Source organism: Bufo bufo, chromosome 3, assembly GCF_905171765.1.
Source record: "Bufo bufo chromosome 3, aBufBuf1.1, whole genome shotgun sequence".
Classification (NCBI taxonomy): Eukaryota; Metazoa; Chordata; class Amphibia; order Anura; family Bufonidae; genus Bufo; species Bufo bufo.
The window spans coordinates 319649054-319793232 of record NC_053391.1 but is presented as its reverse complement, the minus strand read 5'-3'; the positions used below and the strand labels follow the sequence as shown (position 1 = coordinate 319793232).

At 43.3% G+C, this 144179-nt stretch overlaps 1 protein-coding gene across 2 annotated transcripts; it reads left to right on the top strand.

Annotated features, from left to right (window-relative positions):
* Nucleotides 1-63279: 63279 nt before the first annotated feature.
* THEMIS2 (thymocyte selection associated family member 2) lies at nt 63280-140858 on the top strand. 2 transcript variants are annotated; one of them, XM_040424337.1, is made up of 6 exons: nt 63280-63440; nt 99832-99972; nt 123837-124238; nt 134726-135810; nt 137219-137357; nt 139833-140858. In XM_040424337.1, the coding sequence occupies exons 1-6, from the start codon at nt 63335-63337 to the stop codon at nt 139910-139912; spliced, it is 1953 nt and encodes a 650-aa protein (XP_040280271.1). In that variant the 5' UTR covers nt 63280-63334; the 3' UTR covers nt 139913-140858. The 2 variants fall into 2 exon arrangements, with proteins under 2 accessions (XP_040280271.1, XP_040280272.1); XM_040424338.1 differs by lacking the exon at nt 99832-99972.
* The last annotated feature ends 3321 nt before the right edge of the window (nt 140859-144179 follow it).

Genomic DNA, 144179 nt, shown 5'->3' with positions numbered 1-144179 from the left:
TCAAATATTAAAAGTTACGTTTTATTCATGCCTTCTGTGATCCAATTGTTTGTACTGCAGGAATTGATAATTATCTTATATGCATATTCTCGGTGAGGTTTAAAAAGTTCTTTGACATGTTCCTTCCCAGCTGAAGGAACAGGAGACTCCCTCAGGCTTACCGGTAATACCAAAAGGTAGGAGAAAATGACAAACAAGAAATAAAGGAAAGACACTTAACTCCGAAGTATGCGGACGAGCAGGAACTCAGAGGAGAACTAACACCAGCACTTCCAACATCCAAAAGGAGCTATCAACCGCATAGCATGATGGGTGAGGCCACACTAAATAGAGGAGTTGGAATGACCACAAGCAACGCCTGAGACCAGAGGTGTGGTCATACCCAGCAACAACACAGAAGCAAGTGAAACCAGAGAGGCTGTCAGATCACATCACATGCAGCCAGTCTCTTAGATCTTCTAACCCCTGTCACAGGAGAGAGCGTGACACATGCTTCTTATTTTCTTTGAAGATATATCCATCTCTATTTATCTATGTTTGTGGCTTGTGCAGAGACCCATGGGGGAGTGTGTGGAGGAGGAAGGGAGTGGTAGCTATTGCTTTGAGGGTGATTGTAGTACTTACAGGTCACAGTCGCAATCTCTTCCTCTGAATCTCCCTTGGGCTGGGCAGTCACAGGTGAGTGCACCCTTTCTTCCCTCTGGGTACTCCCTGGAGTTTGGGCTCCTGCCCAGTAATAGCTGGGGTGCCCGTGATTCACTCAATAGAAGTGTATGGACAGCAACAATAATAGTGGTTGTCGTACTCCTTCTTTCTCCCTCTTTCTCTCTAAAGTCTCTCAGCAGAACCACAGGCATGCAAAGAGGTTCTCGTTAAATACTTTTATTTATTTATTTTGCGCACTTATATAGCACTGCTATATTCCACAGCGCTTTACAGACATTAGCATCATGCTGTCCAGAGAGGGGCTCACAATCTAAGGTCCCTATGTCTTTGGAGTGTGGGAGGAAACCCATGCAAACACTGGGAGAACATACAAACTCCATGCAGATGTTGTCCTTAGTTATACTTCTGCCGTTCCTGGACTGAGGGGTGCAGAAACTTTAAATACGTGTGGCCAATGCATCTCAACGTATGGGGGACTCTTTAGCAACTTTCCCTCCCACAGCATTAAGGTCAGTGACATAAATGTGCACAATACTGTGCTGTCTAATGCACAGCCTTTTGGGTTCTAGACCTTCTAACTTCCTTCTCTCTGGAGTACTCTGGTGATGAAGTTGCTTCCCTGGCTGTGAAGTTTTAGAGATGGTAATTCCTGAACTTGGCCCTACCTCTGAGGAACTTGCAAATGTAGGTCTTGACTGCAGCTTAGCTAGACTACTCTAACCAAGGGCAGATCCAGGTCCATCACCCAGGAAATCTGACACAGTGAGCCAAAGAGTTAACCTTTAGTTGTCCAAACAGAGCCATAAGGTACACAAATATAACAAATCACAAAATTTAACTCCTTCCAGACAGACATGTGTCACTTTATGTGGCAATAACTTTTTAATGCTTTTCCTTATTTAACCGATTCTAAGATTGTTTTCAAGTGACACTTTGCACTTTGTACTGTTAGCAACACCAATAAACAAGCATAGCACAGCTAATAATGAATCGACTTTATTTCAACAATAGAATAGATAAAAAATACAAACCGGATTCCAAAAAAGTTGGGACACTAAACAAATTGTGAATAAAAACTGAATGCAATGATGTGGAGATGGCAAATGTCAATATTTTATTTGTAATAGAACGTAGATGACAGATCAAACGTTTAATCCGAGTAAATGTATCATTTTAAAGGAAAAATACGTTGATTCCAATTTTCACGGTGTCAACAAATCCCAAAAAAGTTGGGACAAGTAGCAATAAGAGGCTGGAAAAAGTAAATTTGAGCATAACGAAGAGCTGGAAGACCAATTAACACTAATTAGGTCAATTGGCAACATGATTAGGTATAAAAAGAGCTTCTCAGAGTGGCAGTGTCTCTCAGAAGCCAAGATGGGTAGAGGATCACCAATTCCCACAATGTTGCGCAGAAAGATAGTGGAGCAATATCAGAAAGGTGTTACCCAGCGAAAAATTGCAAAGACTTTGCATCTATCATCATCAACTGTGCATAACATCATCCGAAGATTCAGAGAATCTGGAACAATCTCTGTGCGTAAGGGTCAAGGCCGTAAAACCATACTGGATGCCCGTGATCTCCGGGCCCTTAAACGACACTGCACCACAAACAGGAATGCTACTGTAAAGGAAATCACAGAATGGGCTCAGGAATACTTCCAGAAACCATTGTCAGTGAACACAATCCACCGTGCCATCCGCAGTTGCCAGCTGAAACTCTACAGTGCAAAGAAGAAGCCATTTCTAAGCAAGATCCACAAGCTCAGGCGTTTTCACTGGGCCAGGGATCATTTAAAATGGAGTGTGGCAAAATGGAAGACTGTTCTGTGGTCAGACGAGTCACGATTCAGAGTTCTTTTTGGAAATCTGGGACGCAATGTCATCCGGACCAAAGAGGACAAGGACAACCCAAGTTGTTATTAACGCTCAGTTCAGAAGCCTGCATCTCTGATGGTATGGGGTTGCATGAGTGCGTGTGGCATGGGCAGCTTGCATGTCTGGAAAGGCACCATCAATGCAGAAAAATATATTCAGGTTCTAGAACAACATATGCTCCCATCCAGACGTCATCTCTTTCAGGGAAGACCCTGCATTTTTCAACAAGATAATGCCAGACCACATTCTGCATCAATCACAACATCATGGCTGCGTAGGAGAAGGATCCGGGTACTGAAATGGCCAGTCTGCAGTTCAGATCTTTCACCTATAGAGAACATTTGGGGCATCATAAAGAGGAAGGTGCAACAAAGAAGGCCCAAGACGATTGAACAGTTAGAGGCCTGTATTAGACAAGAATGGGAGAGCATTCCTATTTCTAAACTTGAGAAACTGGTCTCCTCGGTCCCCAGACGTCTGTTGAGTGTTGTAAGAAGAAGGGGAGATGCCACACAGTGGTGAAAATGCCTTGTCCCAACTTTTTGGGGATTTGTTGACACCATGAAATTCTGATTCAACATATGTTTCCCTTAAAATGGTACATTTTCTCAGTTTAAACTTTTGTTCCGTGATTTATGTTCTATTCTGAATAAAATATTAGAAGTTGGCACCTCCACATCATTGCATTCAGTTTTTATTCACGATTTGTATAGTGTCCCAACTTTTTTGGAATCCGGTTTGTATAAATATATACAATACAGCAGCAAAAACACACAGGATATATAGAAAACCACAATCTGGATTACATAATAGAACATGTAGTAAATAAATGGGTCATAGAGGACACAAGGACCAATACAAGTAACAAATATCCAAACAGGTATAAAGTGAAACAATCCTGACCTCAGACCAATAGGACAATACACTAAGCCAAGTACATATAAATATATAAAGTGCAACGTGCAAAATACAGAAAGATGGTAGTGTAAATAGTCATAATAATGAATAAATAGTTACATAAATACCATAGTGATTATAAGCATCCCCGCCTCGCGTTTCGCGTATATCTTCCTCAAGGGGTGTATGTGTATTGTGCTAACAGGGTACCTTTTATATACACCAAATAAAATAAATAACTAGTAGCTGGGGAAAAGGGTATGTGTTGCCACACATGGACATACCAAAAATTCCCACAAAAAAATATGCATTTTAATCAGGGGCCATTTTTATGCATCTTAAAGGGAAACTGTCAAAAATGTGCCCTGCTGGAGCCTAGCAAAGTTTTATTTTAGATGACGGGAGTACAGTCCCCAAATATTAGGCATTCACCGGCCAGAAAACATCAAGTGATTATGTGGCTGGAGGTATATTAGACGGTCATTGGATATCAATTTTACTGCAGGCCAGTGGAGTACAGGTCCCAAATATTAGGCATTCACCGGACAGAAAACATCAAGTGATTATGTGACTGGAGGTATATTAGACGGTCATTGGATATCAATTTTACTGCAGGCCAGTAGAGTACAGGCCCCAAAAATTATTCATTCACCGTACAGAAAAGAACAATTAATAATGTGGCTGGAGGTATATTAGACGGTTGATGGATATTAATTTTACTGCAGGCCAGTGGACTGGACTACAGGCCCCAAAAATTATTCATTCACCAGACAGAAAACATCAAGTGATTATGTGGCTGGAGGTATATTAGACGGTCATTAGATAACAATTTTAATGCAGGCCAGTGTAGTACAGGCCCCAAAAATTATTCAATCAACGTACAGAAAGCATCAAGTGATTATGTGGCTGGAGGTATATTAGACGGTCATTGGATATCAATTTTAATGCAGGCCAGTACAAATACATGTCAAATACATATGTTTAAAAGAACTAAAAATATAAATTGGATTAAAAACATGGCTAATGAAATCCCCCCTCTTAAAAAAAACCAAATGATAATAGTTGAAATTCGATCCATGCCTGGTTCATTTTTAGAAATGTGAGGTAGTCCACACTATCATGAGCTAGGCGAGTGCTCTTATCGGTCACGATCCCCCCTGCTGCGCTGAACATCCTTTTGGACAGGACACTCAACAAGGGGCAAGCCAAGAGTTCCATGGCAAATTGTGCCAGCTCTGGCCACACCCAGTAGTCAAGGGATTCCTCGCTTCTCAGAGCATCCACATCGGCCGTTAACCCCATGTAGTCGGACACCTGTCAGTCTAGGTGTTCCCTGAGGCTGGATCCGAAGTGCGGCTGTCGATGGGTTGGCTGCAAAAATAATCTCATATCCGAAGTTTCCAACACATATTCAAACCGCCCTCTTCTTGCATGCGCTGTAGGATTGGTACCTGCAACAGTTTTTCTGTGGGTGGAAATTCCTCTGCCAGCACCTGCAACAGCAGAATGCAACATCTCTCGAAGCAAGACATGGAAATGCTGCATTCTGACAGCCCTCTGTGATGCTGGTAACATTTCCGCCATTTTGTGTTTGTACCGGGGGTCTAAGTACGTTGCCACCCAGTACTGGTCCTTGCCTTTTATGCTTTTTATATGGGAGTCCCTCTTAAAACACTGGAGCATAAAGGCCCCCATTTGCACTAAATTGGAAGCGGTAGAGCGCCCTGGCTCCTGCTCATCGCACAGGAGAATGTCGTCCTAGGTCTCCTCCCCCCATCCACGGACAACACCATGGATCCCAGAAAAGTTTAAAGCCTGCTCTTCTTGCTCCTCCTCTTCCTCCTTCTCCCCCCAGGCACCATCCTCCTCTTTAAGACCACTTGAAAAATGGCAAAAAATCATATTTAGCATGGCTGGATCTTAACAAGGTTCCAAGTAGAGCTTCAACATGCAACAAGAAGAAATGGGATTGAGATAAAACATTTTTTGAGCATTCAATTTAATGAAAACAACGAATAAACTGAAACAGGCTGTTTTTCAGCTGATCTAAAGTTTAGGACCACACCTCCAAAAAACCCATAAACCCCCCCCCAAAACAGAAATCCAACTTCCAAACATGAACTCAGTAATGAGTAGCTCCGCCATTATTGTTTATCACTTAAAAAATTTGTTTCGGCATGCTTGATGCAAGCGTTTCCATGAGGTGAGTGGGAACATTTCTCCAAGTGGTGAAGATGGCCGCACGAAGGTCATCTACTGTCTGGAACTGTTGTCCATTTTTGTAAACTTCCCTTGCCATCCATCCCCAAAGGTTCTCAATTGGATTTAGATCAGGGGAACACGCAGGCTGGGCCAAAAGAGTGATGTTATTCTCCTGGAAGAAGTCCCTTGTCCTGCGGTCATTGTGTACTGTAGCGTTGTCCTGTTGAAAAACCCAGTCGTTACCACACAGACGAGGGCCCTCAGTCATGAGGAATGCTCTCTGCAACATCTGGACATAGCCAGCGGCCGTTTGACGCCCCTGCACTTCCTGAAGCTCCATTGTTCCACTGAAGGAAAAAGCACCCCAGACCATTATGGTGCCCCCTCCACTGTGGTGCGTAGAAAACATCTCAGGTGGGATCTGCTTGTCATGCCAGTAACGTTGGAAACCATCAAGACCATCAAGGTTACATTTTTTCTCATCAGAGAATAAAAATTTCTTCCAACTTTGAATGTCCCATGTTTGGTGGTCTCTTGCAAAGTCCAAACGAGCAGTTCTGTGGCGTTCAAGGAGACGAGGTCTTTGAAGAAGTTTTTTGTTTTTGAAGCCCTTCAGTCTCAGATGCCGTCTGATGGTTATGGGGCTGCAGTCAGCACCAGTAAGGGCCTTAATTTGGGTCGAGGATCGTCCAGTGTCTTGACGGACAGCCAATTGGATCCTCCGGCTCAGTGCTGATGAAATTTTTTTGGGTCTTCCACTTGACTTTTTTGTTCCATAACCAGGGCTCGAGTCGAGGGGGAACGGGTGGGAACGGCGTTCCTGCACTTTTTTCATAGCAGGAACGCCATTCCCAAAGTTTCAGGGCAAAAGGACCAGGAAGGAAGCGGTGAATGCTTTGTACTCACCGCTTCCTGGTCCTCGGCTGTCGGCTCTGCAGGCTGCGCAGTGCGCACAGGAGTGAGTCGCTCTGTGACGTCACGCTGTGCGCAGCCTTCACAGCACAGCTGACAGCAGGAGAAGAGGAGCGTCTGCATCCAGGAGAGGTAAGTGGGTTTTTTTTTTTCATATATTATGGGCAGTGGGCTGATGAGAGGCACTGGGGGGGGGGGGGGCTGATGGAGAGGCACTGGGGGGGGGGGCTGATGGAGAGGCACTGGGGGGGCTGATGGAGAGGCACTGGGGGGGCTGATGGAGAGGCACTGGGGGGGCTGATGGAGAGGCACTGGGGGGGCTGATGGAGAGGCACTTGGGGGGGGCTGATGGAGAGGCACTGGGGGAGGCTGATGGAGAGGCACTGGGGGGGGCTGTTGGAGAGGCACTTGGGGGGGGCTGATGGAGAGGCACTTGGGGGGGGCTGATGGAGAGGCACTTGGGGGGCTGATGGAGAGGCACTTGGGGGGGCTGATGGAGAGGCACTTGGGGGGGGGCTGATGGAGAGGCACTGGGGGGGCTGATGGAGAGGCACTTGGGGGGGCTGATGGAGAGGCACTTGGGGGGGGCTGATGGAGAGGCACTGGGGGGGGCTGATGGAGAGGCACTGGGGGGGCTGATGGAGAGGCAAGGGGCTATTATCTGAGGTCTGATTGTTGGTCATTCATATTTAGATCTGATGTCTTATTGGGGATCTTATTGGGGCTGTTAGCTGAGGTCTGATTAACATTGGGGGTCTGATTGGTGGTCTGACCTGAGGTGTAATGAAATATATTTTTTTCTTATTGTCCCCCTCTAAAACCTAGGTGCGTCTTATGGGCCGGTGCGTCTAATAGGGCAAAAAATACAGTACTTGCTTGCTCCAGCCAACCTCCCCTGCCCTTTGCGAACGCCGTGACATCCCGCAGAGGCACTTGGGTGAGTTCCCACACTTTTTTTCCCAGGACTTGACCCCTGTCCATAACCCTCAGTATCATTTAAGAAACTCCAAATGACTGTCTTACTGCGTCCCACCTCAGCAGCGATGGCACGCTGTGAGAGACCCTGCTTATGCAGTTCAACAACCCAACCACGTTCAAAAAGGGAGAGCTTTTTTGCCTTTGCCATCACAACGTGTGACTACCTGACAGAAAATGACAATGAATCCACATCTTTGCACAGATTTGGCCTTTTAAAGGCATGTGGTCCTAAAATTTGGATCAGCTTAAAAACAGCCTGTTTCAGTTTAATCATTATTTTCAATTAATTGAATGCTCAAAAAATGTTCTGTCTCACTCTTATTTCTTCTTGTTGCATGTTGAAGCTCTACTTGGAACCTTGTTAAGATCCAACAATGTAAAATATGATTTTTTGCCATTTTTCAAGTGGTCTTAAACTTTTGATCAGGACTGTAATATAGGAACTCTGGGTGTCCTGCCCTTGCTGCGCCTCCTTTTGGAAAGGTGGTGAGGGTGGTGTAAAAAGAGGCACTTGCAACATTTTTTTTGCAATTCAAAAGTCGCAAAAACACAGCGGGCGACTTTTTTATTAGGCTACTTTCACACTGGCGTTTTGAATTCCGTTTGTGAGATCCGTTTCACGGATCTCACAAACGGTTCAAAATGGATCAGTTCAGCCCCAATGCATTCTGAATGGATAAGGATCCGTTCAGAATGCATCAGTTTGGCTCCATTCCGCTCTGGATGCGTACACCAATACGCTGCTTGCTGCTTGGCGATGCGGAGCCAAACGGATCCGTCCTGACTTACAATGTAAGTCAATGGGGACGGATCCGTTTTCACTGACACAATATGGTGCAGTTAAAAACGGATCCGTCCCCCATTGACTTTCAATGTAAGTTAAGACAGATCAGTTTTGACTTAGACTATTTTTTAAAAAGAATAATGCAAACGGATCAGTTCTGAACGGATACAAGCGTTTGCATTATAGGTGCGGATCCGTCTTTGCAGATACCAGACGGATCCGCACTGAACGCAGGTGTGAAAGTAGCCTAAAGCGACTTTTCTGGGTCAAGGGAGATGATAAAACTTTCCCTTAGGCCTCATGCACACGACCGTATGTATTTTGTGGTCCGCAAAAAACTGTATCTGCAAAAAATATGGATGACGTCCGCGTGCATTCCGTATTTTGCGGAACGGAACAGCTGGCCCCTAATTGAACAGTACTCTCCTTGTCCGTAATGCGGACAATAATAGGACATGTTTTTTTTTGCGGAACAGAAATACGGACAAACGGAAACGGAATGCACACGGAGTACCTTCCGTTTTTTTTTGCGGACCCATTGAAATAAAAAAACGCAACGGACACGGCATGAGGCCTAAGAAAAAGTCCCTATATCTGATCCTCAAATCAGACCCCCATATCAGACCTCAGATCAGACCCCCATATCAGATCTTCATATCAGAATAGGCTCTATATCAGATCCTTAGATCGGACCCCATATCAGATCCTTAGATAAGACCCCCATATCAGGACTTCGGATCAGATCCCAATATCAGACCTCAGATATTAAAGTAAGTAAATTAACTTTCCTCTCCTGCAGTCAAGCTCCCTGGTCTTCTCCAGGCCAGTGCTGCACTGTGAAATGACTGTGTACAGCGTCAGGTCATAGTGTGCGCACTATGTTCTGACGTTGTACGAAGTCAGGAAATGTGCAGCGTGGCCCCAAGGAGGAAGACCAGGGGAGTGATGAGTACAGCCAGCACAGCACTTCACTCACCGCTCCCTGAGCCTACTGCATACTAGTGAGTGCTTCCATAATGTATTCACTTTATAAGGGTCCATTCACACATCCGTGTGTGTTTTGTGTTTCGTGGATCCGCAAAACACAGACATGCACATCGCCGGCATTTAATAGAAAATGCCTATTCTTGTTCGCAATTGCGGACAAGAATAGGACATGTTCTATTTTTTTCGGGATCGGAATTGCGGACCCGGAAGTGCGGATCCGCAATTCCGGATCCGGGCAGCACATCGTGCTGCCCCATAGAAATGAATGGGTCCGCAAATTGCGGACTTGTGAATGGGGCCTTAGACACACTGACATTCCCACGTTTTAGACGCCGGTCTTAATAAATGCCCATAGCTGGCAGAGAATCTTCGACGCATCCAGCGCCAGTTCTAAATATAAGACAGCTTCCTTGTTGGCTTACATTTAGACAATTTTCTACTCCTAAAACAAGTGTAGAAAATGATGAATAAGACGTGCCTGCTGGCCCCTCCCCTTCCCCACCCACAATTCTAGAATTGGTGTGAGTGGGGCAAAGTCGCACATAGCTGCGCAACTGACTGTTGCACCGCCATCTGTGCCTGAAATACACCTAATTTAGGCGTATTTCAGCTTAGTAAATGAACCCCATAGATTATTTTTTACAATCTATTATAAGAGCTATTCCACAATGCTTTAACCACCTCCGGACCGCTGTACGCACAGACGCGTCCTGGAGGTGGTTGTTTAATTCCTCCTGGACGCGCCGGCGCGTCCTCTCGCGAGATGCGAGATTTCGGTCACAGCCGGCCCGCGCATGCGCATCGCGGGCCGGCAAAAGTTAAAGGACTATTGCATCAGCAACCTGCCAGCCAATGATCGTCGCTGGCAGGTTGCTGATTTTTAAAAAATCGAATCACAAGCCAGATAACAGATCATATTAGTAAATATGATCTGTTATATGGCTTCTCTGCTCCTCTGCTGGTCCTTTTCGTCGGTTGGATCCAGCAGAGAAGCAGACATCACTGTGAGTACACACCAAACACTGCCCTTAGCCCCTGATCACCATCCATCACCCCCATCATCCAAATTAACCCCTTGATCGCCCCCTGTCAATCACTTAGTGAAAGACAAAAAGTGATCAGTGTAAACTGACACTTTTTTTTTTCACTAGTATTGGCTGTTAGGTTTTAGGGATAGTTTAGGCCCCTTGGTTAGGTAGTTAGCATCAGTTAGCGCCCACCCCACCGCACCGCAGTCACTTTTATTCGCTGTTTAGCGTATCGCTTATCAGCATTTGTACTTTTATAGTATCTGTAAGTGATCAAAACTGATCACGGTCAGATCTATAATAGTATTAGTGTCACTTTAGTTTCCCCTCCACCCAAAACGCAGTGTTTGCCCGATCAGGCCTGATCGGTCGCCCACACGTGCGTTCACCCACGCCCGCCCCACCGCAGTGACAAAAATTATTTTTTTTTTGATCACTGCACATTCACTTTACACGCTCTGCGGCGATAAAAAAATCAGTTTTGATATTTTTTATCAACCGCAGCGGCCTCCGGTACTTCGCTAGCCTCCCCTTTGTAAGACAGGCTTGCTTTTTTTCTTGGGTAGTCTCAGGGAATACCCCTAAATTTAGTAGTCCAAATGTCAAACAGGGGGTATTCTTCTGAAGAGGCCTACAGGATTCTGACCCAGTCGGATGAGGAGTGGGAACCCTCATCTGACGAATCTAGCGGGTCAGAATATGAACCTGTAGAAAGCAGTGGCTCTCTGACCCAAAGTTCGGACGAGGAGGTTGAGGTCCCTGGCAGCACCAGGCGTACCCGGCCCCGTGTCGCTAGACCACAGGTTATGCAGGATCCGCTTCAAGAGCAGCAGAGTGGGGCTGTCGCTGCCGGATCACGTGGTGAGGCATACACCAGCAGCGCAGCCCTTCCTGGACCTAGTACCAGCACTGCCGTACAACCTGGTGAAGTAGCGAGCACCAGAAGGGCAGTTGAAGCTGGTACGGTGGCACGTGCACTAGTTACCCCGTCGCAGCCACCGCACAGACAGGCCCGTAGAGCCCCTAGAATCCCTGAGGTGCTGGCAAACCCTGATTGGCAGTCACCAACTTCAGCCGCACCAGTAGTTCCCCCTTTCACCGCCCAGTCTGGAGTTCGGGTTGAGACGGCTCAGATCAGTACGGCCCTGGGATTTTTTGAGCTGTTCTTGACTGCGGAGCTCTTGGACTTAGTCGTGGCAGAGACCAACCAATATGCCACACAATTTATAACCGCAAACCCGGGAAGCTTTTATGCCCAGCCTTTCCGGTCGAAACCAGTCCAAGTTTCCGAACTTAAAATTTTTCTGGGCCTTCTCCTCAACATGGGCCTGACAAAAAAGCATGAATTGCGGTCATATTGGTCAACGCACCCAATTCATCACATGCCCATGTTCTCTGCTGCTATGTCCAGGACACGATTTGAGGCCATCCTGCGTTTCCTGCACTTTAGCGACAACACCACCTCCCGTTCCAGAGGCCACCCAGCTTTTGACCGGCTCCACAAAATTCGGCCCCTCATAGACCATTTCAACCAGAAATTTGCAGATTTGTATACCCCTGAGCAAAACATCTGCGTAGACGAGTCCCTAATACATTTTACCGGGCGCCTTGGCTTCAAACAATACATCCCAAGCAAGCGTGCCCAGTATGGGGTCAAATTGTATAAGCTCTGTGAAAGGGCCACAGGCTATACCCACAAATTTCGGATCTATGAGGGAAAAGATCAGACCCTGGAGCCGGTCGGTTGCCCTGACTACCTGGGGAGCAGTGGGAAGACAGTCTGGGACTTGGTGTCACCCTTATTCGGCAAGGGGTACCATCTTTATGTGGACAATTTTTACACAAGTGTGGCCCTCTTTAGGCATTTGTTTCTAGAACAGATTTGCGCCTGTGGCACCGCGCGAACTAGTCGCGTGGGCTTCCCCCAACGGCTTGTAACCACCCGTCTTGCAAGGGGGGAGAGGGCTGCCTTGTGTAACGAAGAACTGCTCGCGGTGAAATGGAGAGACAAGCGTGACGTTTACATGCTCTCCTCCATTCACGCAGACACGACAATACAAATTCAAAGGGCAACCCGTGTCATTGAAAAGCCCCTCTCAGTCCACGACTATAATTTGCTCATGGGAGGGGTGGACTTCAATGACCAGATGTTGGCTCCCTATTTAGTTTCCCGCAGAACCAGACGCTGGTATAAGAAGGTGTCTGTATATTTAATTCAATTGGCGCTCTACAATAGTTTTGTTCTCTACAGTAAGGCTGGGAGAACACGATCCTTCCTCAAATTCCAGGAAGAGATCATCGAGAACCTCCTTTACCCAGGAGGTTCCGTGGCCCCATCCACCAGTGTAGTTAGCCGTCTACACGAGCGACATTTCCCCAGTGTCGTTGCTGGTACCTCAACCCAACCGCCACCCCGAAAAAAATGTCGTGTCTGTAGCAGGAGTGGAATAAGGCATGACACCCACTATTTCTGTCCTGACTGTCCGGACCACCCTGCCCTATGCTTAGGAGAGTGTTTCCGGAAGTACCACACACAGGTACACCTAGCATAGGGATCACATCTCACCAGGACAGGCACACAGGGCTATTAGGGCCCTTTCTCTCACAGCTGCTGCAAACCTCTCCTTTCACCTGGGATAAAGTGCATAACGTACTTCGCCACATCTTTGGGCGATTTGCGCTTTGCACATTGTCCCATGGGGAAGGAGAGGTTTGTTCTATAAAGGTAAAAAAAAAAAATAAAATTACCGGTAAGTAAAAAAGTTAAAAAAGTTTAAAAAAGTTAATATGTTCTGTTCTAAAGTTAATAAAGTTATTGCTTTGCGGCCTGGTTTTTTCTTTTTTGTTTTGTTTTTTTTACCTTCCAGGTGGACCAACCGATCGACCAGCTGCAGCACTGATGTGCATTCGGACAGAAGCATTGCGCTGCTGTCAGATTACACGCAAGTCGGTGTATGCGACGCTGCAAGACGAGATTTCTCCTCTGCAGTAAAAGATATGTTTGCCGAGGCATATGAGCTGAGGAGGTGGCGGTGTTCATATACTTTGGCAAACACTTTGTATATATAAAAAAAAAAATCCCGGCAATGATTTATTCATCCACATCGATTGATGTGAATGGAGAAATCTGGTTTGCCAGGGCATACGAGCTGAAGTGGGTATGGATGTTGGGCGGAGCTCCTATGTCCTGGCAGACGCCTTTCCCCTCCTTTTTCATCCACATTGATCGATGCGAATGAAGAAATCTGTGCCGTTCATTTTTTTCTTTCAGCCCAGAGGCTGAACGGAAAAAAAAAAATCTCATTACCTGTATGCTCAATATAAGGAGAATTGCAGAAACTCCTAATGCTGGGCATACATGTAATGATTGCGGAGACCCTCAAATGCCAGGGCAGTACAAACACCCCACAAATAACACCATTTTGGAAAGAAGACACCCCAAGGTATTCGCTGAGGGGCATATTGAGTCCATGAAAGATTGAAATTTTTGTCCCAAGTTAGCGGAAAGGGAGACTTTGTGAGAACAAAATCAAAAAAATCAATTTCCGCTAACTTGTGCCCAAAAAATTTTTTTCAATGAACTCGCCATGCCCCTCATTGAATACCTTGGGGTGTCTTCTTTCCAAAATGGGGTCACATGTGGGGTATTTATACTGCCCTGGCATTTTAGGGGCCCCAAAGCGTGAGAAGAAGTCTGGTATCCAAATGTCTAAAAATGCCCTCCTAAAAGGAATTTGGGCCCCTTTGCCCACCTAGGCTGCAAAAAAGTGTCACACATCTGGTATCTCCGTACTCAGGATAAGTTGAGGAATGTGTTTTGGGGTGTCTTTTTACATATACCCATGCTGGGTGAGATAAATATCTTGGTCAAATGCCAACTTTGTATAAAAAAATGGGAAAAGTTGTCTTTTGCCAAGATATTTCTCTCACCCAGCATGGGTATATGTAAAATGACACCACAAAACACATTCCCCACCTTCTCCTGAGTACGGAGATACCAGATGTGTGACACTTTTTTGCAGCCTAGGTGGGCAAAGGGGCCCACATTCCAAAGAGCACCTTTCGGATTTCACAAGTCATTTACCTACTTACCACACATTAGGGCCCCTGTAAAATGCCAGGGCAGTATAACTACCCCACAAGTGACCCCATTTTGGAAAGAAGACACCCCAAGGTATTCCGTGAGGGGCATGGCAAGTTCCTAGAATTTTTAATTTTTAGTCACAAGTTAGTGGAAAATTATGATTTTTTTTTTTTTTTTTTTCATACAAAGTCTCATATTCCACTAACTTGTGACAAAAAATAAAAACTTCCATGAACTCACTATGCCCATCAGCGAATACCTTGGGGTCTCTTCTTTCCAAAATGGGGTCACTTGTGGGGTAGTTATACTGCCCTGGCATTCTAGGGGCCCAAATGTGTGGTAAGGAGCTTGAAATCAAATTCTGTAAAAAATGACCTGTGAAATCCGAAAGGTGCTCTTTGTAATATGGGCCCCTTTGCCCACCTAGGCTGCAAAAAAGTGTCACACATCTGGTATCTCCGTACTCAGGAGAAGGTGGGGAATGTGTTTTAGGGTGTCATTTTATATATACCCATGCTGGGTGAGAGAAATATCTTGGCAAAAGACAACTTTTCCCATTTTTTTTATACAAAGTTGGCATTTGACCAAGATATTTATCTCACCCAGCATGGGTATATGTAAAAAGACACCCCAAAACACATTCCTCAACTTCTCCTGAGTACGGAGATACGAGATGTGTGACACTTTTTTGCAGCCTAGGTGGGCAAAGGGGCCCACATTCCAAAGAGCACCTTTCGGATTTCACAGGTCATTTTTTACTGAATTTGATTTCAAACTCCTTACCACACATTTGGGCCCCTAGAATGCCAGGGCAGTATAACTACCCCACAAGTGACCCCATTTTGGAAAGAAGAGACCCCAAGGTATTCGCTGATGGGCATAGTGAGTTCATGGAAGTTTTTATTTTTTGTCACAAGTTAGTGGAATATGAGACTTTGTATGAAAAAAAAAAAAAATCATCATTTTCCACTAACTTGTGACAAAAAATAAAAAATTCTAGGAACTCGCTATGCCCCTCACGGAATACCTTGGGGTTTCTTCTTTCCAAAATGGGGTCACTTGTGGGGTAGTTATACTGCCCTGGCATTCTAGGGGGCCAAATGTGTGGTAAGGAGTTTGAAATCAAATTCTGTAAAAAATGACCTGTGAAATCCGAAAGGTGCTCTTTGAAATATGGGCCCCTTTGCCCACCTAGGCTGCAAAAAAGTGTCACACATCTGGTATCTCCGTACTCAGGAGAAGGTGGGGAATGTGTTTTGGGGTGTCATTTTACATATACCCATGCTGGGTGAGAGAAATATCTTGGCAAAAGACAACTTTTCCCATTTTTTTATACAAAGTTGGCATTTGACCAAGATATTTATCTCACCCAGCATGGATATATGTAAAAAGACACCCCAAAACACATTCCTCAACTTCTCCTGAGTACGGAGATACCAGATGTGTGACACTTTTTTGCAGCCTAGGTGGGCAAAGGGGCCCACATTCCAAAGAGCACCTTTCGGATTTCACAGGTCATTTTTTACAGAATTTGATTTCAAACTCCTTATCACACATTTGGGCCCCTAGAATGCCAGGGCAGTATAACTACCCCACAAGTGACCCCATTTTGGAAAGAAGAGACCCCAAGGTATTCGCTGATGGGCATAGTGAGTTCATGGAAGTTTTTATTTTTTGTCACAAGTTAGTGGAATATGAGACTTTGTATGGAAAAAAAAATCAAAAAAAAAAATCATCATTTTCCACTAACTTGTGACAAAAAATAAAAAATTCTAGGAACTCGCCATGCCCCTCACGGAATACCTTGGGGTGTCTTCTTTCCAAAATGGGGTCACTTGCGGGGTAGTTATACTGCCCTGGCATTCTAGGGGCCCAAATGTGTGGTAAGGAGTTTGAAATCAAATTCAGTAAAAAATGACCTGTGAAATCCGAAAGGTGCTCTTTGGAATATGGGCCCCTTTGCCCACCTAGGCTGCAAAAAAGTGTCACACATCTGGTATCTCTGTATTCAAGAGAAGTTGAGGAATGTGTTTTGGGGTGTCTTTTTACATATACCCATGCTGGGTGAGATAAATATCTTGGTCAAATGCCAACTTTGTATAAAAAAATGGGAAAAGTTGTCTTTTGCCAAGATATTTCTCTCACCCAGGATGGGTATATATAAAATGACACCCCAAAACACATTCCCCACCTTCTCCTGAGTACGGAGATACCAGATGTGTGACACTTTTTTGCAGCCTAGGTGGGCAAAGGGGCCCATATTCCAAAGAGCACCTTTCGGATTTCACAGGTCATTTTTTACAGAATTTGATTTCAAACTCCTTACCACACATTTGGGCCCCTAGAATGCCAGGGCAGTATAACTACCCCACAAGTGACCCCATTTTGGAAAGAAGAGACCCCAAGGTATTCGCTGATGGGCATAGTGAGTTCATAGAACTTTTTATTTTTTGTCACAAGTTAGTGGAATATGAGACTTTGTAAGAAAAAAAAAAATAATCATCATTTTCCGCTAACTTGTGACAAAAAATAAAAAGTTCTATGAACTCACTATGCCCATCAGCGAATACCTTAGGGTGTGTACTTTCCGAAATGGGGTCATTTGTGGGGTGTTTGTACTGTCTGGGCATTGTAGAACCTCAGGAAACATGACAGGTGCTCAGAAAGTCAGAGCTGCTTCAAAAAGCGGAAATTCACATTTTTGTACCATAGTTTGTAAACGCTATAACTTTTACCCAAACCATTTTTTTTTTACCCAAACATTTTTTTTTATCAAAGACATGTAGAACAATAAATTTAGAGCAAAATTTATATATGGATCTCGTTTTTTTTGCAAAATTTTACAACTGAAAGTGAAAAATGTCATTTTTTTGCAAAAAAATCGTTAAATTTCGATTAATAACAAAAAAAGTAAAAATGTCAGCAGCAAAGAAATACCACCAAATGAAAGCTCTATTAGTGAGAAGAAAAGGAGGTAAAATTCTTTTGGGTGGTAAGTTGCATGACCGAGCAATAAACGGTGAAAGTAGTGTAGGTCAGAAGTGTAAAAAGTGGCCTGGTCTTTCAGGGTGTTTAAGCACTGGGGGCTGAGGTGGTTAAAGACACAAATGATTTTTGGATAGATAAGTTGAATTAAAGGAAGAAGAGATTACGATTAGAGATGAGCAAATTTCTCAAAAACACGATTCGGTCGTTTCGACAAATTTTCCAAAAAGATTTAATTCGTGGCGAATCGCGTTAAAAACAGCTATTTCCTGACTGCAGAGAGCCTGTATAGTGGTGTAGAAAACTGTGCCTTGCAGTAACACACATAAGGAGTCTGCTGTGTTAGTGAAAAAATACTGTGAGTCAGATGACAGGTGTCGCTCTTAGAATCATTGCACACTTCACTTATTTGGGCAGTTATGGGGCCAAAACTGACCAAATAACTCAAGTGTGAACTCAGCCTTACAGGTCAATGTTAGCGCCACGTATAAAGAACCGTGCAGAGGCCAAAGATCCTACTATAGCGTGAAACAGCTCCCTCCTTTTACACCGTCGTCAGCTGATTCCACATAGATTTCTACAGAACCTGTCAAATGTTTATACAAGTAGAGCCCCCCTGACAGAGTGGAGAGGGTGTCAGCAGTAAGTTTGTGTTGACGTCACTGATTATTTTGCCCTTTCTCTGATCCATCAGAACAATAACCCCCAAAAAATGGACCCTGTCTGTTGAGCATCCGCCTTCACTCGGTCCGCATTTGGTCAGTAATCCATTAGTATTGCTGAAGCCAAAAAAAAACAAAAAACAGGAGTGAATCCACTGTGGAGTGGAGATGACATGTGAATGGAATATTTGCATGTCTTCTGTGTTTTGTACCCACTCCTGATTTTGGCTACCAAATCATAAGCCAATTCTGATGCAAAATACGGACCATGTCATACAGGCCTTACAGCTGCTACATAGACAGGATCCGTTGTGCGTCTAATTTTTCCTTCCTTCTGACAGATCAGAAGAAGGGTCAAATAAATTATGATGTCAACCAGGTCAAAAAGGCAAAATAGTGGCCCAGTCATGGAGTGAGGAGGGTGACAGCAGCATGAGGAGACCACAGAGTGGTGATGCGGCAGCAGCATGAGGAGACCACAGAGTGGTGAGGTGGCATCAGCATGAGGAGACCACAGAGTGGTGAAGTGGCAGCAGCACGAGGAGACCACAGAGTGGTGAAGTGGCAGCAGCATGAGGAGACCACAGAGTGGTGAGGTGGCAGCAGCATGAGACCACAGAGTGCGACAGTGACAGAGTGGTGATGTGGCAGCAGCATGAGGAGACCACAGAGTGGTGAGATGGCAGCAGCATGAGGAGACCACAGAGTGGCCCAGTGACAGAATGGGGAGGTGAGGGGCAATATCAGTACCAGCTGAAGATGGTGGGTGGCAGTAAGAGCACCTTGCAGCAGGTGTGGCATCAGGCAGGTGGCAGCATCAGAATAGTAGCTGAAGCAGCTAGCCAGAAGAAACAGGTCTCTTGACAAACTTTAGGTGTGGCACCATGGATGATCTAGTCTCATGCATCAGGCACTGGTGTTTGAAAACCCTGGCTGATCCACGCCTGATTCACCTTCACAATGGTCAGTTTCTCCACATTTCGGGTGGACAGGCGAGTTCTCCTTGCGGTAACTATGGCCCCCGCCGCACTAAACACCCGCTCTGATGCCACACTGCTAGCCGGTCAGTAAAGCTTGTCCAGGGCAAACTGGGCCAGTTGCGGCCACAAATCAAGTTTGTCTGCCAAGTAGTCCAGGGAATCTTCGATGTGGGGTGGCAGGGTGCACTCCAAATATGCCACAACCTGCTGGTTCAGGTTCTGCTCTATGTCTAGCTGCTGCTTGGTGTGAGTAGTTTCTTCAGTAGGCGGGTGAAGAAAACTGCTCATCAGAGGGCCCCCCCGGTCAGACCTGCGTGATGGGTGATGGTGCACATAGGCAGCAGCCAACTGACTACATAGGATGTCTCGATAGTAGTTCAGTTTGTCTGCCTTCTCAACGAGTATAAAAAAGGCCCCCATTTTGGACCGGTAGCGCGGGTCTAACATGGTGGAGAGCCAATAGTCATCCCTCTGTCGAATGGTGACAATTCGTCTGTCACTACACAAAAAACTGAGCATGCATCGGGCCATTTGCCCTCCTCCTCCTCTAGTTCAGCCCCCACAGGGCTCATGTGGCTGTGAGATGTAGTCGCCACGTCTCCTGTCCCCTGGCCAGTCAGATTTAGCAGAATCTGTTCCAGGACATGAATCAGTGGAATGACGTTGTTCATCCCGTAGTCCTGGTGACTGACAAATAAAGTGGTCTTCTCAAAAGGCCTGAGCAAACGGCAGGTGTCACGCATATGCTGCCACTGGCTGACATCACAGTTACACAGGCGAGTACCTCTGTCCGCCTGTATCATCAAGAAATCATTTATGGCCTTTCTCTGTTCATATAATTGGTCCAACATATGGAGGGTGGAATTCCAACGGGTGGAAACGTCGCATATCAGGCTATGTTTGGGGACGCCATTCTGCCACTGCAGCTCAAGAGGGGTGTGCTTTGCTGTGTACGAGTGGCTGAAGTGCATGCAAAGTCTCCTTGCTTTTTTTAGGATGCCTTGCATATGGGGTAAAGACTTCAGGAACCGCTTTACAACCAGATTGAACACATGCGCCATGCAGGGCGCATGGCTCAGCCCTCCTTGACGCAGCGCCAACACCATGTTCTTCTCATTGTCGGTCACCATGGTTCCGATTCTGAGTTGTCACGGAGAAAGCCAGGATTCGATTTCTTGAAGGACACATAGCAGTTCCTCCCCTGTGTGACTCTGTTTGCCCAGGCAAACTAGGTGCCGAACAGCAGGACACCGCTGTGCCCTGCACATGTGGTATGCTGGAGGAGCACTGTGAATTGTCCTTGCAGTGGAAGCTGAGGACATGGTGGAGGATGAGGAGACATTGTCACAGGACCAACAGCGTGAGAACGTGGAGGCGGAAGCGGCGTCACCTGGTCAAGTTGCTGGTGTGGCTGTGCAGGAACCACATTTACCCAGTGGGCCATAAAGGACATACAGGGAGTGCAGAATTATTAGGCAAGTTGTATTTTTGAGGATTAATTTTATTACATAAAATAAAAACATTTATAACAACCATGTTCTCAATGAACCCAAAAAACTCATTAATATCAAAGCTGAATATTTTTGGAAGTAGTTTTTAGTTTGTTTTTAGTTTTAGCTATTTTAGGGGGATATCTGTGTGTGCAGGTGACTTACTGTGCATAATTATTAGGCAACTTAACAAAAAACAAATATATACCCATTTCAATTATTTATTTTTACCAGTGAAACCAATATAACATCTCAACATTCACAAATATACATTTCTGACATTCAAAAACAAAACAAAAACAAATCAGTGACCAATATAGCCACCTTTCTTTGCAAGGACACTCAAAAGCCTGCCATCCATGGATTCTGTCAGTGTTTTGATCTGTTCACCATCAACATTGCGTGCAGCAGCAACCACAGCCTCCCAGACACTGTTCAGAGAGGTGTACTGTTTTCCCTCCTTGTAAATCTCACATTTGATGATGGACCACAGGTTCTCAATGGGGTTCAGATCAGGTGAACAAGGAGGCCATGTCATTAGATTTTCTTCTTTTATACCCTTTCTTGCCAGCCAATCTGTGGAGTACTTGGACACGTGTGATGGAGCATTGTCTTGCATGAAAATCATGTTTTTCTTGAAGGATGCAGACTTCTTCCTGTACCACTGCTTGAAGAAGGTGTCTTCCAGAAACTGGCAGTAGGACTGGGAGTTGAGCTTGACTCCATCCTCAACCCGAAAAGGCCCCACAAGCTCATCTTTGATGATACCAGCCCAAACCAGTACTCCACCTCCACCTTGCTGGCGTCTGAGTCGGACTGGAGCTCTCTGCCCTTTACCAATCCAGCCACGGGCCCATCCATCTGGCCCATCAAGACTCACTCTCATTTCATCAGTCCATAAAACCTTAGAAAAATCAGTCTTGAGATATTTCTTGGCCCAGTCTTGACGTTTCAGCTTGTGTGTCTTGTTCAGTGGTGGTCGTCTTTCAGCCTTTCTTACCTTGGCCATGTCTCTGAGTATTGCACACCTTGTGCTTTTGGGCACTCCAGTGATGTTGCAGCTCTGAAATATGGCCAAACTGGTGGCAAGTGGCATCTTGGCAGCTGCACGCTTGACTTTTCTCAGTTCATGGGCAGTTATTTTGCGCCTTGGTTTTTCCACACGCTTCTTGCAACCCTGTTGACTATTTTGAATGAAACGCTTGATTGTTCGATGATCACGCTTCAGAAGCTTTGCAATTTTAAGAGTGCTGCATCCCTCTGCAAGATATCTCACTATTTTTGACTTTTCTGAGCCTGTCAAGTCCTTCTTTTGACCCATTTTGCCAAAGGAAAGGAAGTTGCCTAATAATTATGCACACCTAATATAGGGTGTTGATGTCATTAGACCACACCCCTTCTCATTACAGAGATGCACATCACCTAATATGCTTAATTGGTAGTAGGCTTTCGAGCCTATACAGCTTGGAGTAAGACAACATGCATAAAGAGGATGATGTGGTCAAAATACTCATTTGCCTAATAATTCTGCACTCCCTGTATATTGTCCTTGACCGTATTTATAGCACCACACGTTGGCGCTGCCGTGCACTTTGGAAGACATCTACAGGCTCAAGGACTAGCCCACCTTCTGTTCTACATATGTGTGCAGGGCTGGTAATGCCTTTTTCGAAAAGAAATGACGGCTTGGGACTCTCCACCTCGGCTCGGCACAAGCCATTAGTTCTCTGAAAGGTGCAGAGTCCACCACTTGTAAAGGGAGGGACTGCAACACCAGCAACTTGGCTAAGAGTACGTTCAGCTTCTGCGCTGTTGGATGAGTGCACACATACTGTTGTCTCTTGGCAATTGCTTCGGTGATCGATTGCTGACGGAATTACTGACGAGGAGTAGGAGGACAAGGAGCAGGAGCATCAGGACCAGCAGATGATGGGAAGGACAAACAGCTCCATTTAGCTGAGGTGGTAGAGCCTTGACTGCATGAAATTGAGTGCGTGCCACTGGGTGATGCAGCAGTTGCTGTGGCAGACTGGACCACCACATCGGAGCCATGGTTTTCCCAGGCCTCTTTATGGTGGCGCTGCATGTGTTGATGCAGTGCCGTGGTGCCAACATTGGTACCCCGGCCACACTTCACCTTCTGCCCACAAATTCGGCAAATGGCAATGTTCACCTCCTCCGGCGGCCTAAAAAAAATTGCCACATCGCGAGTATGGCATTTTCCCCCCAACACTCCACTCTGACTGCCTGCTACCGCTGCCTCTGTGAACCCCTGCACCACTACTTTCCCGGGCAGGTAGGCTCCTGCGAAGCGGGTGGTCTACCTCGGGCACGTTTGGCTCCTGACCTCCCACTGCTGCCACCCTGCTGACTCACAGCCACGTTACCACCCTGCTGGCTCAGCCGCTGACTCACGTTCAAGCTGCGACCCTCTTCTCCTGATGATGATGATGATGATGAAGCGCCTTCTTCATCCGGCTCCCAAGTGCGATCGGCTAGATCATCATCATCCGCTACTGTCTGCATGTCACTGATGTCCCCCTCAATGGTCTCATGGCCAGGAGCCTGACTGCTCGCAACACCTGATCCCCCGCGACTCTCATCATCACTACTTGCCCGCCTACCGGAGGAAGCAGTGGATGTCTCTTCCAGATCTTGGCTGGGCAGTAGCTGCTGACTGTCCTACGGCATATAGTACTTCTCGTGCTGAGGGAACAGAAAATGACAGAGGTAGGTTGAGGACAGTTGGGGGTACAGGGCCTGCTCCTGGGCCATGCTAACTAAGCGTTGTGTCAGAGGAACCCACTGACTCTTGCCTGGGGGTGTCTGATGTCATTTGCGACGAAGTCGAAGTCAGTCTTCGACTTCGTCGTCAATCATTCAAGCACTGCTGGGTGGCTGGTCAAGACATGACGACTAGATGACACCGGTAGCTCAAGCCTAACGCTGCGAATCCTGCTGCCACCCCCACCCCCTTCTTCTGCTGCTACTTTTGCTTGCGACAAAAACATTTTGGCCACTGCCCGTTCCCTTTGAAGGGCCTGTCATCTGTCTGTCTGACATACTGTATAATAAAATAATTAAATAAAAATAAAAATAACACACCCCAAAAAATGCTGTAGTACAATGTAACTTCACCACAGAACGGCAATTAAGACATATTCTTTTTCCTATTAATACACCCAAAAAAAAGAAACATAACAATCACAATTCACAGCAGAACGGCTAATAGGAAGTATGCATATTTCCTTTTAGTACACCGTTTAAATGGCTGTAGTACAAAGTAACTTCACTGCAGAAAGGCAATTAAGACATACATTTTTTCTGATGAATAAACCCCCCCCCCCCCCAAAAAAAATGTAACAATCACAATTCACTGCAGAATGGCTAATATATAGGACATACGTTTATTTCCTTTCAATACACCCAATAAATGGCTGTAGTACAATGTAACCTCACCGCAGAATGGCAATTAAAACATATTCTTTTTCCTATTAATACACCCCAAAAAAGAAAAATATAACAATCACAATTCACCACAGAACGGCTAATAGGACGTACATATCTTTCCTATTAATACACCCCGTAAATGGCTGTAGTACAATATAATTTCTCTGCAGAACGGCAATTAAGACGTATTCTTTTTACTATTAATAAACCCCCCAAAAAAGTAAAACAATGTAAAATCAACACAGAACAGCTAATAGGACATACCTATCTTTTCTATTAATACACCCTGTAAATGGCTGTAGTACTTCACCACTGAACAGCAATTATGACATATATTTTTTATTTTTTTTTCCTATTAATACACCCCCCAAAAAAAAATATATATATTGAAATTCACAGCAGAACGGCTACTAGGATAGAGGTATATTTCCTATTTAAACAGCCCGTAAATAACTGTAGTACAATGTAACTTCACCGCGGAACGGCAATTAAGACGTATTCTTTTTACTATTACTAAACCCCCCAAAAAGTAAAACAATGTATAATTCACCGCAGAACGGCTAATAGGACGTACATATCTTTCCTATTAATACACCCCGTAAATGGCTGAAGTACAATGTAACTTCACCGCGGAACAGCAATTATGACATATATTTTTTCCTTTTTTTCTCCTATTAATACACCCCCCAAAAAAAATTAAAAATGTAAAATCAACGCAGAACAGCTAATATTTCCTATTAATACACCCTGTAAATGGCTGTATCACACAGAACTTGCACTGTCCCTAGCGCCTGCTGACGTCTCTCCCTGCACTAAGTACATGTGAACACACAGCACAGTACTATGGCTAAATCCAAGATGGCTGGGGCTATTTATAGAGCTGTGACATCACAGGGGCTGGCTGGCTGCTGATTGGCTGCATGCATGGCATTGTGGGTGATCCCTCGTTCCCAGAGTTCTTTGCTCAATGTCCTAACACAAGCAGAAGCCATTTTAGGAAAAAATGCGATTCGTTACCACGAAGCGCGAGGAAATTCGGCTTCAGTGCGAATCGAATTTTACCTGAAATTCGGATCAAATTCCACTTCGTCAACTTTGATTTGCTTATCTCTAATTACGATACTTTGTAGCCTTGACGTAAAAAGTCTGTATATGAATACTCCACAGGAAGAGGCAATACTTACGATTAGAGTGAACCTGTGTGAGAATCCTAAATTGAGCAATTGAATGATTTCATTTCTCCTTAGATCACTGGAGGTTATAGTGACAAAAACTTACTCTTGTTTCAATTTTTGCCTCAGGCAGCATGAAGGCTATGTGTTTCCCTGCCCCTGGCCACAAAGCACTGAGGAAAGGGTGGCCCAAGCTGAGCTCTTGTACCAAGGTCCATGAGCCTTTAGCTACGCCCCTTAATATGCTATATATTAATAAATAAAATATCACTCTTCATTGATAATACTTACTCATCATTTAATATACATGTAACTAGGAAAGCAGTACTAGAAATATTAGGATGTATGTATGTTAACTTAACACGATAATATGCTGTATATGATCTGAGCCTTCTAATATCTAAAGAAAAGAAAACCAGATATGTAAACATTTGTAATTTGTCCTAACAGGTCTGTTTTAGTAACTACTTGCATCCCCTTTGTAATAACAATTCTGGGGCATCTATTCTTATGATTTTATGATGTGCCATCCCTTTATTATTTCTGCTAGAAGTTATTAATGAATTAGCCGTTTACAATGATGGTCCAGATGGGTGTTACCAGTTGGGGGATGTCCCTGCACGGTCTGATACTGGCAGCACTGATTGTATAGTGTCAGACTGTGCAGGGACACCCCCCCAACTGGTGACACCCATCTGCAGCTTCATTCCAAACTTCTGTTAATTCATTTAAAACGTCTAGCAGGAATGCAGGAATACTAAAGGAATGGCACATCACAGAGTCATAAGAATGGATTTATTATACTTATATAGCACTGGCATATTCCACATTGCTTAACAGACATTGTCACCATTGTTCCCAATGGAGCTCGCAACCTAAGTTCCCTCTTAGTATGTCTTTAAAGTGTGGGAGGAAATCGGATTACCTGGAGGTAACCCACTCAAATACAGGGAGAACATACAAACTTCATGCAAACAAGTCACCAGGGTATCTGCATCTAGCCACTCCAAGGTAGTATGTCTAGAGCCAGTCTGTAATACAATGCTTATTATGCAGTTCCCCTGATTTATCTAACTTCATCACCACTCAAATGGTTTGTCAGTACAGAGAACTTAAAAAATATGGAAATGGAGGATATTTATATTTCTCTCTCTCCGAAAAATAAAGGAGGCAAGGTTTTGATAAAATGTAAATGTTTAAATTCGTGCTATGGGGAAGAAAGTGAGATTGAAGGAACCAAGCAAAGATGATATAATGAACAGAGATTGTGCTAACCGCAATATGCCATAGGGGAAGTATGGCAACAATATTTCGTTACTGCCATGAAGAACTTGGTGTCAGTACTATATTATTTTACCAGAAATCATTTCCAATCTTTTAAAAATAATGATTATACATAAATTAAACTAATTATACTGTACATAAATAAAATAAAGTATGTATCAGTGCAATCTCCTGAGTACCACTAGTTGATAAATTGAAATGTGCATTATAATTCCAGCACAGGATTATAATTCCAGCACAGGATACATGTGACACTGACTTCAATAAAGAATAGGAATCACTTCTGATCCCAGTCTCTGGCATTAACAGAACTGATCATCAGAAGAAGAACACACCCTGCCAGATGTAGTAATACTGCTGTATTCACCTACCTGTGATCCAGGTTATGTATGTTTGTTTGTTTGTTTGTCTATATTTCCTTGTAGGGTATAATTGCCTTTCATGATATGTTAGGTAGATGTTGTATAGGGAAGAAACAATGTTAATGGAGATGATATATACTGATGTGCTGCATTGTACACCAACTTGAACGTTGACCCTGTATAACCTTGCCTTAATAAATAAAGATTTGAAAGAAGAAGAACACAAATCCTAGAGGAAACAACAAATAGAATCAGTAAAATAAAAGAACTAGTGGAAAAATTACCAAAGAATGAAGAATTCAATATTTGGTAGGTCAGACTATGTAAGAGCCTAGACGAACTAGAAAATGAAATTATGGATAAAAAAAAAAAAAAATTAAGCACAGTCTGAACAACAAACATGAAACAAATGAAGAAAGCAAGCACTATAACTGTGAGGAATACACACAAATAGAACACACACACAACACCACACAATCAAGATACTCCGCTCCAGTCACCAATAGATTTGAAACACTTACAAATGAGCATTTTTTAGACAAAACCCCACCCCATCACAAACCCCGGACCTGACATGCACCACGACAATCACCAATCCGTACACAACACTCTCCCCCACCAAATTCACACAAATACAACCTGAGGAATAGATATGACAATCAGAATTGGGAACGCAGAAGTCACTATAACCACAAGTTCCCACTACCACTCATACCCAAAATCCAATCACACGCAAGAAACCCCACCACAACAACACCACAGACACCCCACCGAAGAAATGGGAAGAAAAAAATTCGGAGGGGACAAAGAAAAAAGAAAGACATACTACAGGAATTAAATGAAGAAAATGCAATAATAAACCTCAGCACTGTCACACTCACCAAATCACAAACCAACCTTCTAAACAAAGGATTATAATTTGCACCCACTAGAAAGATGAATCAATTTGATACATATATAGGACCAGAAAAGTTTATTAGAAAATTGTGCCTTAAAAAGTATTTTCTGAAAAATCCAATCACCACCGATCCAAAGAAAGAGGCAAAATACATACACACAGATCTAAAACAAAAATCCCAAAAATTCCCAAGATCAGAAATCAGTCAGAAAATTGCCACCTTCCGGAAATCCGTGGAAGTAGACATAAGACGAATAAAAAGCAGTAATATAAAAAAAGTGTCAAGTCAAGAAATCCAGGCCATCAAACAGTTGCAATCACAAGAGAATATAACCATCTGACCAGCAGATAAGGGAGGAGCTATCGTCATCTTAGACACTGAAAAATACAATCAAGAATGTAGAAGACAATTATCGGACACAACCACCTATAGAAAATTAATCAAGGACCCCACTGAAGAATACAAACAAACACTTAAGTACTTTTGCCAGGAAGGAATGGAGAAAGAAATATTAAAAGACCAGGAAGCCAAATTCATACTGAACACACAGCACAGACTACCGGTATTCTATTGTCTACCAAAAATACACAAAAATTTAGAGAATCCACCAGAATGCCCAATCATTTCAGGTATCGGATCCTTAACATCAAATCTCTCACAATACATAGACAGACTTCTTCAACCCGTAGTTAAAGAACATTTCTCCTACATAAAAGACACGACCCAAATCATTAAAACAATAGAAGAATTGGAATACAACCCCAACTGGATCCTAGGCACTTTAGACGTACATTCACTATATACTATTATTTTTTTTTATCATCTGTGTTTTTATTATTTGGATAGCTAAAAGAAGTCATCCATCATTTCACATCAAAGTACAAACATTCCCCATACGGGTTCATGAATAACAATGAATGACATGATATATTCAAGATACAGTACCTATCTAGTATTACATCATACTGAGATACAAATCCTGATAACGACATATGAAACATTAACCTTGTTCATATCCAGAAGCTAATGAAAAAATTGACATGAGCCCAATTGCGGATTTGTTCAGGTCAGTAAGTAAAATTAAAAGTAAAAGGAGAGGAGGGGAGGAGGGGGGGGAGGGAAGAGGAGAAGAAGAATGATAAGTGTGATTCAGAAAACTATTTCTTCAGGTATCAGGAGGGAGATTAGTTCGTGTTGCTCCACAATATGATGACTTTAGCCAAGCATCCCAAGTTTTGAGAAACTTATGATGGATACGACATGATCTACTGGACATCTCTTCAAACCTACAAATTTGATGCACTTTTTCGATCCATTCATTAATAGAAGGGGGAACAGTATTTAGCCATTTCAGGGGTATTAAAGATTTGGCTGCTGCCAAAAAGTGGTTAATCAAGGCTAAAGGCTGCTGATGTGTATCCGATACAGGAAGCCCAAGTAAGACCAGGGTCGGGGTCAGTTTAAGTTGCATACCCAAGATTTCTGTTACTATACGTTCTAATCCAGACCAAAAGGGGCGTATGAGCGTACAATCCCACCATATATGTGCATGCGTACCAATTTGAGAGTTGCACCTCCAGCATTGATTTGAGGGTGACAAGCCATGCGCATGAAGAAACTCCGGTGTTTTATACCAGCGAGCCAAGATCTTATAATGTGTTTCTTGCAAGCGTACACATCTGGAATAGCCATGGGACTTCTGGAGTATTTGATTCCTTTCTATCTCTGTAAAAGAAAGACCCAATTCCTTTTCCCAGGACAAAATGTACCCAGGGCAGCTCAGAACTTTGGCCTCTCTCACTACTGATAACACTTCAGAAAGCTTACCAAGTCTGGAGACCGTAGATGACAGAACTAATTCAAAATCAGTAAGCTCCCTGAAGGGATAATTGGTTTGTAGGAAATCCGCACAACATCTGTTAAAGTGAGAAATATGCAAAAATGTGAGAGTAAAGTTTGGAATCAACTCTTGCAATTCTGTACAGCTGGGAGTCCCTCCGCTCGGGAATAATTTTGAGACTGTCACTCGACCTATTTGTTCCCACATGGGTTTAAAGGTCAGAGATTCTCTACCAACGACCACAGGTATCAAGCTGGAAGGCAGCAACGGCGAGATCTTAGGAGCAAGAGAAGGAGACAAAGACGCCCATATATCAGAAGCGCCTTTAAAGAGCAGATTATTGTCAAATGGGTTAAACTTTTTACTTGCTTTGGAGGGTAACCATAGATCTCGTAGTAAATCTCCTTTATAAGCTCTCTCAGACCACTTGGATATGTTCTGCGGTTCAGAAAAACCTACTAAATTGCTCCATCTTCTCAATTGGATCGCTTTATATAGAGTTTGCACATCCGGCAAACCTATCCCTCCTTGCCCCCGGGGTCTAACTAGAAGTTCATGCGCTAAACGAGGATGTTTCTGCTTCCATATATACCTCGAGAACAGTGATCTTAATTTGGCAAAAAAGATTTGTGGTAAAGCAATCGGCAGCATTTGCATCTTGTATAGGATCCTGGGGAGGATGTACGTTTGAATGACATTTTTCCTACCAAACCACGAGATCAGAGGGATATCATAGTCTGAAAGGATTTTTAGAATTTCCGTAAGGAGCGGACGAAAATTCATATCATATAGTTTGTGAATGGACGAGGGAATATGCACGCCTAGGTATTTAAGAGAGGAAGAAGCCCACACAAAAGGCGAGATATCTTTGACTTCTCTAAGCTTCCGTTTGGTAAGGGAGATATTTAGTAACTCCGATTTAGTGACATTCACTTTGAAATTTGACCTCTCCAAAAACCCTAAACAGGTCTACCAGACAGGGCAGTCCCTCCTCCGGTTCAGGCAACAAAAACAATATGTCATCTGCAAAAGCCAAAGCCTTCAGTTCCCCTTCAGGGGTAGGAAAACCCATAATGCTTGAGTTTTGTCTCACTCTTTGAAGTAATGTCTCCATCACTAGAACAAATAGGGTGGGGGATAGAGGACAACCCTGTCTGGTACCGTTCGCAATCCCAAAAGGAGGCGATAAATAGTCATTGACCAGCAGAGAGGCCAATGGTTGAGAGTATAGTGAAAATATTGCTTCTATGAAATTATTTGGAAAGCCAAATTTCATGAGAGTAGAGCGCATAAAAAGCCAATTAACTCTATCAAAGGCCTTCTCGGCATCTACTCCGAGAAGGACCAATGATCTAGATTCTGCATGTGCCTGATGTATTGCAGTGAGAAGTTTAATTGTATTGGTCCTCCCCTCCCTCCCCGGGACAAAGCCTGATTGTTCCTCCCCTATCAGGTGAGGCAAAAGCTTCTTAATTCTTAAGGATAGTAGCTTAGCCCAAATTTTCAGATCTAAATTTAGAAGTGATATGGGTCTATAACTTCCACATTCTTCTGGATTCTTCCCTTCCTTTGCTATAAGGGTAATATGGGCCTCTTGGGTCTGCTTAGGTAGTGGATCACCCTCAAACAATGAGGAACAGAGATCCAAGAGGTGAGGCATAAGCACTTCCTGGAATTTTTTGTAATAAAGCAATGGCAGTCCGTCCGGGCCTGGACTTTTTCCTGGGGGGAAGGAGGCGAGGACCATAGAAACTTCCTTTTGTGTGATAGGAGTAATAAGGGAATTGATCATTGCTTGGTCTAGCTTTGGTAAGGAGATGTCTTGTAAGAAGTTATCTGTTAAGATTTTCTTCTGATTTTCGCTATATGTAGTATTGGCTTTATCTATATTATATAGTGCCGAGTAATATTTATGGAAAGCCGCTGCCATCTCTGGAAGAGACGAGGTTGTCTTTCCCATGTGATCCCTGATTTTATGAATGTATTGCTTAGCTTTCTCCTTCTTAAGTAGAGCCGTCATAAGCTTCCCACCTTTGTTTCCATGTGCATATAGCTTATGTCTAAAATGTAAATATGCTTTGGCAGATTTATTCTGTAAATGAGTGAGGAGCTTTTCTCTTAAAACTCTCAATTTCTCTTGCGTGGTCCTCAAGCTGGTGTTCTTATGTTCTCTCTCACTATATACTATTATTGACCACGAACAGGGAATAAATTCTATGACCACTCAATTGGAAAGGAGTAATCTATTTCAAGCCGAACAGATCCAGTATTTAGCAGAGGGAGTGAGATACATCCTAACACATAACTATTTTGTTTTTGACACTGAATTTTTTTCTTCAAACCAGGGGCACTGTCATGGGCACCAGGTTCGCGCCCAGTTACGCTAATCTTTTCATGTCCCAATCGGAAGACACCCACATCCAATATAGACTGGGGACGGACCTGGTACTATAGACGACATCATTTTCATTTGGCGAAACACTGAGACAGAACTTCAGACATTCCTTGAACAGTTCAACAACAATACATAAAATTTACGGTTTTCCTCTAATATCAGTAAGAAACAAATAGAGTTTCTTGACATACAAATCAAGACACAGGAAGATAAGTTAATATGCAGTACCTACCAAAAACTCACAGCAGTTTCATCTTATTTTCAAGCTGCCAACTGCCAAGATAGCTCCTCAATATTCCCACAGGCCAATTCAGATGCTTAAAACACAATTGCACGCTCGACCAAGCCAATACATTAAAAGGAACAATTCGTGACAAAACAATACCCCACAAATGAAATAAAGAAATGTCTCGCTAAAGTAAGAGACCTAGACAGACCAGCCTTTTTCAGCACTAAAACAAGAACCTCAAAAATAACACAGATAAAGATGCATCTTTACGCATCATACTCCCATACAATGCCCAACATAAGAAAGTAGAATAAAGTATAAAGAAATACTGGAATACATACTGAAGGACAAAATAATAGGTCCATTGATTCCTATTAACCTACTGATAACCTATAGCAAAGCACCAAATTTAGGTCTAAAGATCGCACCTTCCATCAAACCACGAAAAAATAAAACACAAGAACACCCAATAAGTAGCTGCTTCAAACTCAAAGGATTTTATAGATGTGACAGATGCTGCAACTGTAGACTTACCTCTTTCCCCCCAAAAACTAAAAAAATATGCTCAACAACAAACAACTTCATACACAAAATAAAATAACTCCTCACATGTAGCAGCACCAACGTCATTTATGTTATACAATGTCCCTGTATGTAGGAAGGACGAAAAGATCATTGAAGAAACAGATATCAGAACATATTAATAACATCAAGAAAGGTTATGACAAACACTCGCTATCAAGTCATTTCAAAACAAATCATAATCAGGACCCAACAGGGCCTATCCTTTTCAGCAATTGAAAAAATAGAGAAGAACTGGAGGGGAGGGGACCATATCACAAAAATGTCCTGTACCGAATCAAGATCCATCTTTGAACTAAATACATTCTTACCTGAAGGCCTGAATGCCGAACTTGAGCTATTTGGATTCTTGTAGGTCATGGGACAGGTGCCCTGGGCCAACGGGAAATCAGAGTCAGGCTGCTCTACCAGCACTCAGATCTCCCCTTGGTCCGAGGCCCCCGCCCCCACACTATCAACCCCATACTTCTATCAAGTCCATGTAGAAGACACACAGAATAACGCGCAAATACATACAATAATATACAGAGGTTGAACCCCATAAAGCCATGAAAAATAAATATGTAATACAGTACACAATCAGACGAATAGGGTAAACGTATTAGGACCTTATAAAACTAATCATAACACCTTAAAAATAGACACCCCTAAAAAGGGACTGACTGATATCTCATATTATCCTGTATACCCCAATACCCAGCACTTTGCTCAAATATCCTTAAATATTTATTTTGAGGTTTACACAAACATATATATGTAGTCCCCTATTTTATACATTAATGCTGTCCTCTACATCCCATTCATATCTCCCATTTTTCTCCTATATTTAACTTTCTTATATATATATATATATATATATATATATATTTCTTCTATATTTTTATATATTTTTATATTTTTCCCATACATTTATATTGTAGTACTTATATTCCCAACTACTGCACAACCTTTGAGTTAAAGAAACTCACAACGGGGGGGCGTGACCAACTTCTGGTATGAGCGCACACTTCTGAGCGCCGCTCCAAGACCCGTTCTTAATCCTTATCAATCCTGACTGCTAATCAGCCGCAAACATTGAGTGGCAGGTCCAGAAACGAAAGGGGAACACCCGGAGGAGTAAAATGAGCCCAAGCAAGGGGCAGGCGGCAGCGGAGCGGCTCAAGGAATATGCTAGGGCCGAGACACAACATGGCGCCGCGTCTCCTTCTAACGTCCGCACTCATGCGAGCCGCGGAAACCCGTCTCTGCAGCAAGACCCTCAAAGTGAGGAAGAACCAGAACTCTCGCCTAAAGCGGCCCATGAACAGCTACTTACTGCGATCTCCATGTGCCAGACCTCCCTCACAAGTAAGATTGAGGAGGTGAAAGTGGACGTTGGGCTCCTCAGACATGACGTGCAGCAGCTGAGGGAGAGGGCGAGAGAAACGGAGCACAGGGTGTCTGAGCTGGAAGATATCACTAGACCCATGCAGGTCAAACTCTCAGATCTGGAACAGAGAGTTCAACTATGGCAGCAAAAATGCGACGATTTAGAAAACAGATCGAGACGCAACAATATCAGGATCCTGGGCCTTCCGGAAAAGGCTGAAGGTATGGATCCGGCGTCCTTCATAGAAAATTGGTTTAAGTCTACATTCCCAGAGGCTGCGTTTTCAGCGACATATGCTGTAGAAAGGGCCCACAGAGTCCCAGCTAGACCTCCCCCACCGGGGGCTCCCTCCAGACCCCTGCTAGCCAGGCTCCTGAACTGGAAGGACAGAGATATGCTACTTAATCTTGCCAGAACAGCGCAGAACCTCTCCTTTAACAACGCCAGGATCTCTCTGTTCCCTGATTTCTCGGCGGAGCTGCAGAAAAAAAGATCTACCTTTGTGGCTGTCAAAAGGAAATTACGGGAGATGAATGTTCAGTACTCCATGTCGTATCCTGCACGGCTCCGAGTTGTGGATGGCGGGAAATCCTTGTTCTTCACGGATCCGAGAGAGGTTGACGAGTGGGCAGCTGGAAGGCCGAGACACAGGCCTGAGCAGCCTTGAGATCTTCGTGCTATTTTCTTACCTTGAGTGGGCCTGAGAAGGACGCTGCCCTGCGTTGTTATTCAAAGCTGGACTCCCCTGTTGATATTAAGCTTTTGGTATCGTATAAATGCCACGTTTTCTTTGTTGAGATATGCGGAGTTAATATCTGACTGGAATGTTTAATTCCTGTATTAGTACCAGTGAATATTGGGCTGTTTAGCAGAGTATGACAGAGGGTCTCACCCGGCGACTACCTGCACTGGGTTAACATCCATTTACACCGTGCAGGTGCCCGTATACACGGTCAAAAAAAGAAGCAGGCTATTGACCTGCTAATTACCAGCGGTTCTATGTTTAAATACTTTTACTTTTCTTTTTCCTTTTCTTTTCTTTTTATGTTTTATGTTGTGGTACATACTATTTTCATGGCCCTATCTGAAGTAGACATGCAGGAGGGGCGGCAGAGAGGAAAGCTCAGTAAACTTCCTCAAAGTTACATTAATATGCATTTCATGGAACTTAGGATAGCATGGCGGCTCTAAAAGTCATGTCATGGAATGTTAGAGGTTTGGGAGGACCTAGGAAGAGGATAGCAGTGTTTTCGCATGTGCGTCGGTTTGCTCCACATATCCTGGGCTTGCAGGAAACCCACTTGACAATAGAAACTGGAAACAGAATAAAGAAGCCGTGGGTACAGTGGAGTGCTAACGCATATGGGAACTCATACTCAAGGGGGGTAGCGGTCCTGATACATAGCAGCCTCAGGTGGGAACTGCAGAGGTCTGTCGTGGATCCGGGCGGACGGTTCATATTTATGTATGCTTATATCAATTGCACTCCATACGTCATCATCAATGTGTATAATCCTCCACCAGCCAGCACATCTGTCCTACAGGCAATAGTGAGTTTTGTTGTACAATACCCGAATGTTAGACTATTGTGTATGGGAGATTTTAATATGCTAATGAACTCAGAACTAGACAGATTTCGTGACCCAGCAAGAGTGGGGATGTCCACTAGCTCCACATCAGCACTTCACAAAGTAGTTACTGAGATGGGCTGGCTCGACTTATGGAGGGAGAGACACCCCCTGGCGGTGCAGTACTCTTGCTTCACCCCCTCTAGAGGTGCCTTGTCTAGGATAGACTATATCATGGGCAATGCACTGTCTCTCACTGATTTGGAGAGCATTGAGTACTGTCCGCAGGGGCCTTCTGATCATGCTCCATTGGTTGCTAAACTCTTACTCACGGATGGAAGGGAGAATGGTAATAAGATGCGTATACACCCTTTCTGGCTAACACTGATGGGCTCTAATGACCGAATCCCGGATCAACTCCATATGTTTTTTGAAGTGCAGGGTGATACCACTGATGAGCTATTGATCTGGGAGACATTGAAGGCTTACCTGAGGGGGTGTATAAAGTCATCCATAGCATTTATTAAAAAAGAGTCTCACCGCACGGAGGTTGGGCTTCAGGAGGCCTGTAAGGTAGTTGAGACTGTTTTTACTGATAACCCCTCCGAGGCAAACAGGTTGGATTGGCTTCTTAAAGGGCGGCAATATATGCAGCACTTACAGGTGAAGAGCGACCGAAAACTTTTTTTTCTTAAACAACAATCATTTGAGCAGGGGGGACAGGCAGGTAAGCTACTCGCCCACATTGCTAGAAACAATGCCTCGGCCCCGCCAGTTCTCCGTATCAAGGGGATAGATGGAGAGATAAAAGAAAAGTCACCAGATATTATCACTAGATTTCAAGAATTCTATCAAAACCTATACAGTTCAGCGGCACAGTATTCACCCCAGGAGCTAACAGATTACCTACGGGAGGTGACATACCCCCGGTTGAGTGCTGAAGATAGGGACATGTTGGAGGGGGAGTATACCCTAGATGAGATTCAAGAAGCTATGAGAGGCTTGTCGACTGGTAAGGCCCCCGGACCGGATGGAATTCCGATCGAGGTGTACAACAGATATAGCGCTATTTTAGCCCCCAGAATGAAACTCATGCTACAAGCGGCTAAAACCCAGCAGAAACTACCGGACTCCTTTTATGACGCCACCATAGTGGTAATCTTGAAAACAGATAAGGATCCACTGGAATGTGGTTCATACAGACCTATATCCTTACTGAACCTAGACTATAAAGTCCTTACAAAAATAATCGCCAATAGACTAAATAGGGTAGTCGCCTCTGTTGTACACCTGGATCAATCCGGTTTCATACCTGGGAGATCCACCTCCAATAATATTAGAAGGGCGCAAGTTATCACGCAATTAGGTAGAGCCCTGGATAAGCCATGGGTGTTGGCCTCTCTAGATACGGCCAAGGCCTTCGATTCGGTGGAGTGGCCATACTTACTGGAAGTACTGGATTGCTTCGGCTTTGGTCCGGTTTTCATCAATTGGGTACAGATGTTATATAGACAGCCTAGAGCTAATGTACTGGTGAATGGAGCACACTCAGATTATTTCGACTTGGCTAGAGGGACAAGGCAAGGATGTCCTCTATCGCCCCTCCTGTTTGCAGTCGCAATAGAACACCTAGCAATTAGACTGAGACAGGACGAGGTATACAGGGGTATTTCCTTAGAGGATAGAGAGGATAGGGTGGGACTCTACGCTGATGATCTGATTCTTTTTATGGACAGGGCGGAACAGTCACTACCTAGAGCGATTGAGTTGATTGAAAATTTTGGCCGTTTCTCTGGATTACACATTAACTGGTCCAAGTCAGCACTGATGCCTCTCAAGCCGGAGGGTTGGCATACGGTATATCACAACCTCCCGGTGGTAGACAGGTTTAAATACCTAGGTATTATAATTACTAGGGACCCCCCTCTAGCGTACACCTTGAACACGGAGCCTTTAATCTCCATATTTACTGGGAAGTTTGCGGCATGGCAATCCCTTCCCATTTCAATGATGGGGCGTCTGAATCTCATTAAGATGGTCCTCCTCCCTAAGGCCCTATATGTTCTAGAACATGCGAGCACAACCGTTCCTAGAAAGTTCTTTGACCGCCTTCATTCCATGATGTCAGCTTTCATTTGGGGTAAAGCCAGAAGGAAACTGGCGATACGCACTTTACAGAGGCCTAAAATGCAGGGAGGTGCGGCACTACCGGATCTGTTTTTGTATTTCCTAGCGGGACAGCTGCGCTACCTTGTCACCTGGGTATCCGCACAGCCCTTACCCAATACGGAGTTCTATCTGCAGAACTTCCTCCAACTACACTCCCTATGGCCGGTTCTGGAAGATATTAGTCTGTTCCATGGGAAAGCCCTCCCGATACATAAGCTTGCCCATCAGGTTTGGGAGGCAGCCAAGCTAAAACACTACACTGACATCCCGGACTTAATACCCTTGTGGGATAATCCTATGTTTCAGCATCTAATTGGACATGAAGGAGCTTCGATGTGGAAGGAACATGGTATTCTTACACTGAGAGATTTATATGAGGGAGGCTCCTTGAGATCCTACTCTCAGATTCAAGAAAAATTTGATACCCCAAGACACATGTTTTTCAGATATCTACAGGTTAGGCATGCCCTATCTGCGCAGTTTGGCAGGGACTCAAAAAGGATTTCTAAATACCCCCTGATTGGAGTGCTTTCCACACAAGGTCCTAGAGGTCTTATATCAGCTATCTACACGCACCTCATAACTACGAAGATAGACACACCCCCATTGACTGTTGAGGATAAGTGGAGGGATTGCATCCCGTCTCTTTCTAGAACAGAGTGGTGTGAAGCGTTGGCGGCCCCTACAAGAGTGTCCCCCTCAGTTAACAATAGGATGATACAATTACATATACTGCATAGAAGTTATCTTACTCCTAGTAGGTTGTTTAAAATGGGCAGATCTGAAAATGACAATTGCCTAAGATGTCACCAAGCTGGCGCTAATTTCTGGCACATGATGTGGGACTGCAGACTTATTCAAAAATTTTGGAAAGATGTGACGTCCCTACTGTCAGATCTAGTGCCGGGTAGGGTCCCCCTTTGCCCTAAGATGTGTTTGTTAGGAATCATGGACGAAGAGCAATGGTCCCACCATCATAGGGTATTTCTGGAGGAAACTTTATTTTTGGCCAGGAAGGCTATAGCCCTTCGTTGGATGGCTGATAGAATGACTAATGTTAACCACTGGAAACAAGTAGTAAATCAGATTATCCCATTGGAGAAAGTAGTCTACATTCATAGGGGATGCCCCCAGAAATTTGAGAAAGTCTGGGGAGAATGGTGTGAGTCCGCAAATACGCTAAGTTCTCGTTGAGACTCCATATGCTAATACAGATAGTGAAGGGAACTGTGAGGTGCTTTTACAGTAAATCCCCACTAGGGATAACATCCTTGCCATGACAGGATGGGGGAAAGATTATGAATCCTTACTGCTCTCTGCAAGGGGCCATGCCATGTCCATGGGAAAATATACTTTTAAACATGAATAATGTACCACAAATGTTCATATTGCTTTATTTCATTTATTCTCTGTACTTCTTGTACTTGTATTTATGCCAATTTGTACATCGATGTCATGATACTTCTCTATTGAATCCATTGATATGCTGTAATGTCATGTACTTTGATAATGCATATTTATACTTCAATAAAACGAGTTTAAAAAAAAAAAGAAACTCACAACAAAGTAAAATGTTCCCCATCATTACCATAAATGAAACCAGATTGGAATGATTGAGGGACAATTAACCATTAATTGAAGGAGGTGGATAAAAAGGGCGCCACTTGTAAGAGCGGGTTACCACTGAGGAAGTAGTCAGTGTGGACTCCGAAACGCATCTGGTGAAATACCCGCTAGTAAAGTAATAGGAAGTGCTTCCCTACAACCATACCAGCCCGCATATCCACTACAGCCGATTTGCATAACCAGTGGACTCAGACCACGTGGGACGCCGACTCCGCGTTGGACGCCAAGCTCACTGCGCGCACATCGTGAACACAGAGAACTCTGCCGGACAGCTCACAGGAGAGGAACGGCCAAGCACATAGAAGACATCTCAAAGGTAACAGCAGGCAGTGTATTGCCTCCGTGTGGGACACCACAGGAGTGATAAGAAACAATACCTGCCTGCTATTAGGTTTTTATCCATTGAAGGTGTAAAAATAGCCATACTACTCATTTAATGTAAAGCTAGATTCCTACAGGTGATAACAGCCGAGACTTCCTGATTATTATTACCTTACTGTGGATATATAGAAAGTACACTATTGCAATCATCCAGTGGACTATCCCTGTCTGTACAGCCAATCAATAACTATACTGCTGATCAGCTTATATTTTTAACATCCACTTACGATCTTAATATCCACAGGCTATATTGGCTGAGAACCAACCAAGGACAACTGCACCACTGATGAACTGAGATTTTCAAATATTAACTCCTATAAATAACAGAGAAACAGTGGCTTTGCCCTAGGAGGGTCAATCTTAAATATCGTACCACCGCAAGTGATCGAGTTTTTCATTTTTATTTATACTCCCACCTTACTTATCCTGGTGGATAGTCCACACTTTTTTCTATATATTATTTTTTTTAAGCCTCATGCACACGACTGTGTGCTGTCCACACCTGTTGGTCAGTTCCGTGGTGCACAAAAAAATATAACCTGTCCTATTCTTGTCCGTTTTGCGGACAAGATTAGGCAGTTATATCAATGGCTGTCCGTGCCGTTTTCACTTTTGGAAAATTGTGACTTTAGATTTCTGTTGTGGGTTCTTTGCTTAAATACCATGGAGACAACCTCAGATTTGCCCCATTTAGGCTACTTTCACACTAGCGTTCGGGTGTCCGCTCGTGCGCTCCGTTTGAAGGGGCTCACGAGCGGCCCCGAACGCATCCGTACTGCCCTAATGCATTCTCAGTGGAGGCGGATCCACTGAGAATGCATCCGCCTGCCAGCGCTCAGCCTCCGCTCCGCTCAGTGAGCGGACACCTGAACGCTGCTTGCAGCGTTCGGGTGTCCGCCTGGCCGTGCGGAGGCGAGCGGATCCGTCCAGACTTATAATGGAAGTCAAAGGGGACGGATCCGCTTGAAGATGACACTATATGGCTCAATCTTCAAGCGGATCCGTTCCCCATTGACTTTCAATGTAAAGTCTGAACGGATCCGCTCAGGCTACTTTCAGACTTAGAAAATTTTCTAAGTAATAATGCAGACGGATCCGTTCTGAACGGATGCAAACGTCTGCATTATCGGAGCGGATCCGTCTGATGAAACATCAGACGGATCCGCTCCGAACGCTAGTGTGAAAGTAGCCTAAATGGTGCTAATCTGTGTGCAGACATGCCCTTTCTTGACACAATTTTGAAATCCACATGTGAAAAAATATCTGGAGTTGCATAATCAGCAGTATGGATTTCCATTGATGATCAAAGGGGCTTTGAGTTCTCATAGATTTTAGCACAGAACATCAGCCCAGATCAACATGGAATATCTTCCCTGTGAACATGCCCTAAGGCTAAATGCACATGATCAGTATTGCATGCGGATTTTCTGTGTGGATTTGCGTGCGGAAAATCTGCACTGTAGGTCTTGTACATTGTATTCTATGAAAATTTGAAATTCTCAATACACACGATGCAGATTTTTTCCGCTCAGATTTTGACCTGCGGTGTGGATTTTAAAATGAACAGTACCGTATTTTTCGCCCTATAAAACGCACCTAGATTTTTGAGGAGGAAAATAAGGGAAATTTTTTTTTTAACCAAAAGGTGTGCTTTTGGTGGGTTTTGAATTAATGGTGGTCTGTGCATGACACTATTATGGGGGATCTGTGGATGATGCACTGTCATGTGGGGGACCTGTGGATGGCACTGCTATGGAGGATCTGTGGATGGCACTGTTATGGGGGATCTGTGGATGGCACTGTTATGGGGGATCTGTGGATGGCACTGTTATGGGGGATCTGTGGATCGCACTGTTATGGGGGATCTGTGGATGGCATTGTTATGGGGGATCTGTGGATGGCACTGTTTATGGGGGATCTGTGGATGGCATTGTTATGGGGGATCTGTGGATGGCATTGTTATGGGGGATCTGTGGATGGCACTGTTTATGGGGATCTGTGGATGGCATTGTTATGGGGGATCTGTGGATGACACTGTTATGGGGGATCTGTGGATGGCACTGTTATGGGGCATCTGTGGATGGTACTGCTATGGGGTGGGGGATCTGTGGATGGCATTGTTATGGGGTGGGGGATCTGTGGATGGCATTGTTAAGGGTTGGAGGATCTGTGGATGGCACTGTTATGGGGGATCTGTCGATGACACTGCTATATATCATCCACAGATCCCCCCTCATAACAGTGTCCCCCAATACACTGGCCCTCTGCTCACCGCAGTATTTATAAACATTAATCCTTATCCTGTTAATAAGTTTAACTAAAGCTGCGCTCTCCCCGTTCCCCTGTATCAGTACAGCACTTACGAACAAGCTTTCATGGCAGGCAGAGCGGACGGCAGCAGTAACGTCACTCACTGACGTCGCGCGCCTGCTCCGCCTGCTTCATTTATAAAGTGGAAGGAGCAGGCGCTCGACATCAGTGAGTGACGTTACTGCTGCCGTCCGCTCTGCCTGCTATAGAAGCTTGTTCGTAAGTGCTGTACTGATACAGGGGAACGGGGAGAGCGCAGCTTTAGTTAAACTTATAAACAGGTTAAGGATTAATGTTTATAAATACTGCGGTGAGCGGCGGTGACTGCACCGGGGACTCCAGCCCCTGTTCTCTCTCCCGGCTCATACATCGCAGACTGCTATGCAAAATGGAAGCATTTGCCCCATAAGACGCAGAGGCATTTTCCCCCCACCTTTGGGGGGGGGGGGGAGTGCGTCCTATGGGGCGAAAAATATGGTATGTCAATATATTTTATTTTTCCTGACTGAATTTTCTTCATTTACTTAGTAAAATCCGCATTCGGAAAATCCGCACCAATTGATGAGGATTGATTGCACGGATTTGCCAGCAAACACCTGCGGATTTCAATGCAGATTCTCCGCACATGAATTCTGAACATGTGCATGTACCCTTACTGTGTGGCAAACTGAATGATTTCGATAATTCAATATGCTATATGCTGTTTATATTAGGCTAGGGCGACATGTGTCGCACAACTTCTTGACACAGAAAAGTCCTGCAACATTTTTTTATAATGATAGTCAATGGTGTTGCACTGCGACATTCTGTGACTGCGACATGACAGTTGTAAAAAATCCTTCCAAGTTGGATTTTTGTGCAACTGTCGCGTCGCAGTCGCAGCATGTCGCAGTGCGACACCATTGATTATCATTGCAAAAAATGTTGCGCGACATTGGTGCAACACATGTCGCTGTGTAGCTCTAGCCTTAGGCCCCCTGCACACGACCGTAGGTGTCCCGTGGCCGTATTGCGGATCCGCAATACACGGGCACCGTCCTGTGTGCATTCCGCATCACGGATGTGGACCCATTCACTTCAATGGGTCCGCAAATCCGGAGATGTGGAATGGTGCAGAACGGAAGCACGGAGCGTAACCCTACGGAAGCACAACGGAGTGCTTCTGTGGGGTTTCGTCCCGTACTTCCGTTCTGCAAAAAGATAGAACATGTCCTATCTTTTTGCGGAACGGCCAGATCGTGGACCCATTAAAGTGAATGGGTCTGCGATTCGCTGCGGCTGCCCCACAGTCGGTGTTCGTGCATTGCGGCCTGCATTTTGCGGGCCGCAACACGGCCACGGGGCGCACACATTCGTGTGCAGGAGGCCTTATACTGCAGCCACCTACCACCTGAGGGTTGTTAAGTGAATCCCAGGTATTGCTGCTTGAAGGACCAGTTTTCCTATTCAATATTTAATTTCTCAATCATCTATGTTGAGAATGTGCTTATCTACAGTAGGAATTCTTGTCAATCTTTTTGTTTGATATTGTCACAGTCGTTACCTCTGGCTGTGACCTTCTGTCTATGCTCTTGCTGCAGCTCAGTTTCTGTGTGCTATTTGTGGTTCTGTATGGGTTAACTCCCCTGTGTTCCTATTAGGAGGTAATTCTCTGTCTGCTCCATGGGTGTGGTCTCTCTGCTGCACCCATGGAACCTGTATATTAGGCTGAGGTTTCCTCAGTTCTGTGTCAGCTCTCCTGGTGAGTGTTGTCTTGTCCTGCTCCTGGTTTGTACTCTCTCTCCCATGCTGCTGACCCATGGGATCCGTGTCTGTCTGTCGGTGCTCTGTGGGTTTCCCTACTTGTTCATTAACGTCGTCTGTCTGTTATCTGTTCTGCCTGTTATGTTTTAGTTACTTTGTGTTTATTCTGATGTCTGTGTTCAGCAAGCCTTTGCAGCAGAGTGGCATGACAAGGCCATGCAGTTTACTACTGGTGGAGCAAGTCCTTCTCTGCTCATTGCCACTCCTGCTCCCTTGCGTGAACTCCTGCTTGTATTATTAGTTCCCCTGTTTTGTATTCATATGTCTGTGTTCAGCAAGCCTTTGCAGCAGAGTGGCATGACAAGGCCATGCAGTTTACTACTGGTGGAGCAAGTTCTTCTCTGCTCATTGCCACTCCTGCTCCCTTGCATGAACTCCTGCTTGTCTTATTATTTGCCCTGTTTTGTATTTACCTGTCTGTTATGTTTGCCTATGTGCCGTCGGTACCTTCTGGTACCTGTTGTCCATTCGTCCCTGCTGTCACCGTCTAGTTCACGCTCCAGAGTGGACCCTGGCAACTTCCTGCGGCAAAGTCTAACCCTACCATCTAGGGCTCTAGTGAACACCAGGAGTTGCTTAGTCACGCCCCTCTGGAGTATTACTAGACAGTGGCGCAGTGGGGGTTTTCTCCCACTGTGCTGACGGTATATAGAGCTCTTGTTTTGTCTGTGCTGCCTTCCCATATTTTTGTTTGTGCAATAAACTCTTATGTGTCTGTACCTGATTTCCGTTTATTGCATGACGCGGTGGTCTCTCCTGGGACCTCCAACTCGTGACAGATATACTCTTTGATGTTATAATTATTTTTTTATTACATTAATCTAAATATAAGATTTTAATCTTAGGCCCCTTTCGCACTGTGCGGGTGCAATGCGTGAGGTGAACGCATTGCACCCGCACTGAATCCAGACCCATTCACTTCAATGGGGCTGTGCAAATGAGCGGTGATTTTCACGCATCACTTGTGCGTTGTGTGAAAATTGCAGCATGTTCTATATTCTGATATATTGGATACAGGGCACTCAAGAGACCGTGACCATGTGGTTACAACAATTATATAGTTTTATTGATGATAAAACAAATAAAATAGGCAATATAGTACTCAGAAATAATGAGTCACCTTGCGTTATTATACAATGGCATATATAGTATTGAACAGTGGGTACTATAATGAATATGATCGCAATGTTCCAGCTATTAAAAAGTCCGCTAGGTGTAAATTGTAATAGAGAGCGGACCTCAATGCTATGACAAGCAAGTTATAATGTTCTTCAGTATCGCAATCACTGAAATGTTCGATCCAATACTTATGTGCAGCCTTTGAAATAAATACCTGAGTATGGTAGATATAGACCAGAAGTCAGTTGTCCCACGCTTAGTTACAGCGGCTTCCCGCCGAAACAGAAGTGGGTAGCGGCGTCCCGCTACTAAGTTGCTTGCAAGTAGAAGTTCATTATAATCGACCAAACCTTAAGATATGACCACTCTCCAAAATGTGCCTCTGTTCGTGCAGCACTTGTGGAATCAGGAGATTGCAGACGGCTCTATATATCGCTGTTCAAGCCTATGGACCTCCGTTTTTTAATGAAAATTCCGCAGTAATATAGTGACGGAAAATTTAGTCGGTAAAGGTCCACCTCTGGTCTGTTAGTTGGTCGATCTTCGGTACTTAGGTCTTTCGGTACAAAGTTAAGGGGTGTCGCACCAGACGCGTTTCGGGGTCTAACTATTTGCCCCTTCCTCAGTGGTATGCATCACCCCTTCCAAATCCCCTCTTTTATCCTGGATCTTATGTGGTCTCATTGGTCATTATTTTGACGTCAGATCCTGTTCGTTGATTTACTCAGGTGTACATCGTTAGTATTCAGTCTTTCACAATGTCATGCTGGATAAACTAAAACTTGAACAGATATTTTGCAAACCTTAGCAATTTCTCATGGTTCTAAACTTGTATCTATTGATGTATTATAAATCTATATATCTCCTAGAGGAAGAATGCACCCAAGCGCTGTGCGTTTTTGATGCGGCTTCTGTGTATTTGCTATATACTTCATCTAAACATTATACATGAACATAAAACGGTTTCCCACCAATCAACTGCTAATATTATAATAGAACATTAATGGTATAAGTTATAATACTATAATAAATATATTTGTAAGAATATAAAATTAAATATAAAATTCGGAGAAATATGCACGTCTATTATCACACGTGCGTTATACATATATATTATTGTTTTTTTGTTTTTTGTTGTTTTATAAATTGGTTAAAATAGGGATTACCTATATTAGGTCTATATTAGTTGAATTAAACGTATAGTAAAAACAATAATATATACAACTGTAAATAAAGAAATATACATCAATATTGTGCAAAAGATACATATAAATAAATATTAATAAATATTGTGCATCAATTGTATATCTTGGCTTGAGGGTTGCGTGTCAGTGGAGACCCATGTGTAGAGGAGAAACCGAGTGCAATATACATAAACACGCGGTTAGTCGTCGACACATGGGTGCCCACTACATTTATAAAAATCCAAAGAGCTCGAATTCCGCGTTCAAGCCCTTAGGGATCAGGGTATCGAACTCAAAAATTCGCTTGGTTTAAAGTCTGGACATCCTTTCTGTGGTTGCCTCCTCTCCACTCCTTTTCCACTTTATCTATCGCAAAGAATTTCATCCCTGATGGGTCTTGGTTATGACTGATTTTAAAATGGTATGATAATGAGTGATTATCAAATCCCTTCCGTATATTATTTATGTGTTCAGAAATTCGCTTTTTTAGTGATCTTTTTGTCCTGCCTATATATAGCCGTTTACATGGGCATTCTATGCCGTAGATCACGTTTTCGGAATTGCATGTCAAGCAGTCTTTAATTGTATGGTGATGGTTGTTACTAGTGGATACTACTTCATTAGTTCTTTTTTGAAAAGATGTTGCTTTGCAGTTGCCACAGATACCACATCTAAAGAAAACTTGTAGGCCCATCCAGCTTGAGATGGTGGACTCCTTATTTACTTGTCTCTTGACTGTAGGGGCCACCTTTAAACCCAATTGGGGGCCTTTGAGAACGTGATCTTTGGATTTTGTGGTATTAATGTACCTATGACCTTGTCCTTCTGTAACAAATACCAATGTTTTGCCACAAGTTGACGTATTTTCTTGTAATCGTCACTAAAGGGCAAGATCATCCGTACAATTTCTTGGATGGGGTCTGATTGTTGTATTACTTTATCTTCAAAAAACTAATTCCTGTCCATGTTTTTGACTTGATATAATGCTTTATCTAGATTTCAGTAGGGTAATTTTTCTCCAAAAATTTGTCTCTCATTTTGTTAGATTCAAAATCAAATTGTTTGTCTACAGTGCAGTTCCTTTTTACCCTTCGAAATTGTCCTTGGGGGATGTTGATTAACCAACTCGGGAGGTGGCAACTATTAAATAAAATATAACTGTTCCTAGCAGTGGGCTTAGTAAAGGTGGTACATATTATATCTTCATTTTGAATGCTGATATTCAAGTCCAAATATTCTATATTTACCTGACTCGTTGTGCCAGTGAATTTAAAATTCCTCTCATTGACATTTATATCTCCCAGAAAGGTTTGTAAACTTTCATTTCCACTTTGCCAGACGAATAAAATGTCGTCAATATAGCGTTGCCAGAGCACCAGATCCGTCCCCATCCTTGGTTGTATAACCATCCGTTCCCACTCCGCCATAAACAGATTGGCGTAGCTGGGGGCGAATCTGGTGCCCATGGCAGTCCCCTGTATTTGTAAGTAAAACTCGCCCTCAAAATTAAAATAATTATGATTTAAAATAAAATCTATCCCTTCTATTATAAAATCAATTTGTTCAGCACCTAATCTCCCTTCTAATGTTAATTGGGATCTTACGGCTTCTTTCCCCTTCTCATGTTCTATAATTTTGTATAGGGATTGGATGTCCAATGATCCCATAATCCAAGTGTCTTTGAATTTTAATTGCTCTACTACCTGTATAATTTGTGTTGTGTCCTTGGTATATGATTCTGTTTTTTGGACCCTCGGTTGTAGCATTTGGTCTATGTACTGGGACAAATTGGACGTAAGGGATCCAATTCCTGACACTATAGGTCGGCCTGGAGGGTTTTGTTGTTCTTTATGGATTTTTGGTACACAATAAAACATGGGTATTCTCAGGGTTTTAGTAAGTAAAAATGTATGCTCCTCACTGGATAAAATGCCTTTCTCTTGGCCTTTATTACAATAAGCTAAAAATTCTGCATAAAATTTTCTTGGTGGGGTCGTTTGATAATTTACGATAGGTATTTACATCCATTAACTGACTTACACATTCTGTATTATATTTGGATGTATCTTGGATCACAATGGATCCTCCCTTGTCCGCCGGGCGTATCACTATATTATTTTCTTTTTGTAAGGTTTTCAAAGCTTTAATCTCATCATTAGATAAATCATTTCGTTTATATCTATTACTGTTCTTTACTTTCCTTATATCGCTTTCTACACACTTTTTGAAACTCGCCATTTCTTGGCTTATCTCATTTCTTGGATATTTTTTAGATCTATTCTTGCAGGTTGAGTGGACATGTTGGTCTCTGTTCTCAATGTCTCTAGTGATAGGATTTTTGAGGAAGTACTTTTTGAGGCACAGGCGCCTGATGAATTTCTCCACCCCTATAAAAGTATCGAATTTATTTAGGGTGATTGTGGGAGCGAATTTAAGACCCTTATTCAGTAATTGTGTTTGGGCATTTGTCAAAATGATAGAGCTCAAATTAATGATACAATCATTCGCTATCTGCGATATCCCCTTCTTCTTCCTGCGTCCTCTTCGTGTTTTGATCTGTCTACCTCGTACGATCTTATCCTTTTTAGAAAGTGTTGTTGTTTGTGGTGATTCTGTTGTGAAGTGTAATATTCTTGATGGGGAACGTGATGTTGTAGTGATTTTTCTGACTGTTGGTGACGTGGGGTGTGGGGTCCCTGGGGCCTGTTTCTCAAGTTGTATTGATGGTCTCCCTGGTGATTGACATTGTGTGTTTTTGATTCCTCCTGTGACGGTATCCGTCTTGTTCGTGTCCTGTGGTGAGGTGGGGTCCTGTCTAAAAAAAACTGTCTGTCTTCAAGTGCTTCAAAACAATTATGTGTTGGTATAGTGTATTTGTTTTTACGTGATGTCCCTTTATCCGCCGTTAAATGTGGTTCACTTGATATAACTCCTACATTTATAGTGTCTATATTTGTGTTATCCGTGTTCGTGATTGTGTTATACCCATTTCTAGGGATAAAATGAAGCTTTTTAATTTTCCTCTCCATTATCTCCTGTTCAACTTTATCAAGATTATTGCATAATTTTGATTGCCAATATTTATACTCATCATTTCTTGGTATTTTGCTCATATTATTTTTCATCTCATTTATTTTATCTGTTACTTCACTTAGCATCTCTTTCCTTCTTTTCATAATTAATTCAACTAGGGAAAGGGAATGTTGATGAAGCAGTTTGTCCCATTCTATATTAAATGTGGGACTATGGAGATCCTGTGCTGGTGATTTGATCAGGGTCAAGCCTTTTGGAATCTTGCCACACTCCACAAATCTGCACAATGTCTTAATCTCCCATCTCTGTCTCAACTGCTTAACCAATAAATTCTCTAATTCCCTGAATGTGTTTTTCACTAATACATTATTCTCCACATTACTTTCGTTGCTATTGAACATAAAGTTTTCAACCTTTAATCTTTTGCTTTCCACATGGTCCCAGATATCTATGGTTTCCATAGTATCCTGTGCAGACATCCTGAGTGGAAAATGATAAAGTAATTATATATATAAGATATAGCACTAGGAAAAATGGGCACCAGTAGGTGCTCCTGTAAAATTGAGACCACTCACTCAATAAAGTGAAAAATAGAGATATATTGGATACAGGGCACTCAAGAGACCGTGACCATGTGGTTACAACAATTATATAGTTTTATTGATGATAAAACAAATAAAATAGGCAATATAGCACAGTGTTATATGATCAGAAATAATGAGTCACCTTGCAATATTATACAATGGCATATATAGTATTGAACAGTGGGTACTATAATGAATATGATCGCAATGTTCCAGCTATTAAAAAGTCCGCTAGGTGTAAATTGTCATAGAGAGCGGACCTCAATGCTATGACAAGCAAGTTATAATGTTCTTCAGTATCGCAATCACTGAAATGTTCGATCCAATACTTATGTGCAGCCTTTGAAATAAATACCTGAGTATGGTAGATATAGACCAGAAGTCAGATGTCCCACGCTTAGTTACAGCGGTGTCCCACCGAAACAGAAGTGGGTAGCGGCGTCCCGCTACTAAGTTGCTTGCAAGTAGAAGTTCATTATAATCGACCAAACCTTAAGATATGACCACTCTCCAAAATGTGCCTCTGTTCGTGCAGCACTTGTGGAATCAGGAGATTGCAGACGACTCTATATATCGCTGTTCAAGCCTATGGACCTCCGCTTTTTAATGAAAATTCTGCAGTAATATAGTGACGGAAAATTTAGTCGGTAAAGGTCCACCTCTGGTCTGTTAGTTGGTCGATCTTCGGTACTTAGGTCTTTCAGTACAAAGTTAAGGGGTGTCGCACCAGACAGGTTTCGGGGTCTAACTATTTGCCCCTTCCTTCCCTCCAAATCCCCTCTTTTATACTCGATCTTATGTGGTCTCATTTGTCATTATTTCAACGTCAGATCCTGTTCGTTGATTTACTCAGGTGTATTTAGTTAGTATTCAGTCTTTCACAATGTCATGCTGGATAAACTAAAACTTGAACAGATATTTTGCAAACCTTAGAAATTTCTCATGGTTCTAAACTTGTATCTATTGATGTATTATAAATCTATATATCTCCTAGAGGAAGAATGCACCCAAGCGCTGTGCGTTTTTGATGCGGCTTCTGTGTATTTGCTATATACTTCATCTAAACATTATACATGAACATAAAACGGTTTCCCACCAATCAACTGCTAATATTATAATAGAACATTAATGGTATAAGTTATAATATTATAATAAATATATTTGTAAAAATATAAAATTAAATATAAAATTCAGAGAAATATGCACGTCTATTATCACACGTGCGTTATACATATATATTATTGTTTTTGTTTTTTTTTTTGTTTTAAAAATTGGTTAAAATAGGGATTACCTATATTAGGTCTATATTAGTTGAATTAAACGTATAGTAAAAACAATAATATATACAATTGTAAATAAATAAATATACATCAATATTGTGCAAAAGATACATATAAATGAATATTAATAAATATTGTGCATCAATTGTATATCTTGGCTTGATGGTTGCGTGTCAGTGGAGACCAATTTTAACCAATTTTTAAAGCAACAAAAAAAAAATATATATATGCATAACGCACGTGTGATAATAGACGTGCATATTTCTCCGAATTTTATATTTAATTTTATATTCTTACAAATATATTTATTATAATATTATAACTTATACCATTAATGTTCTATTATAATATTAGCAGTTGATTGGTGGGAAACCGTTTTATGTTCATGTATAATGTTTAGATGAAGTATAAAGCAAATACACAGAAGCCGCATCAAAAACGCACAGCGCTTGGGTGCGTTCTTCCTCTAGGAGATATATAGATTTATAATACATCAATAGATACAAGTTTAGAACCATGAGAAATTGCTAAGGTTTGCAAAATATCTGTTCAAGTTTTAGTTTATCCAGCATGACATTGTGAAAGACTGAATACTAACGATGTACACCTGAGTAAATCAACGAACAGGATCTGACGTCGAAATAATGACCAATGAGACCACATAAGATCGAGTATAAAAGAGGGGATTTGGAAGGGGTGATGCATACCACTGGGGAAGGGGCAAATAGTTAGACCCTGAAACGCGTCTTGTGCGACACCCCTTAACTTTGTACCGAAAGACCTAAGTACCGAAGATCGACCAACTAACAGACCAGAGGTGGACCTTTACCGACAAAATTTTTCGTTACTATATTACTGCAGAATTTTCATTAAAAAGCGGAGGTCCATAGGCTTGAACAGCGATATATAGAGCCGTCTGCAATCTCCTGATTCCACAAGTGCTGCACGAACAGAGGCACATTTTGGAGAGTGGTCATATCTTAAGGTTTGGTCGATTATAATGAACTTCCACTTGCAAGCAACTTAGTAGCGGGACGCCGCTACCCACTTCTGTTTCGGCGGGACGCCGCTGTAACTAAGCATGGGACATCTGACTTCTGGTCTATATCTACCATACTCAGGTATTTATTTCAAAGGCTGCACATAAGTATTGGATCGAACATTTCAGTGATTGCGATACTGAAGAACATTATAACTTGCTTGTCATAGCATTGAGGTCCGCTCTCTATGACAATTTACACCTAGCAGACTTTTTAATAGCTGGAACATTGCGATCATATTCATTATAGTACCCACTGTTCAATACTATATATGCCATTGTATAATAACGCAAGGTGACTCATTATTTCTGATCATATAACACTGTACTATATTGCCTATTTTAATTGTTTTATCATCAATAAAACTATATAATTGTTGTAACCACATGGTCACGGTCTCTTGAGTGCCCTGTATCCAATATATCTCTATTTTTCACTTTATTGAGTGAGTGGTCTCAATTTTACAGGAGCACCTACTGGTGCCCATTTTTCCTAGTGCGATATCTTATATATATAATTATGTTCTATATTCTGCGTTTTTCACGCAACGCAGGCCCCATAGAAATGAATGGGGATGCAAGTGGGGATGCAATGCAATTTTCACGCATGGTTGCTAGGAGAGGATGTTAGTAAATTGATAAAAGTCAATTTACTGTATTATTTTCCCTTATAACTTGGTTATAAAGGAAAATAATAGCATTCTTAATATAGAATGCTTACTAAAATGTTGCTTGAGGGGTTAAAAAATAAAATAAATTAAACTCACCTCATCCTCTTCTATCTTCATTCAGCAAGACCTGCGCTGACGTCACCGCGATTACCACTTGGTAAGCCGCGATTATGTCATTAAAGGTCCTTTTGCAGGTCCTGAAAGATGAAGAAAGAAGACGATGCCATCTTAGAACACCTAACCCAAACCCGAACTTCAGTAAAGAAGTCCAGGTTCGGGTCTGGGTACCACATTCAGCTTTTTCTTACGCACGTGCAAAACGCATTTCACTAGCGCTGAAAAATCTGAACATTGTAACGCAATCGCAGTCAAAACTGACTACAATTGCGTGCCTACTCGCGCGGTCTTCCCGCAATGCACACGCAACACATCTAGAGAATGGGATGCCCGTGTGAAAGAAGCCTTATTGTTTGGCTAGATTTCTGGGAATTACATGGGCGTTTGCCATTATTTATTTGCAAGATTATTTGATGAAATTTTCGTATATGTTTTAGCTTATTGAACTAGTGCCTGTTTTTTTTGCTTTCCTTTCTTTTTTCCTTATAGTGTCTCTGTTTGTATTCAAATTATAAAAGCGTGACAATTACCTATTGTATAGTGTTTGGAGATATTTTTTTGTGTTTTTGTTCCTCAATCGCCATACTTGATATCTTTGGTTAATAAGATTCCACCCAAAATTTAATAATGGCCATATTTGAAGTGAGATCAATTAACAAGGTTTGGCTATTAGGTTTATGTCACCTCCAATGGTTGCATTTTCCCTTCAAGAGGTAAATGACTACAGGGTGAGAATTCTGATACCTACAGTCCAATGATCCCATTCATATCCAAATAGCCAAAAGTTTAACAGCGCTTAGAGAAAACTGACACTAGTTTTATGTCATTAAAGTGTTTCAGCCATGATATAAGAGCTGGTGTCGATACTGTTAAACATACCTACAGTGGATATAAAAAGTCTACACACCCCTGTTAAAATGTCAGGTTTCTGTGATGTAAAAATGAGACAAAAAATAAATAATTTCAGAACTTTTTCCACCTTTAATGTGACCTATAAACTGTACAACTCAATTGAAAAACAAACTGAAATCTTTTAGGTGGAGGAAAGAAAACTAAAATAATGTGGGGGTGTAGGGATAACTGGGGATGTAGCTGTGTTCAAAATTAAGCAATCAAATTCAAAATCATGTTAAATAGGAGTCAGCATACACCTGCCATCATTTAAAGTGCCTCTGATTAACCCCAAATAAAGTTCAGCTGCTCTAGTTGGTCTTTCCTGAAATTCTCTTGCCATGGTCCAAAGAGAGCTTCCAAAGCATCAGAGGGATCTCATTGTTAAAAGGTATCAGTCAGGAGAAGGGTACAAAAGAAAATTTTCAAGGCATTAGATATACCATGGAACACAGTGAAGACCGTCATCATCAAGTGGAGAAAATATGGCACAACAGTGACATTAGCAAGAACTGGACGTCCCTCCAAAATTTATGAAAAGACGAGAAGAAAACTGGTCTGGGAGGCTACAAAGAGGCCTACAGCAACATTAAAGGAGCTGCAGGAATATCTGGCAAGTACTGGCTGTGTGGTACATGTAACAACAATCTCCCGTATTCTTCATATGTCTGGGCTATGGGGTAGATTGGCAAGATAAAAGCCTTTTCTTACGAAGAAAAACATCCAAGCCAGGCTACATTTTGCAAAAACACATCTGAAGTCTCCCAAAAGCATGTGGAAAAAGGTGTTATGGTCTGATGAAACCAAGGTTGAACTTTTTGGGCATAATTCCAAAAGATATGTTTGGCGCAAAAACAACACTGCACGGGGGGCGTGGTTTGCCAGCCGAGTGAGATGGCCGCTTGAGCTGTGTGCTCCCGAGCCCTACTGAGCGACTTGCAAGCAATAACAGGCTGACACCCAATTTACTTGTTCGGCACTGGAGCAGAAGCCTCCCGCTTCACACCCATGATGACAAGGGGGAAAAGATCTGTCAAGAAGCAAGGGAAACTTGACTTCTTTGTGGAGAGACTGAGAGAACAAGATGGCGCGGGCTCGCCTGCCTCCACGCGCTCCTCAAGCTCCGTGGAGCATGTCTCACCAGCGTCTACTCCACTTCACCTTCCTGCTTCCCATCCTTTATCTACATACCCCACGTCGCCGGATGAGTCCCACCTTACCATGCCTGCGATGATATCACCGGACCGACGCAGCCCTCCGGATCTCCAGGCCCGCGCTCTTGAATCCCCCAGCCAGAGCCCGCTAAAGCAGAAACCTCGACTTCAGGAGGACGCGCTGGTACAAGCGGAGGTGAGCGATCGGGGTACCCCATCTCTTGCGAACTTTCCCACCACAGATGACCTAGCCACGGGCAACATGATAAAAGAGATGTTGGTGGTGTTTAGCCGCTCCATGCACAATGAGATTGCGGCCCTCCTATCTCCCCTGCAGGCCTCAATTACTGAGGCAGATAAACGGCTCACCCATGTTGAAACCAAAATGGGGGATTTCGCGGCATCACACAATCATCTGGTGGATGCGCATGAGGAATTATCCTCAGAAGTGGAGAGGCTCAAAAATAAAGTGATAGACCTAGAAGACAGGTCTCGCCGTAATAACATTAAACTACGGGGCATACCTGAAGAAATATCACCAAAGGAGCTAGAGGCTTACATACTGGACCTTATGCGTTCACTTTTACCAAACATGAGTGACAGGGATCTCACCCTAGACAGGGCACACAGAGTGGCCAGACCAAAACACCTCCCAGATGCAATTCCCAGAGATGTACTGGCCAGAGTCCATTTTTTCCATATCAAAGAGCTGCTCATGAATGCCTCCAGGAAGAAGGGCCCCCTGCCAGCTCCACATGAAGGGGTTAAAATCTTTGCAGATCTGTCTGCGCCAACTCTCCAGCAAAGAAGAAACCTGGCCCCTTTTACTGCAGCCCTTCAGGACCATAATATACCATATCGCTGGGGTTTTCCTACTAAAGTGCTAATCCAACACCTGGGCACTTTACATGCAGTTCACTCCCTGGACTCAGGAAAAAAGCTACTAGCAGATTGGAACATCCCCATCAAAGATATCCCTGATCTTCAATCAAGAGGTCCGGTCCAGATGGCAACAGAATGGCAGACGGTTCCACCCAGGCGTAAACCTCCACGTTGACCGGTGAACTGTCAGAGTTCTTAGTATAGTATTTTCACTTTGTGTAGGGCTCGAGTGGTCAGTCGGGCAGAAACTGCCTCGTAAGCCCACACCATAGTGCCTGATGGCTATCAGGTGCCTTTTCAATGTGTTATTTTTACTGTCCCTTTTATGTTTATTCCTTATGTTTTTCTTTTGCTGTTACCTTAATATGTACTATATTTGTCCTCCTCATGTACCTTTGGGGAAAACTCCAAAGAGATTTGAACTAGAGTTTAGATATGCTAAAACCTTAAAATGCCCTTCTAGTATACTTAGACTTGATCTTACAGATTTGCCATTCCTCCCGCAGACATAGTTCTCAAGATCTCCGCTCTAAATGTTAAAGAGATCCATGCTGTGGAAGGAAGTTCGCTAACTGAAATGTGACATTTTTTGCGCCACTGAAACTCATTTACTCCAATCTGATGGTCATAGAATTCACCACCCTAAGTTCCCACATATCTTTCAATCCCACCATGTTAAAAAACAGAGAGGAGTATTAGTGGCCGTTAGCCATTCAGTAGCCTTTGCTTTGAAATCCTTGGTCCTAGACCCCGGGGGTAGATATGTTATCCTTGTGTGCTCTATTAACAATGTTGATTATACGTTAGATTTTATATATGCCCCTAATAAGCATCAGCTATCCTTCTTTAGGCGTCTTGCTTCTAAAGTACGAGGGATGAGATCTGGCCATGTGATCTGGAGCGGTGACTTCAATTCCATTATGGACCCAAGCGTGGACTCTACGAACCCCCCCAGAGATACTCCGGGAGCTATCTCCTCTCTCTTCCTACAAGAAGATTTGTATGACATCTGGAGGATCCAACATGGTACAGAAAGGGACTACTCATTTTTCTCACCAACAGGCCAGTCCTACTCTAGAATTGACATGTTTTTAACTAGCAGGTCAGTGATTGCGCGATTTCATCATCCATCCATACGATCACATGGTCAGATCACGCCCCGATTTCCCTATCCCTAAAAGAGTCCCATTTAGCCAAACCGTATTCTCCTTGGCGATACAACACATATGTCATAGACCACCCTCAACTCTCTCAGGAACTTAAAGCCGCATTGAAGGAGTTCTTTATGTTGAATGACGGTTCTGTCTCCAACCCCTCCACCCTTTGGTGTGCCCATAAGGCCTATATTAGAGGAGTATTTATTAAAATAGGTAGTAGACTCCAGAGAGAACGTAAGGAAAAAATAGGAAAATTATTAAATGAGATCCGGAGAATTGAGACCCTTAATAAAGCTTCTATATCCCCCTCCTACTCAGAGGATCTCAAGTCTCTCAGATCTCAATTATCCGCCTGCCTCTTGTATAAACACGAATTAAGACTCAAACGGACACAGGCCTCTTTCTATTATCAAGATAACAAAGCAGGTAAACTGTTAGCTAACCGTTTAAAACGAAGAGTAGCCAAATCCAAGATCCCCTTTTGCTGGGACTCATCATCCGGGAAAAAACTAACATCCCCAACAGACATAGCAGACGCCTTTGGGGATTTCTATGCCTCCCTCTATAACCTGTCCCCAAACAAGGTGGTCACACCACCACAACCAGAACAAATTGATGCATTCTTGGACAGATTAGGTCTCTCACAGTTGACCACTGCCCAATTACAAACCCTCAATGCCCCCCTGACCGTTGAAGAACTCCACGCCATTGTTAAAAAATTACCCCCAAATAAAGCCCCAGGTCCGGATGGTCTATCCAATTCCTATTATAGAGCGTTCTTTGACCAGCTCTCCAGCTACATGCTACAATCCTTTAGATCTGCCAGAGAAACGGGTTCATTCCCCAGAGAAATGCTTGAAGCTTTAATAGTGACCATTCCCAAACCCAATAAGCCGACAGATGACCCGAAACATTTCTGCCCCATATCCCTTCTAAACACGGATATAAAGATATTTGCCAGAATTTTATCAACTAGACTAGCCCCCCTCATCCCCTCGCTAATACACTTTGTTAAAGGCCGGCAAATTCAGGAAACTCTAGAAGGGTTTTAAACATACTCTCATATATTCAGAGAAAGAAAACCCCAGCGCTTTTTGTGACGCTGGACGCCGAAAAAGCGTTCGACCGATCTACTGGTCTTTTTCCTTTGCGGTTCTCTCTAAGATGGGAATAAGTGGCCCTGTACTAGCCTCTATCCAAGCACTCTATGCAGATCCTTCCGCCAGAGTATGGCTAAATGGGTCCCTGTCCAAATCATTTGCATATCCAACGGGACCAGACAGGGATGCCCCTTCTCCCCTCTCATGTTTATTTTATCTATTGAACCCCTCGCCCAAGCCTTGCGTTTAGACAGTAAAGTGTCGGGGGTCCAGATAGCTGATCGCACCCACACTCTGAGCCTATATGCAGATGACGTGATACTCACGCTCACTGACCCTTCATCCTCTCTATCCTCAGCCCTAGACATTATCGCCCAATTTGGCCAACTTTCATATTACAAGCTGAATTCATCTAAATCCCAGGCCGTGCCCCTAAACCGTGCCCCCTCAACTATTAAACCCCTCAAAGAAAAATTCATGTTAGATTGGCAATCTGACCAAATCCAATATTTAGGCATTAACCTCACCTCCTCAATCCATAAGCTATATCTAGCCAATTACCCTCCTTTACTCTCAAGTCTGAAGAAAGACCTGGAGCAATATAATAAGTTCGAAATTTCCTGGCTTGGTAGACTGGCTACATTCCAGATGTTTGCTCTACCTAAACTTCTTTACCTTTTTAGAGTTCTCCCTATAAAGCTTCCAGTGTCATACTTTTCTCAGTGCAATAAAATATTGAACTCCTTTCTCTGGCAGGGTAAGAAGCCCAGAATTGCTACAAAAATCCTGCAGATCAGGAAACAATTAGGTGGTATCAGTTTACCAAATATCTATGATTATTATCTGGCGACACAAATAGCTCAGCTGGAGAGCTGGTGGAAGATGGACCTTTCCAAACAATGGACTCATATTGACTCCTCGGAAATCTCAGGAGGTAGTCTTAGAGCATTATTGATAGCCTCTCTAGAGAAGTCATTTATTAAACCAAGCTTATCCTTCCTGGCCTCCAATGCCTTAGATTGTTGGATTAAGTACCACACTCTCACGGTCAATGGAACTCTCCCTTCTCGGGGTCCTATCCCGTTAGCTGTACTTTATCACCTCATCCCGGACTTAGGAGTGGTGGCTTGGAGTAAATATGGTATCACAGAAACTGCACAACTATTTCAAAAGGATAGCTTGGTTACCTTTGAAAGCCTTCACCTTACCTTTAAAGTCCCTAATGTAGACTTTTATAAATATCTTAGAATAAGACACTACCTAGGGGAAAACCCATCCTTTCCTGCAATTAACGGACGGATATTAGAGATGTGGTCATCACCAAAACAGACCATCAAAACCCTTCGACCCTTGTATTCTCAGCTGAATTGCAAAGACACCATCACTTTGTCTGCACCGCTGCTATCTTGGGAACAAGATCTAAAAGTTAAGTTTACACCTTTACAATGGCAGTCAGCTTTTAAGTTTGTCTCAAAAAATATTACCTGTGTAACTCATTACGAATCATTTGTCAAAACCACACTAAGGTGGTATTTCACCCCTGAAAGGCTGCATCTCATATACCCGTCCGTTTCCCCCCTTTGTTGGAGGAAATGCAGACACAAAGGCACCTTGTTCCATGTTCTATGGGATTGCCCAATAGTCAAACCCTTTTGGATAGAAGTCTTCTCCCTAATCGAGCAGTTCTTGGGTCCACAACCAACTCTGTGCTCCCCCTCCCCCTCGCTGGCATTGCTTATGATTGGAATTTCTGACATACCCGTAGCATGTAGGGGTTTGGTTTGTCATATCCTCCTATCAGCTAAACTAGCCATCACCTCAAAGTGGAAATCCCTCCTCCCGCCCATGATATTAGAAGTAATCCAAAGGGTTAACAGAACCTGTCTCTTTGAACAAATTATGGCTTCTGCATCTAGTAATGCTATCTGCAATACCACAAAATATGAGAAAACATGGAGATTATGGAAATCCTCAAGACATATGTCCCCCTCCTAATTCTTTCACAGCTAAAGCAAGGTTTAAAAACCTACAACCTACACCCTTGTACTCCCCCCCCCTCCTCTTTCCCCTCCCCTATTGGTACACTTTGAGGAATTGCTGATGCATTTTGTTTTATTATTTGTCATTTTGCTTTATCAATTGTTTTGATCCTTGTTCTTTTTTAAACTCCCCTGTTTGGGAGATTTAATTCCAAGCATGCCTGTGCTCACCTGCGTGTGTTGTACAGCATTATTTGCCTTTTATGATATACTTCAATAAAAAAAAATTATTGACTCTAAAAACAACACTGCACATCACCAAAAGAACACCATACCCACAGTGAAGCATGGTGGTGGCAGCATCATGCCAAGGGGCTGTTTTTCTTCAGCTGGAACTGGGGCCTTAGTTAGGCTAGAGGGAATTATGAATAGCTCCAAATAGTCAATAGCTCCAGTCAATATTGGCACAAAACCTTCAGGCTTCTGCTTAAAAGCTGAACATGAAGAGGAACTTCATCTTTCAGCATGACAACGACTCAAAGGATACATCCAAATCAACAAAGGAATGGCTTCACCAGAAGAAGATTAAAGTTTTGGAATGGCCCCACCAGAAGAAGATTAAAGTTTTGGAATGGCCCAGCCAGAGCCCAGACCTGAATCCGATTGAAAATCTGTGGGGTGATTTGAAGAGGGCTGTGCACAGGAGATGCCCTCGCAATCTCACAGATTTGGAGTGTTTTTGCAAAGAAGAGTGAGCAAATCTTGTCAAGTCAAAATGTGCCATGCTGATAGACTCATACCCAAAAAGACTGAGTGCACAAAAGTTCTGAAATTATTTATCTTTGTCTCATTTTTTTTTTACGGCACAGAAACCTGACATTTTAACAGGGGTGTGTAGACTTTTTATATCCACTGTATGTGTCTTACGTGTAGTAAAGGTTACCATCTCAGGAGAAGTTTTAAGATTTCCAATGACATATGCAGATTAATACCTTAACTGAGACTGCCAGGTGCTTCCTACATCATCCTGAGACATTGTCACTCAAGGCAAGTAGTGTCTGTGTTCCCAATACTTCCTATTCCTGGATTTTGGCACCTCATTATTATCATGGTGTCTTTAGACCTCATAGCAAATGATTTAGAGCAGGCTTATACATTTTCTTCCTATCCCTTTACTGGTGGTACTATACTTTGGCCCATACACTGGCCTAACTCTTTAGATCAAAGTTGGCACACCTGTTGATTTTTGGGATCAGTTGGCAAAGTATACTAGCCAACATATGAGTCTCAAATAGCTGGACATTTTTAGCCCTGCCTACATTTTTAGGGGTGTGATGATGATGAGGAAGGGGCGGGGACAGTCCAGCACATTTATCTTAATTATCTTAATGAAGACAGAAATCTGTGCACCAGGAGCTTCATGAGCTTAATGACCTATCCACAGCATAGATCATCAATATCGAATCATCAGGGATCAGACTCCTGGCACCCCCACCGATCAGCTGTTTGAAGAGAAGGCGGCGCTCATACGAGTGCTGCCTTCTCTGCTCAGTTTACCTGCTCACCACTGCAATTGCAGTGGTGAGCAGGCATAATTGCAAGTATGGTGTCCCCATTCACTTCAATGGGCCGCCTCTGTCTGTTCAAGTGTATAGGAAGTAGCTGTCCCATAGAAATGAATGGGGATGCCATACTTGTAATTACACTGATCACCACTGCAATTGCTGCAGCGAGCAGGTAAATAGGGCAGAGAAGGCAGCTCTTGTATGAGCGCTGCCTTTTCTTCAAACAGCTGATTGTAGGGGTGCAAGGTGTCGGACACCCCCCCCCCCTGCACCCAACTGTTATTGATGACCTGTCCTAAAGATAGGTCATCAATAGTAAAAAGGGAACAACCCCTCTAATGCTTCAGCATACCAAGACATTTTGGACAATTGTCTACTTCCAACTTTGCATGAACAGTTTGGGGAAGGCCCTTTTCTATTCCAGCAAGACTGTGCCCTTATGTACAAAGAAAGATCCATACAGACATGATTGGATGAATTTGGTGTGGAACTTGACTGGCTGCACATCTTGACCTCAATCCCATTGAACACCTTTGGGATAATATAGAACAGAGATTGCGAGCCAAGCCTTCTCCACCAACATCAGTGTCTGACCTCACAAACGCTCTTCTGGATGAATGGGCAAAAATTTCCACAGACACATTCTCAAATTTTATAGAAAACCTTTCCAGAAGAGTAGCAGCTGTTTTATCTGCAAAGGGGAACCATCTCCATATTAATACCTATGGATTTAGAATGGGATGTCATAAAAGCCCCTGTAGGTGTAATATGTAGGTGTCTAAATAGTTCCTTTCATATAGTGTAGGTGACTGCCTGAGGATTATTGCTCTCCATTTTTATTGAAATAAACATACACACTAGGCTGAGCTAAGCGAGAGATAGGTGACCTTTTGAAGTCTGATCTATAGTTTATAATCAATCCAGTCCTATGTGTAGAAACATTTTACAGTATATAGAGGTTTTAGGTGTAATCAAATATGCTGTCATGGTCGAATTTTTGTATAATCCCTAAACAAGGGATCTAACTATGTTGTCTGCAATGCTTCAAATCTTAAAATTTTGTCTAGGCATAAAACAATGAGAAGATTCATAGTGGTATTTAAGTCTCCCTCCACCTCTTCCAACTCCAAACAGTAGAAGACTCTTAGCAAAGCCCCTGGTGTCACCCCTACAACCTAAAAATGCAAATGAGCCAATAGGATTGTGATGTGTGTTTTTACAAAGATTAGGATATTAGGATATTCTAACGCAGGAAGGTCAAAACAATTCCTTTATCCAGATACATGATGTCCCTATATAGTCATGTATAGCCAAGATTTAATAATGTTGAAATAATCCTATCATATCAATGCATTAGAAATATTTTGAGATATTTAAACCTGGGGATATAAGACATGAGATATAAGGGTAAACAGTGTGTTATTAATATATGTATTTAACAAAATTGCAGGACCAGTTCCTCTCTTATAGTTTCAGTTTGTTTAGGATATCATGTGGACAGGAAACGCCGATGATCTAGGGCTTGAGTCACCATACATTTGTTGCTGCAGCCAGCAAGAAGCTCATGTAATTATCGCGACACATAATTTATTTCCTGTGCATACATCATGGACAACCTGGAAAATGCTGTATCTCTGAATGATTTTATTGCATCAATACCTGTTTCTTCATTGCCAAGGATTTTACAGATTACATCAGGAGTCTATTTACAGAGTAAGTAGAAATCACGTATAAATTTACTAGAGTGACAGACTGAGTGACTGATAGGTGGTTGACGGCTCTCGAGACTTTACGTGATTGCCATGTATAGAATCATAAATAGTCAAATGATCAACTACCCAGAGATGTTTTATATTTTTAGATCAGTATAGGGACACCTGCCATTTAAAAAAATTCTAATGTAGCAGCTTAATATACACATAAATGGAAATCTTCCAATGAGATTATATATATATATATATATATATATATATAGTAAAGACAAAATGGGAGGCAGCACCGATATAGGTATGAAATAGCCGGGTGCACACTCTGGGGACTAAAGCTTACCCAAATATAATGTGCAAAAAAGAGCAGCACTCCAACGCAGGATAAAATAAAATATAAAAATTTCACCCATGGTGTAGCGACGTTTCGGCTCTACAATTGAGCCTTTCTCAAGCTCAATTGTAGAGCCGAAACGTCGCCACAACATGGGTGAAAAAAAAAATTGGGATTTTATTTTATCCTGCGCTGGAGTGCTGCTCTTTTTTGCACATTATTTATTTATATATATATATATATATATATATATATATACAGGGGTGTGGAAATGTCAAAAAAACTACTTGTCGAAGGACTAAAGCGGGGGCTCGATCTACTTGTCCCTCATGACAATCTACTTGTCCTGATACAAAAAATAATTTTAAATCAAAACCATATTTCAATGCAGCGCCACGCTTCCTTATGCAGGGAGGTGGCTGGCTTGCGTTCCAGTCTTTGTGGTGTGAAATGACTCTAAGTTTAGTCCTCGTTCACACCACATGATTCTGTCCAGAGTGCACTACATCGCGGCCGGCTCACTATGTTGTGGGGCAGGAGGGGGCGTGACGATCCATTGAAGTAAATGGCACCGTAGCCACAGCCGCAGGCGATCAGATGCACGGGATCGCAAGGCACAATTATGCCTGAGGTCCGGTCAAAATGCTGCTTGCAGCATTTTGTTTGGACTGGACCGCAGGCATAATGTGCCTTGCGATCATGTGCAGCCGATCGCATTGCAGCCGTTGGGCATGGTTATGGTGCCAATCACTTCAACAAACCACTACGCCCCCTCCTGCCCCACAATATAGTTAGCCGGCCGCAATTCAGCTGCAACCCCGGTATTAAAATCATTGCGCCATCATCCCCCCTCCACCATTGGTGGCAGCGGCAGCTCCGATCCGTTACCATAGCAGCCAGGACGCTACTGAAGTCCTTCTGCTATGGTCAGTTACTCAGCAGCATTATACTTACATGTGCTGTGGCCGCCCAGCGCTACTTCTTCTTGTAACTCACAGGTCTGTGCGGTGCATTGCTTATGCTTATAGCAATACGCCGCACAGACCTGTGAGTTACAAGAAGGAGGAGTGCCAGGCGGCCACAGCGCATGTAAGTATAATGCTGCAGAGTAACTGACCATGGCAGACAGGACTTCAGAAGCGTCCTGGCTGCCATGTTAACCGATCGGAGCCCCAGCATTACACTGCTTGGATTTTAATACCGGGGAGGAAGGGTGCACTGCCCACCAATGATTTTAATACCGGGGAGGGCGCACTGCACACCAATGATTTTAATACTGGGGAGGGGGGGGGGCGCACTGTCCACCATTGCAAACATTGTAGAAACATTCCCGGCACCCGACCTCTGACAGGGAGCTGCCGTCCGCGCAATTAACCCCTCAGGTGCCACGGATGGCAGCGCCCTGTCAGAGGTGCGTCCCCATCAACATGGGAACAGCTCGGGTTTAGAATATACCATCGGATCAGAGTTTTCTCCAATCCGATGGTATATTTTAACTTCAAGCGTCCCCATCATCATGGTAACGCCTCTCCACGCTCAGCTCGTCGCCGATCCACTGCGTGACGCTCCGGTAAACAAAGCCATCTTAGCCCTGCTATTTGCCCGCAGCAGGGCTAAACTACTGAACAAACTACCTGCCCGGCGCCCGGAACTGCATGTCCCGGGCGTTGGGCGATACTTTTTCCACACCCCTGTATATATATACAGTATATTGCATACAGGTGAAACTTGAAAAAATTTTAATATCGTGCAAAGTTCATTTATTTTAGTAATGCAACTTAAAAGGTGAAACTAATATATGAGATAGAATCATTACATGCAAAGTGAGATATTTCAAGCCTTTATTATATGCGCAGTCGCCTTCCATTCATTTCTACGAGCGACGTGCTTAGCTATTTTCGGAAGTCCTACTGAAATAAATGAGAAGTGCACTGTGCAAACGCGGCCAATGCTCCATTCACTTCTATGGACTTTCAGCAGTCTATAGAAATGAATGAAGGGCGGCCGTGCATGTTCAGTGCGCCCTCTGGCACTTTGCATGCACCGTTCTAAGTATAGGTGCGGATCCCGCACCTATAAAACATTGGGGGCATATGCAAGCAATATGCCACCAATGTCCAAGATGGGAATACCCCTTAAAGGTCTCATGCACACGACCATATTATTCTTCGGTGTGCTATGCGCATATTTGTGGATAGCAAAATGACCCATTCATTTCTATGGTGCCTTGCACACATCTGTATTTTCTACAGAATTGTGTGGACTATCTACAGATTGTTGAGCATGTCCTACATTGTGGACAAGAATGGTAATTTATGTTGATGGAAGTGAGAACAATGTGGAATGAACAAGGAAGGTATCCGTGGTTTGTGGATCCATGATTGCAGCCCGAAATACAGACACAGCTGTGTGCATAAGGCCTTAAGGGAATGGACTATTAGAACATGACATTATTTAAACCAAAATTCTTTCATTTTCCATTTCATCTATAAAAATTTTTGAAATATAGCTTACCCTCTGGGCCCTAAAGCATTTAGAAGACATAAACTTCCTGTTTTAGGCAGCTCCGTGTTCATCTGTGCTGTGCAGATTAGGGTGGGTTATCAGAATCACTCCAAGTATACTTCTGAGGATCTCTTTTACATATATAAAATATATTAAAAGAGATGCATTTTTATATGCCCTCAGTAACTGTTTATTACTATGCCATCACTTTTTTTTATTTTTTATTAGAGGACTGGATTTTTTTCCAAAATGCAAATCTATGGTATATGAAAATTTTTATATCCTTTATTTTTAATTAATTTTTTTGCAATGCTTAATAGTGTAGCAGGTTATGTGATTCAATACCATTTACCAAAACATGTTCTCATACCTAAGTCACAATTGTCACTATAGGAGGCTACACGTTATGGGTAAATCTGTGGCTGACAATGATGCAGGCAGCTACGAATAGTCACAGGTGCCCCCATAGGAGTCTAGCTGCAAGTGTCCCCATATACAGTATGTCCCTAAACAGATGCCCTCATAGGTATCAATGTACAGGTACCCCTATATTTACAAGTCACATTTCCCTCTATAACTGCCTACTACAGCCCTGCAGTGCTGCCTCTCACTGAAAACAATGGGAGGCAGAAACCATGTGGTCCCTGTTGGAATTTTAACCTGGTGTCGGTGCCAAAATTCCACCAGCAAATTCCACAGTGTGAATGGGCCCTTAGAAGTCCTGTCCCTATGCTGTTATGTACAGTTCCTGCTGAAAGGAGGTCTATAAGTCTGTTGTTCACAGCTTAAAACAACAGCTCTATAGAAGATGTCTGCCCCCCATAAAATGAATAAAATATTTTAAAAAAATATACAATCAGAAATTGTTAATGAAAAAAAGTTATAAAAGTAAGAAAAAATGATTTGCTAAAAATAGACTTATGTTACTATGTTGCAGTGAGTTTCTGTCAATGATGTTTCTGAGATTAGGGAGTTGCCTATAGCACAGGAGTTGGGGGTCAAGAAATATTGATTTCAAACTGTCATCTTTTTGTATTGGATGTAGTCTCTGAGCAACCATCTTCAGAATCTCCAGATTTAGGTTGTAGGTAACCTCCTAAATGACGGCCCCCAACTTGGCAACGGTCCCTAACTTAAGTAAGTGCAGTGGCCTAGACAAAATTGGGTATGCAGAAAGACTGACAAAGACAAAACAAGAAAGTAAAACAACAGAGCTAAAACCGGATATAAATACAGTGTCAAATAACAGTCAGGGACAATACCAGGAAATGATGTCAGAAATATAGTCAGCAGTCAGAGACAAAGTCAAAGCAGAGATCAAAGATCCAGGAGTTCCACAATGTGCAAACGCTAGTGTGGCAAGGAAGACCAATCACAAGTACCTGTTGCCAGCAGCTGCCTGTATAAATCTCCCACTGATTGGTCAGGCATCCCTGCTCTCTGATACACCGACCAGCCTGATTGGCAGCAGGGCCGGTTGCCACAGCAATCGAACATCCCCGACTGTGCTGCAACAGATAGCCTGGGCTATAGCCGTTGGAGCAGGGGCAGGTAAGTATGTGGCAACACCTCTACATTTGTTATTTATCTTCACTATAAACTTTTAACCAATACTATCTATTTGATCATACGCCTTTGATTATTGACCAAACTCCAGATGCAGTTTAAACTTACAATTAATATTAACACATATTTCCCAGAATCTGTATCCTTATACTTAGTGTATTATTTACACACATTCCGTTTGTTAATTTTGCTTGCAAATGTTCTTGATTACCCAACTTCCCTAATGTTGTAACATTGATTAAACGCTTGGTCTTTTTCCATAAAAGCACATATCCCATTAAACTTGAATGCTATCTATCTATCAATCAATCTATCTAAAGATACAGTCCTGATCAAAAGTTTAAGACCACTTGAAAAATGGCAAAAAAAATCATATTTAGCATGGCTGGATCTTAACAAGGTTCCAAGTAGAGCTTCAACATGCAACAAGAAGAAATGGGAGTGAGACAAAAAAAATTGGAGCATTCAATTTATTGAAAACAACGAATAAACTGAAACAGGCTGTTTTTCAGCTGATCAAAAGTTTAGGACCACAAAAAAACTAAACCCCCCCAAAACAGAAATCCAACTTCCAAACATGAACTCAGTAATGAGTAGCTCCGCCGTTATTGTTTATCACTTCAAAAATTTGTTTCGGCATGCTTGATGCAAGCGTTTCCATGAGGTGAGTGGGAACATTTCTCCAAGTGGTGAAGACGGCCGCACGAAGGCCATCTACTGTCTGGAACTGTTGTCCATTTTTGTAAACTTCCCTTGCCATCCATCTGCAGTACGCAGCCCTGCAGGGTATTGCGATGGTGAGGTCACGGTTAATAGGCAAACGAGGGTTGCTCTTGGTTACTCACAGTTTATGAAGACCCTGGGCAGGCGTACTGCAGTGATGGAGAGGCTGGCACAGAAGTCCTCTGGGGCACTCTCAATGTATAGGGACCAGGCCGGTGGTAGGTGAGGTGCCTTGGGTGTTGCAGGTTTAAAGTGCCGGTGGCAAGATCCCTTTAAGTTCGTGACGCCAGTGCCGGTAACGATGGCACACCGATTTATAGCAGTAATAAATGAGGAACACAGTTTGCAGTGAACCAAAACTTCCTTTACTGGAACAGTTAACTATTTACAGTTCTGCAGGTTCAGTTCCATATGACAAAAGCAGTCTCAAGCAGGCTTATACAATAATGGCAGGCACAATGTTCTTGCAAGATACTCAGAGGGTTAACACACTTACAGATCAGGCTGCACCTTTCCTCAGAAATCCTGTGCACTATTCCTCAGAACTCCTGTCTGTCTTTATCCCAAGGCCCGTATGCCCTATTGGTGGCTTTATCCTTGGTAAAGAAACTTCCTCAGGTATATATCTCCTTGCATTGAATAGACTCTTCTGCCCTTCAGCTCTCTTGTTCAGCTGGAAACACTTCTGCTCTGCTCTGCACTGTACTTTGTAGGAACTTCAGGTTTCTTCAGGAGGTAACTCTTCCCCTGGAAACAACTGTAAGCCTGGGCTGTCTAGCTGCATGTTAGAGCCTGCACCTCAGCTTTTCTCTGGCTAAAGTGTCTTCTTGCTTCTGACTCTACACACAGACCTCTACCCTAAACAGGACCTGACTATATATATTAGGGGTTCCCTAGCTCCCTCTACTGTCTAGGAGGAGGAAACTGCACCCTAACAGGCCTGATACACAGATAAACAGGGGAAATGCACATAAAAACTTAGCAATACACATTAAAATGTGAGGTAAAATACAATGCCACTGTTCCACAGGAGATGGAGAATAACGTGGCCCAATTGACCCTTGTGTAGTGCCCACATTTACCTAGTGGGACACTACACATCCCCAAAGGTTCTCAATTGGATTTAGATCAGGGGAACATGCAGGATGGGCCAAAAGAGTGATGTTATTCTCCTGGAAGAAGTCCCTTGTCCTACGGGCATTGTGTACTGTAGCGTTGTCCTGTTGAAAAACCCAGTCGTTGCCACACAGACGAGGGCCCTCAGTCATGAGGAATGCTCTCTGCAACATCTGGACATAGCCAGCGGCCGTTTGACGCCCCTGCACTTCCTGAAGCTCCATTGTTCCACTGAAGGAATAGGCACCCCAGACCATTATGGCGCCCCTCCACTGTGGCGCGTAGAAAACATCTCAGGTGGGATCTGCTTGTCATGACAGTAACGTTGCAAACCATCAGGACCATCAAGGTAAAAAAATTCTCATCAGAGAATAAAACTTTCTTCCACCTTTGAATGTCCCATGTTTGGTGCTCTCTTGCAAAGTCCAAAACGAGCAGTTCTGTGGCGTTCAAGGAGACGAGGTCTTTGAAGAAGTTTTTTGTTTTTGAAGCCCTTCAGTCTCAGATGCCGTCTGATGGTTATGGGGCTGCAGTCAGCACCAGTAAGGGCCTTAATTTGGGTCGAGGATCGTCCACTGTCTTGACGGACAGCCAGTTGGATCCTCTGGCTCAGTGCTGATGACATTTTTTTGGGTCTTCCACTTTACTTTTTTGTTCCATAACCCTCAGGATCATTTAAGAAATTCCAAATGACTGTCTAACTGCGTCCCACCTCAGCAGCGATGGCATGTTGTGAGAGACCCTGCTTATGCAGTTCAACAACCCGACCACGTTCAAAAAGGGAGAGTTTTTTTGCCTTTGCCATCACAACGTGTGACTACCTGACAGAAAATGACAATGAATCCACATCTTTGCACAGATTTGGCCTTTTAAAGGCATGTGGTCCTGTTTCAGTTTAATAGTTTTTTTCAATTAATTGAATGCTCAAATTTTTTTTAGTCTCACTCACATTTATTCTTGTTGCATGTTAAAGCTCTACTTAGAACCTTGTTAAGATCCAACAATGTAAAATATGATTTTTTGCCATTATTCAAGTAGTCTTAAACTTTTGATCAGGACTGTATCTATAGCTCTGGAAAAAATTAAGAGGCCACTCCATTTTTTCTTAGATCGGCATCTCCACATTCCAGTGTCTCTTGAATTTCATCACAGGCACACCTCATGAGGTGCTGATTAGGTGATCACTTAAACCAAATCTTATTTAACAAGCAAATGTATGGGGGGCGTGGCCTGTGAGCGCATGGAGTAAGACGCACCGCTCACTGCTCCTGCTAGTATCCTGTTCAGTTATATTAGAAGCACACTCAAACTGCCTGAAAATACTTTACCTGGTGAGAGGAAGGTGTCCGGTGACTGCTGTGTCGAAATCGGGAGCCTTGAAATGCCGAGGAAATCATCCAAATTGGTCAAACAAGACCGCCTGGAGATGGGCCAAGATGGCTCCGAAGGTGGAGAGGTGTCGGCGCTGCAGGAGATGGTGAGCCAGAGCGCGGCAGCTAAACTTAGCAAATATGCCAGACTTGATGGCGGAGTGGGCGATTCGGCTAGCGATAAAGGGACTGATATACCTACCTCCTCTGATCAGGAGGACGGTTCCATGGATGGCGACGATCCGGTTTCGGCCGGTCAGCCGGTACTCAAATCTGCAGGCCCTGCAAAAGCTTCAGTAGGCCCTCGGGCCGATTCTGCAAGGGAGCCCACCTTGAAAGATATAATGGCTGCCGTGGCGAGTTGTAACAGTACCCTTAAAGTGCTCACAGTACAAGTTGGCAGCCTGCGATCAGATGTGTCTATAATTAGGCATGACCTGGACAAGATTTCTGAGCGCACCTCTGAATTGGAAAAGAGGGTGTCCTCATTGGAAGACGTTATTCAGCCTTTGCAAATGGCGTCTAAAACGAATGGGAAAGATATAGCTGCCTTATATGCCAAAGCGGATGACCTAGAGAACAGATCGAGGAGAAATAATCTGCGAATTGTTGGAATGCCAGAAAGGGGCCAATGCTACAGAGTTTGTGGAGAAATGGTTGCACCAGTTATTCCATGAGAAGGGCCTATCTTCCCTGTACGCGGTTGAGCGGGCGCACAGAGTCCCTACTCGGCCGCTCCCGCCAGGCAGGCCTCCTCGTCCCATATTGGCGAAGATTTCGCATTTTAAAGATCGGGACACTATCCTGCGCCAGTCAAGGGACAATGATGAGATGGTCCTGAACGGGGTCAGAGTGTCCATTTTTCCGGATTATTCCAATGAGGTGCAGCGGAGGAGGAGCAGATTTATGAATATTAAGAAAAGGCTTAGAGCGCTACAGGTTCCGTATGCCATGTTGTTCCCGGCTAAATTGCGACTGTTGGCATTGGGATCCACCAGATTCTTTGAGGATCCTGATGAAGCGGCACAGTGGCTGGACGTCCACGAGCGGCAACTGAGAAGTGGAGCCCTGGACACTTGAAAGAAATAGTTTGTAGTTTGTGTTCACTTTATATGCAGGGGATTACACCCTAATGTCACTTTAACGTTACACCAGTTAAAAAGTGTATTGAGTGTTGCTACCGCATGGTAGATCCTGATGCGGGAGTAGGAAGTTGGGGGATGGAAATGTATTTCCCAGTTGTGGAGAGGATTCTCTACCTGAGGGAGAGTATTGGAATCAGTAATGATTACTGCTCAGCAATGGGCATGGTGCTTACAGTTTGTTCTGTGTTAGAGTTGGATGTTGGGTAGGGGGGGGTTGGGGAAATTGTTCACAGTATCCTGATTACTGGGGAGGGGGAGGGAAGGGGGAGGGGGATGGGTCAGAGATGGGTGAGGGGCGTGAATTATGAGAGAGTGACATGTGTATGGGGTGTGAGATTCAGATATCCCGTAATATTTCATCATGACACAGGTGATTAAAGTGTTGAGCTGGAATGTGAGGAGAATGGCTGATACACGGAAACGACAGTGTATATTTCAATATTTGGGACGTTTTCAGCCAGCTATTTGTTGCCTACAGGAAACGCATTTGTCCAATGATAATGTGCAGTGGCTGAACAAAAACTGGGTGGGTCATGTGGTACATGCAATTCATTCCTCTCACTCCAGGGGTGTAAGTGTGATTGTGCATAAAAGTATAAGGTATGAACATCTGAAGCAATGTGTGGATGCTGAGGGCAGGTATGTATGTGTTGTGTGCAAGATTGATGGGATCCAGGTGGTGTTGGGGTCAGTGTATGTGCCTCCACCATTTGCTTCTCCCTTGATACGGGATATTATGACCTTTGTGGCGGACTTCCCTAGACTGCCGTGGCTGCTAGTGGGGGACTTCAATTGCACATTGAATGACTCCTTAGATAGATGTCGGGTAGAAGGAGCCAGCGGATCACCGGGGAGTGTGGCTCTTAAGAATATTATGAAGGAAACTGGTATATTTGATGCATGGAGGATGCGTAACCCGGATAAGCGGGTGTTTTCATGTAGATCTGCTACACACCATTCACTATCGCGCATAGATCTGGCTTTAGTTAATGATGTTATGCTACCACTGATAAGGGATGTTATTTATCACCCTCGGTCGTTGTCTGACCATTCCTTGGTGCAGATTGATGTGTGCCTGGGCGTGCTTAGACAGGGACCGAGGTTGTGGAAATGTAACCCGCATTGGCTGAATGTGCTTGGTGACCTTTCTGAGATTACTCTGGAGGTCAGGGAGTACTTTTCTATCAATGGAGGGACGGCTTCAACACATGGGGTCTGGGATGCCATGAAACGTTTTTGAGCGGTGTACTGATTAAAGAAATTAGTAAGCATAAATCTAAATCCAGAGAGGCAGACGTTAAAGCTCATGTACAAGTAACAGAGGCTGAGAGGGAGTTTGGTAGATTCCCCACCATGGCTAATAGTGAAACACTAGCGGTAGCTCAGGAACAGTTGAGGTGTCACTTACTACAAGCCGCAGAGAGGAAACGTAGTTTTTACCACCAAAGATCTTTTGAGGAAAGAGAGAAAGTAGGGCATCTGCTCTCAGTGGTCTCTCAGGCACAGAGGGGATCTTCCTGTATACAAGAACTAAGGGATGGAACTGGGAATAGTAGCCAAAATACAAAAGGGATATTAGATATTCTTAAAGGTTTTATGTGTCTCTCTATGCTTCCAAGGCGTCTAGCTCGGAGGAGGCCTTGTCCACCTTTCTGGCTGAGGCTCAACTTTCAGTGTTATCAGATGAAGATAGAGAGAGACTAGAAGAGCCGATCACGCTTGAAGAGTTGGAGGCTGCTCTTGGGGAGATGGCGAATGGTAAGGCGCTGGGGGCAGACGGCCTACCAGTGGAGGTATATAAAAAGTTGCAGGGGGTACTTCTTCCTGAATTACTTAAGGTCCTTGAATATTCTCTGGAGACGGGTTCGATACCACATTCTATGCAGGAAGCAATCATTGTAGTTATTCCTAAGCCTGGGAAGGATCCAGGGGAGTAGCTAGAAATGCATGGGCCCAATAGCAAAAAAAATTTATGCCCCCCCCTGTGCCATCCACAGATCCCCCTCCCCTAAATAGTGCCATCCACAGATCCCCCTCCCCTAAATAGTGCCATCCACAGATCCCCCTCCCCTAAATAGTGCCATCCACAGATCCCCCTCCCCTAAATAGTGCCATCCACAGATCCCCCTCCCCTAAATAGTGCCATCCACAGATCCCCCTCCCCTAAATAGTGCCATCCACAGATCCCCCTCCCCTAAATAGTGCCATCCACAGATCCCCCTCCCCTAAATAGTGCCATCCACAGATCCCTCTCCCCTAAATAGTGCCATCCACAGATCCCCCTCCCCTAAATAGTGCCATCCACAGATCCCCCTCCCCTAAATAGTGCCATCCACAGATCCCCCTCCCCTAAATAGTGCCATCCACAGATCCCCCTCCCCTAAATAGTGCCATCCACAGATCCCCTCCCCTAAATAGTGCCATCCACAGATCCCCCTCCCCTAAATAGTGCCATCCACAGATCCCTCTCCCCTAAATAGTGCCATCCACAGATCCCCCTCCCCTAAATAGTGCCATCCACAGATCCCCCTCCCCTAAATAGTGCCATCCACAGATCCCCCTCCCCTAAATAGTGCCATCCACAGATCCCTCTCCCCTAAATAGTGCCATCCACAGATCCCCCTCCCCTAAATAGTGCCATCCACAGATCCCCCTCCCCTAAATAGTGCCATCCACAGATCCCCCTCCCCTAAATAGTGCCATCCACAGATCCCCCTCCCCTAAATAGTGCCATCAACAGATCCCCCTCCCCTAAATAGTGCCATCCACAGATCCCCCTCCCCTAAATAGTGCCATCCACAGATCCCCCTCCCCTAAATAGTGCCATCCACAGATCCCCCCTCCCCTAAATAGTGCCATCAACAGATCCCCCCTCCCCTAAATAGTGCCATCAACAGATCCCCCCTCCCCTAAATAGTGCCATACACAGATCCCCCTCCCCTAAACAGTGCCATCCACAGTATCAGGTGCCTCCCCCCCCCCATGTGCCAGTATCAGGTGCCAACCCCCCCCCCCCCAGGTGCCAGTATCAGGTCAGGTGCCAACCCCCCTCCCCCCATGTGCCAGTATCAGGTGCCCCCCCCCCCCCGCTCCCCCCATGGCAGTAACGGGTATTAAAAAAATAAAAATAAACACTTACCTCCATGTCAGCGATGCGATGCAGCCTCTTCCTGTGTCCCGCCCTGTATGTCCATATATGGAGTCAGTGCTTGTATTTCAGAAAAGGTTCTGCTGGGATTCGAACCCACGACCTTCTGTATCAGAGGCAAAGCATCTAACCACAAGATCATAAGAGATGCCTTGCTGCTGACTGAAAAAATATGAGACTTATACTGTTATAGCTAAATTTTTTCAATTAGTTGCAATGCCTCCTTTATGGTTGTGAGGGTAAATGCTTTGCCTCTAATACACTGATACATTGGAGGTTGTGGGTTCGAATCCCAGACACATCAGTAGACTTTAGAATACAGTAAAATTAGATCACTTTAGCGAGCGGGCCTGAACATTAAGACTGCTGCTGTGAAGGGGGCCCTGAACATTAAGACATCGATATTTAACTAACTTGAAAATAAACTGTCGGGCCCCGAAGCAGCTGCTTCCCCGGTAGTTACGCCACCTCCTGGCTGCCTGTGTGTAGTGTCTGTGTGTGTTAATAAAAAAAAAAAAACTGAATGCGGTCGGACGGGCCCCCAGTGGCGTAGGGCCCCATAGCCACTGCTATGGTTGCTATGGCGATCCCTACGCCACTGGAAGGATCCCAAATTTGCTGATTCCTATAGACCAATTTCGCTCTTAACAGCGGATGTCAAGCTCCTGGCGAAGGTGCTGGCGAACAGGTTGTCCAGAGTGATTCTGACTATTGTGCACCCGGATCAAACGGGCTTTATGCCTGGGAAATCGACTGCTATAAATATCCGCAGATTATATGCTAGTCTGAATATTCCAGCTGATAATGGAGGAGATAGGGCCTTACTTGCGTTAGACGCTGCCAAGGCGTTCGACAGTGTTGAATGGAACTACCTATGGGAAACCTTGAGAGTTATGGGCTTTGGTGCTCGGTTCATTCAGTGGGTGAAGGTGTTGTACTCAAGCCCTAAGGCAAGAATCAGAGCTAATGGGGGGCTTTCAGATAGTTTTTCTTTGGCCAGAGGCACCAGACAGGGGTGCCCATTGTCACCCTTGTTGTTTGCTCTAGCAATTGAACCACTCGCAGCCCTTTCCCGCCTGTCACCTCATATTGTGGGGTTTAGATATGGTGAGACGCAAAATAAAGTGGCTATGTATGCTGACGACACTATGTTATTTTTGGGTGACACTGGGGGCTCTTTGGATGCAGCCATGGCTCTAATAGATAGATTTGGAGGCTTCTCTGGGCTCCGGATAAATTGGCAGAAGTCGGCCTTGATGCCGGTAGACGGACAAGCACTTTCAGGTGCGCAAGCCGATAGTTTGGTACCCTGGGTTGGGAAGTTTAAATATTTGGGGCTATATATAACACCTAGATTGCTGGATTTTGAAGAACTTAATTTAACTCCCTTGCTAAATACTTTTAGGCTGAAGGTAAGGACATGGTGTAGACTCTTTTTATCGGTGGTGGGTAGAGTTAATCTCTTAAAAATGGTAATGATGCCCCAGTTACTGTACGTATTGAACAATGCCCCTGTATGGATCCCTTTAGATAGATTTAGGAAAATACATTCGATATTCAGAGATCTTATCTGGAAATATGGTCAAGCTAGGATTAAGCTGGAGACGCTGCAATATCCTAAGTCTGAAGGAGGTTTGGCTGTCCCTAATGCCTGGATTTATTTCTTAGCCTCCCAGTGTCAACATTTTAAGGGCTGGATGGAATTTCAGCTACCAGATGTGACGGGAAAGATACTGCAACACTGGTTGGGTAGTAGGGACCTTATGGGTATTCTGGAAGGTGCAGGAATGCATGGGGGGAGAGAGAAAGTATCGCTTATAGAGCTTATGAAAAAAGTGTGGGCAAAGGTGAAATTGATCAGGGGTGTTGGTGGGGTAGGTGAGCTTTCCCCAGTCTGGAACAATAACTTGATGCCAGAATTCATTTCTCTGTCAGGAGTCCGGAATTGGGAATCCCATGGAGTAATGAGGATAGGTCAATTGATCGAGACTAATGTATTTAAATCATTTCAAGGCCTACAGCAGGAATTCAACATTCCTAAAGTTTGGTTCTATCAATATTTGTAATTGAGACACGCCTATGATGTCACGATAAGGAAGGGTTGCATTATAGCAAAAATGGATGTGGTCCACAAACTGGTTCTCCCAGCTGGAGGGAAGAGAGGTTTGATTTCACAGGTGTATACTCTGCTACTAGACAAATTCTTGATAGAATCCCCTCTTACAAGGATGAGGAAATGGGAAAATGATCTGGGGGACATATCTAAGGATCAGTGGGAAGATATACTGGAGGCAGTCCCTAGAGTGTCTGTAAGTGAACAGGGCAAGCTGTCACAACTATTTATCATCCACAGAGTCTATAAAACTCCAGTATTTTTACGAAAAATCAGTGTTAGAACTGATGACAATTGTCCAAAGTGCATGGAGGAAGGCGCCGATTTGCTTCATATGCTTTGGTCATGTCCAGTGTTAAGTGGTTTCTGGGATGAGGTGTTGACTTTGATTAATCGTAACCTGGAGTTGAGGGTGCAGAAGGACCCAAAGATCTGTGTGCTGGGATATGTGAAGGAGATTGGTGGGGGAGAGTCTGTCAAGGTGGCAGTTGGGAGACTATTGTATGTGGCCAGGAAGTTGATTGCTCTGAGGTGGATCCAGGGGAGTCCGCCAACGATGGAGGAATTTGTGAGAAAGGTGCATGATATGTTGACTTTAGAAAGGGGAGTGTTTGTTAGGAGAGGTTGTCCTCAGAAGTTTGAGAAGTTGTGGAATGAATGGTTGTCTCACACTCATGTCGTAATATAAAAAGGTCTTGAGAATTCATGCTCTGATCTGAGGGGGGGTGGGGGGGTAGGTCTTTGGGGGAGGGGAGGGGGGGTGGATTGTAGGATCTTAAGCAGTCAAATAATTCTGCAATTGTTTTTCTTTTTCTGTATGTATACAGTGTACAATGATTGATGGAGATGTACCAGGCATTTTGATATGTGCTAATGTTTTATACCATTTTTTGTATATGGGATGTGGGGGGGGGGGGAGAAAAATGAAGGCACAAACTGTCTTGTAATAAGTTAATTTTATTTGAATAATAAAAACGATTTGATTGAAAAAAAAACAAGCAATTGTATAAAAACAACTCCTCTGGTCACCACTATTCTCTTGTTATAGAATCAGCTGGATAGCAAAAGCAGTGCTAGTGGTACCAAGAGAGTAATTGAAGAAAAGAAGGATTCAGTTCTAGCTTTGCTGGTAGAGGGATACATTGAGCGGCAGGTTGCTTCCATCCTTAAAATTTCAAAGTAGTGTCCCTAAATCAAATAGGGCATGCCCATTATGCCAGGTCCACCAAATGTATCTTCTCATGCAGTGTCACAAGATTCATCAAGGGAGATCTACGATTCAAGCAAAGGGGTTAGCCAAATATATAAAAAAAAGCATGCAATTCAAAAGTACATAAACTACAGAGGCAGCGCACTTTTCAGGAGTGCTGTGGTGAACCTTTACAATGTGAAGTAGGGGTAGTCTCCTTGGTATTAATCGTTGATTATGAGAAAACAAAATTAAACGTCTTGCAAACTGAAATTAATGCAACTAAGATGAACCTCGATCAGTTCAAGCAAACACATGATTATGATGAAAAAATTACTGAAATTAAGCAACAGGTGTCAGAACTGGAGGATCATATAGCACAAGTCAAGAAATACAAGTATGTGTTATGACCGGCGTCACGCACAGGGAGGAAAAGGGAAAGCCCTGCCCAAGGGAGAGGGAAAGGTGGTGACCCCTAGCTCACCTTGCGGCTGGCACCTGACTGCCCTGACGTCCCTAGACGGGTTCCTCACCCGTGCGGCGATCACGTGCCTAAACCCTGGCTTTCCCTAAAATGAGCCCTAGATATTGAACGGGCCGGTGGGATCGCTAGTCCGCACCACTGTCACTAAGAGGGAAACACCAGGGAGAGGACAGACAAAACAGACAAACACATACACCCAGGTGGGCGACCACAATAGACCACAAAGGTCCAACAGGGATCCGGAGGGTAGCGTTCTGGACCAACTACCAGAGAACGCAGCAACACAGCTCCAGAGGGTCAGAATAGATGTCCAGGCAGGAAGCTCTATATCTGGCAACCAGAGAAGTGTGAGAGGGGAATATAAGGAGGTTTGGGAGTGCTGGACAAGGAACAGCTGAGGAGAAGGAGCTACGGATCCCTGAGTGAGCCAAAAGGGTTTGCAAAGCAAACCCAGAAAGCTACCTCAAGGAAACAGCCCTATCTTACATAGAGCGTGCAGCCAACCGCTGCGACTTCCTGACCCCGGGTATAACGGAGTCAGGCGTGGCTCTTGACACCCTCATGACAGTATGCAAGAGATCTATATGATTATCAACAAAACCAAGTTTATGAATGGGACAGAAGGTCTCAAGCTCCTCATGAACCAAGATCCATTCTTAAAAATAAATCCAAACGATAGCACAAAAGCAGACCAATCAACCGTGTTACTTTTAGCTCATCAGAAGTGGACACATCAGACAGACAAACAAACAGATGAGTTGGATTTGGAATCACCTTCAGTTTCAACAAATGCACGTCTTTCCTATTATAGGAATCCAAAGCCATTAAGAAAACAAACATCTAACAGAGGAGAGCAGAATACAAATATAGAAAACGCAACAGGTGTGATTACACGCCAACAGCACAGGAAGAAATAAACCAGACACCAGCATTACAAGTCATGAACTTGTCTTCCTATGAACTCACCAAACATCAAATTGAAGTCCTCAGCTTGGGTTTAAAGAGGACCTTTCATCTGGCAAAACATTGTGAACTAAGTGTCATGATCTGTACAGCGGCACCCAGGGATCTCATTACACTTACTATTATCTCTGGGCGCCGCTCCGTTCTCCCGCTATGCCCTCCGGTATGTTCGGTCACTTGGTTATAGTAGGCGGAGACTTAGGGGACTTGGTTATAGTAGGAGGAGACTGCCATTGTTCCTCCTTCGAGAGGTCATCCCCACATATATTTTCTTGCAGGGGCAAATGGCCCAATAGATCACCCCTATCCAGTGGCGTAGGGATCGCCATAGCAACCATAGCAGTGGCTATGGGGCCCTACTCCACTGGGGGGCCCGTCCGACTGCATTCATTTTTATTTTTTATTTTTTTTATTAACACACACAGACACTACACACAGGCAGCCAGGAGGTGGCGTAACTACCGGGGAAGCAGCTGCTTCGGGGCCCGACAGTTTATTTTCAAGTTAGGCCTCTTTCACACTTGCGTTGTTGGGATCTGGCATGCACTTCCGTTGCCGGAGGTGCCCGCCGGATCCGGAAAAACGCAAGTGTACTGAAAGCATTTGAAGACGGAACCGTCTTCCAAATGCTTTCAGTGTTACTATGGCACCCAGGACGCTATTAAAGTCCTGGTTGCCATAGTAGGAGCGGGGAGAAGGGGAGCGGTATACTTACAGTCCGTGCGGCTCCCGGGGCGCTCCAGAATGACGTCAGAGCGCCCCATGCGCATGGATGACGTGATCCATGCGATCACGTGATCCATGCGCTTGGGGCGCCCTGACGTCACTCTGGAGCGCCCGGGGAGCCGCACGGACGGTAAGTATGCTGCTCCCCCGCTCCCCACTACACTTTACCATGGCTGTCAGGACTTTAGCGTCCCGGCAGCCATGGTAACCACTCTGAAAAAGCTAAATGTCGGCTCCGGCAATGCGCCGAAACGACGTTTAGCTTAAGGCCTTTCAATGGGCATTAATTCCGGATCCGGCCTTGCGGCAAGTGTTCCGGATTTTTGGCCGGAGCAAAAAGCGCAGCATGCTGCGGTATTTTCTCCGGCCAACAAACGTTCCGTTCCGGAACTGAAGACATCCTGAACGGATTTCTCTCCATTCAGAATGCATTAGGATAATCCTGATCAGGATTCTTCCGGCATAGAGCCCCGACGACGGAACTCTATGCCGGAAGACAATAACGCAGGTGTGAAAGAGCCCTTAGTTAAATATCGATGTCTTAATGTTCAGGGCCCCCTTCACAGCAGCGGTCTTAATGATCAGGCCCCCTCGCTAATGTGATCTAATCTTACTGTATGTGTCTGGGATTCGAACCCACAACCTCCAATGTATCAGTGGCAAAGCATTTACCCTCACAACCATAAAGGAGGCATTGCAACTGATTGAAAAAATTTGACACTTCTACTGTTATAGCTGGCTAAGTGTACATCTATACATATGACAGCTGCCCCAACACACCCAGCATTGCTATATCTCTATGTGACAGCTATCCCAGCACACTCAGCTCTGCTATATCTCAATATATGATCAGCTGTCATGTGTATAGATGTACACTTAGCCAGCTATAACAGTAGAAGTCTCATAATTTTTCAGTCAGCAGCAAGGCAGCTCTTTTGGTCTTGTGGTTAGGTGCTCTGCCTCTGATACAGAAGGTCGTGGGTTCGAATCCCAGCAGAAACCTTTTCTGAAATACAAGCAGTGATTCCATATATGGACATACAGGGAGGGACACAGGAAGAGGCTGACATGGAGGTAAGTAGAAGAGTTTATTTTTTAATACCCGACTGTTACTGCCATGGGGGGAGCGGGGGGCACTTGATACTGGCACATGGGGGGAGGGGGGTTGGTACCTGACCTGATACTGGCACCTGGGGGGGGGGGGGTTGGCACCTGATACTGACTGGCACATGGGGGGGGGGAGGCACCTGATACTGTGGATGGCACTGTTTAGGGGAGGGGGATCTGTGTATGGCACTATTTAAAGGAGGGGGGATCTGTTGATGGCACTATTTAGGGGAGGGGGATCTGTGGATGGCACTGTTTAGGGGAGAGGGATCTGTGTATGGCACTATTTAGGGGAGGGGGATCTGTGTATGGCACTATTTAGGGGAGGGGGGATCTGTTGATGGCACTATTTAGGGGAGGGGGATCTGTTGATGGCACTATTTAGGGGAGGGGGATCTGTGGATGGCACTATTTAGAGGAGGGGGATCTGTGGATGGCACTATTTAGGGGAGGGGGATCTGTGGATGGCACTATTTAGGGGAGGGGGATCTGTTGATGGCACTATTTAGGGGAGGGGGATCTGTTGATGGCACTATTTAGGGGAGGGGGATCTGTTGATGGCACTATTTAGGGGAGGGGGATCTGTTGATGGCACTATTTAGGGGAGGGGGATCTGTGGATGGCACTATTTAGAGGAGGGGGATCTGTGGATGGCACTATTTAGGGGAGGGGGATCTGTGGATGGCACTATTTAGGGGAGGGGGATCTGTGGATGGCACTATTTAGGGGAGGGGGATCTGTGGATGGCACTATTTAGGGGAGGGGGATCTGTTGATGGCACTATTTAGGGGAGGGGGATCTGTGGATGGCACTATTTAGGGGAGGGGGATCTGTGGATGGCACTATTTAGGGGAGGGGGATCTGTGGTTGGCACTATTTAGGGGAGGGGGATCTGTGGATGGCACGGGGGGGGGCCCATAAATTTTTTTGCTATGGGGTCCATGCATTTCTAGCTACGCCCCTGCCCCTATCGTTGCACAATCAATGGGATATGTGATTATATATTTTTTTTGGTGTGTGGCATCCCAGAAGATCTCACTCCTGTCCATATTAACAAAAGCCACACACCTCCCACATTGTTTATTGCCCCACCGGGGGCCTCTTGATCCAAAAGGGTTTAGGGGGCGTGCTATATAGTGGCTCTTTACTAAGTGATCTTTTAAGTTTTTTCCCCTCCTGAAGGTGGTACTTGGATACTCTTTCAGTTTATCCTTCAAGTGTGGATCAAGTTTTAAAATGTCCCAGCTAGTATGTTGGTAATCTCCTTACTCTTGTTGTTAAATGTTGCTATAAATCTGACATCCTCCAAGGTCTCCCTCTGTTTCTTGTCTTGTAGCAGATTTGAAAGTCTAGATAGGCTTGCCCGTCTGTATGCCTTTTCGACTGATCTCTCTGTGTAATTTCTGGCCTGAAATCTGTTACGCAGATCTTCTGCCTGTGTCTCGAAAAACTGATCAGTGGAGCATATCCGCCTCGCCCTTAGGAATTGCCCCACAGGGATGTTATCAATCAATCTCCTAGGGTGTGCGGATTTAGCTGATAATATACTGTTAACAGAAGTAGGTTTTCTAAATAAATCCGTTACTATTTTCCCCTTCTCACCCACACGGATTTCTACATCCAAGAATTCCACCTCCGTCCGACTCACAGTAGAGGTCAGTCGAATATTCAGATTGTTCTTATTCAGTTGGCTCACGAACAGGCAAAACTCCTCATTGGTACTCTGCCATATAATTAGCAGATCGTCAATATATCTGCCCCAATACTGCACCTTCTGTGCCAATGGTGTCACTTCTGTTTGGAGTATCTCCCTCTCCCACAGCCCCAGGAACAAATTAGCATATGATGACGCACAAGACGCCCCCATCGCTGTCCCCTGGAGCTGTAGGAAATGGAGACCCTCAAACATGAAGAAATTATGTGTCAACACAAACTTAAGTAGGGCCATAATGAACTCACGTTTTTTTGGAGGCACATTGGAGGTCTGTAGGTAAAAATTGGTCGCTCTCAATCCATCTTCATGTTTGATGGAAGTATAAAGTGACTCCACGTCACAGGTGGCCAGCAGCATGTCTGGTTCAAGATGTAAATCCTCTATTTTCCGAAGCACATCTGTCTTATCCTTCAAATATGAAAACAATTCTTCAACCAAGGGATGTAAATGGTGTTCAATATATTTACATATCACATCATTTAAGCTGTTCATCCCTGAAACAATTGGCCTCCCAGGGGGATGTTGCATATTTTTGTGTATTTTCGGTAGAAAATACATTGTTGGGGTCACTGGGTGCTCTGTCATTAAGAAGGACATCTGTTGTTTCATAATGACCGCCTCATCTGCTCCTCTCTCCAAGATGACATTCAACTCATCCCTATATTTAATAGTTGGGTTGAATGTCAGCCTCTTATAGCAGTTATGGTCATTTAATTGACGCCAGGCTTCTTTTTCATATGCTGCACGGGGCCAAATTACGATATTACCCCCTTTCTCTGCTCCTTTTATGACCACATCATGCCATGCTTTGGGTTCTCTAAACGCCCTTTTCTCACTGCTGGTACAATTACTCTGTTCCCCATTTATAGGATTTTTTTTCCAAATCCCTGCATACCAATTGAACAAAGAGTTCAATATTAGGGAAGAGGGAAATGGGTGGAAATCTCGCCGTTTTAGGTTTTAGTCGTTTAGGGAACTCACCCATTTGGCTGTCACCCTCCTGTTCATCCAATAGCTCCACAAGAGTGGATAAGGCCTTTTTCATTTATGAAATCCTGACAAGTGACCCCACTAAAAACCTATTGTTATCTGAAGGTCTAGCTTTGGGGGTCATAAACCAAAAACAAAGTGATTTTTTACTTGTTAATGAACCTATTAAACCTATTGTCTACGAGCTCCCGAAGGTTCACAAGGGGGTCTTACCTCCCCCACTGAGACTTATTGTCTCAGGTGTGGGTTTCGTTTGTGAAAATCTGGGAGCCTGGTTAGACAATTTACTACAACCCTTAGTATGCAGAGTACCAGGCTTTTTAAAGAACACAAAATAAGTTTTGCGCAATATGGAACATAGAATTTGGCACTGAAATAACTGGTGACATAGCTGTGATGTAAACACTCTGTATCCTTCATTACCACATTGGTTTATAATGGAAGCTCTGGAATTTCATTTGAGAGCTTATAGTGAATACTCATTGGATCTCATACACTTTATTTTAGAAATTACTATTTTTCTAATTAAAAATTTTTTTTTTCAGTTTGACAAAGTTTTTTCTACAAAAAACTGGTGTCCCTATGGGTGCAAAATACTCTCCTTCTCTGGCCAATTTGGCCATGGCTTACTGGGAGACAATGTATATTTATAATGAAAATAATCCTTTTTTGGATATTAGGTCATTATATGACCTGCTATTTATTTGGCAGGGAGATATATCTGCCATAACCCTTTTTATATCCTATTTAAATAATAATAACTACAATCTTGCATTTACCCATACTGTAAATGAATATGAAATTATATTTTTGGGACCGAAAATTACAAGGTATACCAAATCAAGAGATCATCACAGCTACATATGGAAAACCCATCTCAGGTAATAGAAATTCTTCATGCAGGTACATTGCATCCAAAACATACTTTGAAAGCTATTCCCACTGGTGAATTACTAAAAGCCAAACGTAATTACAGCACAGAAAAAAACTACTAATGTGAACAGAAATCTATACACAATAGCTTGTCAGCATGGGTTACCCTAATTGGATGCTAAAACAAGCCACTGCCCGTGCTAACAAGTTAACATGACATGAGCTTTTAACCACTTAAGGACCACAGGTTTATACCCCCCTAGTGACCAGGCCCTTTTTTACAAATCGGCACTCCACAACTTTAACGGTTTATTGCTCGGTCATGCAACTTACCACCCAAATGAATTTTACCTCCTTTTCTTCTCACAATTAGAGCTTTCATTTGCTGGTATTTCATTGCTGCTGACTACTTTTTTTGTTATTAATCGTAATTTACCGATTTTTTTGCCAAAAAATGACATTTTTCACTTTCAGTTGTAAATTTTTTTTTTTAAAAACGACATCCATATATAAATTTTTCTCTCAATTTATTGTTCTACATGTCTTTGATTAAAAAAAAATGTTTGGGTAAAAAAAAAAATGGTTTGGGTAAAAGCTATAGCGTTTACAAACTATGGTACAAAAATGTGAATTTCCGCTTTTTGAAGCAGCTCTGACTTTCTGAGCACCTGTCATGTTTCCTGAGGTTCTACAATGCCCAGACAGTAGAAAACCCCCACAAATGACCCCATTTCGGAAAGTAGACACCCTAAGGTATTCGCTGATGGGCATAGTGAGTTCATAGAACTTTTTATTTTTTGTCACAAGTTAGCGGAAAATTATGATTTATTTTTTTTCCTTACAGAGTCTCATATTCCACTAACTTGTGACAAAAAATAAAAACTTCCATGAACTCACTATGCCCATCACGAAATACCTTGGGGTGTCTTCTTTCTAAAATGGGGTCACTTGTGGGGTAGTTATACTGCCCTGGCATTTTAGGGGCCCTAATGTGTGGTAAGTAGTTTGAAATCAAAATGTGTAAAAAATTACTTGTGAAATCCTAAAGGTGCTCTTTGGAATGTGGGCCCCTTTGCCCACCTAGGCTGCAAAAAAGTGTCACACATCTGGTATCGCCGTACTCAGGAGAAGTTTGGCAATGTGTTTTGGGGTGTCATTTTACATATACCCATGCTGGGTGGGATAAATATCTCGGTCAAATGCCAACTTTGTATAAAAAAATGGGAAAAGTTGTCTTTTGCCAAGATATTTATCTCACCCAGCATGGGTATATGTAAAATGACACCCCAAAACACATTGCCCAACTTCTCCTGAGTACGGCGATACCAGATGTGTGACACTTTTTTGCAGCCTAGGTGGGCAAAGGGGCCCACATTCCAAAGAGCACCTTTAGGATTTCACAGGTCATTTTTTACACATTTTGATTTCAAACTACTTCTCACACATTAGGGCCCCTAAATTGCCAGGGCAGTATAACTACCCCACAAGTGACCCCATTTTGGAAAGAAGACACCCTAAGGTATTTCTCGATGGGCATAGTGAGTTCATGGAAGTTTTTAGTTTTTGTCACAAGTTAGTGGAATATGAGACTTTGTAAGAAAAAAAAAAAAACATTTTCCGCTAACTTGTGACAAAAAATTTAAAATTCTAGGAACTCACCATGCCCCTCACAGAATACCTTGGGGTATCTTCTTTCCAAAATGGGGTCACTTGTGGGGTAGTTATACTTCCCTGGAAATTTAGGGGCCCTAATGTGTGGGAAGTAGGTTGAAATCAAAATGTGTAAAAAATGACCTGTGAAATCCTAAAGGTGCTCTTTGGAATGTGGGCCCCTTTGCCCACCTAGGCTGCAAAAAAACGTCACACATCTGGTATCGCCGTACTCAGGAGAAGTTGGGGAATGTGTTTTGGGGTGTCATTTTACATATACCCATGCTGGGTGGGAGAAATATCACGGCAAAAGACAACTTTTCCCATTTTTTTATACAAAGTTGGCATTTGACCAAGATATTTATCTCACCCAGCATGGGTATATGTAAAATGACACCCCAAAACACATTGCCCAACTTCTCCTGAGTACGGCGATACCAGATGTGTGACACTTTTTTGCAGCCTAGATGCGCAAAGGGGCCCAAATTCCTTTTAGGAGGGCATTTTTTGACATTTGGATCCCAGACTTCTTCTCACGCTTTAGGGCCCCTGAAATGCCAGGGCAGTATAAATACCCCACATGTGACCCCATTTTGGAAAGAAGACACCCCAATGTATTCAATGAGGGGCATGGAGAGTTCATAGAAATTTTTATTTTTTTGCACAAGTTAGCGGAAATAGATTTTTTTTGTTTTATCTCACAAAGTCTCCCTTTCCGATAACTTGGGACAAAAATTTCAATTTTTCATGGACTCAATATGCCCCTCACGGAATACCTTGGGGTGTCTTCTTTCCGAAATGGGGTCACATGTGGGGTATTTATACTGCCCTGGCATTTTAGGGGCCCTAAAGTGTGAGAAGAAGTCTGGAATATAAATGTCTAAAAAAATTTACGCATTTGGATTCCGTGAGGGGTATGGTGAGTTCATGTGAGATTTTATTTTTTGACACAAGTTAGTGGAATATGAGACTTTGTAAGAAAAAAAAAAAAATAATTTCCGCTAACTTGGGCCAAAAAAATGTCTGAATGGAGCCTTACAGGGGGGTGATCAATGACAGGGGGGTGATCAGGGAGTGTATATGGGGTGATCACCCCCCTGTCATTGATCACCCCCCTGTAAGGCTCCATTCAGACGTCCGTATGTGTTTTTCGGATCCGATCCATGTATCCGTGGATACGTAAAAAACATATGGCCGTCTGAATGGAGCCTTACAGGGGGGTGATCAATGACAGGGGGGTGATCAATGACAGGGGGGTGATCAGGGAGTCTATATGGGGTGATCACCCTCCTGTCATTGATCACCCCCCTGTAAGGCTCCATTCAGACGTCCGTATGTGTTTTGCGGATCCGATCCATGTATCCGTGGATCCGTAAAAAACATACGGACCTCTGAATGGAGCCAGCCTTACAAGGGGGTGATCAATGACAGGGGGGTGATCAGGGAGTGTATATGGGGAAATCACCCCCCTGTAAGGCTCCATTCAGACGTCCGTATGTGTTTTGCGGATCCGATCCATGTATCCGTGGATACGTAAAAAACATATGGCCGTCTGAATGGAGCCTTACAGGGGGGTAATCAATGACAGGGGGGTGATCAATGACAAGGGGGTGATCAGGGAGTCTATATGGGGTGATCCCCCTCCTGTCATTGATCACCCCCCTGTAAGGCTCCATTCAGACGTCCGTATGTGTTTTGCGGATCCGATCCATGTATCCGTGGATCCGTTAAAAACATACGGACGTCTGAATGGATCCTTACAGGGGGGTGATCAATGACAGGGGGGTGATCAATGACAGGGGGGTGATCAGGGAGTCTATATGGGGTGATCAGGGGTTAATAAGGGGTTAATAAGTGACAGGGGGGTGTAGTGTAGTGGTGTTTGGTGCTACTTATTACTGAGCTGCCTGTGTCTTCTGGTGGTCGATCCAAGCAAAAGGGACCACCAGAGGACCAGGTAGCAGGTATATTAGACTCTGTTATCAAAACAGCATCTAATATACCTGTTAGGGGTTAAAAAAAATCGCATCTACAGCCTGCCAGCGAACGATCGCCGCTGGCAGGCTGTAGATCCATTCGCTCACCTTCCGATCCTGTGAACGCGCGCGCCTGTGTGCGCGCGTTCACAGGAAATCTCAGCTCACGCGAGATGACGCCTATTGGCCTTAGTGTGACCTGGGAGCGCCGCAGCAATGACGCCTTTCGGCGTTAGTGTGACAGGAGGTGGTTAAGAAAAGAACATAATGAAATCAGGAACAAATATAAAAGAAAGTTCACACCAACACTTACTTTACAATATAATCCTTTTTTTTTTTTATCAAGTAGCTCTTTAATTTACAAGTATATACCAATACTTTATGAAAATTAAAAATTACACCACATATTATCAGAAGGAAAAAAGTCCAGCAATAAAGATACCAGTATTATATCAAATCAGAGTATTTGTATAGAAAACAGAAAGTCCAGCAAGGGTACCCTGTTATAACATAAGATGGCTAAATTTAATAAGAAATATAGAAGTATACATAAACACAAGAAATCTAAATAATAAATCCGAGGTAAGAGGCCAGTATACAGCTGGATGCACTGGGTAAGTGGTGGGGAAGGAAATCCCTAGCACTGATACCCTAAACTGGTCCTCTGCCCAGGGACGTCTCCTGATGGTGGGGACGCCCTGTCCACGTGCCTATTCTCAACCTCCTGGCTGTCCCTAGTAAGGTGAACAGTGGAGGGAGTTAGGTAAAGAGTGGTATTCTACCGGATAACTCGGATCTAGCACACAATAGGAGATTTAGATAGGTGTCCACTGTATTGAATTCAAACGCCTAGATGCAGACTGCAAATCAATATAGAGAACAGAAACTTAGGTAAGAGTATATAGAACAAAAAAAAAGAATATTCACACATAGCGCTAAGAAGATAAAGTCCTGGTAAGTACCTGAGATTGGCGATGGCATTAGGATCACATAGAGATAATTTGTAAAGAGGCTCATGCAGGGGCATAAAGAATAATCCCCCCGAAACTGCCTAACAATACAAAACACAAAAATGAGCATAATGATACCTAGCTAAATGACCCTGACCCATATAGCCGGAGTTAGAAAAGTCCTATATCAATACCTTGTGTGCACTCCAGGGATATGATCACAAAGTTAGTAGCTCCTCAGGTGTAGGGCTACCCTCCAGGAAGGTACCTAAAATGCATAAGTGCCTGAAGTTAGGGACTAGGCCGTATAGGGGCTATAATGGATGCAGTGTACTGGTACTTACATGTTGCCGCCGTAGGAGTGGAAAGGTGGGTCTGAGGCGGTCATGCTGTATTGCCCCGCCCTTCAAATACCGGTCGATGCAAGGCCTGCCAATATGTCCTGACCACTAAATCAGTCACCTGCTCGGCCACAGGTCACTCATTCCAGGTCCGGGACTTTATCAACTGCCTGTCAAAGGGGCTTGTCTACCTATGCCAGTGCCCATGCCCCATGGACTACGTGGGTAAAACGATACGGGAGTTCAGGAGAAGAATCTTAGAACACGTTAATGACGTCATCAAGAAGGAGCCTACACCTGTGGCTACACATGTTAATGACTGTCATGGGGGCGATCCCTCCTGTCTCCGGTTTACTGTCCTTGAATTGATACCCCCCTCCCCTAGAGGTGGTGACCTGGACAGGCGTATTCTACAGAAGGAGAGTGAGTGGATTCACAGGTTCCGCTCCCAATCACCCCGTGGGCTTAACGAGCGCCTTACCTTTTCGTGCTTTCTTTAATTGCCCACCTCTCCTGTATGCCCACTTTCATCCACCCTTATTTAGACTGTAATTCTCCAGTTTGCCTTGCTGCTCTGGTCTCGGTGCGGGGCCTCCCTGATCCGGGGTTGTTTCCTTAGCACTTGTGGCCTCAGTAAAAATATTAGTTATTCCCTGAAACGTAGCCTGGGCACGCTAAGTACCCGAATGTTACTTATTTGGGGTGTTCTTATATCCTCCTACACCCTTTTAGAGGGCGTCCTTGGTATCCTCAAGGTAGCCCCATCTCTGCATCTAAGAATATGTGTGTATATATAGTCATTATTCTATCTATATCTCCCTTGGCACATAAGTACCCCCGCCCCCCCCACCCCATTTCCTAATTCTCCCTTGTCCCTTTACGTTATGCCCATTTCCTTAACTATTACCCTCTGTATGATTTATCCCATGTGTGGCCTGGAATGGGGTACATGGAGAGCTGGGGTTACCTTCCCCTGCTGACTGTATATTAAACACATGAGTGAGGTTTTTTCTTCCGTGCTTTACTATTATTACCATTATTATTTTTCTCCATCCTCCCAATATATGTACCCACCCTGGCCCACTTACTGTCCTTCTGGCCAATCGGAGGTATGCGGTCCTAGATACCGCACTTCCGGCCGATTGGTAACATGGGTGCGTCATTTCCGGGGTGCGTTCCGCGCTGGCACGCAGGACGTACGCCACACACCGCACTTCCGGTCCTGTAGCAACTGGGGTGCGTCACTTCCGGCGTGCGTTCCATGCTGGCACGCACGCCGTATGCCAGCCTCATACTCACCGGATATCCGTCCGGCTAATCAACTATCTGGACGCATCCTAGCGTGCGTTCCATCCTGGAACGCACTAATCACGGCGTCTGTATCGGAGCCGTTTCTCTTCCGTCCCCGTCCCCCCCCCGGGCATTCTCTTTATCCTATGGAATGGGCACATAGGGTATTTGAAGGGCGGGGCAATACAGCATGACCGCCTCAGACCCACCTTTCCACTCCTACGGCGGCAACATGTAAGTACCAGTACACTGCATCCATTATAGCCCCTATACGGCCTAGTCCCTAACTTCAGGCACTTATGCATTTTAGGTACCTTCCTGGAGGGTAGCCCTACACCTAAGGAGCTACTAACTTTGTGATCATATTCCTGGAGTGCACATAAGGTATTGATATAGGACTTTTCTAACTCCGGCTATATGGGTCAGGGTCATTTAGCTAGGTATCATTATGCTCATTTTTGTGTTTTGTATTGTTAGGCAGTTTCGGGGGGATTATTCTTTATGCCCCTGCATGAGCCTCTTTACAAATTATCTCTATGTGATCCTAATGCCATCGCCAATCTCAGGTACTTACCAGGACTTTATCTTCTTAGCGCTATGTGTGTATATTCTTTTTTTTGTTCTATATACTCTTACCTAAGTTTCTGTTCTCTATATTGATTTGCAGTCTGCATCTAGGCGTTTGAATTCACTATCCGTGCCGCTGATGTACCGTATGTAATCTGCCATTAGGCAACCACTTATTAATTTTGGGTCTGATTTTTGCGTTATAAGTGTTCATTTATCAACGCATTTATTTACGCACATATCCTTGGACTGGACCCGCTATTGCCACTGTCACGGGCTTCCGGTCCTCAGTATACCTACCCCTTATCACCCCCTGATGATCCCACTGCTGTGGGTGAAATGCGTCGGGGTTGTAGGTCATCTATTGTCATTACATTTGTGTTTACTTGTGCGTGTGTCTGTATGTATATTTTTTATCCTCTTGGTGGACCCTGTACCTCCTGGCAGACTGTCACGAGGGCTGAATACAGTGGACACCTATCTAAATCTCCTATTGTGTGCTAGATCCGAGTTATCCGGTAGAATACCACTCTTTACCTAACTCCCTCCACTGTTCACCTTACTAGGGACAGCCAGGAGGTTGAGAATAGGCACTTGGACAGGGCGTCCCCACCATCAGGAGACGTCCCTGGGCAGAGGACCAGTTTAGGGTATCAGTGCTAGGGATTTCCTTCCCCACCACTTACCCAGTGCATCCAGCTGTATACTGGCCTCTTACCTCGGATTTATTATTTAGATTTCTTGTGTTTATGTATACTTCTATATTTCTTATTAAATTTAGCCATCTTATGTTATAACAGGGTACCCTTGCTGGACTTTCTACATATTATCAGAAGGAATTACAGGAAAGCTCAAACAATAGGCCAAAAAAAAAATCGCACCTAGCGATTTAAAAACAAATTACTCAAAATCGCTCTTACGTTCACTCAACCAAAGAATTCCCACACACCCAAAAAAAAATCAAATACAAAATAAAAAGCTACATAAATTACAACACAGAAGGCATCATATACAGTATATGATCATGTGCTCACTATGCAATTTAGTTTACATAGGCAGTACAACCAGAAAACTGAAGGTGCGTTTTCTTGAGCATCTGAATGATATCACCAACAAAAATTAAAATCGTAACATCTCTGGCGCATCTAAACACTTTTTGGAACAACATAATGGTAAGGTTGCGTCCCTCAGTTTAATTGGCATAGAAAAAGTAAAATTATACAAGCGAGGGGGCAGCTTAAATAAATTATTATTGGAGAGAGAAGCTTTCTGGATTTTTACCTTAAACACAGCTCACCCTTATGGAATGAATTATCATACAGATATTGTATTACATTATTAATATATGATTGTTTCTTATTTGTGCATTATTGTACATCGTGTCATTATTGTCACGGGGCGCCAAAGGCGCACTCGGTCTCCCATCAGCCGCAGACCTGCTGCTTAGCTTCGGGAGCGAGGATCTGTGTTTGGCCTCGTTCCCAGGGAAGCTTTGATAGCTGGGAGACTCCCTGCTCCTAGGTCTGCCTTGAGTGCTGAGCTGATTACTCGGTGCTCGACTTGTCTGTCTGTCGGTCATGTGACGCTGGCCACGTCACATGACCCTCAGACCCCACTATAAATACAGGCAGCCTGGTGGCCAAAGGTTGCCTGTTAATTCTAGGTTCCTGGCTATTTGTTGGACTACTGAATACTACCTGATCCTGTTCCCTGACGATCCTTTGCCTGCTCCTCCTGTACTGCGCATCTCTCCTGGTATCATGACCCCAGCTTCCACCTGACGATTCTTTGCGGACTCCTGTTGTACTTCATTTCTCTCCTGGTATTTGACCTCGGCTTTTCTCTGCTCATTCCTTAGTACTGCGTAGCTCTCTAGGTATTGACCCGGTGTGTTCACGTTCCGTTATTTGTCTTGTCTGTCTTCCCAGCACGTATCCTAAGTTAGGGACTGCCGTCTAGTTGTCCCCTGCCATTAGGACTTGCGAGGCAAGTAGGCAGGGCCAGGGGTGAGGGTGGAGCGCAGTGGTCACTATCCTCCCCCCTGTGTGTAGTGTACGTGACTGTCACAATTATATTATTTACTCATATATATATTTTTTAGTGCAACTCAGTCTTCAGCCACAGGCATGTATATCAAGAGTTAATATTATCTACATTTTACCCTACACCTGCACTGCGGGCATTCCTAATATTTTCAATTGATTACGTTCCCTCCTTTTTGCTCAAAAAGCAGTTACATGCCTGTATCTGAATACTTTATACTATGAATCCATAAAGAAGACCTGTCTTATGGTTGAAACGCGTTGATTTTATGCAGGAGGATTACCTGTTTATACATTTTTTTAAATGAAGAAATAAAGAATCATTTATTTTACTCGCTGGATCCATTTAGATATTTTGCTGTAGTCTCCTTGGTGTCTGCCCTTACTGGCTTTGATTGCTCAGTTTAGGGTCTGATACGTTGGACTCACAAGTTACAGTGCCTTAAGTTACACATTTTGAAACATACAATGGTCTTTTCTGGGCTATTGTAACTTAAAACTACACTTAATATACAATGCCACAGACACCTTCCGATCTGCAGCACATGTGATTGTGTGGGATCTCAGTGGTAAAACACATTAAATGGTTTGTAGTAGTGTCATTAGCTTCAGATTGGCAGCACCCCTTCCGGGCAGCTCTTTGAAGAGGCTGCAGCCTCAGTGTTTACCTGCATGGCATCTAGATTGTAGCAGGGGTGCGGTGTAGTTACTTAAATGGAAGAGGGAGCTCTAATTACGGCAGCGGCACAGCCGCTACAATCTAGACAGCGTGCAAGTAAGCACTGAAGAGGACACAGCACTCGCACAAGCCCCGTGGACTCTCTAAACAGCTGATCGGAGAGGTGCAAGGAGTCAGACAGCAGTTGATCTGACTCCTTTCAAAACAATCCTATGGATAAATCATGAGTATCATGGCACTGCACAACCGCTTTAAGTACATACACTAACTGACTGTCTTATATTGCCTCTCTACATTATGGTACTACATGCTCTGTATCTTACCTGTGCCATCATAAGCTGCTCCTTTAAACACAGGTGAAATCGGTTCCATTATATTTTGTGTTCACTGTACAGGACCCTGAAGAAGCTCTTAGCTAGTGGTTACAGCTTTTAGCGGCTGTTTCTGACTTATATGTAAGGGCTTGCTTTATCTGCATTACTTACCTGAATAATAATGCAAAGGATTTATCATAGGATTAAAAAAATGTCCAAAAGGAGGGGTACAGAACTTTGACAGCTAACAGATCATTGGTGAACTTGTTTAAGACGGTGTCAATGTAATGGTAGGATGGGAAGTTTTTTTGTAAGTAATTAAAAAGTAAGTTGGAGGAGAGACAGGCGGACAGTTGGATATGTTGTATATGTATATGTTTTTATAGAGAGCATACAGAGTGATCTCTGAAAAAAAAACTTGGGATTTGTTCAGTGGTTTTTGGTGGTGTATAATAATTATCATTTCCTGATAAGGACTTTGTTACATCGCATGCCTGTGCTTTTAGTTGTTTTTTTGCAAGCACAAGCTCTTGCAGATTTAGAAACGTGCGGTATATTTGAACTGTAAAGTGAATTTTGTGGTGTGTATTTAAAGTGTATGCTTGAGTCTGAATTATAGTCACAGATGTGATTTTATCCTTTTTTTTTTTTTTTTGCTAAAAAATCTTATAACTATAAACTACTGTTTAACATTTTACAATCCTTTCGTTGTCCACTTGTTGAATTGGGGCTACATAGTTTTATCATCCTTGTTTTATTGATCCTGTTTAGGGATGAGTGCAGTTCGGGTTCGTTTATGTCTTTGCTCAAGGTAAACTCAATAAATTACCAAAGCATCTCCATTGTATCCTCCTTACTGGATCTTCACATACAACTGGTACCACGACCTAGGGATATTAGTGAGTTCAGCTGTCTACCATTGCTTGTACAGAGATTACCGCTCACAACCAGTCAGATACTTATCTAACGTACATATGTTGCAGAATAAAAGCCTCTGTTCAACATTAAATCTGAATATGCGTGTTCCTTCAGTCATCCTTGAATAGGGAGCCATGCATACCACTCACAGGCCAAAAAGAGCCTTACGAAAGGTCTGACTGCCCATAAAGGGGTTCTATAGCTATTTATTACTGACGATCTATCTTTTGGTTAGATCATCAGCATCTGATCAGCTGGTGTCTTACACCCGGGACCCCTGCCGACCTGCCCACAGGCCAGTGATGTCACAACTACTATCACTGGCCTGGATGCGGCTCAGCCTGTTAACTTCAGTGTGGCTGCGCTGTGCCCATGCCAGTGATAGTAGTTGTGAAGTCACCGGCCTGTGGGAAACAGTGAGAAGGCTGCAGCACTACTGTCAGCACCGTTGCCTTTTCAAACAGCTGATTGGCAGGGTTCATGGGTCTATCCAAAGGATAGATCATTAGTAATAAAAAGCTACAGAACCCCTCCCCGCCGTCAAAATGGCTCATGATCGCATGGTATACACTACCCCAGACATAGCGGCCACTTTCCACACCTTTTACTCGCAGCTCTATAATCTCCCCCATACCTCGGCACCGCGGACTGACGCCCTTCCTGGCTTATCCGCTCTGCTTCCTAAAATGTCAGATGTTGTTTCATCCACTTTAGAGGCCCCATTCACTAATGCTGAACTTCAGCTGGTGCTCAAAACCCTGCCCGGTCCCAGGTCCTACTGTCAGTCTTCAATGTGGTGTCTCCTGGGCTTCCCTTCCCGGCGCAGTCCACTGAGGCTCACATTTCTGTCATCCCAAAACCGGGTAGGGACCCACACCTATGTGCCAGTTATCGTCCTATTTCGCTTTTAAATGTAGATCTTAAGATCTTGGCGAATAGACTGAATGTTCATTTGCCCACCTTAATTTGTAATGACCAAGTTGGATTTGTGCCGGGGAGGGAGGCCTTGATATTATCCATTATGCTAAACTGCATAAGATTTCCCTTATGATCCTGTCCTTAGATGCCGAAAAGGCTTTCGATCGGATATCATGGCCAGCCATCCAGACTGCCTTGTCCCATATTGGTGTTGGTCCGCTGTTTTTAACTAAGGTTCTGTCTCTATATCAACACCCCACTGCTTGAGTTAAGATTAACAGTACTCTCAGCTCCTCCTTCCCGATTCATAAGGGAACCCGTCAGGGGTGCCCCCTATCTCCCCTTTTATACGTTCTTGTTATGGAACATCTTCTTGCCTCCATCCGAGCCAACCCAGATATCTCGGGGATCAGGATAGGCACCAGGGAATACAAATGTGCGGCATATGCCGATGATCTCCTCCTCTATATAACTAATCCTCGTATCTCGCTGCCTTCCTTGCTCAAAGAGATCTCTGACTTTGGTGTGGAGACGAATTTTTAAATTAACATGTCCAAGTCTGAGGCCTTAAATGTCACCCTGCCGGAACCTCTGGTCTCCTCCCTTAAAAGCGTTCCCTTTTGTCTGGCCCCCTGCTGGGATAACTTATCCTGGTTTGGCAGGATTTGTATTTTAAAAAGATGAATCTGCTGCCCATATTGCTCTACCTACTACAGACAATTCCCCTCCAAATCCCATCTTCTTTCTTGTCGCAACTGCGTCGCTGTTTTACACAATTTGTCTGGGCACCCGGTAATCCACGGTCAAAATGGGAAGTATTGACACGTTCTAAGGAAAACGGGGGAAGGGGGGGGGGCCTACCTGACTGCCGCCTGTACTACCATGCTAGCGCGTACGCCCGGTTATTGGACATGACTCGCATGGATACGTCTAAGGCCTGAGTTTACATTGCCCGAGATACTGCCCCTTGCTCGCCTGCTACCCTCCCGTGGTTGACGAGCCCTCTTCGCGCGTGTCTTTCCTTCACAGCACACCAGACCATTGTCATTCTTTCCTCTATCAATAGCACAATGTCCCTAATTGACCCCAAGGGTCCTCTACTGCCGGTCACTGATCATCCCAATTTCCCTCCGGCCCGGTCGACCAGATCTTTTCTCACAGGCACTCGGAGCCGCCCGCTCCGGTTCTGCCATGTCCTATCGGGCTCCATATTGAAGCCCTTGTCACAGATACTGGATACTCCGAACTCCTCCGCCCGTAATTCTTTTGAATATGTGCAACTTTGTCATTTCCACTCCTCTCTGGCCAAGAACCATAACCTCTCCCGTGATCTAACCGATTTAGAAAAAATGTGTCTTTATCCTACTCTTATGCCGTCGGTCATTGGGCCCTCCTCCGTATTGTCAGGCTTGGGAGCGTGATTTGGGGAAGCAGTACACCTCTGCTCAATGGAATAAATGCTTCCTGTTATCTCACAAATCCATGATTTCTACCAAATCTCAAGAAACGAGTTACAAAATTGTCTCTAGATGGTACAGAGTGCCGGCGCTGCTCCACAGATGGTTCCTGACAGTCTCGGATCGTTGCTGGAGATGCCTTTCGGAGGAGGACACAATGCTCCATGTCTGGTGGCAGTGCAATGTGCTGCACCCTTTCTGGGATTTTGTACACAAAACGATCACTGAGGTCACTGGGGTCCCCATACAGAACTCCCCGGAGTCCTTTTTGTTATTTGATAGCATTCTGAATGTTCCGGCTTATAAGAAATCCTTTGTGAAATACATGATACAGGCGGCGAAAGCGGTGTTCCCCAGACACTGGAAGTCCACCTCTCCCGCCTCTCCTGAGGAGTGGTTTGAGGAAATTGCTCTCTACCAGAGGTTGGAAGACCTTATTAGTGTGAAACCCTCTGATGCATCCCGGTTCGTGAAGACCTGGGGCCCCTGGGACGAATTCCGCTCCACATCTTCGTTTCGTGACGCCAGGGTTTAGGTCCTAATATTTCAGCTTTTTCTTTTTTTTGCCAGTTTCCCCCCCCACTTCCCTCGCTGGTGTCTCGTCTTGTTTGTTCCCCCGTGTCTGTTGTCTTTTCCCTATAGCGTTCTATTGATTTCTTGTGGTCGCATGGCCACTCATTATTACTCCATGCTATTTGATATGTGATTTACACTTTAGGATATGTCTTGTATGCTAAATTTTGTGCTGCTAAATTTTGTGCTTTACCTCTTGTATTGCTCTCATCGCTGACATTGTTCGGTGTTGTTCTGATTATACTGAAAAACCTTAATAAAACGTCAATTTGAAAAAGCTACAGAACCCCTTTAGCAGTCTCAGAACATAGTATCACTGAGCCTTTCTGAGAGTAATCTAGTAATTTTTTTTGTTTAGCAACTTTTAAGCAGGATAAAAAAAAAATCACTACTGGCCCGCGGCACATCGTGCTGTCTAATCACTGTCTACTGCTGGCAAACAATGATTCTGTATGGGGACGAACGATGGCATTAGCGATTGCTCCACCCCATACTGTGAAGGAGATTGCTGTATATAATAGCTGATGAGCAGACAATTGTCAGGAAGGACTATTTCAGGCTACAGGCCTTAGGCACAGCTTTGTTATTGTACAAAACAAGAGAACCAATACTGGTTCAATAATTTGCATACCTTTATGACTTGCTCTTTATTAACAGGTTCCATATATGATATCAGTGGCTCAGAGTGTTGTTTGTCAACTGGGGATTTGTTGAAAGTTGTCGATAAAGAGTTACTGTCGGTTTCTGTTGACAATCTACAAACAGGAAATAAACAGAAGCTGCAAAAAAACTTCAAAGGTAAATGTGACATATTTCTATTTCTAAGCAGATTATAAAGAGTTCAAGTGTTTTTGTAATAAGTGTTTGAGTTTCAAACTTCAGATGGGTAGAAGGGAGTCATATTTTGTTACCCTTCCAATTCATCTACATAATATTGATATTGATTGGATACTCTCTTTAAAAGCTATATCCACCTTTGCCTTCCTTGATTAAAAAAACGTGTTTTTTTGTACAGTTCCCTTGCAAAACTACATGTCTATGTTGTATTGCTACAAAAAAAACAAAAAACTGTAAAGTTAGATTCTGCATTTATAATCTTTTCCATATGTCCCACACTTCAGTTACTTCAGTATTAAAATCTCGGAAAACCTTTTTAACCACCTCAGCCCCCAGTGCTTAAACACCCTGAAAGACCAGGCCACTTTTTACACTTCTGACCTACACTACTTTCACCGTTTATTGCTCGGTCATGCAACTTACCACCCAAATGAATTTTACCTCCTTTTCTTCTCACTAATAGAGCTTTCATTTGGTGGTATTTCATTGCTGCTGACATTTTTACTTTTTTTGTTATTAATCGAATTTAACAATTTTTTTGCAAAAAAATGAAATTTTTCACTTTCAGTTGTAAAATTTTGCAAAAAAAAACGACATCCATATATAAATTTTGCTCTGAATTTATTGTTATACATGTCTTTGATAAAAAAAAATGTTTGGGTAAAAAAAAAAATGGTTTTGGTAAAAGTTATAGCGTTTACAAACTATGGTATAAAAATGTGAATTTCCGCTTTTTGAAGCAGCTCTGACTTTCTGAGCACCTGTCATGTTTCCTGAGGTTCTACAATGGCCAGACAGTACAAACACCCCACAAATGACCCCATTTCGGAAAGTAGACACCCTAAGGTATTCGCTGATGGGCATAGTGAGTTCATAGAACTTTTTATTTTTTGTCACAAGTTAGCGGAAAATGATGGGGGTTTTTTTTGGGGTTTTTTTCTTACAAAGTCTCATATTCCACTAACTTGTGACAAAAAATAAAAAGTTCTATGAACTCACTATGCCCATCAGTGAATACCTTTGGGTGTCTTCTTTCCAAAATGGGGTCACTTGTGGGGTAGTTATACTGCCCTGGCATTCTAGGGGCCCAAATGTGTGGTAAGGAGTTTGAAATCAAATTCTGTAAAAAATGGCCAGTGAAATCCGAAAGGTGCTCTTTGGAATGTGGGCCCCTTTGCCCACCTAGGCTGCAAAAAAATGTCACACATGTGGTATCTCCGTATTCAGGAGAAGTTGGGGAATGTGTTTTGGGGTGTCATTTTACATATACCCATGCTGGGTCAGATAAATATCTTGGTCAAATTCCAACTTTGTATAAAAAAATGGGAAAAGTTGTCTTTTGCCAAGATATTTCTCTCACCCAGCATGGGTATATGTAAAATGACACCCCAAAACACATTCCCCAACTTCTCCTGAGTACGGCGATACCACATGTGTGACACTTTTTTGCAGCCTAGGTGGGCAAAGGGGCCCACATTCCAAAGAGCACCTTTCGGATTTCACCGGTCATTTTTTACAGAATTTGATTTCAAACTCCTTACCACACATTTGGGCCCCTAGAATGCCAGGGCAGTATAACTACCCCACAAGTGACCCCATTTTGGAAAGAAGACACCCCAAGGTATTCGCTGATGGGCATAGTGAGTTCATGGAAGTTTTTATTTTTTGTCACAAGTTAGTGGAATATGAGACTTTGTAAGAAAAAAAATAAAAAATCATAATTTTCCACTAACTTGTGACAAAAAATAAAAAATTCTAGGAACTCGCCATGCCCCTCACGGAATACCTTGGGGTGTCTTCTTTCCAAAATGGGGTCACTTGTGGGGTAGTTATACTGCTCTGGCATTTTCCAGGGGTCCTAATGTGTGGTAAGTAGGTAAATGACCTGTGAAATCCTAAAGGTGCTCTTTGGAATGTGGGCCCCTTTGCCCACCTAGGCTGCAAAAAAGTGCCACACATGTGGTAGCTCCGTATTCAGGAGAAGTTGGGGAATGTGTTTTGGGGTGTCATTTTACATATACCCATGCTGGGTGAGATAAATATCTTGGTCAAATGCCAACTTTGTATAAAAAAAATGGGAAAAGTTGTCTTTTGCCAAGATATTTCTCTCACCCAGCATGGGTATATGTAAAATGACACCCCAAAACACATTCCCCAACTTCTCCTGAGTACGGCGATACCACATGTGTGACACTTTTTTGCAGCCTAGATGCGCAAAGGGGCCCACATTCCTTTTATGAGGGCATTTTTAGACATTTGGATCCCAGACTTCTTCTCACGCTTTAGGGCCCCTAGAATGCCAGGGAAGTATAAATACCCCACATGTGACCCCATTTTGGAAATAAGACACCCCAAGGTATTCAATGAGGGGCATGGCGAGTTCATAGAAATTTTTTTTTTTGGCACAAGTTAGCGGAAATTGATTTTATTTATTTTTTTCTCACAAAGTCTCCCTTTCCGCTAACTTGGGACAAAAATTTCAATCTTTCATGGACTCAATATGCCCCTCACGGAATACCTGGGGGTGTCTTCTTTCCGAAATGGGGTCACATGTGGGGTATTTATACTGCCCTGGAATTCTAGGGGCCCTAAAGCGTGAGAAGAAGTCTGGAATATAAATGTCTAAAAATTTTTACGCATTTGGATTCCGTGAGGGGTATGGTGAGTTCATGTGAGATTTTATTTTTTGACACAAGTTAGTGGAATATGAGACTTTGTAAGAAAAAAATAATAATTTCCGCTAACTTGGGCCAAAAAAATGTCTGAATGGAGCCTTACAGAGGGGTGATCAATGACAGGGGGGTGATCAATGACAGGGGGGTGATCAGGGAGTCTATATGGGGTGATCACCACAGTCATTGATCACGCCCCTGTAAGGCTCCATTCAGACGTCCGTATGCGTTTTGCGGATCCGATCCATCTATCAGTGGATCCATAAAAATCATGCGGACATCTGAATGGAGCTTTACAGGGGGGTGATCAATGACAGGGGGGTAATCAATGACAGGGGGGTGATCAGGGAGTCTATATGGGGTGATCACCACAGTCATTGATCACGCCCCTGTAAGGCTCCATTCAGACGTCCGTATGCGTTTTGCGGATCCGATCCATCTATCAGTGGATCCGTAAAAATCATGCGGACATCTGAATGGAGCTTTACAGGGGGGTGATCAATGACAGGGGGGTAATAAATGACAGGGGGGTGATCAGGGAGTCTATATGGGGTGATCAGGGGTGATCAAGGGTGATCAAGGGTGAATGAGGGGTTAATAAGTGACAGGGGGGGGGTGTAGTGTAGTGGTGCTTGGTGCAACATATTACTGAGCTGCCTGTGTCCTCTGGTGGTCGATCCAAACAAAGGGGACCACCAGAGGACCAGGTAGCAGGTATATTAGATGCTGTTATCAAAACAGCGTCTAATATACCTGTTAGGGGTTAAAAAAATCACATCTCCAGCCTGCCAGCGAACAATCGCCGCTGGCAGGCTGGAGATCCACTCGCTTACCTTCCGATCCTGTGAACGCGCGCGCCTGTGTGCGCGCGTTCACAGGAAATCTCGCGTCTCGCGAGATGACGCATAGATGCGTGACTCTGAGCAGGGCTGCCGCCTCCGGAACGCGAATCTGCGTTAGGCGGTCCGGAGGTGGTTAAGGAAAGCACATGCTAACCCCCTCACCCTACATACAGTCGTGGCCAAAAGTTTTGAGAATGACAAAAATATTGGAAATTGGAAAAGTTGCTGCTTAAGTTTTTATAATAGCAATTTGCATATACTCCAGAATGTTATGAAGAGTGATCAGATGAATTGCATAGTCCTTCTTTGCCATGAAAATTAACTTAATCCCAAAAAAACCTTTCCACTGCATTTCATTTCTGTCATTAAAGGACCTGCTGAGATCATTTCAGTAATCGTCTTGTTAACTCAGGTGAGAATATTGACGAGCACAAGGCTGGAGATCATTATGTCAGGCTGATTGGGTTAAAATGGCAGACTTGACATGTTAAAAGGAGGGTGATGCTTGAAATCATTGTTCTTCCATTGTTAACCATGGTGACCTGCAAAGAAACGCGTGCAGCCATCATTGCATTGCATAAAAATGGCTTCACAGGCAAGGATATTGTGGCTACTAAGATTGCACCTCAATCAACAATTTATAGGATCATCAAGAACTTCAAGGAAAGAGGTTCAATTCTTGTTAAGAAGGCTTCAGGGCGTCCAAGAAAGTCCAGCAAGCGCCAGGATCGTCTCCTAAAGAGGATTCAGCTGCGGGATCGGAGTGCCATCAGTGCAGAGCTTGCTCAGGAATGGCAGCAGGCAGGTGTGAGCGCATCTGCACGCACAGTGAGGCGAAGACTTTTGGAAGATGGCCTGGTGTCAAGAAGGGCAGCAAAGAAGCCACTTTTCTCCCAAAAAAACATCAGGGACAGATTGATCTCCTGCAGAAACTATGGTGAATGAACTGCTGAGGACTGGGGCAAAGTCATATTCTCCGATGAAGCCTCTTTCCGATTGTTTGGGGCATCTGGAAAAAGGCTTGTCCGGAGAAGAAAAGGTGAGCGCTACCATCAGTCCTGTGTCATGCCAACAGTAAAGCATCCTGAGACCATTCATGTGTGGGGTTGCTTCTCATCCAAGGGAGTGGGCTCACTCACAATTTTGCCCAAAAACACAGCCATGAATAAAGAATGGTACCAAAACACCCTCCAACAGCAACTTCATCCAACAATCCAACAACAGTTTGGTGAAGAACAGTGCATTTTCCAGCACGATGAAGCACCGTGCCATAAGGCAAAAGTGATAACTAAGTGGCTCGGGGACCAAAACGTTGACATTTTGGGTCCATGGCCTGGAAACTCCCCAGATCTTAATCCCATTGAGAACTTGTGGTCAATTCTCAAGAGGCGGGTGGACAAACAAAAACCCACTAATTCTGACAAACTCCAAGAAGTGATTATGAAAGAATGGGTTGCTATCAGTCAGGAATTGGCCCAGAAGTTGATTGAGAGCATGCCCAGTCGAATTGCAGAGGTCCTGAAAAAGAAGGGCCAACACTGCAAATACTGACTCTTTGCATAAATGTCATGTAATTGTCGATAAAAGCCTTTGAAACATATGAAGTACGTGTAATTATATTTCACTACATCACAGAAACAACTGAAACAAAGATCTAAAAGCAGTTTAGCAGCAAACTTTGTGAAAACTAATATTTTCGTCATTCTCAAAACTTTTGGCCACGACTGTACTACAGCTTTACACCCCATACCAGAGAGAAAAACAATATGACACAAGGTTTTGCAGTAAACTGTGGCCATTTCGATTATTTGTCACATACCCTCATTGTCACCACTTAGTGGAGCCCAGCCCAAATCACGGCACCTCAACCAACTCCATTGCCAGCCGGACCGCATGTTTGAAACTGGTTTCTCCAGTTTGTTACGAGCCAGGCTACCTCATCTGAAACCGTGTTTCTGGGTCAGCTACTGGCCACTTGTGGCTACTTCATCCTCATGAGGGACATACTGCCCAGCCGTGTCCCTCCTCACAGACAGGGGCACACTGTTCAGCAATACCTAACCCCTACCGTGGGTCTGCCAGTTATCACCTGGCACTACTTAGCTGGTTGAAGCACCACCATTCCAGCTTCATATGGCTGCTCCTGAATATCAGAACAAATAACAACTGTCTAAGACCTCCCCAGTCCTCATCTATTATAACCTACAACCCCCCCCCCCCCACACACACACACACACACATATACTACCTCTAGCCGATCAGCTGTCTCTTACTTGCCCTGACTTAAAGGGTTAAAGGGTAACTGTCATGTTTTCATAAAAAAAACAATATTTTTTAGCATATGTTATTGCTGCAGCAGCATTATGCATAAAGCAATCTTTAGTTTCTTCACATACCACTGTTTTCCTTGAGTTTTTCCCTTAATTACAGCTGTTTAAACATTTACAATATAAGGACCTTCTCAAGATGGCTTTTCTGCCAGTTCTCTGAGGCCAAAACTGCTTTCCCTCACTTCCCATACACACTTGCTGTAGCCAGCAGCTCCCTGCCAGCCAATCAGATTGGATTACTGAGAGACACACCTCCTCACTCTGAAGCCTAATGCAGGCATGCAATGTGGAAGACCACCCCTCTATCTTCTGTTTATACTAAAGGGAAGACAGACAAGCCATAGCAACGGTCTTTTAAGGGAGCAGTTGAAAGGGACAGGAGACATTAATGAAAGCTGTTATTATAAGGTAATTACATATCTTTTGACAATCATTGACAGACTAAATCAGGTATACATGCCTAGCTCTAATAAACTAGCAAATAAAAAAAATATGACAGTTACCCTTTAAATTATCTATTGTCTTCAGGACACTCTATCCCTCCCCAAGCTATTCTCTCCATCTCATCTCGCCCGCCCTGCTGCTCCTAGACCTGCATTTCTATAAAAACCTGTAGGGGAAATCGCAATGGCTTCCTTAGGCCACCTGCACACGATACGGGTGAATGCACACAAGATCCAAATGAATTTCCGTGCAGCTTTATGTGCATTTCTTTATGTGCACCATATTCACAAACATAACTGACATGTTGCAGATTTTGAAATTTGCATGGCAGGTCAATTTTTGCACGGAAACAATTTGCAAAGTGTACATGAGATTTGTGTAATCTCATACACTTTGCTGATACTGTACTATGCTGCGGTTTTTCCTCATGGGAATCCACGTGGATAAACCATGCGTATTCCGCAACATATGCAGTTGGCCTGAATGTCCCTTTGCATGGACAAATAATCTGCCAGTAACGAGCACTGAATGAATATATAGCAAGTCAATCTCAGCTTATTTAACGTATTTATATGTGGCAATCATCTTAAATATGCAAACTGTATAGGGGCATGTGTCTTTTGATGTGATTGTTCATTCCCCATACTGTTTGCAATATTTGCAGCAGCCCATTCACTAATTACACAAGGGGATGTCTTGCCAACAAACTGATTTTTATACCTGCGTAGAACAAGTACTTGCTCTTTTTTCGGATGATTGCTGGACATGTCTGTACAGTCCAGTGTATGAACGTTTGTTAAGCTGATTATTGGTCCATGTAAACCCATAAACTAAAATTAGAAGTATAATATTTATTACCCAGCAAAACACTATATTTGTGCACTGAAGCCACAATTTGGGTGCAACTTGTAAATCCTGTCAAACTATGGATAAATATTTTTTTGTACATTTTTTATTCCTGATAGCAGTGTCAGATAAACCTACGCCATGTTCAGTACTCACAAAGTGGAAGTCCAAACTGCTACACATTACCTTCTTTCCATCCCCTACTCAGCACTATCCTGATCTTAAAGGGTTTCTACCACCTCATTTGGACCTAATTAGCTGTCAGACACTAGCGATCTGCTAGTGTCTGCTCTACCTAACCATGCTATTCTAAGACCTTTGTGTGCAGCCGTTACACTAAAAAAACAACTTTTATTGCTATGCAAATGAGCCTCTAGGTGCTATGGGGGCGTCTTTTCAGCACCTAGAGGCTCCGTCTACTCAACCTGTATTCCACCCCGCTCGTCCCTCCAGCCCGCCCATCTCTAGATTGCCAGCCTCCATCTCATCCATCGGCCTTATTCTCGCCCCTGTGCCGTGTGCGTCTGTATTCGGCACAGGCGCAGTGACTGTCTGACCGCTCCCGAACAGACGACGCCCGGCCGGTCAGACAGTCACTGCGCCTGCGCCAAATACAGACGCACACGGCGCAGGCACGAGTATAAGGCCGATGGATGAGATGGAGGCTGGCAATCTAGAGATGGGCGGGCTTGACGGACGAGCGGGGCGGAATACTGGGTGAGTAGACGGAGCCTCTAGGTGCTGAAAAGACGCCCCCATAGCACCTAGAGGCTCATTTGCATAGCAATAAAAGTTGTTTTTTTAGTGTAACGGCTGCACACAAAGGTCTTAGAATAGCATGGTTAGGTAGAGCAGACACTAGCAGATCGCTAGTGTCTGACAGCTAATTGGGTCCAAATGAGGTGGTAGAAACCCTTCAAACCTACTGAGATTTGTGGCATGACCTGAAGTTGGCTGTGCACGTAAGGTATCCCAGGAATATTGATGAACTGAAACACATTTGCAGGGAGAAAGGGTCCAAAATTCTTCCTCAATGTTGTGGAAATCTTATTTGCAGCTGCAAAAAATGTTTGGTAGAGGTAATTGATGCTAAAGGGGGGATATACTGTAGGTTGTTAAATTTAAGGGTCCACTTACTTTTCTCCTTGCACTGTGTATGTTTTATGAGTTGGGCAGATTAGATAATGCTGTCTAAAATTTTTAAACTAAGGGCTGTATTCCTCCTTCCTGACAATAACCTACTCGTCAGTGAAGGAGACAGCCGCAGCAATCTCCTCTAAAGTATGGAGAAGAGCGATAGCTAATGCCATCACTCATTCCCATAGAAAATCATTATTTGCCGGCAGCAGAGTGTGATTAGATGGAATCTGCAGCTGGCAAACAATGATTTTTTTTAGTCTGCATAAAAATTGCAATTGCCCAAACGTTTGCTCATTCAACAGGTAATCAGCGGTACTTAACGCTCGTTCATCGGGTACTCGGGAACTTTTAACATGTTAAAAAATCCTGGTTGGCCGGCGGCAAATTGCGCCATGTAATAGGCGCTCTGCTGACGGCAAACAATGAGACAGTATTTTGTTTTTTTGTTTTTTATATATATATCAACATGGTCTAATTGTCAGAAAGTTTGGATGTATCAAATAGGCAGTAAAATATTCACTTTATGATATTTATTGACTATTTATTGACTAGTGTAATGAAAAAGAACTTGTTCTATGACACCTTTGCTCTGGTTTGTTATATGTAGAAAGATATCTTCTATAAGTACATTAAAAGGGACTTGTAGATCGATGTACCTAATGTCAATAATAATCCGCTGCAGATTTTCAAAGTAACATTGTTAGATAATTCCAACCTATAAAAAGGCATCTTTTTAGGTTGCATTATTCACCACTCAAGAAGGAGCGTGCAGGCTCTAAAACACGTCAGGTTATAAATAAAATGCAATCTAAGAAGATATAATAAAGAATTGCACACTGGGATTTATAGCCGCATATATAACCCAGTAAGGCTACTTTCACATTAGCGTTTTTCTTTTCCGGCATAGAGATCCGTCACAGGGGCTCTATACCGGAAAAGAACTGATCAGGCATATTCCCATGCATTCTGAATGGAGAGTAAGGCTACTTTCACACTTGCGGCAGAGAGATCCGGCAGGCAGTTCCGTCGCCGGAACTGCCTGCCGGATCAGGCAAAATGTATGCTAACTGATGGCATTAGTAAGACTGATCAGGATCCTGATCAGTCTTAAAAATGCCTGATCAGTCGAAAAACTGCATTGAAATGCCGGATCCGTCTTTCCGGTGTCATCCGGCAAAAACGGATCCGGCATTTATTTTTTCACCTTTTTTTCAGTCTGCGCATGCGCATACCGGAACGACGGATCCGGCATTCCGGTATTCTGAATGCCGGATCCGGCACTAATACATTCCTATGGGAAAAAATGCCTGATCCGGCGTTCAGGCAAGTCTTCAGTTTTTTTAGCCGGAGATAAAACCGTAGCATGCTACGGTTTTATCTTTTGCCTGATCAGTCAAAACGACTGAACTGAAGACATACTGATGCAAACTGAACGGATTACTCTCCATTCAGAATGCATGGGGACATACCTGATCAGTTCTTTTCCGGTATAGAGCCCCTGTGACGGAACTCTATGCCGGAAAAGAACAACGCAAGTGTGAAAGTAGCCTTACCCGTTCAGGATGCATCAGGATGTCTTCAGTTCAGTCATTTTGACTGATCAGGCAAAAGAGAAAACCGTAGCATGCTACGGTTTTATCTCCGGCGAAAAAAACTGAAGACTTGCCTGAATGCCGGATCCGGCATTTTTTTCCATAGGAATGTATTAGTGCCGGATCCGGCATTCAAAATACTGGAATGCCGGATCCGTCCTTCCGGTCTGCGCATGCGCAGACCTCTGAAAATGAGAAAAAAATTTATACCTGATCTGTTTTGCCTGATGACACCGGAAAAACAGATCCGGTATTGCAATGCATTTTTCTGCCTGATCAGGCATTTTTCAGACTGATCAGGATCCTGAAAAATGCCTGATCAGTCAGAAAAAATGACATACGTTTGCATACAGTTTTCCTGATCAGGCAGGCAGTTCAGGCAACGGAACTGCCTGCCGGAATCAAACAACGCAAGTGTGAAAGTACCCTTAGAATAAGAAAAAAGAGATCACCATCCCCCATAAACAAACGGAAAGGAATATGACAAAGTATCCGATTGGGGTGAAGTTTTCACATTCCCAGACTCAGCAGTGATCTGCTAGTACAAGGATAAAGTAAAGTTACCAACACGTGGGACGCCAAATCTGGAGGGAGCACCATTACAGCCATACCGCTCGGCACAAGAAAAGCTGTCCCTATAGAAAGCATCAAGGCTGTAATGTATGCTGTTCAGCAGCAATAACAAAACCAATATATTGTATACCATATTGTGAATACAAAGAATACTTTGAATGAACTCATTTCTCTAAATACAACAAGGGACATTGCAGAACGATCGAAGATATAACAATACTAATTACTTTGTACATTACAGCTATCTCGCTCGGCACATGAGAAGCTGTCTTTATGAAATGATAACATATACTGTTTAGCAGCAATAACAAATCAATTACTTTATGTTATATTTTAAACACCTTGGATGAACTTATTACTTTGAATACGAGCGGCACTACACACTATCAATTATTTTGCACATTAAGGAAAATCACAAAAATAATATAAATTAAAGGACATTTGATGGCCTATTCATAATTAATTAAGAAAAATAACTAAATAACTATAAAAAAAACATATAAATCACAGATTGTCACGATCAATTGGAGCACATTTTTTAAAATATTTTCTTATAAAAAAATGTTTATAGATTTTTTACATTTTTTATTGAAATATCACCATCACTGGTTTTTGGACACAATTATGGAGCAATAATAAGAATAAGAACAGACTTGGAAACTGCCTTTTTTACTTATTTTAATTCATTTTTATATTTTATTACCTGGGCTTGCTGTACTAAGTGGGCTTGGTAATAAGTGGAGTTTAAAGAACCGGAGTGCTGGTGCTGAGTGTGATTTTGTGGGAGTGATTGCAAATAGCTGCATATAGTTTATAGCAAAGGTCCTTGTGAGTTAAGTGCTTACATTTTGGTACTGACATTTAAACCCATTTTTTTTTCTCTGCTGTGTACCTGTTAGGGGGAGTAGTTTGTGCTTCCAGGTGCTATTAATTGCACCACTGAACTCTTCCTGAGATCGCTTTACCTGGGCTTGCTGTACTAAGTGGGCTTGTGAATAAGTGAAGTTTAAAGAACCAGAGTTTAAGACAAGGAGCAAGAAACTATGGTTTGATAGATTTTCCTTGTGTATTGTTGACTTGATTCTATCTAGTCCTCCAACTACAGCAGACAGGGTCTAATTCTAACTCATATTTACTGTTTTCTTTCTTTACTGTTCATCCCCATTTAAACATGTGCTCCATGGACAATGCTACTAAGTGTGTGTCCTGTGCAATATATGCGTGCCTTAAAGAGCCATTCGAGGGTGAATACATTTGCACTAGATGCAATCAGGTTGCATATTTGGAAGCCCAGATCTTGGATCTAAATAAGCAGCTTGAAATTCTTAGGGGAATTGCAAAACTGGAGAGAGGCTTAGACCTCACTGTGTAGGCACTGACTGGGGTCAGTGAAATGGAGGTGGGAGGAGAAAGGCAAGATCAGGACTATCAGGTCAGCAGTTGGGTTAATGTAGGAAGAAGGGGTAGAGGGAAAAGTGCCAGGGAGGCTAGTCCTGAGCTGGAACGCCCTAGTAAATATGCCTGTTTGGCTGATATTAGGGATAAAAGCCCAGGACCAGCAACACTGCAGCAGGGCATTTCTCCTAGCAACCTGGAGGATGATGCCCCTTGCAGGAGGGATGAGAAAAGGAGTGCAGAAAAGGTTAGACAGATGCTGGTGGTAGGGGACTCTATTATTATGAGGATAGGCAGGGTCATCTGTCGCCGAGACCGTGAATGCCGAACAGTGTGTTGTCTTCCGGGTGCTCGGGTTCGGCATATTGTCGATTGGATTGACAGATTGCTGTGTGGGGCTGGGAAAGACCCGGCGGTCATGGTACACATTGGCACCAATGACAAAGTCAGGGGGAGATGGAAGGTCCTTAAAAATGATTTTAGGGAACTAGGAGAGAAGCTCAAGTCCAGGACCTCCAAGGTAGTGTTTTCAGAAATACTACCATTGCCACGAGCATCACCAGAGAGACAATGGGAGCTTAGGCAGTTAAATAAGGGGCTCAGAAGCTGGTGCAGGAAGGAAGGGTTTGTGTTCATGGAGAACTGGGCCGACTTCTCTGTCGGTTACAGGCTCTACAGTAGAGATAGGCTGCACATTAATGGGGAGGGTGCAACTGCCCTGGGGTAAAAAATGGATAGATGGCTGGAGGAGCTTTTAAACTAGGATCTGGGGGAAGGGTGGGGGTTCATAGTAATAAGGGGGTAGATAGTGTAGATAGAGAGTGGGATATAGGAAGGGACAGTGGGCATATAGTGGGGGCTAGGGTTAGTGAGGAGAGTAGGGAGAAAACTGGGCAGAACTATACACCGATGAAAAATAGAACTGCTGGTAACAAGAACCTGTTACATACAAACATCAACCAAGGTAACCCAAAAATCCCAGATATTCACTTTACAGGAAATAGTAATTTAAAATGTATTTTCACAAATGCCAGAAGTCTAGCTAGCAAAATGGGGGAGCTGGAGGCTATGGTACTAGAAGAACACATAGATGTAGCTGGTGTGCCTGAGACATGGTTGGACTCCGCATGACTGGGCTGTTAATATTCAGGGTTTTACACTATTTAGAAAATACAGGGTCAATAGAAAAGGTGGTGGTGTGTGCCTGTATGTGAGGAGTGATCTAAAGACAAGTGTGAAAGAGGCAATTGTGGGTGCGGATGGTAAGGATATGGAAACCTTATGGGTTGAAGTTCAAAGGGATATAAATACTAAAAAATTTATACTTGGTGTAATCTATAGACCCCCTAACATCACAGAGGAGATAGAAATGCAACTGTATAACCAAATAGAGCGGGCTGCACAGGCTGGTACAGTGGTCATAATGGGAGATTTTAACTTCCCAGACATTGACTGGGGTCATGATTCTGCCTCAACCGCAAAGGGGAGAAAATTCCTCAACTTGCTGCAGGACCACTTTATGGGCTAGCTTGTAGAAGCTCCCACTAGGGGCAATGCTCTGTTGGATCTGGTAATTTCTAATGATGCAGAGCTTTTTGGAAATGTTACTGTTTGAGAAACACTAGGTAATAGTGACCACAATATAATTATATTCCCCCAAAACTATAAGAAGCAAACTCTGTCAGGCAGAGAAAAGACACTGAATTTTAAAAAGGCTAATTTCCCTGGGTTGAGGGCAGCACTTCAGGGCATAGACTGGGAGCAGCTACTGTCACATAATACTGAGGATAAATGGGAGAGCTTTAAAACCACATTAAGTAATTGCACTAAAAAATGTATTTCTTTAGGAAACAAGTAAAAACAGCTAAAATTAAACTAGCCATGGCGTACAGCTACTGTAAAAAGGGCAATAAAAGAAAAAAAGGGCATTTAAAAATACAAATCTGAGTGGTCAGCTGTAGCATTTGAAGTTTACAAAGGGCTTAATAAAATATGTAAAAAGGAGATAAAATTAACAAAAATACAAAACAAACAGCAGGCGGCAAAAGAGAGCAAAACAAATCCCCCAAAATTCTTTACATATATAAATGCGAAAAAACCAAGGCCTGAGCAGGTAGTTCCCCTAAATAATGGTAAAGGGGGGTTAGTCACTGAAGATAAGGAAAGGGCAGAGTTACTAAATATTTTTTTTAGCTCTGTATATACAAAAGAAGAGAAAGGAGCTGATATCTGTGGTGCAGGGGCTGTTAGTACATCCAGTAATATACTCAATTGGCTAACTGTAGATATGGTCCAAGATAAGTTAAATAAGGTAAACAAGGCTCCGGGTCCAGATGGATTAGACCCAAGAGTGCTTGAAGAGCTCAGTTCAGTCATTGCTGTGCCCCTGTTTTTAATTTTTAAAGATTCTCTAGGTACTGGTACAGTGCCAAGTAATTGGCGCAAGGCAAATGTGGTGCCCATATTCAAAAAAGGATCTAGGTCCTTCACAGGTAATTATAGACCAGTTAGTTTAACTTCTGTTGTGGGAAAAATGTTTGAAGGACTCTTAAGGGACTATATACAGGAGTATGTGACTGTAAATAATAAGTGATAACCAACATGAGTTTACCAAGGACTGAAGTTGTCAGACTAACCTGATTTGTTTTTATGAAGAGGTGAGTAGAAGCCTGGACAGAGGGGCCGCTGTGGATGTAGTGCTTCTGGATTTTGCAAAGGCTTTTGATACTGTCCCTCATAGACGTTTAATAGGTAAAGTAGGCTTAGAAAGTATAGTTTGTAATTGGATTGAAAGCTGGCTGAAGGACCGTGTCCAGAGAGTTGTGGTCAATGAGTCCTATTCAGAATGGTCCTGGGTTATAAGTGGTGTACCCCAAGGTTTAGTGCTGGGCCCTCTATTATTTAAGAAAAAGGGCCCACTACCCTAGGTGTGGGGAAATATCCTTATTAAAATTTAACTTTTATAAAGTATTCAATAAAATTTATACACCCAGGGATGCAACAATGTAACACATAAACAAACATATAAAGGGGTCCTAGTGAGGGTACCCCACTGCTGGTAAAGCAAGGAAGGAATTGGACCTGCTGCGCCTGTCCAGACGCAAGCAGTCTTACCCGACCAACACGATGGCTAGGATCAGCTGAGGCTTTGGGTGGTCTCCTGGGCCAGATGGAGTCTGTGCAGTCAGAGGGAGTATTGGTTCTGTGCCCTATGTCACCCTATATACTTGGTAGGAAGGGGACTGCTCCCATACTGCCTGTCTACACAGAGCACTCGCCCTGAAAAGGGCGACCCGGTCTGGATACCTGTCCCTAGTAATGGACCTGATCACTAGCACTGTTGAAAAAAAAAGATGTGGAATCTTCAGACCTCCCGACGTGGCACGTTTCTGTCGTGTCGACTCCTCAGGGGAAGTTGGTACAAAAAGAAGGAAAAAACCGCATATAGCATTAATGACCGCAGGTACACAGTCAAGTGGACCATATAGTCAGAAATGCAAAGCAAGGCTCTATCAGGCAGATAGAGAACCACTGGACAGACACCCCTGGTGTTGAAGTGCTGTGTTATAGCATAAACAGCCGTGGGTCCAGAGAATGATCCCCGCGGCTAGAGATGCCAGAGGTAACTCTATCAGCTAAAATTGAGAGCCGATGGGCAGGCACTCCTAATGTTGAAGTGCCGTGCAGCAGAGTAATGGATGTTGCTCTGCACGTTGGTGTGTGGGGATATGGTGATCCTCACTAAAGGTAAAGTCCCACTAGTTCTGGGGTTCCTACGTTTACCTGCCACACCGATACATACCTTAGTGGGGTTTAAATAAAGCCCACACGCGCCTCTCCTGTATGGACCGCCCTGTGATCGTCCGCGTCTGACGTCACGCGCACGCGCCGCACATGTCCTGCGCATGCGTCGCGCCGAATAGACGCCAGACCCCGGCGCCAAACACCACATGATAGCGGCAGCCAATCGTAGTCATGAGAAGGCCGTGGGAGGATGTGGTTGCCTTAGAGATGGTAACAACAAAGCGGCAACCCTATGGAATGCCTCCTAGTAGAAGCGTCCATAGCAACGCTGTAACACAAAATCACAGCAAGGTGAAAACTGACATTTCCTGCAGGATCCAAGTAGAACTAGAAAGTGAAGCAGAGAGCTGACGAAAAAAATTGAACATATAGCTGAAACCCAGAGAAGTAGTCTCGGTTCCCATTGACAATGTCAATCATATGAAGCACCCATAATCCAGCCTTTCATTGAGGCCTAGTGGTGCGGTGGTTTTCAAGCAGAATATCCAACGGGATTCACGCTGGAGAAGAAGTTTGTCCCAGTCACCCCCTCTAATGGGGGCTTCACTAGGTCAATGCCCAGAAACGCCAAGGATGCCCTACCATTATGTACAGTGTGTACATGTTTGGATAGTGGGGTATCCCGTTTATGTGAGATGTCCCCCAGATGTTCTCCTATCCGTTTCCTAAACTCGCGTATTGTTTTCCCTACATACTCCATCCCACACTCGCACTGAATACGGTATATAACCCCTCGAGATTTACAGTTGATAAAGTGTGGGATGGTGTATGTATGGCCTGTCACGTGACTTACAAAGGATTTTGTGGTCTGTATGCGTTTACACGCAATACAATTCCCACATTTGTGGCAACCCACAATGTTTGACCGTAGCCAAGTGGACTTCGTGCGACTAGGTGCAAAATGGCTGTGGACCAGTTTGTCACGTAAGTTAGGCCCCCTTCTGTAAGTGATCTGAGGCTGGTCTCCCAGCACATCCTGCAACCGCATCCTCCCACGGCCTTCTCATGACTACGATTGGCTGCCGCTATCATGTGGTGTCGGGCGCCGGGGTCTGGCGTCTATTCGGCGCGACGCATGCGCAGGACATGTGCGGCGCGTGCGCGTGACGTCAGACGCCGACGCGGACGATCAGAGGGCGGTCCATACAGGAGAGGCGCGTGTGGGCTTTATTTAAACCCCACTAAGGTATGTATCGGTGTGGCAGGTAAACGTAGGAACCCCAGAACTAGTGGGACTTTACCTTTAGTGAGGATCACCATATCCCCACACACCAACGTGCAGAGCAACATCCATTACTCTGCTGTACGGCACTTCAACATTAGGAGTGCCTGCCCATCGGCTCTCAATTTTAGCTGATAGAGTTACCTCTGGCATCTCTAGCCGCGGGGATCATTCTCTGGACCCACGGCTGTTTATGCTATAACACAGCACTTCAACACCAGGGGTGTCTGTCCAGTGGTTCTCTATCTGCCTGATAGAGCCTTGCTTTGCATTTCTGACTATATGGTCCACTTGACTGTGTACCTGCGGTCATTAATGCTATATGCGGTTTTTTCCTTCTTTTTGTACCAACTTCCCCTGAGGAGTCGACACGACAGAAACGTGCCACGTCGGGAGGTCTGAAGATTCCACATCTTTTTTTCAACAGTGCTAGGGATCAGGTCCATTACTAGGGACAGGTATCCAGACGGGGTCGCCCTTTTCAGGGCGAGTGCTCTGTGTAGACAGGCAGTATGGGAGCAGTCCCCTTCCTACCAAGTATATAGGGTGACATAGGGCACAGAACCAATACTCCCTCTGACTGCACAGACTCCATCTGGCCCAGGAGACCACCCAAAGCCTCAGCTGATCCTAGCCATCGTGTTGGTCGGGTAAGACTGCTTGCGTCTGGACAGGCGCAGCAGGTCCAATTCCTTCCTTGCTTTACCAGCAGTGGGGTACCCTCACTAGGACCCCTTTATATGTTTGTTTATGTGTTACATTGTTGCATCCCTGGGTGTATAAATTTTATTGCATACTTTATAAAAGTTAAATTTTAATAAGGATATTTCCCCACACCTAGGGTAGTGGGCCCTTTTTCTTACATTGTATCTTGAAATATCAGTGAGGCTTATACATCTAATAGCTTCTATCAGTTTCTGGTACTTTCGTACTGATATGGCAGGATTCCTGGCGACAGGATTTGATGCAGAGAACTGGCTTCATGAAGCAAAAGAGATATTCTCTGATAAACAATTTCATCAGAAAAAATATCTACCTTCTTTTCAAACCGCCTTTGCAGACCTTACTCAGGTCTACAAGGAACAGATTACGTCTTGATGGGAGGTGCAAAGTCTGGACAACTACATTAAAAACAGTATTGTCCCCAGGGGGCTACGTATTTCTCTCCTCCCAGCAGCACGTGCACGACATCCAGGCTTCCTTACCAAGTGGGAGCACGAAGCCACCAACAGCTCTCTTAGGCTTATGAAGTTACTGTTGGAGGAGGAGAAAAATACCTTAGCCGCTCTGAGTCAGAAACTGACAGAATACACAGAGGTAGTGCAGACTTTTTCGCAGGAAATAGAGTTTCAGAACAAGGAGAAACAGCTCCAACTCACATTGGAAAAGTATCAATATCATCTCAAAGAGAGAAAACACCGGCAGTTCATTAGAGATCTCTCTGATTTCAAAGAAAACCGGATCTACTCATCTCTCAGCAACACAAGAAGAGAGGTAGTACCAAGCAACTCAGAGAGATCTTCTACTGAAACTGACCTGTCCGACTCGGATAAAGATACGGCTCCAAAGGTGATCAAACATAATAATAGGGGCAACTATAGAAAGGGTAAAGGTCGGGGTGCCTATAGGGGACAGGACAACCGTTTTTTAGGCCAGTTCATTCAAACCCAGGACTACCCGCTGCGCAGTCGCACACAGAAACCTCCAACCTAGTTCTAGGCCCACAAGTGATTAATCTCTCCTCACGCGTCTTGAGCGTGGATGAGATTAAGACCTTAGAACTAGGTCTATCTTTTGTACCTACCCCCAAGTTCGACAGGTTTTCATCCGTCAAAGATATCAATTTGTTCATTCGTAAGTTAAGGTGGCATAAGCACTACAAGTATATGGATCGGCGTCAGTGCCTTGAACTAGGGATCCCCACTGACCTATTGGGTGACGTACAATTTTTGTGTTCCTTGAGCACTGAAGAGGGACTGGCTTCTGGCGCTGGTCCATTTTCCAACTTAAAATTAAAAAGTACCAAGATGCCACCTACTGCGAATGAATTATCCTGTATCGACGTCTTTCTAAACATGGTAACCAGGGACTTGGAGGATTTAAGAGTGACTACACATTATTCCAATTGCGCCGGGTCTGTGACCACTGCTATCTCTACACTAGCGGATGACCCCCACATTGTCATCAAACCTGCCGACAAGGGGGGTAATATTGTGGTCATGGACTCGGGGCAATATAGGAATATGTGTAGGAACATCCTAGCGGATACAGATACGTATGAAATCCTGGATAGAGACCCCACTGAGGGTTATAGGCGGGAATTGAAGATCATCCTAGATGAGGCTAAGACCTCTCACATCATTACAGACGTTGAATATGCCTTTTTATTTCCGGCATACCCCCGTAAATCTACATTCTACAGCCTCCCCAAAGTCCACAAGGGGGTTCATCCCCTGAAGGGGAGACCGATAGTTTCTGGGGTGGATAATCTCAACCAGAATTTGGGGATTTACATTGATCAGATATTGGCACCCTTCGTGACGGCTCTCCCCTCCCATGTCAGAGACACCACTGACCTCCTTAAACGTCTGGAGGGTCTGACATTGGAGGAGACATGCCTCCTATCCAGCATCGATGTGGAGGCATTATATTCTTCTATACCACATCGTTTAGGCCTCCTCGCAGTGGAGCATTTCCTTCGATCACGGGGATGTCAGTATCGCGCCCACAGCCAATTTGTCCTGCGCATTCTTGAATTCACCCTCACACGAAACTTCTCCTCCTTTGATGGTAAGACCTACCACCAGCTCAGGGGTACGGCGATGGGGAGCCCCTGTGCCCCATCGTACGCAAACCTATTCCTGGGCTGGTGGGAGGAGACCATGGTCTTCAGTGAGGGTGAAGCGTTGGACACCTTTGAAATTGGCTTGTGGGCGCGATACATAGATGACATCTTCATCCTCTGGAATGGAGATAAAGTGGGCTTTGAGGCCTTCGTCCTGCACCTTAATCAAAATCAAATAGGGATGCACTTCACGAGCGAATCACACCCCACGAGTTTACCTTTTTTGGATATCAAAATCTCCAAAAATAATAGAGGTGAACTTGACACCTCCATTTACAGGAAGGTGAGCTCCACGAATTCCCTCCTGAGATGGGAGAGTAATCATCCGCTCCCTCTCAGGAGTGGAATTCCTAAGGGCCAATATCTGCGACTCAGACGGAACTGCTCGGACAAACATGATTTCATCAACCAAGCAGCGGATCTGAGGAGGAGATTTCAGATAAGGGGATACCCTGACCATGTCCTAAGGTCTGCATTTCAGACCGCTCTGTCTCGACCAAGATCTTCCCTACTCACTTCCAATCAATCCCCTACCCCGCAACAAAAAGTGATGAGGATTATCACTAATTATGATAGAGGATCCAAACAGGTTAAGCGCATCATTCAACGGCATTGGGAGGTCCTCAAAATGGACCCAGACTTGCAGGATGTGCTGGGAGACCAGCCTCAGATCACTTACAGAAGGGGGCCTAACTTACGTGACAAACTGGTCCACAGCCATTTTGCACCTAGTCGCACGAAGTCCACTTGGCTACGGTCAAACATTGTGGGTTGCCACAAATGTGGGAATTGTATAGCGTGTAAACGCATACAGGCCACAAAATCCTTTGTAAGTCACGTGACAGGCCATACATACACCATCCCACACTTTATCAACTGTAAATCTCGAGGGGTTATATACCGTATTCAGTGCGAGTGTGGGATAGAGTATGTAGGGAAAACAATACGCGAGTTTAGGAAACGGATAGGAGAACATCTGGGGGACATCTCACATAAACGGGATACCCCACTATCCAAACATGTACACACTGTACATAATGGTAGGGCATCCTTGGCGTTTCTGGGCATTGACCTAGTGAAGCCCCCCATTAGAGGGGGTGACTGGGACAAACTTCTTCTCCAGCGTGAATCCCGTTGGATATTCTGCTTGAAAACCACCGCACCACTAGGCCTCAATGAAAGGCTGGATTATGGGTGCTTCATATGATTGACATTGTCAATGGGAACCGAGACTACTTCTCTGGGTTTCAGCTATATGTTCAATTTTTTTCGTCAGCTCTCTGCTTCACTTTCTAGTTCTACTTGGATCCTGCAGGAAATGTCAGTTTTCACCTTGCTGTGATTTTGTGTTACAGCGTTGCTATGGACGCTTCTACTAGGAGGCATTCCATAGGGTTGCCGCTTTGTTGTTACCATCTCTAAGGCAACCGCATCCTCCCACGGCCTTCTCATGACTACGATTGGCTGCCGCTATCATGTGGTGTCGGGCGCCGGGGTCTGGCGTTTATTCGGCGCGACGCATGCGCAGGACATGTGCGGCGCGTGCGCGTGACGTCAGACGCCGACGCGGACGATCACAGGGCGGTCCATACAGGAGAGGCGCGTGTGGGCTTTATTTAAACCCCACTAAGGTATGTATCGGTGTGGCAGGTAAACGTAGGAACCCCAGAACTAGTGGGACTTTACCTTTAGTGAGGATCACCATATCCCCACACACCAACGTGCAGAGCAACATCCATTACTCTGCTGCACGGCACTTCAACATTAGGAGTACCTGCCCATCGGCTCTCAATTTTAGCTGATAGAGTTACCTCTGGCATGTCTAGCCGCGGGGATCATTCTCTGGACCCACGGCTGTTTATGCTATAACACAGCACTTCAACACCAGGGGTGTTTGTCCAGTGGTTCTCTATCTGCCTGATAGAGCCTTGCTTTGCATTTCTGACTATATGGTCCACTTGACTGTGTACCTGCGGTCATTAATGCTATATGCGTTTTTTTCCTTCTTTTTGTACCAACTTCCCCTGAGGAGTCGACACGACAGAAACGTGCCACGTCGGGAGGTCTGAAGATTCCACATCTTTTTTTCAACAGTGCTAGGGATCAGGTCCATTACTAGGGACAGGTATCCAGACGAGGTCGCCCTTTTCAGGGCGAGTGCTCTGTGTAGACAGGCAGTATGGGAGCAGTCCCCTTCCTACCAAGTATATAGGGTGACATAGGGCACAGAACCAATACTCCCTCTGACTGCACAGACTCCATCTGGCCCAGGAGACCACCCAAAGCCTCAGCTGATCCTAGCCATCATGTTGGTCGGGTAAGACTGCTTGCGTCTGGACAGGCGCAGCAGGTCCAATTCCTTCCTTGCTTTACCAGCAGTGGGGTACCCTCACTAGGACCCCTGTATATGTTTGTTTATGTGTTACATTGTTGCATCCCTGGGTGTATAAATATTATTGCATACTTTATAAAAGTTATATTTTAATAAGGATATTTCCCCACACCTAGGGTAGTGGGCCCTTTTTCTTACATTGTATCTTGAAATATCAGTGAGGCCTATACATCTAATAGCTTCTATCAGTCCCTCTATTATTTATTAATGATATCGAGGACGGGATTATTAGCACCATTTCTATTTTTGCAGATGACTCCAAGCTATGTAGTACTGTACAGTCTATGGAAGATGTCCATAAACTACAAGCTGACTTGAACACTCTGAGTGATTGGGCATCAACTTGGCAAATGAGGTTCAATGTGGATAAATGTTATGCATTTTGGTAGTAATAATCTCCGTGCTTCATATGTCCTAGGTGATGCAACACTGGGAGAGTCACTTATAGAGAAGGATTTGGGTGTCCTTGTAGATGGTAGATTAAATAACAGCATACAATGTCAATCAGCTGCTTCTAAGGCCACCAGGATATTGTCATGCATTAAACAAGGCATGGACTCGCGGAGCAGGGATGTAACTTTACAAAGCGTTGGTGCTTCCTCATCTGGAATATGCAGTTCAGTTTTGGGCTCCAGTCCATAGAAAGGATGCACTGCAGCTGGAAAAAGTACAGAGGAGAGCGACTAAACTGATAAGGGGCATGAAGGGTCTTAGTTATGAAGAAAGATTAAAAGAATTGAATTTATTTAGTTTTGAGAAGAGACGTCTAGTGGGGGACTTGATTAACCTATACAAATATATAAATGGGCCATACAAAAAATACGGTGAAAAATTGCTCCATGTAAAATGCCCTCAAAAGACAAGGGGGCCCTGCCTCCAACTGGAGAAGCAAAAGTTCAGTCTCCAGAAGCGTCAAAACTTCTTTTTTGTAACTGTGAATCTGTGGATGTGGTCACAGAAGGACCAGTGGACAGTTTTAAAAAGGGTTTAGATGAATTGAATTTATTTAGTTTTGAGAAGAGACGTCTAGTGGGGGACTTGATTAACCTATACAAATATATAAATGGGCCATACAAAAAATACGGTGAAAAATTGCTCCATGTAAAATGCCCTCAAAAGACAAGGGGGCCCTGCCTCCAACTGGAGAAGAAAAAGTTCAGTCTCCAGAAGCGTCAAAACTTCTTTTTTGTAACTGTGAATCTGTGGATGTGGTCACAGAAGGACCAGTGGACAGTTTTAAAAAGGGTTTAGATGGATTCTTAAAAGTAAACAACATTAATGCTTATGAAAACATGTAGAAATCTGAGTCTCACTTCCTTCTGGGATTCGCATCCCCACCTATCCCTTGGTTGAACTTGATGGAATTATGTCTTTTTTCAACCTTATCAACTATGTAACTATGTAACATTTCTTTGTATATAAAATAGTGTATTGTGGTACATTAGTGCTGATGAATTATTTTTAAATTTTGAATTAATTTTGAGTTTTTATTTTTGTCCTTTAATTTTTTTTATGCAACTCCAGATGATAGAGTGCATGTTAATCTAATTAAGTTGTATAGCCTTCTTAGGCCCATACAGAATTCCCATGAGTTGACTTTAAACAAGAAAAAATCATGCTTCATTGAATTTGCAGTCACTTCGCAATCAGTTGCCTACTTCTTTTTACTGTATTTGTTCTAAAAGGTATATTCTAATTACATAACCAAAGTAAATCGTTGTATTCCAGGTGTGTTTCAGGTCAGTGCGGATAACAGTGTGTATGACACTCTTGGTGAGTTACACCAGAAGCTCTCCTGTGATGAATACAGCCATGTATGGTTTACCTCTGAGTCAGAGTTTACTGTGGGAAAGCATATCATCCGGAAGCGACTTCCTATTCAACTATTGTCAGTTGACAGAAACACCAATTGTGGTGAATGCTACATCTTTGAGGGTTCTGATTCATATAACATCAAAATTCCTTTATCAACAAAGGGACTATTTTTGGAGTGTGAAGATAATGAGGTGTATACAGTGGAGCAGATAATACAAGACCCAGGTTTAAGTAAACGCAACTTCAAATGCACTCAAATTGGCACCGGAGAATATAGGCTTTGTCCTGAGTATGAAATCAAGACAGTTATGCACAGTAAGTAAAACGTTGGTGGCCAACAACTATGATTGAACCTTATATTTTCATTTATTCAGCTTACTTCAAAGCGCATCTTTCACCAGGATCCACTTTATCAAACAAGGCATAATATGTGGTAGGGCTGCCCAGCTCCTTTGCAGCATTTGGGATAAATCAGTACTTTATACAAAATGCAAATTAGTGCACTGAGGGTGGTACTGGACACTCAATGCACACCTTAGCTCCTACTTATGCCTCTTTCAGACGGGCGAGATTTCCGCTCGGGTGCAATGCGTGAGGTGAACGCATTGCACCCACACTGAATCCGGAGCCATTAATTTCTATGGGGCTGTGCACATGAGCGGTGATTTTCACGCATCACTTGTGCGTTGTGTGAAAATATCAGCATGCTCTATTTTGTGCGTTTTTCACCCAACGCAGGCCCCATAGAAGTGAATGGGGCTGCGTGAAAATCGCAAGCATCCGCAAGCAAGTGTGGATGCGGTGCGATTTTCACGCATGGTTGCTAGGAGGTGATTGGGATGGGGACCTGATCATAATTATTTTCCCTTATAACATGGTTAGAAGGGAAAATAATAGCATTCTTAATACAGAATGCTTATTAAAATAGGGCTGGAGGGGTTAATTTTTTTAAAATTTATTTAACTCACCTTAATCCACTTGTTCGCACAGCCCGGCTTCTCTTCTTTCTTCTTCTTTGAGGAAAAGAACCTGTGGTGACGTCACTGCGCTCATCACATGGTCTGTCACATGATCCATCACCATGGTGATGGATCATGTGATGGACCATGTGATGAGAGCAGTGATGTCATCAAAGGTCCTTTACCCAGGTCCTGAAGAAAGAAGAAAAGCCGGGCTGCACGAACAAGTGGATTAACCCCTTCACGACTGCAATCCGTCTATATACGTGATAGCTGCACATACCCCGTGCAGCTACCACGTGTATAGACGTCATTGCAGTTCTTTAATCCAAGCGCTGCAAAGCGCTTGGATTAAAGCTTCTGCCCCTGCCCTGCTGCTGTCACGGACAGCATACAGTCTAGTAATGCCGGCAAGGGACCAATCAGAGTGGTCCCTTGCCGGCAATCAATCCGATTGGTTAGTCTGTGCAGACTAACCAATCGGATCGCGGCAGTGTTAAAATGCCGGTTTCAGGCTCTGATCTGCGCTCTGCAGATCAGAGCTTGAAATCAGGTAATGTGTCCTGAAGCTCCCGATCTGTGCCCCATTCCTGTGTGCCTCCAACCCCCCACCACCACCTAGCCCTGCCTCTGCCATCGGTCCCCGCCCCCCCATCCATGTATCCTGCCCCTGATGTGGTCCGCCCCCTCCCCGCCCAATACATTCATCCAGCCCCGATCTGTAATTTCTGAATGCTGGCCGTATCCCCCCCCTTTCCAGCGCTGCCCCCTGCCCCCAATGCGGTCCCCCTGCTGTGTGTGATGGCGGCAGCTCCATTCCTGAGCCGCCGCCATCAGCAGCGAGTGTCAGCTCTATGCTGACACTGCTGTAACCCCATAGATGCCGCGGTAGCGGCATCCATGGGGTTAATAGAGGAAGGGGGCTCCCTCTCTCAACCATGCAGCGCCCAATGGTTGCCATGGCAACCGGACACTTTTCAAAGGCGTCCGGTTGCCATGGCATAGGCGTCCGGTGCTGCCACCTACAGGACATCTGGTAGTATTATAATTTGGAATGCAAGAGCATTGCAAAGTATAGTACAACCATCTGCCCCACTGGATCTTCAAGATCCAAGAGAGAACTGATAAAAAAAAAAGTGAAAATAATAAAAGTAAACATAAATAAATAAATAAATAAAAATGTAAATTTAAAAAATAAATTGCCTTTTCCTATAAAACATTTAAAAAAACGAAACAAAAACCACACATATTAGGTATCCGTGTCCGTAACGACCATCTCTATAAATATATCACATGATCAACCCCGTCCAATAAACACCATAAAAAATAAAAAATATAAACTGTGTAAAAAAAAGCCATTTTTGTCACCTTACATCACAAAAAGTGCAACACCAAGCGATCAAAAAGGCGTATACACCCCAAAATAGTACCAATCAAACCGTTACCTCATCCTGCAAAAAATGAGCCCATATATAAGACAATCGCCCAAAAAATACAAAAGCTATGGCTCTCAGACTATGGAGACACTAAAACATAATTTCTTTGGTTTCAGAAATGCTATTATTGTGTAAAACTTAAATAAATAAGAAAAAGTATACATATTGGGTATTGCCACGTCCATAACGATCTGCTCTATAAAACTGTCACATGACCTAACCCCTCAGATGAACGCTGTGAAAAAAAATATAATAATAAACAGTTCCAAAACAGCCAATTTTTTGGTCACCTTGCCCCATAAAGTGTAATAATAAATGATCAAAAAATCATATGTACCCAAAAATTGTACCAATAAAAACCTCAACTCTTTCTGCAAAAAACGAGCCCCTGCATAAGACGATCGGTAGAAAAATAAAAAACATATGGCATTCAGAAAATAGACACACAAAAACATAATTTCTTTTTCAAAAATGTCTTATTATGTAAAACTGAAACAAACAAACAAAAAAAGTAGACATATTTGATATCACTGCGTCCGTAACAACCTGCTCTATAAAAATAGCACATGATTTACCATGTCGGATGAATCTTGTAAAAAATGTAAGATGACAAAACGGTGCCAAAACAGCTATTTTTTTGTTACCTTGCCTCACAAAAAATGTAATATAGAGCAATTAAAAATCATATGTTCCCCAAAATAGTACCAATAAAACTGTCACCTTATCTCTCTAGTTTTCAAAATAGGGTCACTTTTTGGGAGTTTCTACTGTAGGGGTGCATCAGGGGGGCTTTAAATGGGACATGGTGTCTAAAAACCAGTCCAGCAAAATCTGCCTTCCAAAAACCATGTGGAGTTCCTTTCCTTCTGCGCCCTGCCGTGCGCCCTTACATCAGTTTACGACCACATGTGGGGTGTTTCTGTAAACCGCAGAATCGGAGTAATAAATATTGAGTTTTGTTTGGCTGTTAACCCTCAATGTTTTAAAGAAAAAAATTTAATAAAATAGAAAATCTGCTAAAAAAGTGAAATTTAGAAATTTCATCTCCATTTTCCTTTAATTCTTGTGGAACACCTAAAGGGTTAACAAAGTTTTAAAAATCCGTTTTGAGTAACTTGAGGGGTGTAGTTTCTACAATGGGGTCATTTATGGGGGATTTCCTTTATGTAAGCCCCACAAAGTGACTTCAGACCTGAACTGGTCCTTAAAAAGTGGGTTTTCTGGAAATGAAAGAATTGCTTCTAAACTTCTAAGCCTTGTAACGTCCTAAAAAAAATAAAATAATATTTCCAAAATGATGCCAACATAAAGTGTACATATGGGGAATGTTAAGTAATAAATATTTTATGAGGTATCACTTTCTGTTTTAGAAGCAGAGAAATAGAAATTTAGAAAATTGCAAATTTTAAATTTGTTTTGGTAAATTTTGGATTTTTTCATAAATAAAGGTGATATATATTGACTCAAATTTATGACATGTCATGAAGTACAATGTGTCACGAGAAAACAATCTCAGAATGGCTTGGATAAGTAAAAGCGTTCCAAAGCTATTACCACATAAAGTGACGAATGTCAGATTTGTAAATTTTGACCTGGACACTGAGGCATCAATGACCTTTGGTCATGAAAGGGTTAAGGTGAGTTAAATAAAAAAAAATTAACCCCTCCAGCCCTATTTTACTAAGCATTCTGTATTAAGAATACTATTTTCCCTTATAACCATGTTATAAGGGAAAATAATTACATCTACACAACCTTGAACCCAAACCTGAACTTCAGTGAAGAAGTTCGGGTCTGGGAACCACATTCAGTTTTTTATCACGCGCATGCAAAACGCATTGCACCCGCGTGATAAAAACTGAACAACGGAATGCAATCGCAGTCAAAACTGACTGAAATTGTGTACCTACTCGCGCCGGTTTGCCGCAATGCACCCGGGACGCATCCTGAGCCAAAACGTGACGCCCGTGTGAAAGAGGCCTTAGGGTCTCCACTCAGCGAGATAACAAAGGCTGTCTCTGACCCTGTAAGTAAAGTAGAGGGAGAGTGTCTTGGAGAGCAGAGTTGACAGCTAAAGTACACTGAGTGGATAAGGAATGACCTTGGTGCACTTAAAGAGTTGTTTCATCTTGCCATTAAAGGGGTTGTCTTACTTCTGCAAGTGGCATTTATCATGTAGAGAAAGTTAATACAAAGCATTTACTATATTGTGATTGTCCATATTGCTTCCTTTGGTGGCTAGACTCATGTTTCCATCACATTATACACTTCTTGTTTCCATGGTCACGACCACCCTGCAATCCAACACCGGTGGCCATGCTTGCACAGTGAAGAAAAAAAACACTGGCTTCTTTGGTGGCTGGGACCATAGTAACACATATAAGCTGGCACTTTTTCCTATAGTGATCAAGCATGGCCACCAATCCTGGATTGAAGGGTGGTCATAACCATGGAAACGAGACATGTATAATGTGATGGAAAAATGTATCTATTTAGCAAAGAAAGCAATACGGATAATAACAATACATTAGTAAGTGCCTTGTTTTAACTTTCTCTACATGATGAAGGCCATTTGCTGAAGTGAGACAACCCCTTTAAGTCCTGACCACCAGGTGGCCGGAAAACAGCAGAGCACAAGTTGGGGAAACAACATAGCTTGCTGTGCTATGCTGCTTTCATAGCTTCCATGCACTGCAATAGGAGCTACTGAAACACCGGAGCACCGGCCCTCTCAGTTGTTTCCCGGCCACCTGATGGTCATGATTTTGTCTTATCTCGCCTTAGTAATGGCAAGAAGAGACAACACCTTGAATGTAGTAGGAAATGTAACAAAAATATCTGGCAAACTCTGGTGGCTACTAACACAGAACTAACTGCTGTGCATCAAACTGTGCTCCTTTACTCCTAAATGTCTGTTTAGGCTATGCCTACTGTGAATCATGCTTGGGACATATGATAGGGTGACTTTACTTGAATGTCACCTATCCTATACATTTAATTCTCTCAAGTTATCACAATTTGCAGTCAGGTCCATAAATATTGGGACATCGACACAATTCTAAAATGTTTGGCTCAATACACTACCACAATGGATTTGAAATGAAACGAACAAGATGTGCTTTAACCCCTTAGGGATGCATGACGTACTGGTACGGCATGTTTCCCGAGTCCTTAAGGACCCATGACGTACCGGTACGTCATGAGTTTAAAATGAGATTGCGGCGCTGCGGGGGTTAATCGGAACAGGATGCCCGCTGAAATCATTCAGCGTGCATCCTGTCACAACGCCGGGGGAGGTGTCATATGACCCCCCCCCCCCCCGTATCGGCGATTGCAGCAAACCACAGGTCAATTCAGACCTGCGGTTTGCAGTGCTTTCTGAAGTTTCTGATCAAACTTTAAAATGCCCAAAATAAAGTTTTTTTGGTGCGGTGGGGGGGGGGGTTGCGGGCGGTGCGCCAGTGGGTATACCAGAGTGTCAGCACATTGCTGACACTCTGGTATAAACAGCTGACATCTGTGCTGTGATGTCAGCCGTTTAACCCTTTCCATACCGCGGTCCGTATGGACCGCGATATGGAAGAGCAGAGGTTAACAGTCGAGAGCTCCCTCCCTCTCCCATCGTGGGGCTGCTGTGCCTTTGCAGCCCCCAGACAGGATGGGGTCACAGAGGGAGGGAGCCCCCCTCCTTACCCTTCCCCGTCTGCTCAGTTGTGGCCACAACTGAGCAGACTGGGAAGGTTCCCATGGCAACAGGACGCCTTCTCAGGCATCCTGCTGTCCATGGTGCTGAACAGATCTGTGCTAAAGGCATAGATCTGTTCAGACAAAGTGTAAGTAAAATACAGTACAATACACTATATAGTGTACTGTACTGTATTATACAGACATCAGACCCACTGGATCTTCAAGAACCAAGTGGGTCTGGGTCAAAAAAATGTCAAAAAAAATGTGAAAAAAGTTAAGATAAAAAAAACACATTTATCACTGAATAAAAATTAAAAAAATAAAATACACTACACATATTAGGTATCGCCGCGTCCGTATTGACCGGATCTATAAAACGGTCATGTTACTTTCCCCGCACGGTGAACGCCATAAAAATAAAAAAATAAAAACTATGAGGAAATTGACATTTTGTCCACCTTACTTCCCAAAAAAGTTAATAAAAGTGATAAAAAAAGACGCATGTACGCCAAAATAGTACCAATCAAACCGTCATCTCATCCCGCAAAAATCATACCCTATCCAAGATAATCACCCAAAAACTGAAAAAACTATGGCTCTTAGACTATGGAAACACTAAAACATGATTTTTTTTGTTTCAAAAATGAAATCATTGTGTAAAACTTACATAAATAAAAAAAAGTATACATATTAAGTATCGACCGGCTCTATAAAGATATCACATGACCTAACCCCTCATGTGAACACCGTGAAAAAAATTAAAATAAAAACAGTGTAAAAAAAAAGCCATTTTTTGTCATCTTACGCCACAAAAAGTGTAATAGCAAGCGATCAAAAAGTCATATGCACCCCAAAATAGTGCCAATCAAACCATCATCTCATCCCACAAAAAATGAGACCCTACCTAAAATAATCGCCCAAAAACTAAAAAAACAATGGCTCTCAGACTATGGAGACACTAAAACATGATTTTCTTTGTTTAAAAAATGAAATCATTGTGTAAAACTTACATAAATAAAAAAAATTGTATACATATTAGGTATCGCTGTGTCCATGACAACCTGCTCTATAAAAATACCACATGATCTAACCTGTCAGATGAATGTTGTAAATAAAAAAATTAATAAAGGTGCCAAAAAAGCTATTTCTTGTTACCTTGCCTCACAAAAAGTGTAATATAGAGCAACCAAAAATCATATGTACCCTAAACTAGTACCAACAAAACTGCCACCCTATCCCGTAGTTTCTAAAATGGGGTCACTTTTTTGGAGTTTCTACTCTAGGGGTGCATCAGGGGGGCTTCAAATGGGACATGGTGTCCAAAAAAACAGTCTAGCAAAATCTGCCTTCCAAAAACCGTATGGCATTCCTTTCCTTCTACGCCCTGCCGTGTGCCCGTACAGCGGTTTACGACCACATATGGGGTGTTTCTGTAAACTACAGAATCAGGGCCATAAATAATGAGTTTTGTTTGTCTATTAACCCTTGCTTTGTAACTGGAAAAAAAATATTAAAATGGAAAATCTGCCAAAAAAGTGAAATTTTGAAATTGTATCTCTATTTTCCATTAAATCTTGTGCAACACCTAAAGGGTTAACAAAGTTTGTAAAATCAATTTTGAATACCTTAAGGGGTGTAGTTTCTTAGATGGGGTCACTTTTATAGAATTTCTACTCTAGGGGTGCATCAGGGGGGCTTCAAATGGGACATGATGTCAAAAAAAACAGTCCAGCAAAATCTGCCTTCCAAAAACCATACGGCGCACCTTTTCCTCTACGCTCTACTGTGTGCCCGTACAGTAGTTAACGGCCACATATGGGGTGTTTCTGCAAACTACAGAATTGGGGCAATAAATAAAGCATTTTGTTTGGCTGTCAACCCTTGCATTGTTATTGGAAAAAATGGATTAAAATGGAAAATTTGCCAAAAAATTGAAATTCTTAAATTTCATCTCCATTTGCCAATAACTCTTGTGCAACACCTAAAGGGTTAACAAAGTTTGTAAAAATCAGTTTTGAATGCCTTGAGGGGTGTAGTTTCTAGAATGGGGTCATTTTTGGGTGGTGTCTATTATGTAAGCCTCACAAAGTGACTTCAGACCTGAACTGGTCCCTAAAAAGTCGGTTTTTGAAAATTTCTGAAAAATTTCAAGAATTTCTTCTAAACTTCTAAGCCTTGTAACATCCCCCAAAAATAAAATATCATTCCCAAATTGATCCAAACATGAAGTAGACATATGGGGAATGTAAAGTAATAACTATTTTTGGAGGTATGACTATGTATTATAGAAGTAGAGAAATTGAAACTTGGAAATTTGCAATTTTTTACAAATTTTTGTTAAATTTGGTATTTTTTTTCATAAAATTTTTTACCAGTGTCATGAAGTACAATATGTGACGAAAAAACTATCTCAGAATGGCCTGGATAAGTCAAAGCGTTTCAAAGTCCTTAAGGTGAAATAGGGCTGAGTCCTTAAGGGGTTAACGGCATACTGTCAGCTTTAATTTGAGGGTATTTACATCCAGATCAGGTGAACGGTGTAGGAATTACAACAGTTTGCATATGTACCTCCCACTTGTTAAGGAACCAAAAGTAATGGGACAGAATAATAATCATCAATCAAACTTTCCTTTTTTAATACTTGGTTGCAAATCCTTTGCAGTCAATTACAGCCTAAAGTCTGGAACGCATAGACATCACCATACGCTGGGTTTCATCCCTGGTGATGCTCTGCCAGGCCTCTACTGCAACTGTCTTTGGTTCCTGCTTGCTCTTGGGGCATTTTCCTTTCAGTTTTGCCTTCAGCAAGTGAAATGCATGCTCAATCGGATGCAGGTCAGGTGATTGACTTGGCCATTGCATAACATTCCACTTCTTTCCCTTAAAAAACTCTTTGGTTGCTTTTGCAGTATGCTTTGGGTCAGTGTCCATCTGCACTGTGAAGAGTTCTGAAGCATTTGGCTGAATATGAGCAAATAATATTGCCCGAAACACTTCAGAATTCATTCTGCTGCTTTTGTCAGCAGTCACATCATCGTTAAATACAAGAGAACCAGTTCCATTGGCAGCCATACATGCCCACGCCATGACACTACCACCACCATGCTTCACTGATGAGGTGGTATGCTTAGGATCATGAGCAGTTCCTTTCCTTCTACATACTCTTCTCTTCCCATCACTCTGGTACAAGTTGATCTTAGTCTCATCTGTCCATAGGATGTTGTTCCAGAACTGTGAAGGCCTTTTTAGATGTCGTTTGGCAAACTCTAATCTGGCCTTCCTGTTTTTGAGGCTCACCAATGGTTTACATCTTGTGGTGAACCCTCTGTATTCACTCTGGTGAAGTCTTCTCTTGATTGTTGACAACAGATTCCAAATGCAAATAGCACACTTGAAATGAAATCTGGATGTTTTATCTGCTCATTTAAATTGGGATAATGAGGGAATAACACACACCTGGCCATGGAACAGCTGAGAAGCCATTTGTCCCATTACTTTTGGTTCCTTAACAAGTGGGAGGCACATATGCAAACTGTTGTAATTCCTACACCATTCACCTGATTTGGATGTAAATACCCTCAAATTAAAGCTGACAGTCTGCAGTTAAAGCACATCTTGTTCGTTTCATTTCAAATCCATTGTGGTGGTGTATAGAGCCAAAAATGTTAGAATTGTGTCAATGTCCCAATATTTATGGAGCTGACTGTAAATGTCCTAAATGCATTTCTTTAAAGGTATACCATTAAACCTTATGAGCATATACAACAGCCCTTAGAAGACTTGACCTCCTTCTCTTTCCATCCCCCAACTATCCCTTTGTTTCTTGGACCAAGAGAGTCACGGGAGTTGAGCCTTTTTCTTTTTATATTACTCATATTATAGGTTATATTCTAACTGTTCTACAACTGTTACATTACTATACATAATGTTCTTTAAGCTCATATTTGGCATTGCCCACCGATGTTGGAAGTTTATGCTTCTTTATTATGTATTCACATGCATACTTTGTGAATCTTTGTTTTGATATCTTGTCAATAAATACTTTTTGACAATAAATTCTTCAAATGATATTTAAACTACTATATCAGAGGCTGATTTTGTGGGTGGGGGTATATATAGCTAGTCTTGCCCTGCACAGCCATAATGAATGGTAAAATGAGCTGCATATTCTTTAGTTCTATAGTGTGTTTTAAGTACGTTTATGCTTAGAACTAGTATTACTAGCACACCTACAGTACGTGTAAGCCTGATAAAAAAAAATCATAAAGCTAAAAAAGAAATCAGTGAGGGAGACAGCAAGTCACCTGTCACATTCCCTTCTTATCTATAGTATGCCCCACACTTTTGAGCAGCAGTCACCTGGCTCCCACCCATGCTGAACTATATGCTTGCAGAATGTACAGTAACAATGGACATCACATGGGCAGCTCTACACAGGTACACAGAGCTTTGACCTTAGTTACCTAAAGGCTTTGACTAGTACATTGGGTTTTGATACAAGAAGAATTTTAATTAAAGAATAACAAAATTAATGTAATGTTGATTGTATATTTCAGTGTACTTGGTTTAGCGTTATATTGCAGGACATACACATGCTACTGTATGACACTTAGTTGCAATGTCAGGCAGTACATAGACAAGAGTGAGGCTATTTGAGGGAGAATTGTTTTTAAAATCCTGGATAACTCCATTAATTGACATTTGTATTTTTCATCCCCAGTGAGAAAAGGATTTGTGAAGATGCCATCAAGTCTAGAAGTAGATGTAGTTGACATCACTGCCCACTGTGGCAATATCACTTTTCTCCAGCCTTTGTCTTTGACGGATGTTTTTTATCAACAGAAATTTCCTATTGTAGCAGAAATTCTGGATGCAGCAGACTTTCAGCATCTGGTAAAAAATGATACCTACTCAGCTCTACAAAAAGGACAGAAAATTATAATTTACAGAAAGACTGTGTCAAAGAAAGTCCTTGCCACAGGCATTAAAGGCAAGACCTCTAAATTCTTTTATATCTACGATTCATACCAAGGAAAATTTCGTCAAAGACCAAGAGAGTTTGATTCCATTTTCGAGCTTTGGACAAAAGCTGTAGAAGGAACTAAACTTAAAGTTGTAGTGATCCAGGATTGTGATAGTGGTGAGGAAAACTTCCCTTCCCTTTGTATCGGAGATCATTTACAGGTTTTATACAATACCAAAACTGTCCTAACAACTCCAGGGGGGCCACAAGAAACTGATGTCCTGGTTTGTAATAAAGGCACAGCAGAAGATGGTGGTGGTGATGATGATGATGATGATAATGAGAAACCAGAAGAGGTCATGCTCCCTATATATATGGAAGGGCGATTTGTTGAGGAAATTAAAGATACAAAAAAATACAACCTTTCCAATATAATACTGAAACTTAAACTGCCTTGTGAGGTTAAGGTTGTAACAAAAGACACATGTTTATCAAATGATCCTTTGGCATCCTTTCCTTCTATTAGGCTAGAGGAGATAATGGAAGAGTCTTCATTACTTGTCTCTTTGTATGATAAAGCTTCAGAGTGCTTTGAGTTGCCAGTTAAATACTTTGACATTTCTGTGGTTTTGTTGGAAGAAAAAGTAGCATCCCCTGCTGGACTGACTAATTCTACAAAAGTAGAAGAACTTATGGAGTGCTTCTATTACAACCTAAGAAAAGACCTGCCAAGCCACCAACATCCTCCTCCTAGGCCACCAAAAAGAGAAGTAAAAGCTAGGGAAAAAGTTTCATGCAGCAAGTCGTTGCGGACAAAAAAAACATTACCTCCAAAACCAAAGGTACTATAATGTGTTGTCCTTCCTACAACTGAACTGCAGTTTTGTTCTGTGCATACATTAATTAATTAATTTAAAGAATTCTGCAATATTGTTATAACACTGAGGATATCAGTGAGTATTATTTTAGTACATGTGAGCTAGTCTTGTTAGTAGCAGTGACCTGATCACTGATACATTACTTGCTAAGCTGTCCTTACACATTCAATAGCCATCGGCCAAATGACTGACAGCTATGTCTCCCGACCTTGTAGGTCAGGGAAGCAAGAAAACCTTGCTGTCATGTTCCTGGAATTGGTTCATGGCTGAATTTTTGCATGGTCTAGCTGAAAGTGTCATTCTGTCATACAGTAAACAGCTGTCCAAACATCTATCCATAGGTATCGGAGTACCCAGAGTGTGCCAAGAAAAATTCTCCATATCATTACTCCATCTCCACCAGCCTGAACTGTTGACACCTGACAGGAATGGTTCATCTTTTGAAGTAGCTCAGATCACTTGATTTTCCCATTCTAAGGCCTCATGCACATCCCTTATTTTCAGTCTGCATTTTTTTGTGGATCAGATGCGGACCCATTCATTTCAATGGGTCTGTAAAAGATGCGGACAGCACACTGTGCTGTCTGCATCCGCACGTCCATTCAACGGCCTCGCAAAAAAAATAAAAACCTGTTTTTTTAAATGTATCTTTATTTATGTGAACTCAGTCTAATGTGGATTCACACCCACATAAAACTCACCTACTTGATTTTATGCTACTCTGTGGGGGCATATATCTCATTTCTATATAGGGAAGCTCCAATCATGAAAGCACGTGTCTCTAATGGTCATTCAGTGTATGCCCTAACAGGTCATATGTAATGGGGTTATCCCATATCACACTTCTAACTAAACAATATATGCATTCATTATTTAATGCATAGCCATCAATTGCAAAGTGGGATACTTTAGACTATAAATGTCTTTACATGCATGAATTTGGTTCAGGAATTTTTATACCAATGAAAAATGTCAGAATATGCTCATGATTTTTATTTATGGCACTTGTTTTTACTGTGTTTTTTGTGGCTTTTTTTGCGACATATTTTTCTAAATGGCTGCATTAGCTGCATTTTTTTTTTTTTTCGGTAGTGAAAGAGATGGTAAAACGTCTGAAAAAAACCACTACAGCTACAGCACCCTGCGTTTTTTAAAAGAAGGCAGAAAGACAAAAAAATGGCAGGAGAAAAAAAAATACTTGTGTATGCTGCATTTTATATTTCTTATAGACCTATATTTAAAATCTGGAGGTGGTTGTACTGCAAAAAAAATTCATTCCACTAAAAATTGAAAAGTGCAGAAAAAAGCCACCAAAAATCTAGATGTGAAATTACCTTAACTCCTCTCCTGTTTTCTTTTTGTCCTGTTGCAGAAATCGGAGACTATGCATTCTCATGGTCTAAGTGGTCATAATAAGATGTCTCATGGAAGCAAAAAAATGAGTGAAATAGACAACGGGCAAAACAACATGTATAGCACAACACCCCGAAGAAACACAGTATCAGTGTCAGGTCAGTTAATATTAATGTAACTGCACTTACAAACTATGTATTTCAATTATTTTAGTCCTCTGAGATACAGGTTTAGTTGTACTTTTTCTCATTATACAGTATGTAAACTGTAATATATTCTAATACAAGTAAAAGGACCTGGAACCTTGGGATCCACAGTATTACTAACTAGCCTTTGCAGTGTGTCTTGAGGCTGAATGAATAAAACTGCTGCTCAGAATGCTGGCCACTAAAAAAACTATTAGGCTAGGTCTACACGACGACATGTATACTCTTTGATGTTATAATTATTCTTTCATTACATTAATCTAAATATAAAGATTTGAATCTTAGGCCCCTTTCACACGGGCGAGATGTGAGGTGAACGCATTGCACCCGCACTGAATCCGGACCCATTCACTTCAATGGGGCTGTGCAGATGAGCGGTGATTTTCACGCATCACTTGTGCGTTGTGTGAAAATCTCAGCATGTTCTATATTCAGCGTTTTTCACACAACGCAGGCCCCATAGAAACGAATGGGGATGCATGAAAATCGCATAGCATACGCAAGCAAGTGCAGATGCAATGCGATTTTCACGCATGGTTGCTAGGAGATGATGTTATTAAATTGATAAAAGTCAATTTACTGTATTATTCCCCCTTATAACATGGTTATAAGGGAAAATAATAGCATTCCTATTACAGAATACTTACAAAAATGCTGCCTGAGGGGTTAAAAAATAAAAAATAAATTATTCATTTCTATGGGGCCACACGATGTGCTGTCCGGATCCGGAAATGCGGATCCGCACTTCCATGTCCGCAATTCCGTTCCCGAAAAAAATAGAACATGTCCTATTCTTGTCCGCAATTGCGGACAAGATTAGGCATTTTCTATTATAGTGCCGGCGATGTGCGGTGGGCAAAATGCGGAACGCACATTGCCAGTGTCCGTGTTTTGCGGATCCGCAGATCTGCAAAACACATACGGATGTGTGAATGGACCCTTAGGCCCCTTTCACACGGGCTAGAATTCCACGCGGGTGCAATGCATGAGCTAAACGCATTGCACCCGCACTGAATCCAGACATATTCACTTCAATGGGGCTGTGCACATGAGCCGTGATTTTCAGGCATCATTTGTGCATTGCGTGAAAATCGCAGCATGCTCTATATTGTGCGTTTTTCACGCAACACAGGCCCCATAGAAGTGAATGGGACTGTGTGAAAATCGCAAGCATCCGCAAATGGGGACCCGATCTTTATTATTTTCTCTTATAACATGGTTATAAGGGAAAATAATAGCATTCTTAATACAGAATGCTAAGTAAATTAGGGATGGAGGGGTTAAAAATAAAATAAAAAATTCAACTCACCTCATCCACTTGTTCGTGCAGCCCGGCTTGTCTTCTTTCTTCTTCTTTGAGGACCTGGGAGAAAAGGACCTTTGGTGACGTCACTGCACTAATCACATGGTCCATCACATGGTCCTTCACCATGGTGATGTACCATGTGATGAGCGCAGTGACATCACCAAAGGTCCTTTTCTTCAAGGTCCTCAAAGAAGAAGAAAGAAGACAAGCCGGGCTGCACGAACAAGTGGATGAGGTGAGTTGAATTTTTTATTTTATTTTTAACCCCTCCATCCCTAATTTACTTAGCATTCTGTATTAAGAATGCTATTATTTTCCCTTATAACCATGTTATAAGAGAAAATATTAAAATCTACAGAATACCTAACCCAAACCCGAACTTCAGTGAAGAAGTCTGGGTTTGGGTCTGGGTACCACATTCAGTTTTTTCTCACGCGCGCGCAAAATGCATTGCACTCGCGCGGAAAAAACTGAAGAACACAACGCAATCGCATACAAAACTCACCCCACTTGCAGGCAAAATCGCATGGTTTTTCCCTCAACGCACCCTATCCGGCCCTCACACACGACGCCCGTGTGAAAGAGGCCTTAGGGTTCGAATCAGTGGCAAAATTTATGAGTTGCATGCTAGTTAGGTAGCAGATTTTTCTGTAGATTTGCTGTAGATTTTACCCTATGCATTGCAAAGTGTGAAATCTGTAGTGAAAATCCACAGATTTAAAAACTGTACCACACTTCAATTTCTGAGCAGAATTTTTTTTTGTAGTGTATGAATGAGATTTGTTCAGATCTTATCCATTTTGCATCTACAATTGTAGACAGAAAATCCAACATGTTTGCCCAAGCAATATTTGGTCCCTCACCAGAGCCTGTGAAAAACTTGTGAGAGTGACTTTCCGCCAAAAAGAGAATGTAATGGCATATTGCTAGGATGTGCCCCACTGCCCATACTATTATGACATAGCCTAGCAATAAGCTTTAACATTAGAAAATGCGAGCCTTTTCTTGTTTGTGGATTATATAATAAAAACATTTTTTTATTTTTTTTGAGAAACTAATAATATTTTTTATCATGTAGTCCTCTCCGGCCAATAGTTATTTAAAATTCACTTTCTGTACAGGTACTGACTCTGATGACGATTATGAGCAAATAGATGACCAAATTTGTCATCTAAACTTATCATCTAAAGTGAATTTGTGACAACGATACTCAACGTCGGACTGGCAATCCCTGGGCCCACCAGAGGAAATGAATCTGAGAGCCCTTATCTATACAGACCCTGTGCATATCTACTTTCAATAACCCATAAACTTTTTGTTGTTATTGCCCACACTGTATCTATCATAAATAAGGTCAAATTAGTTAGGCTACATGCACACGACATGCATAGTCTATGGGGTTATTCACATGGCAGTTTTTTTGACTGTCAGTGTAAAACGGATGTAAAAAAATAGAACATGCTCTATCTTGTCCGTTTTTCACCGACAGACTGCCCCCATACAATTGAAAGGGTCAATTTTTAACGTCTGTTTCTCAGAAAGGCATCAGTGAAAAAAACGTCAGTTAAAAATGTCAGTTTTTAACAGATGTTTTTTTCACTGTCATGTGCATGTAGCCTAATTTATTGTTAAATATTCATGAAATCTATTCGAATATTTGGTTTTCCAATATTAAAGGGGATTTTCAACTAAAAAGAATGGTGACAGTGGGGCCAGAATGTCTTAAAAATATAAAAGAACCACTACACACCACTACCAATCTCCTATTGATTTGCTCCAATGCAGCCTGGGACTGCTGCTCTTTACTTCCGGCTTATGTCTCGACATGCAGGAAAGCCTATTAATGTGATCCACCTCTGCCCGTAGACAGGACTCAGAAGTAGTAAGTAACGGGTACCCAGGCAGCATTGGAAAGGCAGTAGTGAGAGATCTTTGGAGGTATTGGTTCTTTCATGTTTTAAGACATTCTAGTGGGGCTGCAACCAATTTTTTCAGCTGAAAAATTCCTTTAAATAATGCATACTTTTTTGCATTGACCTGACATTAAAGGGTTTCTGTCACCCCAATTTTTGCTATTAAACAGGCTGACATTATATATGTGAAAATGTCACCTGAATTTAACTCTGCATTTCTTTTATTTAAGTATGCCGCCGTTTTCGTGTAATTTTAACTTTTATTTTATGCAAATGAGGCTCTAGGAGCAGGGGGGGGGCGTTGCACCTGCTCCTAGAGGCTCCATTCGCCCACCTCATTTCCACGCTCTTCTGTCTTGATTGACAGGGCAAGGCCAGCGTTGGTTCTCCTGCTGGCCTCGACACATAATCTTACCTTTCCTGTGAGAATCTGGTTGTTACAATGTCGTTTCACTGGTGTCACTCTACCAAGTGCTTAGGTGTCTTTGTGGCTTTCAGTTTGGGCCATTGTTTCTATGGTGGTTCATTGTTGCCACTGTTCCGTACATCCTGCCCTTGGTTTATTGTGGGTGTGTTAGTGCCAATGTGCTTTGTATCTTTCCTCAGTTCAATTTTGCGTGAATGAATTTTCCTTGGTCTTGTGCATCTGACTAATGAGTTTCTAAAGTCTGCTATATAATTCCTGAGTAGTTACCTTGCTATGGATTTCCTGAGGTGTGTGTCCCGTCCCTGTGCAACACTGTTTCTGTGGGTTCTTTGCATGTTTTGTCTGTGTCTTGATTCTGTGAAGGAGCTCCTGATCCATTTGTCTGTTTGTTAGCTTGGTCTGTTAGTGATCTGTTCGCTTGCCTGTGGTCTGAATTTTGTCCTAGTTCTGGTGGTCTTTTCCGTGAGTCTGTTCCATAATTGATACTGATTGACGCTACCGCTGAGCACCGGATCATTGTTAAGGAGTGCCGTCCAAACAACCTTTACATGTTCCATGGATTTTGAATGAGAGTGTCTGAATTCAGTCCAATGAATTTCCTAGTTCTAGTCTGATCTGCCTTGCTAGGTTTCTGTATCTGGACTTGCTATGTCTGTACTGCTCCCTAGAGTTCTATGCCTGTTCCATCTTGCTAAATTTCGGTTCATGTTTCTGGCTATGTCTGAACTGTATCCTGAAGTCTGTACCATGAGTTTCCATGTTCTTTGCTCATCTGTCCTCAGTCTGCTTCTGCTTGGTTTTGTCTATGACCTTGCTTCTGCTTCCAGTACCGTGAACTGGTGATCCCCTTCTTGTTTGATTGACAGTCCCTGAGGTTCCTGAGCTGGTAGTGATGAAAGCCAGATGCATCGAGTGGAGTGGCATTGCCCACAGTGCACCTAAAACCTTATTTGCATACAAATAAAAACAAGCATTTCTCAGAATTATAGGAGTGGATTTTCATAAGAGAGGTATGTCTTGGGGCACCCTACACGGCAGCATGTTTACTTAGAATCTGAATTTCAAGGTGACAGACTTTTTAATTTGGGTTGTATTGGATTTAATATGATATTTATGTGATATAATTTGTTGCTGTAATGTTATTTTTTTCCTGCTCAATAAAAATTATAAAATCAACTCATTGTGAATCAACTCATAATAAATGGAACTAGTGGAAAATGACTGTCTCCAAATCCAAAGTTAGCTCTAAATAAGGTTGTCTTGTCCTGTGCTTTTGGGGCCTACTATTGTGTTTGGGCTTCGGCCAACTAAAATACCCCCTGGTACTCTGATGAGTCAGAAAGCAGAATTTTATTATATTTTTTAGATATAATTGTCTAATAATTACAATCATTGCCAAATAAGACTTTTACGTATCTTAAAATATAGAAAAGTATATTCTTCAAGTGCATGCTGTGAAGCCTTATCTTTATGAAGGATATACTTCAAGGCTTTTATAATTGTATAACTGCGGCTAGAGACAAAGGATTCTCTGCCATCCTCTATGAATGAGGCAATTGTGGGGGTGTTGCCCAAGCTGGGAAAGGACGTGTTAATGGCAGAGTCTTATAGATCCATTTCACTGCTTACAGTGGATGTGAAGATACTAGCGAAAATCCTAGCAAATCGTCTGTCCTCAGTGATAACATCTATCATTCCCTCTGATCAGGCTGGCTTCATGCTAAATATGTCTACAGATGTTAATATAAGGTGTTTATTCTTGAATATCCAGGCTAGTCAGATTCACACCTTGAATGCAGTGGTCGCGTCTCTTGATGTGGCCAAAGCATTTGACAGTGTGGAATGGCGATACTTTTTGGCCATGTTACAGCAGATGGGATTTGGTAGTACATTTATTAACTGGATAAAATTGCTATATGCTGCACCTACTGCTAGAATACGGGCTAATGGGAGACTCTCTGAGTGTTTTTCACTGTATAGGGGTACCCGACAGGGATGTCCACTGTCACCGCTACTTTATCTGTTGGCAGTGGAGCCCCTGGCGACAGCCCTTAGAATAGCAGAGGTTGTAAAGGGGTTTACATATGGAGTGATGCAGAAGAAAGTGCCGTTATATGCCAATGACTTGTTGGTGTTTTTGGATGATTGGCCGAGTTCACTTCCAAGAGCAATGGCTATTATTTACCAATTTGGCAAATTGTCCAGACTGCTCATTAATTGGACAAAATCAGCTCTACTCCTGCTACATTCAAGGGGGATGTCTCTGATTCTCGAACTATGGGTCTTCAAAAGGTGATGGAGTTTAAGTATTTAGGGATTCAAGTGTCTGCGGACTCTTCTGATTATAATAAATTGAATTTACAACCCTTAGTAGAGAAGTTCCAGCATAAAGTGCAGATGTGGGTATGACTTCCTCTCACATTGATAGGTAGAACAAATCTACTACAAATGATTCTTATGCCTCAGCTGCTCTATATGCTCCAGAGTACTCCGGGATGGTCCCAATTAGATTCTATCATAACGTAAATTCTATATTTAGGGATTTAATTTGGAGTATGTAGCAGACTTGTATAAGGAGGGGACTCTTAAATCCTTTCTGCAATTGCAAGAGGAGTACCACTTACCCAAAAGGTCTCTATACCAATACTTACAAATAAGACACGCCCTTCAGGTGCAGGAAAGACTCTCTCCAGTGTGCCCTGCTGCCAGTCACTCCATCTTAGATCTTACTGCCTCTCATGGTGGTACTAAGGGAATAATATCCCATCATTATAATAGCCTTCTTGATAAACAAATCAAAAAATTTCCCTTACTATTACTGGAAAAGTGGAAAACAGATATAAGTGACTTAATGGAGGAACAATGGGAAGAAGTGTTAAACAGCTTTCCTGATGTAGCGGTGAGCGAGGCACATAACCTTTCCCAACTGTATTTAATGCACAGGGTTTATAGGACCCCCAAACTTCTGTTTTAAGATGGGCTATAGACAAGATGCAGCCTGCCCGAGATGTGTTATGTCACTAACGGGGTTAGTGCACCTCATGTGGAACTGGCCCAGACTCCGACGTTATTGGAGGGAAGTGATGTCGATAAATCTGGATTTTACAGTATTGGTGTGTATTCTGGGA

Coding starts and splice junctions, on each gene's coding strand:
- THEMIS2 (XM_040424337.1), top strand. CDS start 63,335: ATGGACAACCTGGAAAATGCTGTATCTCTGAATGATTTTATTGCATCA. Junction 124,239..134,725: donor AATCAAGACAGTTATGCACA/GTAAGTAAAACG, acceptor TTTCATCCCCAG/TGAGAAAAGGATTTGTGAAG. Junction 135,811..137,218: donor CATTACCTCCAAAACCAAAG/GTACTATAATGT, acceptor GTCCTGTTGCAG/AAATCGGAGACTATGCATTC.